The sequence below is a fragment of the Phoenix dactylifera genome, unplaced genomic scaffold, assembly GCF_009389715.1.
Source record: "Phoenix dactylifera cultivar Barhee BC4 unplaced genomic scaffold, palm_55x_up_171113_PBpolish2nd_filt_p 000403F, whole genome shotgun sequence".
Classification (NCBI taxonomy): Eukaryota; Viridiplantae; Streptophyta; class Magnoliopsida; order Arecales; family Arecaceae; genus Phoenix; species Phoenix dactylifera.
In genome coordinates, this window is record NW_024067845.1 from 263,987 (window position 1) to 408,165 (window position 144,179).

Below are 144,179 nucleotides of genomic sequence, written 5' to 3' on the forward strand. Positions count from 1 at the left end.
AGCAAAAAGTTTGATGCTTTCACTGTTTCCACTAGCTTAAGTTCATATAAAGAGTTAAATCCCGTCATGAAAGTGGATCACGAGTCACAAAGTTTATGTATCTTGTATAACAGTTCTGAGCATCTAGTGGAGTGTTGTCCTAGTTTACCCAACATTAAGACTGAGCAGGCAAATGCTCTAAACTCATATAGTGCCTTCAAGAAGCCCACTCCCAATTCATTCAGCCCAGTCTACCACCCTGATAATAGGTTCCAGCCAAATTTCTCATACAAGCAAAATGAACCTATTCAACATCAAGGTGGTCCACCAGGTTTTCAGAAGAATTTTTCTAGGATAGGTCCCTCACAAATAAACCAATCATTGGCTCCACCTATTCCTACTTATAGTGCCCCTATCCCTCAACAAACTACATCATTGGAAGCCATGATGGCTAACATGATAAAGTAGCAACAAGACTTCATCCAACAGCAACAACAGAGCAACATGGCTCAAACCCAGACTAACCAATTCCATGCGCAAGCGATTGCAAAACTTGAGGTTAGTCTAAGTCAAATAGCAAACTCTCTAGGGGATAGAAAGAAAGGTGAAGTACCTAGTCAGCCAGTGCCTAACCCTAGTAGGCAACAGAATCAAGGGCCGAGAGGCCAGTTTCAGATTGATTCTAATGGAAGCCTTACCCATGAAGTCCAGGCAATTACCACTTTACAGTCTGGCAAGCAAGTGGACAACAAAGTCCAACTTCCTGTGCAAGAAAAAGAAGAAAAACATGAACCAAACCCCACCCAGAAAAAGGCACAAGAACAGGGAACACAAGGAATAGAGAAGAAACCAATAGAAACTTACACACCTAAGGCTCCCTTTCCTAGTAGACTACAAGACTCAAAGAAAAACTCTCAGTACGATGAAATCATGGAAGTCTTTAAAAATGTTCAAATAAATTTACCCTTCCTAGATGCCATCAGACAGATCCCCTCCTATACAAAATTCTTAAAAGACCTAACCACGGTGAAAAGGAAAACTAGTATTCCTAGGCAAGCTGTGATGGCGGCACAAGCCTCATCTCTTATTCAACAACAGATTGCCCCAAAATACAAGGACCCTGGTTGCCCCACTGTTGAAATTAAAATAGGAGAAACCATCATTCGGAGAGCCCTATTAGACTTAGGAGCAAGTGTAAACCTATTACCCTATTCTGTCTATACCGAACTAGGTTTAGGGGAATTAAAGCCCACAAACATTACCTTGTCATTAGCAGATAGGACTATGAAGTATCCCAAAGGAATTGTGGAGGATGTGATTGTAAAAGTTAATGAATTCTACTACCATGTGGATTTTGTAGTCCTTAAAACTAAACCAGTAAAAAATCCAGAAAGTCACATCCCGGTGATCCTAGATAGACCATTTTTGGCCACTTCAAATGCTGTAATTAGTTGCCGAAATGGAATAATGACTCTAGCCTTTGGGAACATGACTGTCCAGCTCAATATTTTTCATAGTAGTAGTCAGTCAACTGAGATGGATGATTTGGAAGAGATTCACATGATTGAGAATATAATTAGCAGTTCTTTTGAAGAGTCGAGTTATTCTGACCCATTAGAAAGATGTTTGGCTAATTTTAGTCAAGATTGTGAGTCAAGTCAAGAGGTTAATGCATTGTTAGATTCCATTCCTGTGATGGATACTAGTAGATGGGCCACCAAGTTTGAATCATTGCCTATTTCGGAATCTCAGCTAGTGTCATCCAATGTCAAACCTCCACAACTAGAACTTAAAGACCTTTCCGAAAACTTGAAGTATGCATTTCTTGGAGAAAACAAGACCTTACCTGTTATAATTGCATCGAATCTAACTAAAGAACAGGAAGAGAAGCTGTTAAGTATCCTTCGGAAGAATCAGGAAGCTATCGGTTGGTCTATAGCTGATATTAAGGGGATTAGTCCTTCTGTGGTCCAACATAAAATCCATCTAGAAGAAGATGCAAAAATTTCTAGAAAACCACAAAGGCGACTTAATCCAATCATGAAAGACGTAGTTCGAGCCGAGGTCATCAAGCTTTTAGATGCAGGGATTATATATCCTATTTCTAATAGTCAGTGGGTAAGCCCAGTTCAAGTTGTACCTAAAAAGTCTGGCATCACTGTGGTGAAAAATGATCACAATGAGTTAGTCCCTACTCGAGTCCAAACGGGATGGCGAGTATGTATCGACTATAGGAAGCTTAATGCCATGACTAGAAAAGACCACTTTCCTCTATCCTTCATCGATCAAATGCTAGAACGGCTAGCTGGCCACTCCCATTACTGTTTCCTCGATGGTTATTCTGGATATAACCAAGTCCCTATCGCACGTGAGGATCAAGAGAAAACCACATTCACCTGTCCTTATGGCACTTTTGCCTATCGTCGCATGCCTTTTGGGCTATGCAATGCACCAGCTACATTCCAACGGTGTATGATGCGTATTTTCTCCGACATGGTGGAGAAATTTTTAGAAGTTTTCATGGATGATTTTTCTGTATTTGGATCCAATTTCGATGAATGTCTGCACCACTTGACACTTGCTGTAGAACGCTGTAAAGAGAAAAACTTAGTTCTTAACTGGGAGAAGTGTCATTTCATGGTAGAATCAGGAATTGTTTTAGGACACATTGTGTCACAAAGGGGAATTGAGGTGGATAAGGCCAAAGTAGAATTAATTGCTAAATTGCCACCTCCTAAGACTATTAGGAAAATTCGATCATTTTTAGGGCATGCGGGTTTTTACCGTCGTTTTATCAAGAATTTTAGCAAAATATCAAAACCCTTATGTGATTTGTTGGAGAAAGATACTGTTTTCAATTTTTCACCAACTTGTGTAACTGATTTCGAAAGACTGAAGTCTGAATTGACTTCAGCACCCATCATAAGGTGTCCTGATTGGAGTCGTCCTTTTGAAATCATGTGTGATGCATCCGGGTATGCCATAGGTGCTGTCTTAGGTCAGCGAGTAGAAAAGCTTCTCCATGTTATTCATTATGCAAGCAAAACTCTGAATGACGCCCAACTCAACTATTCCACCACTGAAAAAGAATTTTTGGCAGTTGTTTTTGCACTTGATAAATTTCGTTCCTACCTGATTGGATCTAAGGTCCTTGTTTATTCCGATCATGCCGCTCTTAAGTACCTTCTCACAAAGAAGGATGCTAAGGCAAGGCTCATTCGTTGGATCCTATTGCTCCAGGAATTTGATCTCGAAATTCGAGATAAAAAGAGATCTGAGAATGTAGTAGTTGACCACTTGTCCAGATTGATTGTTGAGTCATCTGCAGAATTCTTACCTGTATCCGAAACTTTTCCGGATGAACAACTAATGATGATTTTCCATACCAATGTTCCCTGGTATGCTGACATAGTCAACTACCTCGTTACTGAACAAATGCCCAGCTCTTGGACCAAACAGGAGCAATTTCGCTTCCTAGCTCGTGTGAAGTGGTATTTCTGGGATGAACCATACCTATTTAAATATTGCCCTAATCAGATCATCCGATGGTGTATCCCTGAATACGAACAAAGGAAAGTCCTTTCCTTTTATCATGACCACGCTTGTGGTGGTCATTTCAGTGGTAAAAAGACGGCTGCAAAGGTTTTGCAGTGCGGATTCTATTGGCCCACACTATTTCATGACTCACACGAGTATTATAAAGCATGTGACCGATGTCAAAGACTAGGAAAAATTTCAAGAAAAAATGAGATGCCCCTGAACCCGATCTTAATTGTAGAAATCTTTGATGTTTGGGGTATTGATTTTATGAGTCCTTTTCCTATGTCATTTGGGCACCAGTACATACTTCTAGCTGTTGACTATGTATCCAAGTGGATTGAGGCTATCGCGTGTAAGACCAATGATCACAAAGTAGTGATCAAGTTTCTTAAGGAGTCTATCTTCGCTCGCTTTGGCACCCCTCGTGCTATCATTAGTGATGGGGGGAAACATTTTTGCAATAGAATTTTTAAAGCCCTTGCTAGGAAGTACAACATCACCCACAAGGTCGGTACACCATATCATCCACAAACGAGTGGACAAGTTGAGATTTCCAATAGAGAAATCAAGACCATCCTTGAAAAAACTGTCAACCCATCTCGAACGGACTGGTCCCTTAGGTTAACAGATGCACTGTGGGCATATCGGACGGCTTACAAAACACCAATTGGAATGTCTCCATATAGAACTGTCTATGGCAATGCCTGCCATTTACCTGTCGAGTTAGAGCACAAGGCCTATTGGGCGATTAAAAATTTAAATTTCGATCTTGACAAAGCGGGAGAACATAGGAAGCTTCAACTCGATGAGCTTGAAGAAATTAGAAACGATGCTTACGAGTGTGCCAAGAAGTACAAAGATCGCATGAAGATCATGCATGATAAAATGATCATTTGTAAAGAGTTTTACCAAGGACAAAAAGTTCTCTTATATGATTCTCGATTACATCTATTCCCTGAAAAACTTAAATCTCGCTGGACTGGCCCATACACAGTAGAGAAAGTGCACCCGCATGGTGTAGTAGTAATATGCAATACCAAGGATGGTAGGTCCTTTCAAGTCAATGGACATCGTTTAAAACCATACCTTGAGTATCTGAGTCCAGAAGTCGAGGAGACACTTCTGACCGACCCTGTCTATTATGAGCAAATCGGAATTGTCTGGCTGAAGACATAAAACTTAGCGCTCTTGGAAGGCAACCCAACATATAAATATCTTCTAATTATAAAAAAAAATCAATAAATTACTAACATGCAGGTTTGGGGGATTTTGCCCCAATTTTCAATTTACCTACCCATATCAGGTAACTTCTCCTCTGTCCTCTTACTGCTTTAATTTTTCTTTAACATTGAGGATAATGTTAGATTTAGGTTTGGGGGTATTTTTAAGCATTTGGAATTTTATAAAAATAAATAAAAAAAATTTAGTTAAAATTTTTGGAATTTAAAAAAAAAATTACAACACACAAGGTATATAAAATCTAAGAGCCCAATGACTAGTTGGAAGTAGTGCAAAGTGAGTTCTTTTTATTAAGTTCCTTTTAGTAAGTTGTAAGCTAATTGGTGCTTTGAATTTCACAACACATCTGGCCTACATTTTCTAAGGTATAGGTTCGACATTGTGTTGAGAATATAGTAGCAACCTCGAATCCTGATGAACCATCTTTTTCTGATCCAAAAAAAAAAAAAAACTATTTGGTGGATTTAGTCAGGTACATCGAAAAGGGCTACCTATTGTCAAAGGCCAGCGGGCTTGTGATGAGGAATCCGAGCATAGGTCCGTAGGGGAGTCTTGATGCCCGACACCTCATACCAACTGGTGTGAGAATTGTCGACTAATTGCTTGCTACATGGAGGAATCATCACAGGAGTAAAAGTGCACAATATATACATTATCATTTCTCATTTAAAAAAAAAAGAGAAGGAAAAAATGAAAAACAAAAAAATATATATTGACCTTAAAAAAGACAATAGTGTGAAAGCCGTCGTTGTAAAAATTCGAGTAAACTGGAATATTACATATAAAGCCCATGAGGTATTAAAGTAAATATCCACAGCTCTCGAAATCCTGCAGAAAAGATGATTTTGAATCAGCAAATAGGTCTTGTCCGACCAATTCTTGGAAACTACTAATATTAGCGATATTTTGGAGATCTGAAACCTTAGCTGGTGCATGGTCTAGACTTCACTAAGCACTCAAGTATAAATAAGTATTACAACTCCCTAACAGAAAACTTAATGACTTCAACTTAAATTGCATACTAACCTAGAATTTGGGCTACTTAGTAATTAAAATCTTGTGAGCTTTTGAAATTCTTATCAGTTATGTACTTGAAATTAGACTTTCATTTAAACAAAAAAAAAGGAAATTGAAGTTTGTGGGTAACTTCACTGCAAACCCTCACGAGACAACACTCGTCCACTAGGGTAACCTAGAGGTTTAAAGGCTTGTTGCACGTGCTAAGTGCAATCGTAATGCTCTACAAAAATGAGTATTTATCTTAGTATATTTATATAATAAATTACACTTTTGCACTCTCATTTTATCATTTTCGCACTAAATTGCTAGAGACTAGCAATAAGCTAGTTGGGGGGGTGTGATGAGAGCACAAAAGTGCGACCTATATGTCACTAAAATTAGTGTTATTGCTAAACCAATAATGATAAATTCACTGGATTAATATTATATTTGGGTTTGACACAGATTATCATAAATTAGAGATAAAATGCATATTGAGTACAAATTTGACTTCAGAAGGAGCTCTTTCCAGATCCAACCCGGTTGAAGATCGGGTTCAGGTCCGAGTCGGGTTCGGGTCCGAATCGGGTCCAATTTCTTTGTGTTTTTGGGAAAGAATTTTGGGCAAATCTAATTTGACCATATCATAACTATGAGGTGCTGGGTGACCCATGACTTGAAAGACTTGCAATTGACCTCCAGTCAGAACAGATGACCTGTGACGAATTTTCCAAATTTCATATCACACTATTTTTTTTATCTATATGACTAATTGGACGGAACTTGGTGTCTCCCAGCTCCCCTCTCAGGAGGGCAAAGAAAGTCCCAGACCTTCTTCCAAAATCCAATTCCATTGTAGAAACTGGCACATGACCCATATTCAGTCAAGTGAGATCCAAGCGCCCGTCCGCGTTCATCACGGATCCCGCACCGCGTCCCCATCTTCCGGATTCGAGAGCCCCTGCATCGCGCCTCACAGCCGCTCTAGCATCCCACGGATCACGCCATCATCCATTTCCAGCAGCGGTCCCACGGCGCCCTCCACGGATCCTGCGCCCGTCTGCCATCTTCCTTCTCCATTTGAAGATCCCGTGCCAGCAACGCATGCCTTCCAAATCCTCCAAGCCATCAACGCGATCGCTGCCAGCGTCCCAGATTTTCGATGATTTCAGCATCCAACTTCTTCCTTCTACATCAGCTCCCAGCATCGTTTCCAATCCGGTGATCCCGAAATCCCAGCACCATTTTCGCTCCAGCCGTCCGCGTTTCTCCCACCGCGTGCCAGCAGCCCACCTTCCGCTTCAGCTCCCAGCAGCACCTGAAGAAGGAAGCCCGCGTCCCCACCTTCTGCTTCAGCTCCCAGCACCGCGTCCGTGAATGGCATCCTTCCGTGATCAGCGTCCCTCTTCCGTGATGCAGCAACGCACGCTCCTCCCGGCGAGTCCGTGATTCCAGCCATCCACGTGCTTGCTGGGGATCTATATAAGGGAGCCATCGGCAAGAGAGGGGAGAGCTCGGTTGGGGGTGGAGGCCAAGAGAGGAGAGTGTTCGGTTGGTTCAAAAGAAAAACAGAGGAGCTCTGTTTTTGGGGAAGAAGAAAGAAAAAAAAAGGGGAAATTAGTATTCCACCATGGGAGAGAGAGAGAGGAAAGAGAAGTGATTTTTTTTTCTTTGTTTTCTTTTCTTTATTTTATTTGCAAAATAGGAGGAGTATTAGGCCTCTAATCTCCACTTTTATTTGTAATCAATTTTCTTTTTATGAAATCAAGCAAAATTTCTTTCATGCAATCCCTATTCTAGGTTCAAGTTAATTTCTGTTTTTTTTAATACAATCTTTTAATTCTTCTTTGATGCAATACATTAAATTTTCTTTTATGCAATTTATGTTCTAGGCTTTTGATCTTCTTAGCACTTATTTTCATCCATTTTAATTTATGCAAAAACTTTCTTTTGAATAGTTAAACATTTCATGAATTTATAAATGCTCTTTGATTTCTAAGTACTTGTTTTTTTATTATTTTTAAATAAAAAAATATTCTCCGGTAGACTAGAGAATCCATCAACATCCTCAAAATAATGTTTTTCTTTTATCATTCAAAAATCGATTTCAAATCCGAGTGAACGTTCTAATTTTTATGCAACTCCAATCGCCTCCCTGTGGATCGACCTCTTACAACCGCTATTCATCGAGTAGGAAAGGTAAGAGTAGAATTAAATTTAAACTTTGTTTGTCGGTTCTAACAACGATCTGTTTAGCATATTTTTAGGTAAACAGGAATCGCACAACAGTTGTCCTTACCATTATTTAGAACAAAACATATGCAACCAAAAACATGAAAGTATGAAAGATTTGGTTTTTTATTTTTCAAGAGTTCATATGGAGTTTTCTTTAGTATTGACCTAATGGTAACTCTATTAAGAACATGACAAGCTGTATTTATTGTTTCAGCCCAAAAATACTCTGGTAAGTCACTCTCACATAACATTGTCCTAGCCATTTCAGTAAGTGTTCTATTATTTCTCTCTACAACACCATTTTGTTGCAGTGCTCTTGGTGCAGAAAAATTATGATCAACACCATTTTCAGTGCAGAAATTTTCAAAATCATGATTTTCAAATTCAGTTCCATGATCACTTCTAATCTTGATAGTTTTCAGTCCATATTCATTTGAAATCTTTTTATACAGTTTAGTGAAAGCTGAAAATGTTTCACTTTTGTATGCCAAGAATAAAACCCATGTATACCTAGAAAAATCATCCACAATAACAAAGTCATAAAGTTTTCCTCCTAGACTTACAGTTCTAGTTGGTCCAAATAAATCCATATGCAGAAGCTTTAAAGGTCTATTAGTGGAAACAGCATTTTTAGATTTGAAAGAGGTTCTGGTCTGTTTTTCTAGTTGGCATGCTGAGCAAATTTTATCTTTTTCAAATGATAATTTAGGCAAGCCGAAAATAAGTTCTTTTTGGATAAGTTTTGGAATTAAGTCCATGCTTGCATGAGCTAATTTTCGATGCCATAACCAGCTGGCTTCACTATTTTTAGTCTTTATTGCTACTAGACAGTCCATGTTTTTTAGTCTTCATTGATCCAAATCAACTAAATATGTATTTCCATGTCTATGTCCAGTAAATATTATACCAGTGTGATTACTACTAGAAACTGAGCATAATGATGATTCAAAAGTCACAAAATATCTTGTATCACAGAATTGACTAATGTTTAGCAAATTATGTTTCAATCCATCTACCAATAAAACATTTTCAATAAAAGAAGTTGGTGTAATCCAAATGTTACCAACACCAATGATTTTGCCTTTTCCATTATCACCAAAGGTAACCATTCCTCCATCTTTCTTTTTGAGGGACATGAATTGGGATTCATCCCCTGTCATGTGTCTAGAGCACCCACTATCCAAGTACCATTTTCTGTTTGATGCTTGGGATGCTAGACACACCTGCAAAACAGAAATTCAATTCTTTATCTTTGGTACCCAAGCTTTCTTGGGTCCTTGAATGTTAGCAATGATGGTTCCTTTCGAAACTCATATCTTTTTAATTGAAACATTGTTCATAAAATTCTGACTTATAGGATTGTAAGTGGCATATTTCTGTTTCAGTTTGTCTAACTTCAATGGTGCAGATTTCGGTTGAACATAAGCAGGTTTCATAAAAATGTTTTTCAATAATTTCTATTATTTCCAAGGATTATATCCTAAACCAGCTTTATCATAAACAACTTTCTGACTTTCTAGAATTAAATTTAATTTCTCAAAACTTAGGATGAATTTATCAACTATAGATTTCAGTTTTTCAACTTCATTAACTAACTTCTGATTTTCTTCATGCCGTTTCTTCTTATTATTCAAAAGCAGAGTATTTTCTTTTTCTAATGATTGGTTCTTAATCTTCAGTTCCTTATTCTTTAAGCTAAGCTTTTTATATTCAATCATAAGCTCAGAAAAAGCATCTTGAAGCTCATCGAAAGTGAAATCATATTCAGTATTCAGATATACCTCATTTTCGTGTCCCATTAGATACAGATTTGTAGCTTCTTGTTGCTGTTCCTCTTCTCCAGAGCTGGATTCATCACTGTCACTCCAAGTGTTGGGAACCCACCCATGCCGCAGAAAAATTTCAAAAATTTCAGATGCAGCGGAAGAGGCATGCGCGGGATCAACCGTTCATCGCATGAACGTTGTTCAATAAACCGTTCGTAGATAGATAAGGATTAAAACTTTTAGAACCTTTAGGAAGATCAGATCTTCACCTTGTGCGGGTAGATGATCACCGCAAACTGATGATTGTGGTTTCGGATGAAGGTTCGCTTGAAGCCGTTCAAGTGCCCGGCCTCTACGGGTATCCACACGAAGCAGGAACCGATCCAAGCTTTCTATCTCCCCGGGGTGCTAGCTCCCTTGCAGAGATAACTTTGATGGCCAATGTCCTCCCTTTTAATCAACCCTTATTGTGCTTGGGAGGAGGAAGAAGAAGGATGAAGAGAGGAAGAAGATCAAAGCCCCTGCAGCCTTCTTTCTTTTCCTTGCATTGGAAGGAAGAAGGGAGGAGGAAGAGGCCACCAAATAATCTTCCCTTGCTTTCCTTTGCTTGCGGCTGAACCAAGGAAAGGGGAGGAGAGGGGGCCACGAATTGGAGAGGGAGAGGGCTTCAATGATGCCCTAGGTCAGCCCCCACGCCTCCTCTTAAATAGCATGTGGAGCTCCTACTTTGTAGGAGCTCCTTGATAAACTTCCAAGAGGGGCGCCGGCCCCTCTTCTTTGCCGCACTAAGCAAGGAAAAGGAGGAGGGGCGTGTGCCCCTCCTTCATGGTTAACCTAATCCTCCTTTAAGGAGGATTAGGAAGGTCACTCATGGTTAGGTCCTAATCTAATTAGGCTTGGATCAAGGGTGAACCAATTTGGGTTTAATCTAGGTAAGTCTTAATCCAATTAGAACTTAATGAACCATGACTCAATTGACCCCTTCAATCCTAATCCAATTAGGAGTCTTGTTGATTCATTAGTTAATAATTAATTAGGACTTAAGAAATCCTAATCCAATTCGGACTTATTTAATTTTGGTCCTAATTCAATTAGGACTCTAATTTGAATCCGAAGTCCTAATCCGATTAGGACTCTAGGAATCCTATTCCAAGTAGGAATCCAATTTTAATTCAAAACTCCTAATCTCATTAGGATTGTAGGAATCCTACTCCAAGTAGGAATCTCAGTCCTACTCTAACTAGGATTCTCAGTCCTAATCCAATTAGGACTCTAGGAATCCTACTCGAAGTAGGTTTTGTGTTTAAGTCCAATTAATTAATTCCATTATTCCTTCTTCAACTGATTATCAATCGAATTGATTACTTGTGATTCCTAATCACGATTCAACCATCGGATCGGTCAATACTTCTAATGTGTGTGACCCCATAGGTTCTATTCTGACTGATAGTGAGATATATAATGATCTCTATCACAATATCATTGAAAACTCCTTTCAATGGATTGGAACAATTCCAACTCTACTCATTAGGGTTTATCGATCATCGAGATAATCCCTGTGAGTCCCACCATCCACCAGTGACACCTAGCAGCATGTAGTGGCTATCCAGTAGAATAGAATGATGAACCTCTAGGTGCAGTTATCGTGTGATACAGTCCTTCTATCATGGATCCCTACAAGACGGAGGTCATGGATAACTCGTCAAACCCCTTCGTCTGTCATATGTCAAGATTTATTCGACTTAAGTTCGAGAGCGGAGAACTCTTTCTCCACTGTGCAATCTGCCCCGGCCGAGGTCTTACGAACTCAGTCTTATAAATCACATAGGATCTCTTCTTATCTATCAAGGTCGATAGATTCCATATAGGTGCATACCCTACTCCTACAGTGAACCTACTGCAGCCAATCTACACTGCATGGACCCATATGGCTAGAGACCATATATATGTGCAGTCAAACTACAATAACCTCACTGTGAGTAGCCGAAGCATCACAGGTCAAAGGACCAGTCACACTACTGCAACATCAAGCAAGTCACTGACGAGTGGATAGACATCCAAGTGACTTCTTGTCTTGGTCACGCTCAGTACCCTTGTTCTTAACAAGCACCTGCACTATTACTTCAGTGTCGCCACACTGTGGACTCGAGTCTCGTCCATCCATAAGGAAAGCAATGTGTGCACTGATCGGATCGATCACCATTCTTGTGATGATCCATTGATCAGGAGCGTTCAGAAATTAATCACCAATGATGCATGGCTCAAATTCTTAACTCTTAAGAATACGCATCATCATCTTATTAATTCTTGGACGATTCATAGACACATAAACAATATGAATAAAAAGATGCCTTTTATTTATTCAATAATAAATAGTCAAGTACAAAATTATGTCCCTAGAATTAACAATGTGTCAGCCAGATTGGCTTCTAAGGCATACATCTAACACCAAGTAGCCAGCATAGCTTTCTTCCTTAACCATTTCGAAGCCTTTTTTAATAGAGGACAGTCTGTTCTGTAGTGTCCAGGCTTTTTGCACTCATAATAGATATATTGCTCCTTATTTTCCTTGCTTTGCTCCCCCTTGATTACATGCCTTTTCTTAAAGTTTTCTCTATTTCTTCTAAAGAATTTTCTGAACTTTTTTGTAATCAGGGCCATTTCCTCACTGTTATCAGGTTCAGAATCCTCACTCTCATCTTCATGTAGAGTGGACTTAAGAGCAATGGTTCTGCACTTCTTGGGTTCATCCTCCTTAAGATTCTGTTTCATTGAGAGCTTATGAGTCATTAAGGAACCCAGCAGTTCTTCCAGTGGGAGAGAGTTGAGATCTTTGGCTTCTTGAATGACAGTGACCTTTGCTTCCCATGCTCTAGGAAAAGACTTAAGAATTTTCCGAACAAGATTACTGTTAGAGTAAGATCTACCAAGGCTTTTCAGGTCGTTTATAATATCAGTGAACCTAGTAAACATTTCAGTTATAGATTCATTGTTTTCCATTCTAAATAATTCATACTTATGCACTAGCATACTGATTTTAGATTCCTTGACCTGGTTAGTGCCTTCATTGTTGGAAACCCTGGTGGTCACATGCATATATTTTTAAAAATTTTACAGCGAAAGCATTAATTAAACTATTTAATATCTATGCATGCTAGAGATCATATCTCTACAACAAAAATAGATCCAAAACTTTAAACATTTATCCTAAACAAGTAGGTATGATTCTATGTCTAACATGTAGTCATGCAGAATTTCAGCAACCTAGTTGATTTCTAATTTTAATTTTTAATGAGATCAGATCTCATACCTTTTTGCTTTAAGAACTTTGATGATGCTTTGATCACCTTGTATAGCCATACACGTGTCCGGCCTCTACGGATAGTCCACGCGAAGGTCTAGAAAGATCCACAACTGCTAGAGTGCTAGCTCGTGCAGAGGTGCTGCAGTGGCTGAACTTTTCTCCCTTGAAGTACTCAACTTTTGATTCTTCTTCTAGAGGATGAAGGATGGAGATGAAGGAGAAGAAGGAGGAGAGAAGGTGGCTGTCTCTCAGAATTTTTTCAGAATTTAGAACCCTTTCTAAAGACCATCTCAACAAACCCTAAGTGTGGGGGTCCTTTTATAGCCAAAAGACCCCCTACGCCTCACACCTCCTTTGGCCAACGAATTTGGCTGATAAAATTTCCAAAAAATTTCAGTGAATCGAAAGCTAAGAGATTAACAAATTCTCTTTTAATCTTATGCCAAGAATCCCTAAAAATCAGGGGGTTATTGCACCCCAAACTTCAGCTGCACGCCACCCTGCTTGATGCGTCATGCAGTCCCTATAAATTAGGAATTTGATTTCTATCTTTTTAGGAAGATTTGAGGCACTATAATTTTCTGAAAAATAGCCCCATGCCTCGTCTTTCCTCACGCCAAAAATTGGCCAAAAATAAAGAGGATAGGCAGCACTGCTTTTAGGGATAAGAATGAGGTGTCTTTCTTCTCCAAGAAAGAAAGCTAGGGTCGTTTATAATATCAGTGAACCTAGTAAACATTTCAGTTATAGATTCATTGTTTTCCATTCTAAATAATTCATACTTATGCACTAGCATACTGATTTTAGATTCCTTGACCTGGTTAGTGCCTTCATTGTTGGAAACCCTAGTGGTCACATGCATATATTTTTAAAAATTTTACAGCGGAAGCATTAATTAAACTATTTAATTCCTATGTATGCTAGAGATCATATCTCTACAACAAAAATAGATCCAGAACTTTAAACATTTATCCTAAACAAGTAGGTATGATTCTATGTCTAACATGTAGTCATGCAGAATTTCAGCAACCTAGTTGATTTCTAATTTTAATTTTTAGTGAGATCAGATCTCATACCTTTTTGCTTTGAGAACTTTGATGATTCTTTGATCACCTTGTATAGCCGTACACGTGTCCGGCCTCTACGGATAGTCCACGCGAAGCTCTAGAAAGATCCACAACTGCTAGAGTGCTAGCTCGTGCAGAGGTGCTGCAGTGGCTGAACTTTTCTCCCTTGAAGTACTCAACTTTTGATTCTTCTTCTAAAGGATGAAGGATGGAGATGAAGGAGAAGAAGGAGGAGAGAAGGTGGTTGTCTCTCAGAATTTTTTCAGAATTTAGAACCCTTTCTAAAGACCATCTCAACAAACCCTAAGTGTGGGGGTCCTTTTATAGCCAAAAGACCCCCTACGCCTCACACCTCCTTTGGCCAACGAATTTGGCTGATAAAATTTCCAAAAAATTTCAGTGAATCGAAAGCTAAGAGATTAACAAATTCTCTTTTAATCTTATGCCAAGAATTCCTAAAAATCAGGGGGTTATTGCACCCCAAACTTCAGTTGCACGCCGCCCTGCTTGATGCGTCATGCAATCCCTATAAATTAGGAATTTGATTTCTATCTTTTTAGGAAGATTTGAGGCACCATAATTTTCTGAAAAATAGCCCCATGCCTCGTCTTTCCTCATGCCAAAAATTGGCCAAAAATAAAGAGGATAGGCAGCACTGCTTTTAGGGATAAGAATGAGGTGTCTTTCTTCTCCAAGAAAGAAAGCTAGGGTCCTAAATTTTAGGAATTCTTCTCCATAATAAATTCTGATTATTTGGACTCTTAATCCTCATCAAATAAGGACTCTTAATTGACTTGAGTCAATCTCAATTCAATTGGGTCAAGTCCGATCAATTAGGTTATGCCCAATCGGCTCGGATCGAACCCGATCGAATTAGGTCAAACCCTAATTTAGCCCAAATTGAATCTAATTCAATTTGGCTTAATTAAAGTCCAACAATTCAATCAAATTAAATTTATTAGTAATTCAATTACTAATTAACCCTCCAATAATTCAATAATTATTTTAATGCAATTTTTGCTTAGGATAATTTGTCAATCGAATTGACCAAATTATCCCTGAATGATTTTTAATCATCAATCAGTCATTTGATCAATCTAGAAACTTCTATGCGTGTGACCCCATAGGTTCGAACCTAAGCCAGTAGCATAAGAACAACTTCTTGTACTAATCGAAATGACCATCTAGCAATGGTACCCAACGTCCAGATAGGCCGAATGATTGCAAAGCAATATTCAAGAACTCTTAGACTATGGTTACCGTATAATTTATTCCTATGACTCTTAAATGCCAGGATAAGTTCAGAGTTCTGTCAACTCTGTAATAAGTGCATCCATGATGTGATTCAACTTTAAAAATCCTGTAACTCCTCACAAGGATTATCTTGGCCAAGATTTTGCTAAATCGAACATAAGGCATTATCTTCTGTTTCCAGGAGGGGTCAATTCCATCTTGACTCACAACTGACTACATAAGTACTTGACAGTACCCAGTGACCTTCCATCACTAAATTAAAAATTCAGATAGTTCGGTACCAAAGTACAGTGAGTTGCTTGCTAGTCACAGGTTGCGGTCTCAGGTTAGAGGGCCAAACTTATACCCATATCCACTCGGAACATCTCTTGACAGTAGAGCATTCCGAAATTGGTTACGTTTCGCGAAATATACTCCTACACTTTATCTGTGTGACATATCAGTGTCTCCACACTCCTTGGTTAAGAGGACAACCAATGTATAAGTCACACAACGACCTAAACTCGATAATGCTGTCGTCCTAGTCACAGCATATAATTTGATCGTGAACAGTTTTAAGAACTTGAAGATAAATCTCTCTTTATCATAAAACAAGTCCTAAGGACTTCATCATATAAAAGTTCATTTGAAGATGTACAATGAAATGATGAATAATGCCAAATAACACTTTATTAATTTGTCAATTTATTTACAAAATTCAATCATCAACATGCTGACAATTGACATTTAGGATACAATTCCCAACATTCATGTGTAACTTCCAGCCCATCCCAGATTTCTTTAGCAGTTATGCAAACAGATATACGATTAAACTCATTTGCATCTAAAGAACAGTAAAGAACATTCATGGTTTTTGCATTCAGCTGAGCCATTCTTTTATCATGGTCATCTCATTCAATCTCAGGTTTGAATAAGGTGATGCCATCAACAATTTTAGTTGGTGTGTGAGGTCCATTAACAATAACAGTCCATAAATCATAGTCAAGTGCTTGAATAAAAAATTCTCATACGAGCTTTCTAATAACTGAAATTTGTGCCATTAAAAAGAGATGGTCTGTTGGTAGATTGCCCTTCGGCAACAGAGAATCCCATAGTGGCTGCCATGACCTTTAACTCTTGATTGTTAGATTAAAAAGTTTCTGGGAGTACCAGGCTCTGATACCACTTGTTGCGCAGAGGTGCAGCCCAAGAGAGGGGGGTGAATTGGGTCTCTTTAAAAATAATTAAAGTTAAAATGCATGGAGAGTATGAGTTATTATTATCTTATAGATTCAGCAGTGAAAATGAGATTGCACAAATACAACAGTAAATAAAGTTAGAAAAGCAGTCAGGAATATGCAAAGAAAAGAAAGAGAACAACCACAATCACAAACACCAAGGTTTATAGCACTTACATCCACTCCTCAAGCCTAGCTTGAGATTTCACTATAACCCAGGAGATTACAGTCTGATTGTTTTCCGGGCTCACAATCAAAATTCAGAAAACCCAGGCAAACAACCGAAAATCTTTTGTTTTTCGGGATCACAAACAACCTAGTTGGTTTTCAGATAGACTAACCAAAAATTTTACACCGTTTATTTTTCCGGACTCACAAACAACCCAGTTGGTTTTCAGATAAACCAACTAGAAATTTTTTTCTTGCTGAATATTTTCGATTCAGCAACTTCCAATTGAGGCTTGGAAGAGTCTTTACAAGTTTCAAATCAATGAAACTGTTACAGCAGCAATTAATCCAACTAAAAGAATGCTGTAACTAGAAGATTTAAAGCTTCAGAGCATATAAAAAATAAATCAATGAAAGTAAAAGCTGAAGCCGATGAAGAAGTTGGCTGTGGAAGGATGTTCCAATGTCCGAACAGCAGCTCTTCACGATACAGTGAGAAACTTCGACTGATCTCCTCACAAGAAAAAGTTTCAGATTACAATGTTGGTGAGGATGATGAACTGTTAAGCTTTTCTTCTCTTTTTCTCAGTAGAAACCTTGTTTTCAATAGAATCTTTTCTTTTTCCTCTTTTTTTCATTCTGAAGTTCCCTCGTATTTATTGACAAATTCTTCGGCGGGATTTGAATTCCTTTCTTCCCATTCTGATGAGAATCTTTTTCTGTTATAGAAGAAGACAAAAGTCGTTCAAAGCTTCCCATTGTGGTCCCAGCAGTACAAGGGTTGACTCATGTAACTCAGAGGTCGAGTCACGTTCATTCTGGATCGGCATTTCAAAATGTCGAGAAGGCTTATGCTGTGATATTTGCAAAGGGTCGACTCTTTATCTTTAAGGGTTGGCTCATCTTCATCAGGAGTCGCCTCTTTAAAAACAAGGGTCGGCTCATGCTTTGGTTTTTCGACCGACGTTGAGACTAAGCAGGGGTCGACTCTTCAAACGCAAGGGTCGACTCTTCAATTTCGGGGGTCGACTCATTTTGAACAAGGGTCGACTCTTCAGACTTTGTCTCAGACGGTGAAAGCTTTCTGTTTACTTTAAACTATACAAGGGTCGACTCATGTTTTACAGGGGTCGACTCATTGACTGTGTTCCTTGAATAAAACATATCAAAAATCAACTTAAACTTGTCCCTTTTTGCTTAGGAGTTGACTCAAGTCTTTCAAACAGAAAACTTTAGACTTTATCTCTGATCTCCATGGACTAAATTAAGATCATTTCCTTTTAGAACATGTCCAATGAGATATTTGCGAAAAACTTAAGATTTTGCAGTGCTTCAATTCTTTTGATTTTTCTTGACTTATAAAACTTCGCAGTTAAGCCAATGTCATTAGTACACAACATCATCTCAAGTGTTTTGTAATCCTCAAAATTCATCCTTTAGGGTTGACACAAGTTTTTCTCTCTTGTTATATATGTAATCCATATGTTCATGGTGATTTATAAATAATTTAGTTCCATTTCTTTTATTTTATTTCACTGCACAAAATTATGCCTCACGAGCCCATGATGTCCTTCTACCAATAGGCTTAGTAAGGATGAGATTAACTCCAATTGTAATAATGGATCCATGTTTTACACTAAATCAGAATGGATTCATGCTTGTTTTAGATGGCTTTAATTGTGCGTCATGTTAATTGAATGACGTGTTATCTGTTAATTATTTTTCATCTCTAGCATATGGTGACAATCATAAAAACATGATTTTGTAACCTTTTTGCATTTAATTTATATTTATTTATAGCAATAATTTAATAGTCATGCATAGTTTTGCACGTTAATATGTATCAGTGGAGTTTACATGGCATAGATCTCATTGGCTGAGAAAGGAAGGATATGAATTTATTTTTAATCCACAAGAAAATGTTCGAATCTGATTCTGAACTAATAAATTTGAAGGCATTCCGCTCATAGGAAGAGAGATGAATATTTGAATTGCATGAATAAGTGCTAGGGATCATAGAAATCCAATTTTGTTAGTTTATTCCTTAACTTTGCATTTTTGTATCTGCTCTAGATAAACTCTGGATCTGATTCTTGAGTCTTCTTCTTCATTCGGTAAATTGAAAGGGTCCATCTTACATATCCATGAAGTCCTATAGAGAATAGGACATGCATATGTTCATTAGTTTAATTAAATCTAGCAGAAGTCCTAGAGACTCTTCGATTTGTTGTATTTGTATATTGTGTTGTAGGGCAGCCAAGGAGTCCTTCATGTACCTAATAATCACATCTAAATTTATATGATGAGGTTAAAGATGCCTAAATGTGAGAAAACTGGAGTCCTAGTAGGACTCTAAGATTTCCTATAGGACCCTTGAGACCTTGTATAATTCAATAAGTCCTTTGCTTCCCTACCTTCTCTCATTATTTGGAAATGATTTCCTCTTTATTTGGTGGACAAAACCTTGATCTCCTATATCTTGAACTAAGTTGGGGTGTCCTCAGTCAAATCTCTAAGTGACCAGCCCCTAATACTTAAGCATATTGAAAATCCTAGTTTGGTTCTAACTCTATTATCTAAAATCTAGAGCATGAGCTTTTATTCCAATTGGTATCAGTATCTTTTTTTATAGCTGGCCACCTTATCTAGGACTCTTCTTAAAGATTAGATCCTAGTCAAGAAACTTTGGTATTAATTTGGACTCTATTTGTTGGATACTAACCAGTTGTCATCAAAGTTAGCCTTCCTATTTGATGCCACCCACCTCCAATCCCAATTGGACTAGGATCTATTTTTTTAGGGAACCAAAACATTTTTTAAAATACCTTACTGTCAACCCTAAAGGATAAATTTTGATGATTACAAAACACTTGAGATGATGTTGTATACTAATGATGTTGGCTTAATTGTGAAGTTTTATAAGTCAACAAAAATCAGAAGAAATGAAGCACTGCAAAATCATAAGTTCTTTGCAAACACTTCATTGGATATGTTCTAAAAGGAAAATGATCTTATTCTAATCCATGGAGATCAAAGATGAAGTCTAAAACTTCTGTTTGAAAAACTTGAGTCAACCCCTAAGCAAAAAGAATAAGTTTGAGTTGACTCTGGCATGTTTTCTTCAAGTGGCACAGTCATCCCCGCAAAAATATGAGTCGATCCTTGTGAAGTTCAAATTTAACAGAGAGCCTTTACCGCCTAAGACAAAGTTTGAAGAGTCGACCCTTGTTCCAAATAAGTCGACCCCTGAAATTGAAGAGTCGACCCTTGTTCCAAATGAGTCGACCCCCGAAATTGAAGAGTCGATCCCAGTTCAGTCTCAACGTCAACCAAAAAAATTAGTGCATAAGTCGACCTTTGTGTTTAAAGAGTCGACTCCTGAAGAAGATGGGTCGACTCTTAAGGTTAAATAGTCGACCCTTTGAAGTTATCACAGCAAGAGCCAACTCAATATCTTGAAGTGCCGACCCAGGATAAACATGAGTCGACCCCTGAATTACATGAGTCGACCCTTGTACTGCTGGGACCACAACGGGAAGCTTGCAACAACTTTTGTCTTCTTATGTAACAGAAAAGATTTCCATCAGAATGGAAAGAAAGAAATTCAAATTCCTCTGAAGAACTCGTCTATAAATTCAAGAAAACCTTAGAAAGGAAACAACAAGGAAAGAAAAAGATTCTATTAAGAAAGAAAAGTTTCTAGTAAGGAAAAGAGAAGAAAAAGCTAAACAGTTCATCATCCTAACCAGCACTCATCTGAAACTTACTCCTGTGAGGAAATCAGTTGAAGCTTCTTATTGAATCGAGAAGAGCTGCTGCTCAAGCATTAGGACATTCTTCCACAGCCAACTTCTTCATCGGCTTCAGCTTTTATATTTATTGATTCATTCTATATACTCTGAAGCTTTAAGTTTTCTAGTTGCTGTAACAGTTTCATTCATTTGAAACATGTAAAGGCTCTTCCAAGCCTTGATTGAAAGTTGCTGAATCGGGAGTATTCAGCAAGGAAAATAGTTTCTGGTTGGTTTATCTGAAAACCAACTGGGTTGTTTGTGAGCCTGGAAAAATAAATGGTGTAAAGTTTTTGGTTGGTTTATCTGAAAACCAACTGGGTTGTTTGTAAGCCTGAATAACAAATGGTGATAGGTTTTCGGTTGGTTGCCTGGGAAAACTAACTGAATTTTTGATTGTGAGCCTGAAAAACAATCAGGCTGTAATCTGCTGGGTTATACTGAAATCTAAAGCTGGGCTTGGGGAATGGATGTAGGTGCTAGGCGTGCACCGAACTACTATAAACTTTGGTGTTTGTGTGTGTGGTTTATCTCTCTTCTTCCACTGCATATTTCTGATTGCTTTCCTCATCTTATTCACTGCTTTATTTGTGCAACCTTATTTTCGCTGCTAAATCTACAAGTTATTGAAAGATAACAGTAACTCACATTCTTCACACTTTTAATTTTAAAAGATCCAATTCACCCCCCTTCTTGGGCTACACCTCTGGGCAACAAGTGGTATCAGAGCCTGGTACTCATAGTAACTTTTTGATCTAACAATCAAAAGTTAAAGGTCATGGCAGCTACCATGGGATCCTCTATTGCCGAGGGCAATCTACCAACAGACCACCTCTTTTCAATAGCACAAACTTTACTTATTGGAAAGCTCGTATGCGTATTTTTATTCAAGCACTTGACTATGATTTATGAACTATTATTGTCAATGGACCTCACATACCAACTAAGATTATAGATAGCATCACCTTATTCAAACTTGAGATTGAATGGGATGACCATGATAAAAAAATGGCTCAGCTGAATGCAAAAGCCATGAATGTTCTTTACTGTTCTTTAAATGAAAATGAGTTTAATCGTATATCTATTTGCATAACTGCTAAAGAAATTTGGGATAGACTGGAAGTTACACATGAAGGCACTAACCAGGTCAAAGAATCTAAAATCAGTATACTAGTGCATAAATATGAATTATTTAAAATGGAAAATAGTGAGTCTATAACTGAAATGTTTACTAGATTCACTGATATTATAAAAGGCTTGAAAAGCCTTGGTAGATCTTACTCTAACAGTGATCTTGTTCGAAAAATTTTTAGGTCTCTTCCTAGAGCATGGGAAGCAAAGATCACTACCATCCAAGAAGCCAAAGATTTCAACTCTCCCACTGGAAGAATTGCTGGGTTCCTTAATGACTCATGAGCTTTCAATGAAACAGAACCTTGAGGAGGACGAATCCAAAAAATGCAGAACCATTGCTCTTAAATCCACTCTACATGAAGACGAGAGCGAGAATTCTGAATCTGATAATAGTGAGGAAATGGCCCTGATTACAGAAGATTCAGAAAGTTTTTCTAAAGAAATAGAGAAAACTTCAAGAAAAGGCCTGTAATCAAGAGGGAGCAAAGTAAAGAAAACAATCATAAGGAGCAATATGTTTGCTACGAGTGCAAAAAGCTGGAACACTTCAGAACTGACTGTCCTCTATTGAAAAAGGCTCCGAAAAGGTTAAGGAAGAAAGCTATGCTGGCTACTTGGAGTGACAGTGATGAATCTAGCTCTGGAGAAGAAGAACAGCAACAAGAAGCTGTAAATCTATGTCTAATGGCACACGAAAATGAGGTATATTCGAATACTGAATACGATTTCACTTTTGATGAACTTCAAGATGCTTTTTCTGAACTAATGACTGAATATAAAAAAACTTAGCTTAAAAAATAAGGAATTGAAAAATAAGAACCAATCATTGGAAAAAGAAAATGTTCTGCTTCTGACAAATGAAAAGGAATTGCATGAAAAAAATCAGAAGTTAGCTAATGAAGTTGGAAAACTGAAATCTATAGTAGACAAATTCACCTTAAGTTCTGAAAAATTAAATCTAATTCTTGAAAGTCAGAAAACTGTCTATGATAAAGCTGGTTTAGGATATAATCCTTGGAGAAAACAGAAATTATTGAAAAACATATTTATGAAGCCAACTTATATTCAACCAAAATCTGCACTATTCAAATTAGACAAACTGAAATAGAAATACACTACATGCAATCCTAAAAGCCAAAAACTTGTAAGTAGTGTTTCAATTAAGAAAATATGGGTTTCAAAGGGAACCATCATTGCTAACATTCAAGGATCCAAGAAAGTTTGGGTACCAAAGATAAAGAATTAAATTTCTATTTTGCAGGTGCGTCTAGCATCCCAAGCATCAAACAGAAAATGGTATTTGGACAGTAGGTGCTCTAGACACATGACAGAGGATGAATCCCAATTCATGTCCCTCAACAAGAAAGTGTTAGGGAATCAACCCTACGATTGCGGAATATAAGGAATAGTAGGAGAAACAAGAACACGGCAAGAAACAAAAAAAAAACACACAAGACACTCAAGATTATGTGGTTCGGAGTCTCTTGCTCCTACGTCCACAGCCGCACAGATCAATATTTCACTATATGATCAAAGAAAGTTACAGAGATTCAAGAGAAGAGAACAAACTCTCTTTCTTACAGCAAACAATCTCTCTCAAGACGAGCAACGCGTCGTCTTCCTGATGCACACAAAGGATCTCCTTTTGGAAACTTCTCGTTGATGAGTTCTAGGGTTTCTCAAGGTTGCCACACACCTCTCGTGTCCCTCAAGAAGTCTATATATACCTCCCAAACTCTTACTTTGATTAGGGCTTAAAAAACCTTGGCTTGAACCCGGTTCATAACTCAGCCTCGCGTGAAAATCGTGCTCGAGTCGACTCCCGCAATTCTGCGAGTCGACTCGGCCACAGTCCACAGAAAACGCCTCTCTGTCTGCCTATGGGAGTCGACTCCTGGAGTTCTCGAGTCGACTCCAACACTGGGGAGTCGACTCCTATGGATCTGGAGTCGACTCCAAAACTGTGCCAAGTCTGCCTGCGTGCCAGAGTCGACTCCAAGTCTGCTGGAGTCGACTCCGGACCTTGCTGAAGTTTTTTTTTCTTTGCTGATTCAACTCTGAATCTTCTCGAACTCTTTCCGGCTTGTCTTTTCTTGATCCTCCACCACCATAGTGCACATAGGGGTCTTGAAAAAGGGAATGGATCAGGCTCCACAACCCAACAACTCTCCCACTTGGAGACTGATACATCCAATTGTGCATCTATCTGAAAAATAAACAAACTTCTATATCTTGATCTGTATTCTCTGTGCGGCACCTCCATTCAACTAGCTTTGGAGGCCAATTGAGGCCATGCATAGCCTCAATTTCTCTGTAGTGACTGTCTTAGTCAACATATCAGCTGAATTCTTTGCTCCTTGAATCTTCTCAAGTAACAAACTGCCATCTTCTAGCAACTTCCTGATGAAGTGATACCTCAGTTGTATGTGCTTCGTTCTCGCATGAAACATTGGGTTCTTAGCTAAGTGAATAGCACTCTGACTGTCGCAGAATAGTACACTACAGTTCTGTTCTCTGCCCAGCTCTTTCAGAAGGTTCTGCAGCCAAATCATCTCCTTGCTGGCTTCTGTAATGGCAACATATTCTGCCTCTGTTGTCGAAAGAGCAACGATCTTTTGCAATTGTGAGAACCAGCTCACTGCTGTTCCGCCTATGGTATAAACATACCCTGTGGTGCTTCTTCTAGTGTCAGTATCACCTCCCAGGTCTGCATCCACAAAACCTTGTAGTGTTTGACTGCCTTTTCTATAACACAAGCCTACATTTCTGGTACCTTTCAAATATCTTAGGATCCACTTGACAGCCTCCCAATGTTGTCTACCCGGATTGGCCATGTATCTGCTCACAGCTCCCACTGCATGTGCAATGTCGGGTCTCGTGCATATCATAGCATACATCAAGCTGCCTACAGCTGAAGCATATGGTACCCTTGACATCTTCTTCAGCTCCTCATCATCCTTGGGTGATTGCTCTTTTGAAAGTTTGAAATGGCTCGCTAAAGGTGTCTTCACAGAATCTGCATCTGTCATATTGAATCTATTCAACACCTTATCAATGTAGTTAGCTTGAGAAAGCTTCAGTGTTCCAGCCACCTTATCCCTTTCAATCCTCAGCCCAAGCATCTGTTTTGCTGCACCCATGTCTTTCATTGCAAACTTCCTTGATAGCTCTTTCTTCCATCTTTCAATCTCTTGTAGGTTCGGTCCGGCTATCAACATGTCGTCAACATACAAAAGTAAGATGATAAAACTGCCATCAAGTACCTTAAGATAACAGCAATGATCTTCTTGACATCTTACAAAACCATTGTTGATCATGAATCCATCGAACTTTTTGTACCACAACCTCGGGGCCTGTTTCAAACCATACAAACTTTTCTTCAGCTTGCATACAAGGTTCTCCTTGCCAGGGACTGCAAAGCCGACAGGTTGCTGCATGTAGATGTCTTCATCAATCTCTCCATGGAGAAATGCAGTCGTAACATCCAACTGCTCCAAATATAGGTTTTCTGCTGCCACAATACTCAGAATCACTCTGATTGTTGAATATTTGACTACCGGAGAGAAAATCTCAGTGTAGTCGATACCTTCCTTCTGTTGGAAGCCTTTCACAACCAACCTTGCTTTGTACCTTTTGCTGCCATCATGTTCCTCTTTAACTTTGTAGACCCACTTGTTCTGTAAAGCCTTCTTGCCTTCTGGTAGTGAACTGAGTTCCCAAGTTTGATTTCTATCCAAGGACTTCATCTCGTCCTTCATGGCTAACTCCCACTTCACCGAATCTTCACTTTCCATGGCTTCTTCATAACACTCGGGTTCACCTCCATCTGTCAATAGCAGATAATGTAAAGAGGATGAATATCTATCCGGTTGTCTCGAGATTCTTGTAGATCTTCTCAGCTGTGGTATACTTGGTTGAGGTTGTGCCACAACAGTTTCTGAATTTTCAGGATTTTTCTGAAATCTTTTGACAACATCTTCTTCTGTAATCTCTTGCAGCTCAACTTGCTGTTTTTCCTTGCTTTGCTCCCCTGCACTCTCAAGATCTGAAGTATTCTTGTCCTTATAGAGAACTCGCTCATTGAATATCACATCCTTGCTTCTGATGACCTTCTGGTTCTGCACATCCCAAAACTTGTAACCAAAATCATCTGTACCATATCCAATGAAGAAACACTTTCTGGACTTTGCATCTAGCTTGTCCCTTTTCTCTGCATTAATGTGCACAAAGGAGACACACCCAAAGACCCTCAAGTGTGACAAATTTACTATTTTTCCTGTCCACTCTTCTTCAGGCAATTTGCAATCTAGGAGAACCGACGGGCCTCTATTTATTAGATACGCTGCGGTGTTGACTGCCTCAGCCCAAAACATCTTGGGCAAACCAGCATGGATCCTCATACTATTGGCTCTCTCGTTCAGGGTTCTGTTCATTCGCTCAGCCACCCCATTTTGCTGCGGTGTGCTCGGTATTGTCTTCTCCATTCGGATTCCATTCACTGCGCAGAATTCCTTGAACTCACTGCTGTCATACTCACCGCCATTGTCAGACCTTAGTCGTTTTATCTTTGCACCAGATTCATTCTCCACCAGACTTTTCCACCTTTTGAAGGTGACAAATACCTCTGATTTGTGCTTCATGAAATAAATCCAAACCTTTCTGGTAGAGTCGTCAATGAACGTGACATAATAGTGTGAGCCTCCAAGAGATGCAACCGGTGAAGGCCCCCACACATCTGTGTGTACAAGCTCTAGCTTTTCTGTCTTCGGTGTTCTTCCACCCTTTGAGAAACTAACCTTTTTCTGCTTCCCAAATATGCAGTCTTCACAGAGACCTACATCAACAGTTTTCAGATCTGCTAGCTTGTTCTTCTTCACCATCATCTTCATACCTTTCTCACTCATATGTCCAAGTCTGCGATGCCAAAGACAACTATCTGCACCTGTTTCTATTAATACCACCGTATCCTTGGTGTCATTGGTCATGTAGAGAGTCCCCAACTTGTTCCCACGTGCTATCACCATAGCTCCTTTGGTGATTTTCCATGAACCACCTATGAAGGTAGTAACATACCCTTCGCTGTCAAGCTGCCCAACAGAAATCAAGTTTCTCTTCAAGCCTGGGACATGCCTCACATTCTTCAGTTTCCACACTGACTGATTCATCATCCTTATATGAACTTCACCTGTCCCCACAATATCTAAAGGCTCATCATCAGCGAGATAAACCTTTCCGAAGTCTCCTGCAGTGTAGTTTAGCATACACTCCTTCCGTGAGGTAGAATGAAACGAAGCTCCAGAGTCTAGTATCCACGATTCCATAGGGCTATCCACGCTGAGAATCAAAGCATCGTTGGCTTCATCTATGGTTGCATTCACGGACACCTCGTTCTGCCCCTTGCTTGGATTCTTCTTTCTAAGCCAACAATTCTTCCTCGTGTGGCCCATCTTGCCACAATGCCAGCAGCCATCGCCTTTTGATCTAGACTTGCTCCTCCTCTTAGACTTCGATCTGCCACGGTTTTCACTGCGTTGCACAGTTCTTCCTCTGCCTTCAGATGTGTTCAGAATCGAACCAGATTTCACACCAGACTTCCTCCTTCTGATATCTTCACTGAGTATCAGATTTCGGACCTCCTCAAACTTCAGTTTGTTTGAGCCGCAGGAACTGCTTACAGCTGTCACCGTTGCACCCCAACTTTCTGGCAAGGAGGATAGAAGAATTAGGGCACGAACTTCATCCTCAAAACTAATTTCCACCGAACTCAACTGGCTCGTAATCAGATTGAACTCATTGATGTGATCCGTAACTGAGGAACCTTCACTCATCTTCAGATTGAATAAACGGCGCATCAGGTACACCTTGTTGGAGGCCGAGGGTTTTTCATACATATTCGACAATGCTCTCAGCAAACCTGCTGTTGTCTTCTCTTCCAAAACGTTGAACGCAACGTTTCGAGCCAACGTCAAGCGAACAACTCCCAAAGCCTGACGATCTATTAAATCCCAGTCGGCCTGTGACATATCTGTCGGTTTCATACCTTCAAGAGGTAGATGAAGTTTTTTCTGATATAAATAATCTTCGATCTGCATCTTCCAGAAACCAAAGTCTTTGCCGTCAAATCTGTCAATCTTGACCTTGCCTTCTTCAGCCGCCATTGCTCCCACCTTTTTCTTTGAACTTGATGGCTCTGATACCAGTTGTTAGGGAATCAACCCTACGATTGCGGAATATAAGGAATAGTAGGAGAAACAAGAACACGGCAAGAAACAAAAAAAAAACGCACAAGACACTCAAGATTATGTGGTTCGGAGTCTCTTGCTCCTACGTCCACAGCCGCACAGATCAATATTTCACTATATGATCAAAGAAAGTTACAGAGATTCAAGAGAAGAGAACAAACTCTCTTTCTTACAGCAAACAATCTCTCTCAAGACGAGCAACGCGTCGTCTTCCTGATGCACACAAAGGATCTCCTTTTGGAAACTTCTCGTTGATGAGTTCTAGGGTTTCTCAAGGTTGCCACACACCTCTCGTGTCCCTCAAGAAGTCTATATATACCTTCCAAACTCTTACTTTGATTAGGGCTTAAAAAACCTTGGCTTGAACCCGGTTCATAACTCAGCCTCGCGTGAAAATCGTGCTCGAGTCGACTCCCGCAATTCTGCGAGTCGACTCGGCCACAGTCCACAGAAAACGCCTCTCTGTCTGCCTGTGGGAGTCGACTCCTGGAGTTCTCGAGTCGACTCCAACACTGGGGAGTCGACTCCTATGGATCTGGAGTCGACTCCAAAACTGTGCCAAGTCTGCCTGCGTGCCAGAGTCGACTCCAAGTCTGCTGGAGTCGACTCCGGACCTTGCTGAAGTTTTTTTTTCTTTGCTGATTCAACTCTGAATCTTCTCGAACTCTTTCCGGCTTGTCTTTCCTTGATCCTCCACCACCATAGTGCACATAGGGGTCTTGAAAAAGGGAATGGATCAGGCTCCACAACCCAACAGAAAGATGGAGGAATGGTTACCTTTGGTGATCATGGAAAAGGAAAAATCATTGGTATTGGTAACATTCGGATTACTCCAACAACTTTTATTAAAAATATTTTATTGGTAGATGGATTAAAACATAATTTGCTAAGCATTAGTCAATTTTGTGATAAAGGATATGTTGTGACTTTTGAATCATCTATGTGCTTAGTTTCAAGTACGAATGATAGTGGTGTAATATTTACTAGATATAGACATGAAAATGTGTATTTGGTTGATTTAGATCAAATACTCATGAAAAACATGGATTGTTTGGTAGATATGAAAACAAAAAATAGTGAAGCTAGCTAGTTATGGCATGAAAATTAGCTTATGCAAGCATGAACTTAATTTCAAAGCTTATTCGCAAAGAACTTGTTTTCGGTTTGCCTAAATTATCATTTGAAAAAGATAAAATTTGCTCTGCATGTCAACTAGAAAAACAGACCAGAGCTTCTTTTAAATCTAAAAATGTTGTCTTCACAAATAGACCTTTAGAGCTTCTGCATATGGACTTATTTGGATCAACTAGAACTGCAAGTCTAGGTGGACAACTTTATGGCTTTGTTATTGTGGATGATTTTTCTCGATACATATGGGTTTTATTTTTGGCACACAAAAATGAAGCATTTTCAGTTTTTACTAAACTGTATAAAAAGATTTAAATAAACATAGACTGCAAACTATCAAGATTAGAAGTGATCATGGAACTGAATTTGAAAATCATGACTTTGAAAATTTCTGCATTGAAAATGGTATTGATCATAACTTTTATGTACCAAGAACACCACAATAAAATGGTGTTGTAGAGAGAAAAAATAGAACTCATACTGAAATAGCTAGGACTGTGTAATGTGAAAGTAACTTACCTAAGTATCTTTGGGCTGAAGCTATAACATAGCCTGTCATGTTCTTAACAGAGTTACTATTAGGTCAATTCTAAAGAAAACTCTTTATGAGCTTTTGAAAAATAAGAAACCAAATCTATCAAAATTTCATGTTTTTGGTTGCAATTGTTTTGTTCTAAATAATGGCAAAGACAACTTGGAAAAGTTTGATTCTAAATCAGATGAAGCCATTTTTCTTGGATATTCTTCATCAAGCAAAACATATAGAATATTCAACAAGAGAACTCTAGTCGTCGAAGAGTCAATACATGTTATTTTTGATGAATCTAATGATCCTTCTTCAAGAAAGAATGTAGATCTCGATGATGATGCAGAAGAACTCAACAAGCAAATCAAAGAGTTAACCCTAAAGGATGTTTCTATATCTGAAAATTCAAAATATGATGAAAATCAAGGAGAAGAAGATCAAATGCTTAAAGATAAAACTAGTCTACTAAAAGAATGGAGGTATGCACATAGTCATCCTAGAGACTTAATAATTGGTGATCCTTCACAAGGCATTAGGACTAGATCTTCCATTAGAGATGTTTGTAATCACCTTGCATTTGTTTCTTAAATAGAACCAAAATCTTTTGAAGAAGCAGAAAAAGATAACAATTGGTTAATGGCAATGCAAGAAGAACTAAATCAATTTGAAAAAAATAATGTTTGGAATTTGGTTAGAAAACCTGAAAATATTTCTGTAATTGGGAAAAATGAGTTTTCAGAAATAAATTAAATAAGAATGAAATTGTAATTAGAAATAAGGCTAGATTAGTTGCTAAAGGATATAATCAAGAAGAAAAAATTGATTTTGATGAAACTTTTACACCTGTAGCTAGACTTGAAGCTATTATGCTATTACTTGCATTTGCATGCTTTATGGATTTTAAATTATTTCAGATGGATGTCAAAAGTGCATTTCTAAATGATTTTATAACTGAAGAAGTTTATGTAGAACATCCATCCGGATTTGAAAATCATAAACTTCCAGTTCATGTTTTTAAATTAAACAAAGCACTTTATGGCTTAAAGCAAGCTCCTAGAGCTTGGTATGATAGATTAAGCAAATTTTTAATAAAGAGTAATTTTTTAAGAAAAAACATTGATAAAACTCTATTTATTAAAAAAAATGCTGATATTCTGATTGTTCAGATATATGTTGATGATATTATATTTGGTGCTACTAATGAAAGTTTATGTGAAGAATTTACTAAGTTCATGCAAAATGAGTTCGAGATGAGTTTCATGGATGAACTCAACTTCTTCCTTGGACTCCAATTCAAGCAAACATGAGATGGAATCTTCATCTGCCAAAGCAAATACACAAAGAAAATCTTAAAGAAGTTTGATATTGAAGATTCAAAATCATTAGGTACTCCTATGAGCCTCTCTTGTAAATTAGAAAAAGATGAGCATGGTAAATCCTTTAATTCAAAGCTGTATAGAGGAATGATTGCATCTTTATTTTATCTTATAGCAAGTAGACCTGATATAATGCATAGTGTTTGTATGTGTGCAAGATATCAAATAAATTCTAAAGAATCACACTTAATTGTTGTTAAAAGAATATTAAGATACTTAAAAGGAACACAACATTTAGGTTTATGGTATTCTAAGACATCTACAATTGACTTAATTGGATATTCAGATGCTGATTTTGCTGGTTATAGATTAGACAGAAAAAGTACAAGTGGAACTTGTTAATTTTTTGGAACAAACTTAACTCTTGGTTTAGCAAGAAGCAAAATTTCGTAGCACTATCTACAGTTGAGGCTGAATATTTTGCTGCAGAAAGTTGCTGTGCCCAAAATCTATGGATTAAGCAACAACTTGAGGACTATGGCATAAAACAAAATAAAATTCCTATAAGGTGTGACAACACTAGTGCCATAAATCTGACCAAAAATTTCATACAACACTCAAGATCTAAATATATAGAAATCAGACATCATTTCATAAGAGATCATGCTCAAAATAGAGATATAAAAATAGAATTTATAAATACTGATAAGCAAATTGCAAATATTTTCACTAAGCCTCTTAATTAAGAAGTCTTTTGTAAATTTAGAGGTGAATTATGCATTTGTGATCCATTTTAATGACTGATTATGAATGATAAATTGTATATTTTAATTGACTATTATTGGTTGAATTTTAGTTGATTTGATATATGGTTTACAATTGATTTTTAAATCATATTTAAAAAGATTTTGTCTCTTGAACTGTCTGAGGAGATGACTCTTGTAAATGAGGAGTTGACTCATGTAGTAAGGGACGACTCTAAAGCTAAAAGAGTCGACCCCTAACCTATAGGAGACAACTCTTAAGTTAAAAGGGTCGACTCCTAATCTACAGGAGACGACTCATAAGTTGAATGAGTCGACTAAAGTGGAATTATTTGAAACAGATTATAAGGACTCTCTCTCTGAAACGTTGAACCTGAAACGTTTCATACCCCTTAGAGCGTTTTCAATCTTCAAACTCTCTTTCAAACAAAAACCTCCAAAATCTTAGAAAATCTTTCCAAGGTCCCGATTGATCTTCCAATGGTGAGAAGAAAGCAACTTACATCCGGATCAAAGAGGAAGAATACCACTCCACAAACAGAGAGGAGAACGAAGGCTAGGGTAGAGAAAGAAATGAATCCACAAAGGCAAGAAACGCCGCCACTTCAACCCGTTACGGCTCCTCTGTCACCTTCGTCCTCGGTTTCAAAACAAGGTCCCCTCTCCATAAGGAATGTCTCCACCAGAAGAAGAGCGGATTTTGAGTTTTTAGAAAAGAAAAACTTTCCATTAGGGCAGAATCTAAAGGAGATGGATTGGGAATATCTATGCTCACTAAATGTGCCGACCTACCCTGACTTGGTACGAGAGTTCTACAGCAATGCTAGATTTGGACAAGGACAGATCTCGTCCAAGGTTAAGGATATCCCTATCTTGATTCCAGAAGAGATTCTCAAAGATGCTCTTCGGATTCCAAATGATGGAGAGAATGGAGATCACCTAGAGAATAAGAACGAAGGGATAAGCACCATTCTCAATAGGGAAATCACAGAAGATTGGACTGAAATCAGTGCCAATCAACTGAATGCTGAGATGTGTCTGCCGCATCACATGATCAACAAAATGTTCTTCCCGAAGACAGAAAAATTTGATCATGTTTCAGAAAGGGATATACTAGTAATGAATCATGTTATACAAGGACTCCCACTGAATCTACCCTGTTTAATGCTCAGATACATGGAAGCTCAAGGACAGAGAAAGGGAGCTTCACTTCCCTATGGTATGGTTCTGACATTAGTCTTCATTTACTTCAATATAAATTTAATTGGGGAGACAAAGAAAGAGCTTCTATCTTCAGATGTCTACAATGACAAATCACTGAAGAGAATGGAATTTGTCAAAACTGAGGGCAAATGGACTCATAAAGGGAAAGTAATTCAGGATGAAAGTGGTCAAGACACTCCAACACCACTTAAAGGCAAAAGAATCCCTACTCAAGCACCTCCAAAAGAGCCTCCAGTCAGTCAACCTCCTCTAATTCAAAGACCATCAGATCCTCCACTCAGACTTGAGAAGTGGCAGTTAAAATTTATTGGAGATAACATCATAAAAGCACTGTTCAATTCAGGAGTCTGCTGGAATTCAGTTATTGATCTCACTGACTTGGTAAAAGAAGTAAAATTTGAACTGCAAGGATTGAGGCAACTAGCAGCTAATTAGCAGAGGAGAATTACTGAAATTAAAAAATACTTGAAAGAATAAGAAAATTCTGTTCAAGTCTCTATACAAGAACTGAAAGAAGAACACACTCAGCTTACTGGCTCTATCTCTGCACTAAACAGCAAGATTGAGAAGCTGATGGAAGAGCCAAAGAAAGATCAGTCTGGACCTTCATCTTCAAAACCCTGAACCTAGACTGAACCTAACCTGAACTTCGACTGAACCCCATGTTTTCAAAACACAACTTTGTTTGGCACACTTGTATACTGACTGATACCAATTAATACCGATTGTGTCTTCTCGATTTATCAAGTGTACTTTATTTATCAATTGCAATGAATACTTACCTTTCTTGAAAATTATATTTTCTTGGATTGTATGCTGCTCTGATACATATATTGAATCTGATACCCTCTCTCCTTAACACAACTGTTAATTAATCCTTAATGATTAAGCTCACAAAAAGAGGGAAATTGAAATCATTTTTCTTTTCCTTCCTTTTGTTGATGACAAAAAGGGGTAGAAATATGAAAAGAATTTCAATCTGAGAAATGAGAAATAAGAAATGTGAAAAGAATTCAGAATTCTAATCTCTACACTAAAGATAATATATAGGGGGAGATTTAAATTATAATATACAAATATGGAATGGAAATGGTACTATGGTACTGCACTATTAATAAGCTTAAGAAAAGAAGAAGAAAAAGAACTCTGCATAATTTAAATATTTGAAACTGATAGGGGAAGATTTTTCTCCTTAACTTGTAGAAATTATGCATACATCTCTGAATGTCATATTTGCTCTAAACTTCATTACAAAATTTCTTATAATTGCTGTGAAATTTATTGCGAAATTTTTTTAAACTCATTGGTTTTGTCATCATCAAAAAGGAGAAAATTATCAACCCTAAAGGATGAATTTTGATGATTACAAAATACTTGGGATGATGTTGTGTACTAATGATGTTGGCTTAATTGTGAAGTTTTATAAGTCAAGAAAAATTAGAAGAAATGAAGCACTGGAAAATCATAAGTTTTTTGCAAACACTTCATTGGATATGTTCTAAAAGAAAAATGATCTTAATCTAATCTATGGAGATCAAAGATGAAGTCTAAAGTTTTCTGTTTGAAAAACTTGAGTCAACCCCTAAGCAAAAAGGACAATTTGAGTTGACTCTGACATGTTTTCTTTAAGTGGCACAGTCAATGAGTCGACCCCCGCAAAACATGAGTCGACCCTTGCGTAGTTCAAATTTAATAGAGAGCCTTTACCGCTTAAGACAAAGTTTGAAGAGTCGACCCTTGTTCCAAATGAGTCGATCCCTGAAATTGATGAGTCGACCCTTGTTCCAAATGAGTCGATCCCCAAAATTGAAGAGTGGACCCTTGCATTTGAAGAGTCGACCCCAGTTCAGTCTTAGCATCAGCCGAAAAAATAGTGCATGAGTCGACCCTTGTGTTTAAAGAGGCGACTCCTGAAGAAGATGAGGCGACCCTTAAGGTTAAAGAGTCGACCCTTTGAAGTTATCACAGCAAGAGCCAACTCAATATCTTAAAGTGCCGACCTAGGATAAACATAAGTCGACCTCTGAATTACATGAGTCGACCCTTGTACTGCTGGGACCACAATGGAAGCTTGCAACAACTTTTGTCTTCTTATGTAATAGAAAATATTCCCATCAGAACGGAAAAAAAGGAATTCAAATCCCTCTAAAGAACTCGTCTATAAATTCAAGGGAATCTTAAAAAGAAAACAACAAGGAAAGAAAAAAGATTCTATTAAGAAAGAAAAGTTTCCACTAAGAAAAAGAGAAAAAAAAGCTAAACAGTTCATCATCCTCACCGGCACTCATCTGAAACTTACTCCTATGAGAAAATCAGTCGAAGCTTCTCATTGAATCAAGAAGAGCTGCTGCTCAAGCATTGGGACATTCTTCCGCAGCCAACTTCTTCATCGGTTTTAGTTTTTATTTTTATTGATTCATTCCATATACTCTGAAGCTTTATGTTTTCTGGTTACAGTATTCATTTATTTGAATTAACTATTGCTGTAACAGTTTCATTCATTTGAAACTTGTAAAGGCTCTTCCAAGCCTTGATTGGAAGTTGCTGAATCGGAAGTATTCAGCAAAGAAAATAGTTTCTGGTTGGTTTATATGAAAACCAACTAGGTTGTTTGTGAGCCCGAAAAAACAAACGGTATAAAGTTTTTGGTTGGTTTGTTTGAAAACCAATTGGGTTGTTTGTGAGCCCGGAAAACAAACGGTGATAGATTTTCGGTTGGTTGCATGGGAAAACCAACTGGATTTTTGATTGTGAGCCCGAAAAACAATCAGGCTGTAATCTGCTAGGTCATAGTGAAATCTCAAGCTAGGCTTGAAAAGTGGATGTAGGTGCTGGGAGTGCACCGAACCACTATAAACTTTGGTATTTGTGTGTGTGGTTTATCTCTCTTCTTCCACTGCATATTTCTGATTGCTTTCCTCATCTTATTCACTGCTTTATTTGTGCAACCTTATTTCCGCTGCTAAATCTACAAGTTATTGAAATATAATAGTAACTCACATTCTTCACACTTTTAATTTTAAAAGATCCAATTCACCCCTCCTCTTGGGCTGCACCTCTGGGCAACACTTACAATACTCCTAATTATATCTGGAAAGGGATAGATTCATATAAAAATTATTTAATAGGGTGTATAATCAATTATGGTGAGTCTCATAGGAATTATAATTGGACTAGGACTCCAGTAGACTTAATCATTTTCAGACCAGACATATGCACCCTTGATCCTGTCATATTTGATGATTTTAGGAATCCAGCCATGCATATCTAAAAGTTTTTTAGTCGTATGCAGCCATCCTACTAGATCCGTCCTAATTGGACAACCTAATGGCATGAGTGTAACTCTAATGTTCAACTTGATAGGCAGTTGTTTGTGCAGCAGTTTTTAGTAGCATGTTTTCTTCAAAGAACTAATTTTATTCTGATTTTATTGACCTCTAATCTTGGCTTAGATCATAATGATTTTAAATCAAAAAAGGAAGGTTTATAGTTTCAACTAAGATTGCCCATTGCATCTAGTGTAGTATAACAGTAGTGACTAGTATGTTTACTACTTCACAACCAAATTTTACAAAGTAAAAATTATATGTTATAGATGTAATTAGACTATTTTCAATCTGATTTATGAGGATATGTATTGCATTTTATTAGGTTTAAATTTTAGCAAGTAATTTATTGAACAAGTTACTTGATACAACTCGAATATATCATATGATGACCAGTTTTTCTCAACACTTGTCACAAGGTTAGAGATTACTACATGGGCTAGTTCAAAGTTTAGTTATTGGTTGAATTATTCTTAGATTTAAAAAATAAATCTGCATATTTTCTATCTTAATTATAGGTTAGATAATTGTAATAATTGTAAACTTGACGACAACTTAGACTTGTTTCAGCAACGGGTATGCTTAATTAGAAAGTTGTCTGGGATTTTTCACCTATTTCCCTTCATTGTTTAATTATTTAATATGAAGAAAAGGGATTGAAATTATTACGATTAGCATCATATAATAATAGTTTTTTAGGGGTGAGGGTTGTACCAAGAGACTTGAGTCTACATCTCACCTTTGAAAGAGTTTAGTAGGGTTTGAGATATTTGAGAGAGGTTTTTCTCCTTTTTTGGTAATCCATTGCCTATGGACCTCTTTAACTAGAGGAAAAAATCTCTTCACCTAGGGCATCTCTCCCACAGACGTTCCAATTCATTGGTGTACTAATGAGAGGCATGAAAAATTACTCAAAAAAAAAGTATCGCTGAAGACGTTCGAAATTCTGGTTTATCTCCATTCCTTTATATTTTCATAAAAAGTTTTTGATTAAAGCGAAGATGTTTGGTTTTTTCACATAATTCATTCCTTTAGTTTTCATCATATATTCATAAATTTTGCATTTCCATTTTCATAAATCTCATTTGTTTTTTGTTTTTTAAATGTTTAAATTCTTCTTTAATTTCTAATTAAACTATTTATGTTAAATCTCACATAATTTGAATTTGATTTTATATTTTCTATTTATTATATTTTTACTTTTAAATATTTTTATTTATTTTCTTTCTGTTAATCAACATTTTTCTATTCTTGTCTTGCATAAACTTTATTTTTGTTGTAACCAATTTTAAAATTCTCTGATTTGTATTATTATTTTCTAGTTTTGCTTATTTTGCATTAGTTATAACTTCGCATTTTTTTTTCGTATCTCACTTCTTTTATATTTTAAAATCAATAATATTCTTATGTATCTCTTAGTAATGTGTGCAGGTTTTGTTTTCTAGTATTTTATTTTTTTTGTTTCATAAAGAACATTTCATATTCCAAGTTTATTATGTTTTATGTTTCATATTTTACCCTTAGATATTTTATTTTGTATTCTTCTTGTATATAAATTGACTTTTTTGTTTATTTTCCTATTTTAATTACTTGTTTGCATTATATATATTTATATATATATATATATATATATATATTATTTTCTTCATTCCATACTAGACACTATTTTTGATTTTAGATTTTCTGCAACTCCTTTGTCCTAAACCAAGATCTCACTCTTTTGTTCTCAAACCTCTTACAACTAGTCTACCAAAGAAATCTCACATAATTAGACTGATGCATCTGTCTCTGGAAGAGGGGTTGTAGATCACTAAATGTGCATTTTTCTGATTGTATGATAGCGTTCCCTTGATTAAAGAGTGAAACCAAGCCAAGTCTAAGAGCTCGTTGTAAGAAGGAAAATCATGGTGCACATTGAAATAACCAGAGAATGAAAAGAAGTAAACCATGGAACCATCTATAAACTATAATATGGACTTTGTTTTCCACAACAAAAAATTGGGCAACAATATTAGACACATACACAGGAAAAAAATCAGGCTTAGGGGGGGGGGGGGGGCATCATATGGCCACGACGAGTGCGTGATGAATGGATCCTATAAAAATAATACAAGGTGATTGGCGTGGTGCATGAGTCAAAACAAGTTAAATGAGTTAAAGATTTAAATCTGAACCCAATCTATTTAATAAATAGATTTAGATGGGTTGACCTATTTACGACCTAAATCTGTTATGGCAAGTCCAAACCTGCTAAAGTGGATCATTCTCAGGTCGGATTGATATGTTAGATCATAAATTGCCACCTATAGAGAGAATGTATGTAGCAGCTTGGAGACAGCTGACTGCATTTTGAAATGATTTGCTGCTATTTTTGGTTGGCTTAGACTGTTTGAAAGTAACAACCAATATAACCAGTAGTGTTGCAAAGCTTCGAGCCTTCTATTCAATTGGCACAGAGACCCTAGAGAGATCCTATCAAGATGGTAGCGAACGGAAATGGTGGTTTCTAAAGGTATTATTCCCAGCAGCCAATAAAAACCACTCCCACCCTAGAGTCTTGTGTGCGATCACAACCGTCCCATCAAATTTCCGCGGGATCAGCAATCGTCCATTTCCCTCCATTTTCAATTTAACTGCTGAAATTTTGAAACTTTTGAACGTTAAGACATAGAGATCATGAATCCAAGACTTTCGACAAGGCTAAGAGAAGCGGCAGTCCATAGAGAAGAAACGTTGAAATCCACCTTAGGGCCCCTCCTCTTCTCCGCACCCCACCAATTGTTCGACAAAATTCTCCCTCAAGGCCTCGCCGAGACTAACCACCTGCTGCTCCATTACTCCCAGAACAATCTCAACCGAGAAGCTGTCGACCTCTTCCTGGAAACCCATCGGTCGGGCAGAGCCATCGATGACTCCACGCTCTCTTGCATCGTGAAGGTATGCGGATGCCTGTCGGATCGAATTCTTGGTAAACAGCTGCATTCTCTCTGTGCAAAATTTGGATATGGAGCAGTAGTCGGCGTTGGTACTTCTCTTGTAGACATGTATATGAAATGTGGTTGTCTGGACGAAGGAAGGAAAGTCTTCGATCGGATGCCGGATAGAAATGTCGTTACTTGGACCTCGTTGCTCACCGGGTACACTCAGAATGGGCTCCAAGACACGGTACTCGAACTCTTCTTCCAGATGCAGCTGGAGGGTATTAGGCCGAATCCATTTACTTTTGCCAGTGTTGTTGCTTCTGCTGCAGCTCGGGGAGCAGTCGAGCGAGGAAAGAGAGCACATAGCCAGTTGATCAAATTTGGGTACCAGTCAACCATCTTTGTGTGCAATTCCCTGATGAGCATGTATTCAAAGTGCGGATTGGTCCAAGAAGCAAGAAGAGTATTCAGTGGCATGGCGAACAGAGATGCAGTGTCGTGGAACTCAATGATCGCTGGTCTCGTGCTGAATAAATACGATTTTGAGGCTCTTGAACTTTTCTATCGGATGAGAGTGGCTGGTGTGAAAGCGACGCAGTTGAGCTTCGCGACTGTGATCAAGTTATGTGCTAACCTTAAGCAACTTGTCTTTGCTCGACAGCTCCATTGTTGCGTCGTAAAAGAGGGGTTCGGATCGGATAACAATATCATGACAGCGCTCATGGTTGCTTATAGCAAATGCAGCGAGCTGGATGATGCCTTTGAACTATTCTCTTCGATGTCGGGTGCTCGGACAGTTGTATCATGGACTGCGATAATTGGTGGCTGCATACAAAATGGAGACATTGGCCGAGCTGTGTTTCTCTTCAATGAAATGAGGAAAGAGAATGTGGAGCCTAATGATTTCACTTACTCCATTCTATCGACAGCTTCGCCAGTCGTATCTCCCTTTCAAGTCCATGCGCAAGTAATCAAAACCAACTACCAACATGTCCCATCTGTTGGCACTGCACTGCTTGCCGCATACACTAAGCTCGGCGACACCCATGATGCCCTCTCTGTTTTCAGAGATATTGAGGGGAAGGACATCGTCACTTGGTCTGCAATGCTGGCTTGCTATGCTCAAGCTGGGGATTCTGAAGGGGCAGTGAAGCTGTTCAGAGAGATGGCAAGGGAGGGAGTGAAGCCTAATGAGTTCACACTTTCTAGCGCCATTGATGCATGTGCTAGTCCAACAGCTGCAGCAGACCAGGGGAAGCAATTCCATGCCATATCAATCAAGTCTCGATATCAAGATGCAATATGTGTAAACAGTGCTCTTGTCACCATGTATGCAAAGAGAGGGAGCATAGAGAGTGCTCAGGAAGTCTTTGAGAGGCAATCTGAGAGGGACTTGGTGTCATGGAATTCAATGCTGTCAGGTTATGCTCAGCATGGATATGGAAAGAAGGCACTTAAGATATTTGGAGAAATGGAAGCTCGAGGATTGGAAATGGATGGTATCACATTCATTGGTGTGATCACTGCATGTACTCATGCGGGTCTCGTTGAAGAAGGCCGGAGGTATTTCGATTCAATGGTCAAGGATCACCAAATCAGTCCGACGATGGAGCACTATGCTTGCATGGTTGATCTTTATAGCCGTGCCAGTAGACTCGAAGAGGCCTTGAGTCTTATCAAAGGGATGCCATTTCCAGCAAATGCAACTGTATGGCGTACACTCCTCGGGGCATGCAGGGTTCACCGGAATGTATCACTAGGAGAGCTTGCTGCAAAGAAGTTGATATCACTTGAACCAATGCATTCAGCTGCTTATGTGCTTTTGTCGAATATCTATGCAGCTGCTGGCAAATGGGAGGAGAGAGCCAACATAAGGAAGCTGATGGATGAAAGGAAAGTGAAGAAAGAAGCTGGGTGCAGTTGGATTCAGGTTAAGAACAAGGTGCATTCATTCATAGCTTCTGATAGAAACCATCCTTTATCAGAGCTGATATATGCAAAGCTTGAAGAGATGATGATTCGATTGAAGAAGGAAGGATATCACCCAAATTTAGACTTTGTGCTCCATGACATGGAAGAGGAGCACAAGGAAGCCATGCTAGCTCAGCACAGTGAGAAGCTGGCAATAGCTTTTGGATTATTAACCACACCTCGGGGGACTCCCCTCCAGATTGTTAAGAACCTTAGGGTGTGCGGAGATTGCCATACAGTGATAAAGATGATATCAGCACTGGAGGGGAGGGAAATTGTCGTGAGGGATTCAAATCGCTTCCACCATTTCAGGAATGGGTCTTGCACTTGTGGGGAATATTGGTGAATAAATTGTCAGAGGTAGGATTTGTTCCTTCAATCAAATTCTTTGAGGTTCATGAGAGCAGCTAATTTTGACAGGTGTTGTAAAATAACAAAATTTGTTGAGGTTTGAATATTGAGGAGCTGAGCTCAGATTTTTCGAACATGAGTTCAGCATGTGCCGTGAACATATGGAGGAAAGGTAGGAGAACACAAACACCAATCCATGTTGCAACTAAAAGCATGAAAAGAGATTTAATTATAGATTCACAAGTTCATTGTGAATTGTGTCAAAAATCCTATGTAATATCAATTTTTGGATATTGAAATCAAACAGTTTGACTTAAAAATCGAAGTTTTGGACTCTTGCAAATGAAAAGGAAGAAAAGGGAGGAAGTTTTGAATGTTATACGTAAAAGTATTTTTTGAAATATTTATGATTAAATAACATGAAAGAACTTGTTTGCTTTTGAACAGGCAAAAAGTGAATGTTGCCTCGACCAACCTTGATCTAGCCCTCTTTGGGCATTTTTCTCTTTTTCCTTTTTTTTTCTCTCCGAAAGAAACATACTTTATTTCATGTCAAATGACTTTTTTTTTTTTTGGTCGAATGATAAAATTACAGATTTTGTATAAAATTTGTATGTTAAGAGGTTCTATATAGATACCATTTGAAATACTAAGTGACAAGATCTTTTTCCAATAAATAATTCTTGTGAGGGCTTCCATACAAAATATAGCAGAGACTGGCGAATGAAGATGCGGAAGCAGTGAAATTCCGAACGAGATAGAACTGAACTACCGACGGCTAACTTCACTGATGAAGAGGCAAAAAGCCTCTTGTTATTTTGCTCTTGATAGGAACAGATAATTAACTAGCACAGGTATTATGGGATTACTTAGAGAGATTTCACAATGATCCGTAAAAACTCTATAATGGAAACATCTCCCTAAGTATCATCAGCATACTGTTGGATTCTTGGGAGTGAAGAGTCTCCTAGGCTCCTGTTAACCACCTATTAACTGGAGGTTTGACAAAGGAAGCATTATCATATTACTGGCGAATCTTGCTTCTTGTTGTGAACAGAGAGAGAAGAAACTTTATCATGATGCTGGAATTCTTTTGCTCCCACATTGTTCCATGCAATAAAGATTCATTAGCTTCAAATTGTTGTTGGCTTAATCCTCTAGGCTTTAATTAAGTTTGTCAAGGGCAGTTTGGCTTAAACAAAAAGAAAAAAGTCACCACAATTTGTACAGCAGCCAAAATTTATATGCTCTCGAGAAGATTGCAGCACGGTCTCTTTCATGGATGATAAACTGAAAGCACAAGGCATTTGAAACTGCAAAAGTTAATAATATAAAAATGATAATGTTCTCACCAGTAAACAAATGATAATGTTCAATCATGGAACAGAAGTTAATATATTCACTAAATCCATAATATAAAATATATAGCAGCTGTGAGGTAGAAATTTCACTGAATAGGATGCTTTTCACCAGTATTTGGTGATTTAAAGTCACAAGGTAAGCTTTCAAATCCAACATTTGTAGTTGTAAAGAAGACGAGAGAAACAGGATCCAAATAAATAGAGGCGGGTAGCTAAGGTTCCTTCAGTTTTCATGGTTTCATAAGTAGTTCTTTGATATATGCAATGACCCCAGGCACATCAACTGTCCATGCAACTGAAATTGGTGAATAGCCTGACCAAGGATTAATGGTGTTCCACCTGCACCAGAAGTTTGGTGGAATCAATAAAGAGCAAGAATAAGCAATAGGAAATCCAAGTACAGTCCTACTTTTTTAATCCTTGGTCCATCAACGTATGCCCCACACAAATGCCCTGTGTCTCCACCCTCACCACCCCTTTTCTGAATGTAAAGAGATCTGGTCGAACTAGTGCCACGTAACTGACCGGATCATGGAGGAAAATCCCTGAATTCGAAAACTTATCTGAGTCAAACCATTTAAGGAGGTGGTTGCAAGCAAGAACAAAGAAATATGGGGAACATATGTAAATATACCATAGACACCATCAGATTTCACATGCCAGTCTCTGTAGAACTTGCACATGTTGCATATGACTTGTGAATGCCTTCCTTTTGAATTTTTTAGGTCAGAGAGGTCTTCATCTGAAATAGCATATTGCACCCATAATGAGTAGGAGTCGTAAATTTGAAACAAACGAAGAGATCCAACTTAGAACAAAGAAATTTCAAAAGAACCTGTAAATCTGACTTGAGTAGTGATGTTTATGCCAACAACAACAATATCTGCTCCACAAGTAAACACAACGTCAGCGGCTTCTGGATCCCCATATATCTGCAAAGTGAGGATTGAAAATCTTCAACACTTTCTCATCTCTATTCCTTAACACTACAATGAGAGCTTGAAAAATATTTAAATCAGTACATCTCATGAACCGATGAAACAAATCCAAGGAAAGTTCTGAAAAGTTGAAATGAAGGATCAAAGAGATTTTTCATGAGATGGAGCCACGAGTTAGAGGTCTCAAATGGTACCTAATATACTGTCACCAGCCACATTCGGGAGAGAGGCCTTGGTTTAGGAACATTAGAAACCAAAACTTTGCTTGACATGCAAAATCCTTGTGGAGATGCAATGATGCAAGAGGCCTCTGGCAACGAAGGTAATGGTGAAACCAAAGTGGCAACTGAACATAGGTCCGAAACCAAAGTATAGGGAAGACCTCAATGGGATACTGTGCAACGATAGACATGCATATTAGTATAGGGCCTGAAACCAAAGTAGGGCCCTCGATACTCATTTACCGACTCTTGAGACCTGTTTTGAAGGATGACAACAGTGATGCTTTTGGTGGTGTCAAGGCCAATTGAAGTGAATAGTTCGTAAGGGCCTCTGCCTTGTTGACACCACATGAGAAGCACATTCCCACTTCTGTAACAAAATTATTAGGACGGTGATGCAAGCAATGCCATTGCATGGGCCAGGGATGGAATACTAGATCTTAGGAGATATTTAGAATGTTGTCACGATTATAACCACAACATCAAGAATCAGCAGCGACTCAATGTGGAGAAAATCCATACTCAACTAATCATGAGTGTAAAAAAATTTACAAATTTGTTAGATTGAGAAGAATTAAGATAGAAATAGTTAAAAATTTCATCTCAATAAGAAGTCCCTGTACTTCATAAGAAACTTATGAACAATAATGTGAAGAAATTTATGTGTTCCCTGTTAATGTCACCAACAGTACAACTAATGTGTTTCTTCATTAGGTCACCATAGAAAGATAAGAATCATAAATCAAGTTGAGAATAACTGGAGTTTTTAAAATAATTCAAATAATTTCATGGCTCAGGACACACACAGCAGAAACTTCTCCATACATGCTCTACAAGAGGCCACTAATTTAGCAACTTTTGCTCTCAGTGTCAAGGCATTTTGTTGGTAAAGTGACACCTTGATTGACCCCCCATGGATCAACTAAAATACTTATAAATTAAAAAAATTTTCTTGTTTTTCATAAATTGTACTGCTTCTTATAATAGAAAAATTGTTTAATACCAAATAACAAAAATAATTAAATAAAGGGTTAAACGTAAGAAAGTGCTTTAGTAAACTCTTAGTAAAATGCATAAAGTATGTAAACCAAGAAGTAAAGAGCAAACATTTCATCGTAAGAATTATGGGTCCACTCTTTTACATTTGCTTCAGCAGCAGGATTGACATTCCCAGATGCAAAGAAAGCCCCACCAAGTATAACCACCCTCTTCACCTTTCTTGCAAAAGCTGAGTCCTTTTTGATGGCCTAAGCAAGAAAATTCCAAACCTCCGCCAAGAAAGTCAAAATCATAATGGTTGGCAAAGAAATAACGTTAAAAAAAAAGACCATCTTGAAACTAATTAAAGGGATAATTTTCTGAGTTTTGTGGTTCTAACATAATTTGCAGGAGACATAAACATCTATAGCAGAAAAATTAATTAGGAGATGGAATATTACTCTATGCTTACCAATGCTAAATTTGTTAATGGTCCCAATGCAAGAATTGATACATCACCAGGATATTGAGAAACTGTGTCAACCAAAAACTCAGATGCATTTTTCTCAGATTTTTTCCCTACAGGTGGTGGAAGAAATATATTCCCAAGGCCATCAGATCCATGAATAAAGTCAGCAACACGTGGCTTTCCTCCCTATCAATAAAAGGTAGCTTTCTCAATGGAATAACAATAAAAATGCATTGTCAGTTCAACAAGGAACTTCTGTTCTCTTGAATATATATATATAACAGGATAATGCAACAAAAGTACCCGGGAAAAAGGATGTTGTGGTTACCAGTTAAAACCATTGTGGTTACCACAAGCAGGCAAGTAAAAAGGAACCATACAATTTGTTCACTTCACATTAGGGTCAAGCAAGTATCTAAAGGTCAGCTAACACTAGATAAGCCTCCAAGAGACAGCAAAATCTTGATAATTATACTACTTTACAAGCAATACTTTTCAAATAAGAGCTTCTACACTAGTATGTGATTTCCTGCCAAATAAAGAGTTTCTAAACCAATAATGAAAAATCTTGGATTTCCAATTTGCTAGTCCAGTACGTCTAATATGTACTAAACAACTCAGAAAATGACTAGGGCAGAGAAGATGAAGAAATAGTTGATTAAGCAATTTTTATTATGGCTTAAAAAACATTTAAAATCTTTTTCTTGTTTCATTTATAAGTTTAGAAACTAGACACCTTTCTCAAATTTGGAATTGAATTACAAAGTTATGCATTAATATTTCACTTCATACTTATTAATATTAAAGACCAAACTTTTGTCACGACCGATATTGGAACCATTGGAGCTTTTGATTTAGATGAAATAAACTAAATTATGGTGCCAAACATTCCACAAATCATGAAATAGGAATGTAACAAGGAAGATATCCACAACTTACATGAATTGAACAAAAAAAATAGATTTTCTAAGTGTCAAAACACCACATAGATACGAAATCATATTAAGGAGAGTACGTTCAAGTAATCCACAGGAAATATAATTATTAGATGCATTTTGTAATGGAAACTATCTTGCCATTTGGTAGCTCTATATGCCACTTATTATTAATGACATGCTTACTATCAAACCATCTGACCATGTGCAGTTAAAGTCAAAATCATTCCATTGTTAGGGGCTTAGATGTTCTTGCAGTACATGTCAAGTGCCTCAATAAAATATCATCGAGCATAGATGGAGATCCATCATCATGAGAAAGGGTGCTCCTTCCAATGAGCAATTAGGAGCAAAAAGATACCTGGAAACAAAAAGGGACTGAAGAAGACTACTTTTTTAAGGCCTTGGACGTAAATGACTCGGGAAATTACACACACACACACATACAGATATACATAAAGCTGACCTCAAATGAATGCATTCAGCCTTTCTAGGATTATAATAGTTACCATGTAGAATACAATGTTCATGCATTGTCAGTACAAGAATGCATAGCAAAATCATATGTAACTTCACAAATGTCTAAACACATATTCTTTTGGGGTTGAGTAAAATATGGATAGCTCACTAAATTTAGACACATACCATAATTATCATGTATAATCATCTAGGCATATCCAAGGAAGCAAAATATTAAAAGAAACATACAAAATCATAGAAATTATACTTGGAGTTTTAGAGAGATACCCAACGAGGACAATGAAAAAAATCTGTTAGTGAAGGCCAGAGAAGACATTTTACAACAGGAAAAATTGGCCATAGTGTTAGAAGAACAGTGGTGCTCAGAACTTAATGAGAAAGTCATCAACATAAAATTGGGAATAAAAAATTTTGTTGATAAATTGGAATGCTCAGATGAAGTCGAAGTATATATCAATGAGAAGAAGTCATACCTTTAAAGGCTCATGGCTGCCCTCTGCGACTGGGACATCAGGACGCCCTGCAATCTCACACTATCCTTTTACACATTATAAGTTATATGTCATTATGAATCTGTTTCTAAGACATCAGAAGAATACTCCGAAGAAATAAATTAATAAAAAAATTGGAAAACCAATGAGATTAAACAGTACAGAAAAAAAAAACCGTATTCTAGTATGCAGAATGGCAATTGAGGAAAAATACATACCAATATTAAAGCATTGCGGGTAGCATCTTCGGTACTAACATTGCCAAATATTGTAGTTAAACCTAAAACTGCAATTTCTGGTGTTTGAAATGCCATCATAATAGCCATGCTATCATCTGTAATCAAGGGGAAGAAACTGAATGATTATGCAATATAAGGTCCATCTGTGCATTAATTCAAATGGATGGTACATATTGCAAGTACCAGCTGAAGAATTCAAAACTTAAATAAACCAAATCAGATAACAGTGAGAAATAAGAAATCTAAGAAAATCAAAACAGATGGAAGTTTATGACATGTCATCAGGAGTATTACGTATTATCTTGGAAAGAGGACTATAGCACAACAGTTGCACCTGTCCTCCAATTGGACGGGGTTCTATCTTCGAATCATGGGAGATATCTACTGCACATAATTCTTCCATCATTTCTTTTAACCCAATAATGAAATCCACCATTTGATCAAAAAATATGCTATACATTGTCTTAGATCTGTGAGAATTGAAAGGAAAATTTGGCAGACCAAACAAGGATCAGCTATACCAGGTAATATGCAGTTGGGTTGATTGGAGCCTAAGTGTGTGAATAGATGAAAATGAACATGAGAATCTTCAGGGAAGTATGAATTCAGAAGTACTATTGTCATAACTACTGCCCAGGAAGCACCTAGGCGGGTCCTCACAGGTGTCTAGGAAAGGCCTGCCACCTAAGAGTGAGAATCAATGTATAATTTTGATATTTGGTGATTTGTGATGCTTAAGTGGCTGACTAACCACCTAGAGAATGTCTAGTAACAATCAACATATATTTTGACATTTGGTGATTTACTGCTTAGGCGGCTGACTGCTTACCTAGAGAATGCCTTGTAAATAATCAATGTATATATTGACATTTGGTGATTTATTGTAGTTGCTTAGGTGGCTAACTGATCCCCTAAGCAAAGGAAAATCCCATAGTATTCAAGAGCCCAACTGGATATACATCATACATAATTTAGGCCTATTTATATAGTAAAGGGAAATCCCATAGTGAGAGCATAGAGATTCACAATCATCATGTTTCACTTTCCCGTTAAGATCTTCTATTATTCTGTGAGTATATTAGGAAGAAAATTGGCCATTGACTGTAAGATATTAATGAAGTGGAAACATAGGAAGAAATGCACTTTCTCAAATGGTGCCACCTAAGTGATAGAATTACCAAGATAATAATATAATAAAGATATGATAGGATGTGTGGATACATAAAAAAGGTTACTAATGTTATTAAGATAATGATATATTTTACAAAATGGAAGTTATAAAAAACATAGGACTCTTATCATTGAAATGTTGGATTATTTGGACCATATTGTAACAAAGAAATGGAATTGGAACCTAAAATTCTTATCTATTTTCATATACTATCAATAATTGCATAAAAAGGGTATAATTCATGTTTATACTTTCGCCTTCAACTACATGTAACTTAGGAATTAGTAGATGTATTGTTAGATAATCGGTTATAATTTTTAAAACAAAAATTAATTAAATTTTGGGGATTTCAAAACTCAAGGTGACAGTCAAGCTAATTACCTGTTTCAACTTGGAGATCAAGGAGGACTCCTTTGACTACCTTGACTAGGAACGACACTTTATATATGAACACATAAAGAGTAGGAGAAAAAGGGATGGAGAATGCCACTTAGGGGCTAAACCCACGCAAGCCGCTCTAAATCCTTCCTCATCTCATCCAATCCAAGATCAAGTTCCAGCACCTTCTTTCTGCTTTTGGTGACAAATACAGAAAAGAGATGATCTAATCCTAAGATTAACCGAGTCAGACCAACAAACCTGCCTGACTCGAGCAATTAGGCAATTATAAAGCAACCAGAAGAGATTTGGTACTCAATTTTCTATCTTCATACATCCTCCCTTCCATATCCGACAAAATAATCAACAGAAAATTGTTCCAAAAATCCATCAAAGATAAGTCTTTTTTCTATTTGTTTTATTCTCAGAAAATAAAACGTCCAAAAATGAGATGAAGACACACAAAAAAAAAAAATTGTTTGGAATTGTACGAAATTTTCACTACGATTCCCAACTTGAACATCCGACAGAATATCAAAAAACGAGAAACAAAATCAAGAAGTTATCGCTTTTAAGCAAAATAATGCAGAAAGGGATGGCAAAAATATGGGTGATACCGATCCCGGGATCCGTGTCGATGATGACCTTCTCCGGCCCAATAACGGACGTGTGATTCCCGCTGTTCTCCAAAGATCCGGCAATGAGGTTCGATTCCATCCCTCTCTTTCTCTCAGTTGGAGATTAACGGGTGAAGTTTTGGGGAGGAAAGAGAGGAAGGAGGAATCGAGAGGATGCTTCTCTTTTCTTCGCTCTTCGCTCCCTCCTCCCTCTTCTTTCTTTATATAATAATAATAATCGTTCCCCTCTCCTTTTCTACCAGCCCCTTTTTATTTCCCGTAGCGGAATCGTCGCTCGGGTGTATTTCCTTCGTAGGATACACGTGGGTGCATGTGATTGGATTCTCCGCAAGCATTTAGCGATTTGTCCACCTGACCTACCAAGACAGTCAAGCTTGTCTTTTTCTTTCAAACTTTTATCGCACGTAACGGCTTGCATTTCGGCAGGGCTGAGTTGTTGCGCACATGAAACCTTTTTTTAAAAAAAAATAAGAAAGGAGACTTGTCACTTTCATCTCCCGTTGGACTTTGCCACGTGACATGCAAGTGATATCATGATGCTGTGAACAATTTAATTTTTAATTTTAGAACGTTAAATCTATGGTCGAGATAACAGGATGAGGATTGAGAAGCTCAAATTTTTCTTCTTGAAAACATCAATTAGGATTAAGAATTTTACTGAAATTCATTGAGGTCACCTCTTACAAAAGATATTTTAAATTGGAATACTAATATAGATAATTCAATATATATATATATATATATATATATATATATATATATATATATATATATATATATATATATATTTGATGAGCATTTCCTTGCAGTTTAATTTCTCTAATAAAATATAGAGGATGAGAGTGGCCAAAATAATATCCGTCCGAATTTATTTTCATATCCAAATCTATCGAGATATAAATAAAAATTTAATTATCCGACTAATATCTATATTCGTATCTATATCTGTTAAAAAAATAGATATGAATATAAATAAATAATTATTCGAACCATTGTTGAATATCTGCTTTTATTTATACCTTATTTAATTTTATATAATATTCATAAACTTTTAATGGAATTATATAACTACATTAATTGTTAGCTAATTTTAAAAATCATGTAACAACATGCATCGGCTCATAATTTTTTTTTGGTTGGCGTAATCCCATATCAATCAGTATTAAATTTTTTTGTTAGCATTATCTTATTAAAGTGATTTTATGGATCACATAACAACTTATATCAATGAGTATTATATTTTTTATTAGCACGATCCTATATCAACATATATTATTTTTCTTATATGAAGTTTGTTCTCTCATCATCGTTGCTCGGCCTATTTTCTCCATCTTCAATTATATTTGCTGCCTTCGACTCCTTCACCATCTAGATCGAGATCTTTTGCTCCTCTTTAATAGTACTTTCATCTACGAGGATCGTCGACTTTTGATTGCCTTCTCCCTAAACTCTATGCTTGTTGCGACTACCATCTTCTATATGTCTTTTCGCTACCACATCATCATGCAAGTCAATCAGCCATATCGGCAGCCACGTCAATCTGACAAATCGACGAGCACACTAGTTTGCTATGTTAGTCATGTTAGTGGACGTATTAGTCTACCACGTCGGTAAGCTATGTCGGCATTGCCAAACACATAAGTTTGTTCCGTTAATTTTCTGATCTACTACATCAGTTTCTAAACTGTTATATCAGCTTCTATTCTACCATATCAAAATTTGTATTATTATGACACATCAGTCTGCCATATCAATTTTTGAGTTGTTATGTCAACTCTTAATTTACTACATCAGCTTTTGAGCTGCTATAATAGCTCGCGTTCTGCTACATCAGACTCTATATTTGCATGTCAACTCTCGATGCACCACCATATCAGCTTCTGAGCTACTATATCAGCTCATAGTCTATCATGTCAGCTTCTAAGATTCTACTTTAGCTCTTGATCCAGTATATCAGTTTTTGGGTATATTTGTAATCTAGTTTTTAAACTCAAGTTGGCACCTATAGTACTATCTTGAGTTTGAGGAGAGATGTTAGCATAATTGTAGAAATCATGTAACAGCCCATATCAACCTATAATATTTCTCTTTGTTTGCATGATCCTATATTGGTCAATATTATTTTTCTTTATTAGTATGATCATGTTAGAATGATTTTAAGGATTATATGACAACTTATATCAGTGAGTATTATTTTTCTTTATTAGTATGATCCTATATCAGACTATATTATTTTTCTTATATGAAGTCTATACATAAGTATATATAATCCTTGTTAACTTAATTTACCATCCACTTAACAATATCTTTGGTTCTATGGCCAAAAAGTTTAATTATTTGACTTATATCCATATTTATATGCGTACTTCTAGTATCCAATTTGTATTCATATCTATTTAAAACAAATATGGATATGAATTTTATGCTTGACAAATATTCATATTCTAATCTATATTGATTAAACAAAACTAATATGGATATGGATACACAATCAATCCTAATATAATATTTTGAGATGCACAATCAAAAATTTGAAATCTAAAATCTTGGTTGTTAAACTAAGAGGTGCAAACAGAAAGAAAAATAACAATTCATAATTTTTTTATGTATCGTGTTGAAATTCCCTAGTTTTATGCAATTTATAGAGAGTTGAGTTGTAGTTGGAGATAACCTACACTCTTTTTTTGGTAAATAAAAGGAGACTATAGCTCCCTTATATGTAAATTTATTACATCAGCCTAAACAATCTCGTGCAAAGCCAAAGAAATATTATCTCAATAGAACCTGGAAGTTATTTATTATATATGATGATCACAATATATGGTGAATAAACTGTCTTGGAGCAAATACAGTTTGGTGGACTAAGTTCATTGTCCAGCTTCTAGATAATCATTATATGATTTGACTCAGTTTCATTGTCTTTTTGGATAATATATGTAAAATATATAAAATTATTAAGTACTAAAAACTTATTGAATAAAAACTAAAATATTATATCCTATGTTATTTATTTATGACTTAAGCTTGTAAAACATGAGTGAGTTTGACAAATCACAAGCTTTCAATAATTTATATTTTTAGCATGTTCAAGCTCTCGGCATTTGGACTGATACAAAGTAGCAGAAGCCTGGTGATGGAGACGTGGGATGAGGTTACTCTTTATCTGAAGCCAGATTCATATATTCCGATAAACACTGTGATTGTACAATGTTAGAATAAATAGGAAATATATCCTATGTTATTAAGTACTAAAAAATTATTGAATAAAAACTAAAATATTATATCCTATGTTATTTATTTATGACTTAAGCTTGTAAGACATGAGTGAGTTTGACAAGTCACAAGCTTTCAATAATTTATATTTTTAGCATGTTCAAGCTCTCGGCATTTGGACTTGTTGCTGGAAATTGGAACCGTATTCCCCCAACAGGACTGATACAAAATAGCAGAAGCCTGGTGATGGAGATGACGCTACTCTTTATCTGAAGCCAGATTCATATATTCCGATAAACACTGTGATTGTACAATGTTAGAATAAATAGGAAACATAGTCAAAAAGACAAAAAAAAACTAATGAAAGAGATCTTTATAGATTGAAACGAGAGAGCGTACAAAATACACCCATTTTAGCAATGGAATCTTCGTATAAAGTATTTGATGGCCGTGTCAAATTCAAACTTTGCTGAGATAAGATAATATACAATAAAACATGTCCCTGCCAGGAGATATATGTTAAGGATATCATAGGTCACAAATGGTCTTCCTATATTCTGTGGCATATGGAAAGACCATTTCCAACCTAAAATCAAACGGTAGCTGGTTTTAGCTAACTCTAATAAGAAACATGTAATCTAATAACACATAGATTAGATGACCTACGACCATGCACTGTACAGGAATAGTTTGGTATAATTCAAATGAGATCCGCAATTATTTGATGTTTTAATTTAAAAAACAGCTTATTATCTGAGCAGCAATCAAATAGTGGTTGTTTTTTTATAGAAAACAAACACAAGGCTAAGGGTTTAGCAAAACAACAGTAGTTAAGTGGGAACACATGGGCAAGCCTACCAAATGATAGGGCAAGAGATAATGAGGGTCATTTGAAAATACATTAGCTAAGAACATTTCCCTGCTAAATGAAAGCTCTTTGCCACTGAATTTGGAGTAACAGCCTCAAAGTCATTATAAAGCATTATCATACAATTCGAGAAAAGAGAAGAAATCTGGCTTTGATGAATAACTTTGAGAGCTCCGAACCGCTTCTCAAGTGAGGAAAGGAGAACCACAATTTATGAAGCACAAACAAGCATATATATAATAGAGAAGTAAATTTACTGACACACATTTGCTAGGCCCACCTTATAATTTAAAGACAAGCTGGACCATGTTTACAACTAAAAATTTCTACCGCCAGCAAAAATTTAATAAATCATGCACAAAGCAATTTGATCACCATTTTAGAATCCAATGAAATAGGTAGTTTCAGATAGAAAATAACTATTCCCAAGCAATGAATAAGTTCTGATCTTTGCATTGCACATTGATAAAATTTCATACAGATAAACATTGGTCACCTTATACATCTCATATAGTTGCTCTATTTAACTTTGGTTAATATGTCACGACTCCAACCTCTAAAGAACAAAAGGGCTAGCAACACACACAAGAACAAATCATGCAAGATCGTACTGCTGAGACCGTTCTCTAGAAACTCAAGTAATTCAGAAGCTTCTCCAATGGCCCACTAAAGCTAATGAGTCTTTGGAGATCCAATTGCAGGTGCCTTGGCTGCATGAGCTTTCGCATTTGAAGCAGCCTGCCCAGCAGCAGGATTCTTCGGATTCCCAGCATCACTTGTTGCTACCATTGACTTCTTAATCTGAAGAAGAAAGCAACAATGCATAATCAACCAAACAAGCAAAATTCTGTAACATACATGATACATGGATAAAAACTCGCACAAGTTACTAAGTGAGCACTTTCATGTACAAGATCGATGTAATGCCTGTTCAAAAGTCTCAAAAACTAAGTTGATGTTAAATGCCACTTCTCAAACAAGTGGTCCAAAGAATCAAGACAAACTGGCTATGGCACATTGCAACAGTAAATATTATGAAATATATTTATCAACCGGATCTCCAATCACTGAACTAGGCCCCTGCAAGAATCCAATATGAGGGCGACAATAAAGAAAAGTCACAGAATATTTTTATGAGCTATTCTTTTTCAAATGCACCTCCAAATATTTGCATAGTTCCCGCAGATGTCCATCGACAATATCATGATTCATAATTTAAACTTTAAGAATACATTTTTTCTAGAATTTGTTTTGATGTTTGCCTTGTAACTTATTTGACAAAAACTGTATATCCTAAATGAAAAGCACAACAATTCATTAGCACAGAATGGTGCACACAATATTTTTATAAGTATATAACAGCAAAAGTTCTAGGTCTGACAAGCAATATTTCTAAAAGTAACTTAGTTGACACTGACAAGCAGCTTCGATAATCCATGTATGATACATATGCAAATCATATATGCACCGGACACTTCGATGCTTATGAAATTGATGCCTATGAAATTTTCTGCTTGCAGCTGCTAAAGATTAGTGAAGAGTTGGATTCTTCCAACTGTAAGTTCAAAATGAATGACATTGGCTATAGTTTATTTTCCTTCCAGAAATTGATCAAGGATCACATATAAAATATTTCTTCGAAGTGTATCTTTCTTATCACCTTCAACTAATAACTTCGGATGACAAACATATATACTGAAAGATTGCTTAGAAATTTAACAAAAAAAAAAAAAAGATCGCTTAAAAATAATATTTCTTGATGTTTCCTTCCATACAATGTTTAAGACTAGCAAATTAGTTATATTTTTTCCTCATATTCTTAAGAAACAACTGATTAGTTAATGTTTTCTTTACATGGTATTTAAAAATATAATTTAGTTAAAATTATGTTTTCATGTGCCCCATATCTTCTTTGTTTCCTCTTGCCAAGTCTAATACTTGGATACACATTGAATGTCAATGTCCGTGAATAATTAGTTATATTGTCTTATATTCCGGATGCTCAATGGGGCTCACCAATAAGTAGCAGTAGAAGTAGCAGCAGCAGGAGATACTTTTAGACGCTTATGAAATTGGTGCGGACACCAGTACCGGACCGCCAGTGACGCGGGTCTACGGTCGTCGCTGGAGGAGGGTCCAGCCACTCTCGTTATGGCTGGACTGAGTTGATGTTAGTTTATTTTATGTTGACTGGGTTTATGTACATATTGTTATGTTATGGCTTTTGTGGGATTAGTTTATTTGGAGGGACCTTTTTATATTTCGTAACCCTATATATAGGGTCTATGCATTTCTTGACAGGTTAATGAATGTTGAACAAATTTGCTTTCCATATATTTTTCTCTCTTCTCCCCTCTCCGTCCTTCTTCCTCCTCTTTCCTCTCCTGTCCTCTCTCCTCCTTCTTTCTCCCACCCCTCTCACGAGACAGTGCTGCATCAGAAATTCTTTGGTTGCATCTTTTAAAATTTAGTGGAGAGTTGGGTTCTTCCTACTATGAGTTCAACCCACAATAATGACATCAAAGCAAGCTTTTGTGCCTTTTACAAATTTGTCAAGAATCTAGGTATTAAATTAAATCTGTGAAATGCTATCTTTCTTATAACTTACATTAACTGGTTTGGATTGCAAACCTCTTTTCTTGTCTACAATATCTAAGAAAATAGAAATTAGTTATAATTATTTCTTCCTTATATTCTTAAGAAACACGTAACTGATTACCAAATGTATCTTTTTTATATCATTAAAAACATATAATTTAGTTGAACTACTTCATTGCCACATGTCCCTGCATCTTTTTCTTTTCCTCTTACTGAGTCAAACACTTGGATACACGTCGAAACCGTTTTTCATGTCGACATCCATGAAGCATTAATTATATTGTCTGATCATTAGGATGCTTTATGGAGATAATTCATTAATAGCACTAGTAGCAGCAGCAATGTGACCTGTGGTGCTTTAAATGTCTAGGACAAGCATGTTTGTCCAGCAGGCTTCAGTTTTGCTTGCATATCTCCATGTCTAAGCATGTCATGTGCATATGAAGTGCCTGAACGCCAAGAGAGGAATTTTATGCAAGCATGAACCTTGTAGATGTTGCTCAGCAAGCTTTTGTTTCCAACAATTGCAGTTGAATCTGCAATTGACCAAGATAATTGGAGCAAAATGAAGAGAATGAAAGGAAGCATAATTTTATTATATATCTTTTTCTTAAATGGGAATAAGATATAGGTTCTCCCTCTTTTTTTGTTTATTTTTCTTCTATTTGAAAAGGCCAGAAACATGGATGTATACAAGAAGGTATACATGGCTACAACAGAGGTCCATGCATACAGATTACAAGGGATGTATCATCTTAAGGTGAGATTATTAGATGTATGCCTTAGAAGCCAATCTGGCTGACACATTATTTATTCTGAGACATAGTTTTGTACTTAACTTTATTATTATTTAATAATATTAGGCATCTTTTTTCATTCATGTTGTGTATGTGTCCATGAATCATCCAGGGAATTAATAAGATGATACATATTCTCAAGAGTTGAGAATTTGAGCAATATGTCATTGGTGATTAATTCTCAAATGCTCCTGATCAATGCATAATCACGGGGACGGTGATTGATCCGATGAGATTAGTGCACAGATCACTTTTCTTTTGGATGAACGAGTCTCGAGTCCACAGTGTAGGGACACTGGAGTGATAGTGCAGGTGCTTGTTAGAGAACAAGGATACCGAACGTGACTAAAACAAGAAGTCACTTGGATGTCTATCCACTAATCAGTGACTTACTTAATGTTACCGTGGTATAACTGGTCCTTTGACCTATGGTGCGTCGGTTATTCACAGTGAGTTTGCTGTAGTTTGACTGCATTGGAAGCTATAATTGTAAACCACGATCGAATCTATGGAAGCATTGGTTTATATATTCCTTTTAGTCTCGATTTTAGGGATAATTTTTTTCGCTAACTTTTTTCGAGAACCGCCTAATACATATATGTATGGTCAGATGTTGTCGTTCAAGATCATTTGTATTTTTTTTTTACTTTACGCAAAATTCCTAACTAAAATAGATATGTACAATGAACCAATAGATGAGATTTTCCTGTCCCTAAAAAAGAATGAGTCGAATTACTTATCTCTCGGTCTATTAGAGAACTATCTTTCTAGGGATTGCGAAAGATGTTCCGCTAGAAGTATTCTTGTTATTGCTTCGACTCATATTCCCCAAAAAGTGGATCCCACTCTAATAGCTCCGAATAATTAAATACAAGAAGCCGGGTAGGCGGATTAGTACGAGTGGAGAGAAAAAAACTATTGAACTGAAATTTGTCTCTAGCCATATGGATCCTTGTAGTGCAGATTGGCTGCAGTAGGTTCACTGTAGGAGTAGGATGTGCACCCACATGGAATCTATCGATCTTGGTATATAAGGAGTGGTCCTATGTGATTTATGAGATTGAGTTCGAAAGACCTCGGTCGGGACAGTAAGTACAATGGAAAAGGAGTTTTCCACTCGAACTAAAGTTGAATAAATCTTGATATATGATATAGACGATGGAGTTTGACGAGTTTTCCATGATCTCCATCTTGTAGGAATCCACAATAGAAGGACTGTATCATACAATAACTGCACCTAGAGGTTCATCTATTCCATTCTGCTGGATTGTCACTACATGCTGCTAGGTGTCACTGGTGAATGGTGAGACTCACAGGGATTATCTTGATGAACAGTGATCCCTGACGAAGTGAGTTGGAAATTATTCCAACTCATTGAAAGGAATATTCAATGATATTGTGATAAAGATCACAATATGACTCACTACCAGACAAAATAAAACCTATGGGTCACACACATAAGAGGTTCTGATCAATCCGATGGTTGAATTGTGATTTGGAATCACAATAGATCATGATTATCAATTTGATTGATAATTGGTTTAACCTACTAAGAGTTAGTGAGTTGAAGAAGGAATAATTGCAATTGGACTGCAATTTGATTGAATCAATTGGACTTAATTAAATTGGGCTTGACCTTATTAGATAAGGTTTAAGAGTCCTACTTGGAGTAGGACTCCTAGAGTCCTAATTACATTAAGACTGCAAATTATAAGAGTCCTACTTGGAGTAGGACTCCTAAAGTCCTAATTAAATTAGGACTAAGAATCTTAATTGAAGAATCCTAATTGCAATAGAACTCCTTATTAGATAAGGATAAAGAATCCTAATTGCAATAGAACTTATTAGATAAGGATTAAGAGTCCTAGAGCCCATGATTGAGTCATGATTGGATTAGGCCACCTAATCCTCCTTGGATGAGGATTCACGCACAAAATAAAAGGAGGGGTGTGCGCCCCTCATTATTTTATTTATTTTCGGATTCTTTTATGGGGCATGCGTGAGAGGAAGCCCTAGGAGCTTTTGGGGGCAAATCTAGACCGCAAGCAAAAAAAAAGGAGGCATGCAGCTCTCCCTTTTTCCTTTCTCACGGCCGAACCCTCTCTCTCTCTCTCTTTTCTTTTGGGTGTGGCCTCCTCTTCTTCCCTCTCTCCTTCTTCCTCTTGAGAGCAATTAAGAGTTGATTGTTCAAAAGAGATTCAACCATCAAATGTGATCTCTGCAAGGAAGCTAGCACCCCGGTGAGATCTAGGCGCTTGGATCGGTCCTCTTCCTCGTATGGATACCCGTAGAGGTCGGACAGCTTCAAGTGAACCTTTTAAGATTTTCACGATCATCAGATTGCGGTGAAGATCTACCCGCACAAGGTGAAGATACGATCTCTCTCTTAAGTTTTAATCTTAATCTATCTACGAACGGTTTTTAATTTGTTCACGAGATGAATAACCGTGCATGCATCCTCCACTGCGATTTTATTTTTCTGCAGCATGCATAATTTTCCAACAGAGATTGTGTGCCACCTCGTATATCACAAGCCTTATCAAGTATTAACCTACCATAGGCAGAATAATAAAGGTGCATCACACTTCCTTTTCTCAACTCTAACTCTAACCCTGACTCTAACTATAAGAATAATCATAATCATAATCATAATTATAAAATGATAACAATAATAATCATAATAATAATGATAATGATAATAGTAAATAATAACAATTATGATGATGATAATGATAATTATAATATTGATAAACCATCTTTTACATCTGGTTTTCTCAACAATCAATTTATATTCATGTAGCTAAAGGTATATCTTAAATAGGCCTATGGAGCCTACGATCATTGGAGAATCAATTATATCTTAGAGTAATTAGATAAACTACTTCCCACCATGGAGTAATCATCTTCACACATGTGCAAGGAAGCCTTAACTTTCATGTTTTTAAAAATGAATTATAATGTTAAGTAAAGAAACACTTCTTAGACTTGGCTTTTGACCTGAAGCATCAAGAGTCTGTATGCCTTGGCTTGCTCCTATTTGAACACTAGATACAAACAACCATTATATACTACCATATCATATCTGAAGTAACACTTGCATTTAGTTTTAAAAAATGAGTAGAATCTAATTTATGTAAACATGCCCTTCATAAGGGTGGCAATTTACTCCAAACCATTTAGAGTTGGTGGCGGGGATGGGTCTTCATCTTTAACCCACAGCAGATCTAGGACGGGTGCAAATAATGGCAATGCCTACCTCGAGTGGAACCCCATTGTATATTAGCCTTGTAATTATGATGATAATGGAGAAGAAAGAATTATGATCAATCATGAGAAAGATTAATCACGTGAAAGACTACAAGATACATGCTTAGTTGTTTGTTTTTTTAGTTGACCGCTTTTCTTAGTTTAAGAGATATTTGACTTCCTAAAGAACAACATTTCATTTTTTTGTTTCTAAATATTTGACTGCTTTTTAGTCGGCGCTTAAAATTTTCAAAATAAAAAAAAAGGCCCCGACAAACCCTGTTTCGTATGAAACAGGGGTCTGCGAAATAGGGGTCTGGAGGGCGGAGCCCCTACTCTGGCCCTTCGGTACCCTTTGGCGGGCCTCCCTTCCTCTCCCTCCCCTTCTCTCTTTCTTTTTTCCACTCTTTCCTTCTTCCTCTCCCACCACTTGTCGGTTTACCGTTTTGAATGCAGGAACCATCTCAATCTGCCGCCGGTACAGCTTGGTATGCCCCAAACCAAGTAGTTCGGGATGATTCCGCATTTTTTAGTCCCAACACACTCCGTCTAACTCCACACGCCCCGCCCCACCCCTAGATGGGTATGGGATGGGTATATGGATGTGGTTGCCAATTATGAGGTAGGTACGGGTAATGGCCTACTCGACCCATGCCCTCCTTGTCACCATCCCTATTTCTTCGTACATTCATCTTGCTCTACAAAGTGGTATTTGGTGCAGTAGGGTTCCTCTACCTTACTATTCTACAGATTCAACCAAAAAATTGCAATTTTCACTAGCACTTTAAGAGATAGTATGCGAGTGGTTTAGATAGTGCATACTATATATGCTGCATGTGAGTTGCATATGTGAGTGCATATGCAATTAGTATTTTAGCTATTAAAAATTTGAAAATGCATTAAATATAATAAATAATAATAATAGTTATATTTTTGAGATAAATAATAGTAATAATAATAACCATAAGAAATGACAATATATGCTTAGTATGTAGTGCTTAAATCTCATAGTAACAGATATAATGAAGATATTAACATTCTTAATACCCATATCTAGCCATCTAATCCTCAAATTCATCCTAATCATCAGCCATCCACTTGAACCAGCTCGATCTACACAAGCCTATAAAATTGGGCTACGCATGAGGCGACAATGTTAAACGGGCTGCATATGCTACCGCAATAATGCTAAGCGGATTGCATATGCGGCCGCACATATTAAGCAAACCATCTTTAGGCAATGCGGTATGGTTAAGGGATTGCATCCGCATATCCGTCTGCATGCACTTATTTTAAACAATAATTTTTAGCGGTATTTAGTGAAAAACAAATTCTTGAAATACCCAAATAATTAAGAATTGCTCATATGGCAAAGCAGAAACTGTGCAATGTCGCCTATTGTTCAAACAATAATATGTAGGGCATTGCTTATAAAAAGAGCATTACAATGCACGAGGCTCCTATAATTGCGGAATTTGTGGTGGGTCTTATATACGCAACCTTACCCACACATTTCAAAAGGCTATTTCTGTGTTTCAAACCTCTAACATGTAGATCATAAATGAGCATCCTTCCTTACCATTGTGCAGAGGGTGGGGCATTGTTCATTTGTCACAAAAATTGCCAAGATCAAAATGAATTTCATCATAATATACTACAAATATAGTTTTTAAGAGAAGATATAATCTCTTTTTCTAAAAAAAAAATATTGTATGTATCAAGGTTCGCCGTACCGGGTCCGGCCGGTACGAACCGGCAAGCTCTTCCCTGCCGGAGCCGGGGAAGAAGAAGAGAAGGAGAGAGAGCGCAGGAAAGAAAGGGAGGGAGGAGACCCATCGACGCTATTGGAGAGCCACGGAGGAGCGGCAGAGGCTGAGGGGGCGACGGAGCCCGCGGGGGCACGGCAGAGGCCGCAACTTTTAAATTTGGAGATTTTAAGTGAACTCGGCAAATGGGGTGCCGACTTCACTTAAAATTTCCAAATTAAAAGCCCCCCACCGGAGGCCTTCACGGCTCTCTGATGGTGGCCACAGGTCTCCTCCCTCCTTCTCTTCCCCGCGCTCTCTCTCCTTCTTTTCGTCTTCTTCATCTCCGGCACAGAACCGGCCCGTACCGGTTTTCACCACTCCGGCATACCAGTTACAGGCCAGACCGGTTCGTCAGACCTTACTATGTATTGTTAAACATAAATAAGAATTAATGTATTAGATTTCAAATTTACCTGATTATATCGGTCCTCTACTTCATAATTTGTCATCACTAAACCAATAGGTCTGCATAATAAAAAACTGAAGAAGATGCATATGGTAGTTGGATGTGTTCAGTTATTTAATCAAAATTTGTTAATTAAGCAAAAAAAGAGGGATCATATAGAGATCGATGTCATATGCTAAAAAGATCATGCAATTACAGTGCAGAAATTATGGTAATACATATCTACATATATATAGAGCGAGAGCGAGAGAGAGAGAGAGAAAGAGAGAGAGAGTCTCAAATTAGCATATGCTGCAGATCTAAGTTAAAACATACCACAGCAATCCTCTCCTTGTGAATATCATTTGTGAACTGTGCATAATCTCCCAAGGAAACAACCAAAAGCAAAAAATCTGGGTGAGTTTATCACTACAAGGAAGAAAACAAGCAAGAAGCCTGCAAGGCTCTATTATAAAGAGAAAAATGATGCAGGGCTCTTGCTAATGGTGTACAGTAATTACTCTGAATTACCTGCTTCTTATAGCACTTGATCTCATCTCCACCGAAACCAGGTAGTGTCATATTCCAATTTCTCTCTGTAGTATAAATATACTTAATACAGCTATATTTTACAAAACAAGCTAGGAATTAAAGGAATATTTCAGTCCAACACAATCCAGAGCAGACAATTCTGAGTATGCTCACCTACATGAAGGAGTATGTCTTTTGCTTCTAATGTAGTTGATTTTCGATGCTTAGCCAAGGAGCAAGCAAACGTTGTTACCTGCCTAACATATAAGGATAATTAGCACAAAATAGTTAACAGAAATTTCAAATGCAAAATAATGAAAGGGACTTTGCAGTTCAACATTGGCCATATAGTATGCCAAAAAATTGTCATGCTAACAAACTTTTTATTTTCAAAAAAAAATATTATTGATGAAAAACATTTATTAAGTCCATAGATTTTGTCAAGACTTGTCAAAATATGCAGGTTTTGCAATCATATACTTAGTTTATATTCTTATACTGGAAGCAGCAGTCACTTGATAACTGAAGAGTTGAAGGCAAGTGGAAAATTGTGTGTGAGAGAAAGAGGCAGGTATTAAGAAGAAAAAAAAAATAGATGAGAAACATCCTAAAAAGATTTCTTGCATGTAAAATCTGTCCAGTGACATAAACTTGTCGAAAACAATTTCAGAGCATTATTTGTCGGCCAGAATTAAGTCCAATGAAAGCTTGTGGTAAAGATGTTGCTAACCAAAGGATATGAATGAGAAGCCCTCAAGGTGAAGAACGAAAGAATTATGGCTTATCCAATTACAGAAACATTCATGTGATCCACTGCACTTAGGTATCTATTTCAGTGCTTAAGCAATTGGATACAACAAAGTTTTTTAGTCAGTGAAAAGATGGAAACAGAAAAAATTCAACTCAATAGGGAAGACTGGCACTACATTTGCAAATCTCAATTTGTCTTATGAATTGCTCATCAAGGACTTAATGCAATGACTTCAGGCCCTAATACTATGAAGACTGGAGCAAGTATTGGGGAGTAAAAACATATATAAAATTTGTCACAAGGCTATGCATATGAGGGTATGATAAATTGATAACAGTTAGAAAATATAAGTCCCAATCATATGCACATGTAGACATCATATATTTCATGCAGAAACATTTTTTTTTATAAAAATGAGAAACTTATTGATGAAAGTGGAAAAACGTACACAGAACATCAAAATGTGCCATAATGTCTACAAAATTACATGCTACTATGTTTTCCAGTAGAGCCTGCACTAATATTACTTTGTCGATTTAATATGTTTCTACTGATATGCACAGGATGTACTCATGATCATGCAGGCATAGGTTGGTTTCAAATGTAGAGAGAACTCACAGATTCAATGAAATCCTCAGCAACCTCAACAAGAACATCTTCAACTTCAGAATCCAGTTTCTCAAATGGATCAATCTGCCCACAGTTAAAATCAAGCTAATGAAAATTCCAGTCTTCGGAAACTGATTAATAACATGTTCAAGTACCTTTTAATAAGAAAAAGCAGATGGGCATGTGCAATGAACATGTGAAAAGATATAATACAAACTGAATTATATATAAATGGAAAACAAAAAAATAATAAGTCAATATGAACATTCCTTTTTTTTTCTGTGAGGGCTATTATGAAAATTCCAGATTACAAAGCAATGATCTCATCTTTTTTTCTTTAAAATATATGGGTATTGAAAGTTATGGCCTTTTAGAAGATATTTGGTTGTTAAAATGAAATTTTCAAAAATAGAAAAACATGCTAGATGATAAGAGGCAAAGGGTATTTTGCATAAGAAAGATCACATGGAATCAAGAGGGAATAATCCATGAATTTGATCTCTTGGTTTCCAAATTTTGTATAGAGATAATATTTTCATCTTTATTTTTCATGAAACAGTTCTTTCTTATATGGAGTTTGAAATTTTCAACATGAAATATAAAACCAAAATGTAACTTCCCCATCTTTTCGTTTTACTCATTGAATTGGAATTAGTCCTATATTGGATACCTGGAGAACTGGAGAAGATGAGTAGATATATAAACATAAGGGCCACTCCACCAATTCCATTGCCCCAAGTCTCCTCTCATGGGAGCCTCCCTCCTAAGCATGAGAATTGGAGAAATATAAATATTACAATATAATAGCATATGGAAGGTGCTAGCTGTTCCATTAGCAGTGTCACTATGGGTTGCGTACTAATGACCTTGGTTCCAGTCCAGCCCTCCACCCTTTTGGCTGGACTTCGTCCCATCCTAGTTCTCAAAAATAAATAATTAAATAATTAATAATCGATAATACATAATATATAGTATATAGTAATATACAATACATAATATGTAACATACAACACACAATATAAAATATATAAAAGATGGACTATGCTTCTCATAAGAAGAGAAGTAATTCAGTCCTTCCACAATTTTTATCCATTAGATTTAAGTTTAGACAGTCTGAAACATGTTGCTTTAAGAGAGAGATGAAATTCATTTTATTCCAAAATTATCCAGTTTTTCTATCAGGATCATGGCTATTTCCCATCCCAACTGAGCAGTGTAATATCATCATCTTAACCATGGCTACACCCAAGCCATTTCTCTTCCTCACCCTTCCACCATTCCTATAACCATGCCAACCAACCCATCCTCTCTCTCTTTTCTTCATTGCTTCCAACCTCCCTAGGTGCCCCCTCTCCTCTATTACTTACAGAATCTCCTCTCTCTCCTCTCCTCCTCGAGCCCCCTTCATCACCACCTGCCCTTGCTTGGCTCCAGCACAACATACAAGGAGGAAGTTAGTGGGACAAGTTGGACCAGGATCAGGTTAGGTCATTGCCATAAGGAAGAGGAACAAAAATGAGGCATGATGTGGGTTGGCAGGGTGTTGGAAGTGCTGAACAAAGCATACATTTTGTAGTTTCAAATTTGTCCATAATATGTGTAAATTTTTGTAGTTTCAAGAAATTCATGATTAGACATCAAGCAAAAAATGAGATTTTTGCACACATTAGGCTTTGACTGCAGTAGATGAATTTAAACTGTTAGCGCTAGTGATTCCTGGTTCATGAATTGTTAAATCAAAATTTTGACCCTCAGGTGGAATGAAAAGACTGGATCCCAGAAAACATTTGGTGGACAACTCACCTGGGCAACCAATTCACGGAGGCTTCTCTTGCTAAGAACATGATTACCAGATTCTGCATCATCTGCATTAACAACTGGACTGATATTCCCAGATTGAACCACACCAGATTGCCCCTGTCCTGGAACATTTGACTTTTGAACTGTTGACCCAAGAGCTCGCACAGCCTGTTGTTGTTGAGTTACTGATTGCTGGTTTCTAAGCGCTACATACTGTTGATTATGGTGCTCATGTGACTGATGTGATAATGAAGCCTGTTGTTGATGTTGCTGCAGTTGCAGTTGTTGTTGTTGCTTCTGTTGCTGCTGTTGTTGAGATGATGGTATTTGTTGTTGATGCGAAGTCATTGGAAGAGAATGCTGATGCTGTTGGAGATGGTGTGGCCTTTGCTGCAAAACATGGGGCTTCACTGAGGGCCTATATGATGAGGAAGGTGCGGAAGGTGCATGCATTTGCTTTCCTTGTGCCGAGGACAATTGCTGCTGTAGAGATTGACTTTGTGATACAGGTGATGGAGAACTAGGAGAAGCCATGGAAGGGGTTCTTGGCAAGCCGTGGCTTGGAAATTTCTGCAGTCAGAAACATAACAGGCTGAAATAAGATAATTACACTTAAAAGCTGAAATAAGATAATTAACACTTAAAAACACAATAAAGCAATTCACTAATAAAAAATACAAAGGATTGTCTCAAAGAATTGTGATGCAGTTTCTAACAAAGGACACCAGCATGGACCACTTGCTGTTGTTGAGATGCACTTAAACATGCAAAGACAACTCTACATCAAATCACTATAACAGATATTCCTCTCAATTGACAAATGCCAGGATAACTTCTAAATTGATAAATCAGATAAGAACAAAAATGAGAGAGAAGCCAAAAAGGCCACTATCACAGCTTAATATAAAGCACATTATCTTTGAATGGAATGCTATACATATACATATGTGTGTGTGTGTGTATTTGCATGTAGATATGTACATGTACATAAGGCTATTTGCAAACAGTGAGCAAAACGAAGTGAATTGTTAAATCAGAAAGTCGTGTGTCTAGTACTATTTCACGCTTTATACAATAGTATTGAAATAGAAATTCTAAGGCATGTGAACATTTAGAAATGCAGTAAAAGACAGAACTTATATGAAGAAATTGGTACATGTCGATTCTTCTGCATGACCATAAGGTAACAAATATATATAAATATTAGATATATTATATACATACAGATATATACATATCCAGCATTTGCCAGATTAAAAGAACTATTTCACAACTTACCTGTGAATTTAAAGTTTGGTTAGCTGATGGAGATGCTGATCTCAAAGGTGGCTGACCAAATCTCTGTTGTTGAGATCCAGACATCACACTTGGCCGTATTTGAGAACCAGCACTAAGAGCCCCGATCATTCCGATGTTTTGAATCCCTTGAACAGGCTGTCTGACCTGAAAATTGGAGTCACAATAACAGCTCAGAAGTAAAGATTTAAAATTAAGAAAATCAACAGACTTCAATCTGAAAAGCATAGTTCTTCTTCTATATATCATCCATTTTGCAGTTAGAAGCATTGAATCTCCTTATGTACCCATTCTGTCATATAGAAAATGAAAGGGAGCTAAATATTGAGCTCAAAGAGGTCAAACCAACTATATGAAAACTATAAAACTATGTTACATGGGATCAGGTGTGGGGGTCAGATGAGGTGAGTGTCTAGGGATAGCATTGTCAAACAGATGAGCCATTAGCAACCAGCTTATTTTTTTGCTCAAAATTTGGCTTGAATTTGGCCCACTTAGAGCTAGGCTTGGCTCACTCAAGCTCAGCTTGAATAAGCTAGATATATGAATAAATTAACATATATAATTTTAAATATTGTTATAAACAAAAAACTTATGTGTATGTTATAAAAAATTGTATTTCAACTTTAAAATTGAAAGCCATTAGTATCAAACTTTCATCAGATCATTTTTCTTGAAATTAAATGAAATTGAGCCTAGCTTGCTCAAGCTTAGCTCATTCACAACCTTATTTAGGAGCCAGATCCATTATCACCAAATCTTAGGATACAAAAGGTTGGTTAAGAAGGGATCCAAAAAAAATGGGTGCAGGTATAAAGACATGCTGTTCCTACATGGCTTTAAATTTTAGTCCCTTGAGTGTACTTTATGCACACCTATGCATTATTTTGTCCATGATTACCCTACAACTATTTGCATAGCCTACACCTTCTCCACCCAATTTCATTTGTTCACGGCTAAGCCAATTCACCAATGATTTTTGGCTTTTTTAGCATGTCAAACACTTGGGGCACTTCATGACACTCCATGCTTCATATTATCAAATCATGATGCCATCGTTATTGCATGTCTACTTGCAGGACCTCTATTTTAGTTATAACATAAAAATTAGCGATCATTTTGTTAAATTTTATTATTTTGTCAAATTTTATTTACTTAAGGAGCATAGGTGTAGCTCATTATTCATTATATGTATACATTAGCACACATATATATGATAGAGATGTGTCTTTGGGTCCAATTTTTAGAAGATTCTTGTGTCCAATTCTTCTATGGATGCTTGAACCCCCACCCCCCCACTTCTTTCAAACTTCTCTCTCTGATTCATTAAATACATCCACCCCTTCTCTCTCCTCTAACTTTACTTCTTTGTCCCTCAAGGTATTGAGTTCTAGAGCTTCACTGATTTGTCAAACTCATATCTGTACATGTACGCATGTCATACGTCATGTCAACACAGGTTTGTCACTTAGTTCTCATGCCGTAGCTTAAAAGGTGAAGCATGCACCATTTTTTTCTCATCAGGCATGTTTAGGAGAGTGACTTCTGGTTCTAAGCCTTATCATAGCTTAAAAGGTGAAGCATACACCATTTCTTTCTTATCAGGCATGTTTAAGAGAGTGATTGCTGATTCCAAGCCTCGATGAAAAGGTCAGAAGTTTGATGTTTGGTTGGCTACCAGCTGTAAAAAGACTAAGTTCATTAAAACCCCAAGAAAATAAAACAAAACCAAGACATGTGTGGCGTCACATTATTAAATAACATACAGCACAAAAACAACTCAAGAGTCATAGCATGATGAAAGGGAATGATGACAAAATTATGATAATCATTTATGACCTATTCACCTCAGCTATAACTGCCATAAAGAATACTTTTCTTATGCCCGTAAATTATTAAAAAATGTTTAGAAATAAGAGAACATACAAACAGCCTATTCTTACTTCAAATGAAATTAAGCACTGCATCCTATAAAAATTGGCATTAATAGAAAAAAACATACCTAACATACAAAATGAGATTATTAAGGACAAACATGTAATATGGAAATGATTAGTCTTTAAGTAATGGGAAAACAAGTGATTTTTCAAAACATGGTGGGCAGCATCAAGAGTGGGGATCTAACACTAAACTATTTGCTACTTGTCATAAACAAACTAACTTGCATGTTGATGATAAATTGCCATCTGATGGGACAAGAGTCGTATTGGATTTAACACATATTATGACAGGCAAATTTGCAGACAAAGGATCAAAATTCTGTTAATGCAACCTAGCAGGAAAATGAAATTATGGTCCTAATTAACGAATTTATATCCAGGAGATATACCGATCTGTTTTGTTACCGTAGTAGAGAGGTTATCTTAGATGTCTCATATAGGAAACACATGTAAGTACAAAACTCATGTTTCCAACTTGACATAGTACATGATTGTGTTCGCATACGTTGACCAATATATACCAAAATGGAAGCATATTCTCCTCCATGTGGCCTGACTCTTGACCATGCGCATGACCAATATGGTGCACTGCTTGCCATGCCAACCCATGACCAGCATAGGCACAATGTAATATAACCTAGTCCTTGTTATAAATACTGTTTCAGAGGTTCTATTTAAATGCCAGGAATGTGATGGAATAATGAAAGTGGGGGAAATGGGAATGATTTTGTCTATACTGACAGATTCGCGAGCCCCCTTGTCCTCGCTTTATCTCAATTTCCCAGAGTCAAGGCATTACATAAGGCTCCAAGTTCACCAATTTTCTACTTTATTTGTATTGGCGAGCTCACCTTATGCATATTTTATTCCATCAGAAACAACAGCATGCCCTAATTCTCTCAAAGACACCTCTGTTCCCTCCTGCCATTATGCATGAATAAACTCATGTTCTCTCAAAAACGACTCACCTCAACGAATCCAAGAGGAGATTACCATTGCAAAAGCAGAAATAATTTCCAAGGTCATAAGATTCTGGCATGCATAACTTAGAAGAACAAATTTTGCAACAAGTTTTCTTCTAAAGAAGTGATTTTTCATATAATTCCTGGACGAAATAGAAGACGAAGGCTCGAATGATACCTGGGAACTGGATGTCGGGGACTGCTCGGGCACCCGAGGCGTTGAACTAAATGGCTGGCTGAATGGCGGTGATGGGCTAAAAGTGGAGAAGGATAAAGGCGGCTGCTGGGGCCTTGGATGGTGGGGGTTGTGGGCAGGCACCCCGATGGCGAGCCCACCCCTCTGCATTGGGGCCGGAGAGGGCGAGGGAGAAGCGATAGAAGAAGGAGGCCCAGAGGAGGAGGTGGGAGCGGAGGGAAGGTGGTGGGCAAAGTGGGCGTAAGGTGTTTGCGGTCGGCTCCGATTCAGAGGCGGCCTCTGCTGCGGCTGAATTGATGGGGGCTGGGTTTGGGATTGCTGCTGGGGAGATGGCTGGGGTTGGGATAGGGGTTGGGGAGGGGTTGAAGGGTTTTGGGTGGGGGAAGGGGCCGAGGAGGAGGAGGAGGAGGTAGGGGGAGTGAGGGTTTCGGCGGGCGTTGAAGGGGTGGAGGAGGGTGGGGGTTGTGCTGGGCTTGGGGCCGGAGATGGTGGTTGCGCCGCTTGAGATGGCGAAGCCGCCGCCACAGGTGGTGGCTCTGACGACGCTGAGGGTGGTGGTGGTGGTGGTGGATCCATGGTATCCAACGCCCGCTGCCCGCCCTCGAGAACGCTTGATCGTCTCCCTCTCTCTCTCTCTGGACCTGTGCTTGTGTACGCTCTCTCGGTCTGTGAGGGATCGGGTGCAAGCAGGGTTTGCGGGGATGTGGTTTTCAGTAGAGCTGATCACGGGCTAAAGAGGCCCGCCCAGCCCGCAATTTACTGGGCTAGGGTACAAAAACTAGTCCCGTGGGACGGGCCTGGCCAACAATAAAGGCCCGACCAAAAAATCGATCCATACCTAGCAATTTGTAAACATAATCGGGCCTGACCAGCAGAGCTCTTGCTCCATTCTTCTTCCAAGTAAGAAACCAACAGCTTACCTCCCTCTCCATCTCTGTCTGTCTCTCTTGTGCATTAATCGTTTTTTGTTGCCTATCAACTGGTTGTTGAATTGCCTTGCTTTGTTCTGTGGATTATTTTTTATCGATGGACTCTATGTTGAGATCACTTTCTTGTATATCCCTTCTTTAAAAATTTTGGTTGCCAATGATTTGTCCAAGTTACTCTTTTCCATGGGCTTATATGAGGAGAAATCTGAAATAGGGCAAAGAGAAATTTGGAAGCTTTGGCCTTTTACAGTGTTTTTTTTCCTTCTTCCTTCGTTGGCGGAGGAAAACATTGAGCTACATCCGCATTTTTTTTATAAGAAAGGTACATAAACAGTATTGCCAAGCATTATCTAATTTATTTAATCAGTTTTATGGGCTCTTTTTTAGAGTAATTACCTTTCCGTACTTCCATTCAAAAATTATATTAAATTGAAGAGGCTTCTTGTCTATCTTTGTTAGATTCATGCATCTTTGTTGAAATAGTGTATTGATAGCTATCTATTTTCATATCATTTTTTTAAGTATTTTATACTTATTAAAAAAAATTTATTATAAAAAAAAAGCCTCCTTCATTGAGTCCTTAGGCTCCCAAATGTATTGGGTCGCCCCTGCTACGAAGGAGCAACACTTAGAAATTATTATCCTCCTTAAAAGGATATAAGTTCCAACAAAATGATTACTTCCTTCGCCCGAACCAGTGGAGATGCTTCGGACTCATGAGTAGTGGGGCCAGTGTTATTGTAATAAATTACCAGCATAGTGTGGCTCACAATGATTTATCTAGCTATTGACTAGTGTGATGGATCCGATGCACTCGAAAATCCCCTGGGGTCAGGCTTCCTTAGGCAAACCTAGAGGCTGGCCCGAGTAGACCATAAGTGGCCGACCTGCGAGATCAGCACCTCTGAGCTCAACTTATTGACCTCGGCTACTTATTCGAACCAAGTAGAACCTTTCCTGCAAATGAAGAAGCTTGGTCCTTCCACCTCAAGGGCACGTGCAATTCTATCACATGCTAGGTTGTTAAAACACGTCTATAAAGTTGTTACGCCATGTTAGCAATTTGTTGCGGTATGATTCCAAGTTTGTTGGGATGTGATCCTAGAAAATTTAGGACTCTAGCTATAAATAGGTACAAAGGTCCTCGATAGGAGGGGGGAAGGTAATCATCTGGATTACAGGAGACTCTATCTCTTTGTTGTTCTTTCTTCTTTCTTTATTTTCACCAAAAAATTGGACTTAGGCCCTGTTTGGGGGAGCTTTTAGAGGGCCAAAAGCACTTTTTGGCCCTCCAAAAATATTTTATAATAAAAAAGAATGTTTGGTAAAAATTTCGGAAAGCTGTTTTAGCTTTTCCAAAAAGCTAAAAATATTTTTTTGAAAGAAGCTCCATTTTGGAGCTTTCCAAAACAGCACTTTTAGGCTCCGTCGAAAAGCTATTTTTTTGACCAAAATATCCGTGATAAAATATAACAATTACACTAAATGTCCCTTTATAATTCTAAAAAATTAATTACACTAATAATTATAATATTTTAGTCTTTTATTATTGTATTATACTACAAACAAGGTATGCTAAACCGGTGCCAACGGGCACCGGTACGATACAGCGTATAAAAACGGTTCTGACCCAAACTGGATCAGAATCGATTGATTTCGTACTCGTACCGGTGCAAACCGGGCTCAGTTCGCACCGGTCCAACCACATTTTCCCCGTGCGTGGGTGCACGGGGCAGCGCGCCTCGTGTGCGAGGAAGAGCGCACGATTCCCCGCACAGGAACCATGCCCGCGGCTGATTTTCCAGCAGGGAATCGCACCCGCGCACGGTTCCCTGCATGGGGCAGTGTGCCCATGCGGGCTGCCAGCCTGCGTGGGCCATTTAATGCCACAGAGTGGCAAATGCCACTCTGTGGCATTTGACGCGTCCGCGCGCATCCAAAGACACGCGTGGACACGTTGTTTTTTTTTTTTTTGCTTTTTTTTATGCCCGCGCGCGGCTCCGGTTCGGTACTGGTTTCAAGCTGGTACTGAACCGAAACCGTATGGGTACCAGTGCTCGCCGGTACGGCGAACCTTGACTGCAAATATAATATTATATTACATTATATCATAATACATTAATATATTATGTTAAATAATTTAATATTTTGTTATATTTTGAAAAATTAATTATGCTAATAATTATAATATTTTATACCATTATTATTATATTATACTATAAATATAATATTATATTATATTATATTATAATATATTGATATGTTATGTTAAATAATTTAATATTAGATTAAATAATTATGTTATAGTATACAATGTTATAGTACTATATTATAATAATATTATATTACATTACAATAATATTATACTATATCATATATTTATGTATTAATACATATTAAATTTTATTATGCTCTGTTGTATAATACTATGCAGTGTCTTTTATGGTTATTTTGTTATACCCAAAGTATTTTCTCAATTTGTTTACCAAACACATATTAAAGTGATATATAGTTACCAAATAGCAAACGACTTTTTATAAAAGTTCTACTTTAGAAAGCTCTATTTCCAACGGCGCTACTTTCAAAAACTTTATTGCCAATAGCTCCCCCAAGTAGGGTCTAAAGCATTGGAGGCCTGGCTAAAGCCATTTCAATGAGCTCTCACCCTTGTTTATTGTCTCGCATGTCTACGAAAGCGATCCACATCGATGTCCCGAAATCGGTTGCAACACCTTCCATTCTTAACTAGTTCAGAGAGAAACCATCGTCAAGTACCAGTTAAGTTTTGAATTTGGAATGAATGCTCAACATCCAATAGATATTATAGCGTTGTTTGAGAGCATGAGCTGTTAATTCATCATATTTTCATTTCTCAGGAATCTTAACTTCGTAACTTCTTTGGATGCATTAGCCATAGGAAAGATTACAAATTGATGCTCGGTTTCTTCTCACATAAAAAATCAATAAAGTTAAATGATCACAATCTTGCTTGAGCAGGTGGTCAATGCCTGAAATTAAGGACAGCTTCCAGGAGGCTGGATTTCTATAAGTACATTTTTTAATTCTACAGATGCCAAACACTGGTGACAACGGAAATCTGGAGGAATTCACTGTTGGTTGTGATGTCTAGGTACGAAGCCTCCACGCACAATTTTGGCCATCGCATTTTTGCGACCATATTACCTTAGCTTGACAACTCATCCTATCAACATTTAATTTTACATAGAATTTTTTTTGCACTGTTTCTTTATCAATTCAGACCCTGGCTTCTGTTGCAAGGATGATGCAGCGAATTTTCTGGAAGGGCCCTTATTACCTAAAAAGATTCTCGGTGAATCTAAATACGGAATAGATTTAGGGGATAACTGATTTGCTATCAACTATTTCTCATAAGTATGACATCAGCTGGGTTCTCTAGTTGATTTCTTGCTTGTTAAAAGTGTATGCCAAAATCATCTATCCACTAAATCTCTTCCTTTTTGGGTTTCGCTAACATTTATCTATTACTTAACAAATATCAGTTACATTGGACAACCAACCAGATACTAAATGCGGCTGGAGTTGCAGTTGTCAAACAGTTTCAAGCATTACGAGTTCAATTTGTTCGCATGCAAAAATGAGTGGGGGGAGATTTTACTTTACACAAAGCTTCTTGGCTGAACCATTACGAAGAAGGCAGCAGTTCTGGATTGAATTTAGGTGCAACTTGGTGACCTTCATAAACCTTTCAGATTCTTTTGACAGTTTTATGTAGATTCAACAACTTATTAGCTTTGTGTTGTTTGATGCACCCTCTTCAAGACAGCATCACTGGTGCCGAATTTTCTTGAGCGAGTCGTTCATACTGAATAGTTTCTTCCTCATTCCCGGTAGCTGTTGCATTGAGCATACCAGTCTCACTAGCAAAAAAGGAGGAGAATGAGGCTTATTAGATCCACACATTGCCTATACACCACTGAAAGCAAAGGAGGATAAATATAGAACTTGTGATGAGCAAGTTTCACTTTCATTTCCATCAAATGTGTCAGATATGCTATTGCCTTGAGAAAAGGCCGGGGAAACGTTTTAGGTATAATATTAAAGCTGCTAATCATCACTTGGAAGGGTTTCGTGGAACTTACTTCAATGAGTAGATGATCAGTCCAATGGCCACAGCTACAAATGCAAGATAGTATAACCAATCCACCTGCAATAAATTTGGCAAACTCGCCATCACAATGTAGCTATAGCAGACGCTGTTATCATGAGCAAAAAACAAAGGAAGGAAGAGACAACCTGTTGATGGTAGAAGATGACGCGAATGGCCACTGCCCACATGTCAGATGTGAGAAGGGAGAGATTGAATAAAGTGGCTCCACTCATCTGCATGTGAGACAAAAATAAAGTTTCCAAAACGGATTATCATTTGGCCATGGACTTACGTAATTGTAAACTGTTTCGGTGGCTGCTAAAATTTTCTGCTTCATGTTTGATGTTAATAGAGCTCTTGTAAGATTGGCCCAGTGAATAGGCAACTTGGAATCCTCACCAACACTGTTGGTAATACTAACTAAATTCTCTATTTAAAGTGTTTCATGAGTAAAAAAATGTCTAACTAAAATGTGCATGTAGGAATCTGACCTTCAGGACAAATGGGACAACAGTATAGAACAAAAAGGTTGCTGCTGCGAAGCCAAAAAATAGAGATATCTGACAAATATAAAACAGCACCACAGTCAGTTCCTGATAAAAGAAAAAAATTATTGTACAAGGGTTGTTGTTTTGCATGTGTTGAGTTATTGAAGTTACAAGAGGCAGATAGGAGGATCAAACAAAAAAACTCAACAAAGAAAAGTCACAGCCAACATGTAATGTTCTCTTCCTTCTTGTCTGACATCCAGCATGATATCAAACTAAAAAAAGCACAAGAAGAAACCTCCAGGTTAGTACGTAAAATTTTTGTTAAAGATTTCTGTGTCATGCCAGCGCATTATCATTTCTTTTGTATACTTTATATCATTTTTAAATTTCGGGGACATCTTTGCATGGTGAACTTGAAAGAAAGAACACAGTGTATGCCGAAGGATTCAGGGAAGTCAGCACGATAGTAACCATCATTTCCCATGATTTGCTTTTTTAAGGCTCTTATGCACACACACACACACACACACACACACTCACATGAAAGGGTGTCTTCTAGATACTCTTGTTGTCATGTAAGAATTTTGACATAGATTTACAAGCAAGCATGCTATGTATAGATACTCACTGGTTGGTTTCCATGTCGATTTCCATATTCTCTGCAAAATAGTTGCACATGAATATTTACCTTCTCTTGTGATGAGATTGCCAACCTTGCATCTTGTATTACATTCAAGGACAGTCAAGGACTATATTTTATTATTGATATGATACAGATAAATGAATGTCTACAACCATAAAGAAGTTGTTAGTATTAATTCTTGCCAACTAGACTGATCAATGTGACATGATAAAAGCAGTTGGTGAAAGCAGAGCATTAGGGGCCAAACTAATTTGCTAAAGTGACACAAGAGGTGGTGTTTGAAAAGTGAATTGGGGCTTGTCCCAATTGTGACACCCTTTAGCTTAGCAACCAGAGGTTTCAGATTCAAATCTTGAATGGTTTATCCCCAAGTATTTGGTTTCGGTAATTAAAGTCGGGTGGGTCTCCCTCCTTTTCTCTCTTTCTCACTCTCTTTGAAAAAAAGAGATAATGTTTGAAAACTATTATTAGATGCCGATAAGCTAATATTGGAAATATAACTTTGCCGGTATCTATTTCTCGAAAATTGGCACGCTGTAGGTTCTTTTTGCAACATAACAGAGGCAATTCAATTGAGTGGATCCTAGCATTTTTTGGCAAAGATAAGGGTGAGTAAAATGCAGCTTGTGAGAAGACATCAGTCATTGCAAAATTTCAAAAGTTAGAAGAGTATTTACCATTGTGGAAGTCCACTTGACTGCTTCAAGATCCTTCCGCTCAAAAATAGCTCTAAGAGAGTCATGGAAGGAAAACAATATCAATTACTTTCATGCTTTTGAGCAAGATGTTATCCTAAGGTAAGAATTGCCAACAGAAGCAGAACTCAACACCATAAAACATCATTATATACACATTCTATAGTTTGATCTCATAGAACAAAATATACCTGAGCATTTTATAAATCATAATGATTCCTGATTAGCAAGTGACAATAAGAAGAAAAATGCAGTTTTGATAATCCAGAAGGATACATCTCACATGCACTAACTAGCACCCCGAAAACTCCAAGCATTGCTACAACTTCAACTCGATCTTTCGTTTTGCAACAAAATTCCTGTGTCAACAAACAATAGAACATTAGAAAAATCACAAACTGATAGCATACTGCCCTAAATTACAAAACTAATATAGCAACTGTGATGGAAATCAGAGAGGGTCAAAACGTTATCAAGGCCTTCACTAACCTCTCCAACATTGCTAAATGCATAACAAAATGTCCCTGCAATAACAAGCGCATCTCCCAAAAGTGGTTTCTTGGCATCTACAAGGCAACAAAGTTGTAAGACTAGTGTTAAGACATATCCATCGAACCTAAAACTCTAAGCTCACACAGTAGACCTATCCACTTGTTGCACCTCCTTAGATAAAAGATTGAAAATGTTTTCAGATATCAAATGATTAGTAAACACGAAAAGATTTCCCTTGTCTAAGGAATGTAACAGGTATTATGCTGAAATACTCTTTCAGAGCTCCATGGAGAATCATTGTTAAACTTTTTGTGGGGCAACAATTACCTCCACTAGACTCTGTTGAATCTGAGAGAAGAACCAAGCCAAGGCCTACGACACAAATGGCAGCGCCCAAAAACTGCCACAGGGAATACCGTGTTCCCAACACAAGCCAGGTTAGGATTATAACCCATGGTATAGTCCAACAGTCCAGCAGCGTCACACTGGTAATTGATGAGTACTGGTAAGCCTTGATAACTGCATCAGAGCATTCATGCCCCTCAGTATCCACATTAACATTTAAACCAGGTATCATCAGCATGGACACTTAAAAATAGAAGCAATCAGTAGCAATAGACAAGCATTTCCTAGTCATGATTAGCATAAGCAGAAGAATGAGTAGAAGTGAACATAAACCCGAAAGACGAACAAGAGGATATTTAGAGCAAAAATATCACAATTTTTGATCCAGGAAATGCATTCAGTTGAAAAGCATTGGTGTCATGCTATTTTGTATTAGTGCAACAGGTCCATGATATTTGTTGCAGTATATCATATCCTTCAGCTGAAAAAAAAAACTTAATTGATAAATAGCAAATGTTCAGTGACAAATTCCACTATCCTCGGAGGATTTCGCAGACATAAACAATTGGGGCATGATACTGCTGATCAGAGTTCATATGGCTGCAAGTTTGAGGAAAATGATTGGCCTGGCATTTCCTTATGATGTGCCACATGAGGGGTACTTGGAGTAGTAATTCATCAAGAACCGAAGATGCCAACTAACGTTGCGGAATTCATATCACACTCAACGGTTCCTGGACCAGCTCCTAAGTGTTGAAAGAAAAAACTGCGGATAGGCCACCTCCAACTTCGGAATATTTGGGCTATGATGAGTGATGGAATGACCTTTTGGGCTAAGCATATTTTCAGAGAAGTAAATAGGGCCGTGGACTGGGTGGCCTCGTATGTGGCCGATCACTCGAGGGGCACTATGTGGGTTGGGAAAAAGAGCTGCCAAAGCGCTCCAGAATTTATTATTTTCTAATTCTATTAGATGTATCCGTATTAGAAATCTATCAACCATCTGTTTCCGCAAAAAAGAAAAGAAAAAAAATAGTGTCCCTCAAAATCAAAAGTTAGGTTCATCCATGAAGAAATGAGGGCAATGCAAGGGACTGGTGTGAAAAAAACGTCAAATCCTCCGTACGCTGGATCTCAATTCCAGTATTCAAATTTTGGGGGATGATGCAGGGTTGCATAAAATTACCCTCCTTTTAACTTTTAACAAGCAAGAGATTTTTTCCGGAAAAAAAGAAAGAAAAAAAAAGAGAGTTGTTGTATCTCTGAATTTTGTAAAAATGAATGTGAAATAATTCAGCTGCAGACAATTACGCAGCAAAAGGATGATAAAACCACTTATTCATATCATGTTAGAATAGTTTTATGTTTGAAAAGGTTCAAAATTTTTAAAGATTCATGGTTTGATTAGTCACACATTGGATGCAAAAGTACATGACGTGACATGTACGATGCAAAAGTGCACATGGCTAACATTTTTGGCTACACTCCCAGCTAGATTTGTTTTGTATTTGACTCTCCCATAAACACTATTGTTATCATCAATTTTAAGCCATGAAGGCTATTATGGGCCTCTCCACATTCTCCAACCAGAATCCAACTTCCAAACATTCTCAAATTTAAAATCACTTAAAGCAAACATAACCACCATATCCAAGTTAGAGGTCGAAGAATCAAAAGGAGGCCTCCTATTTTGTGTGTGGGCAAACCAATTATGTGGTGGAAGATTGTTACTACAAGAAGACTAGACCACTAAGAAAAGGTTTGAGTAAACTCAAACCTTAAGATATGGTTGAAAGTAGTATCAAATCTTCTTTCAAGTCAGATACTCTAACTCCTTTAGTAAACTTCACCTATTCATATTGTGATTGGTGGCTTGATTTTAAAGCTAACCTCTATGTTGTTTTGATCATTTCTAGTTCTCCACCTTTCAGGAATCATATGAAGGAGGTGTGATGCTTGAAAATAATTTAGTAGCACAAGTGCTAGAAAAAGAACAACTAGAATAACTTGAGAAAAAATCTTTGTCCTTTACAAAATGCTATATCTACATAATATTATGGGAAATCTGATCAGCAGATCTTTTCTGGTATCTAGGGGTTATGAGCATATTTTAAGATCTAATAAACTTGTACTCACTGGTAATAACAAATTTGTAACAAACGGGTTTGCATATGAGGGTTTGTTCAAATTAAGTACACTTTCTTAAAATATAAGTAAAGATTCTTCTATTTTTCTCAATCTTGTATCTTCTAATATCAGACATAAAAGACTTAGTCATGTGAAATTTGATGGTCACATGACAAACTTAAATCTTATTTCTAAAATACATCTTGATTAAGCATGAAATCTATGAACATGCCAAGAGTACTCAAAAACCATTTAAGTATATGCATAAAAGTACAAATCTTCATGTTCTTGTTCATTGGGCATATAACTCTACCAAGTCACCTACTTGGAGAGGTAACCATTTATAGATAACTTTTCCTAATATTGTTACACATTTTTAATAAAAACTAAGAATAAAGTCCTAGATAGATTTAAGATCTTTATAGCTAAAGCAAAAACTTAAATAGTGAAAAATCTATAAAGGAACTAGGTTTGCTTGAGGTGGTGAGTATACCTCAAATAAAATGACCATATTTTGTTTGGATCATGAGATTATTTATGAGGTCACTCCTCTTTATTTACTTTGGTCCAACAATATAGTAGAATGAAAAAACTAAACCCTAATGGATATGATTAACTTAATGCTAATCAATTCTAGAGCACCCAAGAATTTGTGGGAGGCAAGCTACCTTTTAAGCTTTGGATAGGTAGAAATCCAAAGCTAGATTACCTCAATATATAGGGGTGCCTAGCTGACGTAAAAAATACATGAACCTAGAAAAAAGAAAGTAGGTTCCATTTTTTAGAGTATTTCTTGAATAGTTACACCAATAGATTTCTAGGAATAAACACAAAGATAAGTAATATATTAAATATTACACTTATTGAGACTACAGATACAAGTTACTTCCAAAATATCTTTCCCATTAGAAATTAAATTTCTAATCCAATATCATCTAAAGCATCCATATCCTATAACCTAATCTTATTGAATCTGAGCCTCCTTGTGAATTTAAAAAGTGAAAAGGTCTAGACTTGATAGTGGACCTTGTAGACTTAGAAGAGGCATAAGAAAAGGGAAACAACTTAGTGAAGGCTACTTTATTATCCTTATTGAGGATGAGCCTTTGACCTTTTAGAAGCCGATTTTTTGCCCGAAACTCCCTTTTGGCAGGAAGCCATCAATTTTGAGTTCAATATAATTCATTAAAACAAATTTAGATCCTAAATGGCCTATCGCCTAGAAGCAAGTTGTTAGGTTGTATTTGGGTGTTCCATAAGACAATTACACTTGATGCTATAGAAATGTATAAAGTTAGGCTACTAGCTAAGGGTTATAACCAAAAAAAGGGCCTACACTATTTTGACACCCTTTTTTTATTGCTAGAATTACAACTCCTAGAACTCTTATTGCCTTTTCTTTCATCCATAAACTAATTATTTATCAGATGAATGTGAAGGCAATATTCCTAAATAGATATCTAGAAGAAGGGATCTATATTAGAATAGCCTGAAGGTGTCATAAAGGGGCAAGAAAATAAGGTATGTAAATGTTAAGTCTTTGTATGATTGAAACAGATTCCAAAATAGTGACATAAAAGTTTGATAAGACAATCCTATCTTTCAGTTTCATTATCAATGATCATGACAAATATTTTAATTTCAAAGTTATTGATGGTGATTGTGTAATGTTTTGCTTATATATTGATGATATTCTTGTCTTTGGAACATCTCTTTAACTCATATATGAGATCAAATCTTTTTTATCAAATAACCTTGGTATGAAAGATCTAGGTGAAGTTGATGTGATCTTAGGAATGAAGTTAATCAAATTCCCTGAAGGAACTCTCTCCCTATATCATTCTATCAATAAAATGTTTAAATAGACTAACTTTTTCATTTGAAAACTAGTTTCTACTCCTTATGATCCTAGTACACTACAAGAAGAAATTAGATGAACCCACTGATCAGACTAAATATTATCTACTTATTGGATCACTCCTATATATGAAAAATAGGATAAAATCTGATATTGCCTATACTATATAAAGATTGAGTAGATGTAATCATAATCAAATCAATCTTTTTGAATCACACTAACAAGAGTATTTTGATATCTTAAGGGAACCCTTAATTTTTCTCTTCGCTACACTAGATATCCTGAGATGGCCAAGGGATACAAGGATGCATCTTAAATCAATCATCAAACACTTGTTTCTTCTTGCAGGTGCTACCATAGCTTGGGAATCTTTCAAGCAAACAATTATATCTTAGAGCATCATGGAGACAGAGTTGGATGCCTTGAATTCTACCTGTATAGAGGCAGATTGGATTGAAAGATTTGGCATCAAAGCTTCTTTTGGTGTCCAAATCAATTTAGGCTACAACAAACCATGATGACAATAAGACAATAATTGAATTGATAAGCTAAAGGAGTTCAATTAAGAAGATGAACCAGCACATGCAGCTTCGACACAAATATGTATGAGAACATGGAAAAAATAACATAATTTTCTTGAAACATATCGTCACATAAGAACTTGGCAAATCAGTTCACCAAGGGTTTATCTTGGAGCATAGTCCTAGATTCACGGGGGATGAGGCTTAGGTCCACCATGTGGTCACCATCAATGAATACCCAATATCTATGACTGGAGATCCAACAAAAAATGTCCTATGTGATACAAAGGAGGTTGATTAAGTGATCATGCTAGAGAACAACTTTGGGAGAATACCTTCTCCCATCCTAAAAGGTTGATTTATACCCTTAATAAGCTTTAGGCAAGAAGTTTGCAGGGTACCAGGTAAATACTCTTGAAGGGCTTACCTATGTGAAAGCCCTTGTAAAGATCATGACTAGAGTTTGAGCTAACATTGATAGATTTTCATGTAAAATCAAGATAATAAGCACGAGGTAATTCTTATGCCCTAACCGTACTAAGACCTAGTTGATCCATGTTGTGTGTGATATGTAACAAATCTGAAACAAGAATCTTTTTCAAAGTCTAATCTACTATAACTCCTTTAGATGGATACAATCAGTCTAAGTGGCATTCAAGTCCACTGGATACTTTTACCCATTACGCAGTATATGTTGCCCAAAATTTCTTCATTATATTTTCAGTAGTTTAAATATTTTTTGCCTTTTGTGAGGGTTTGTTAGAACAATTTTGTATTGTTTAAAAAAAATTAGAATTTTTGTACATCCATAGTTTGAATAATTCCACATTGGATATTTAAATGCAAGTAAGGTTGTATTTAATGAGAGTTCGAGGCTTAATTAGGACTCCTGGGTTTTGGGCTAGTGACCACACATGCACGCATGCTTAATCGCTTGGCTAGGCTGGTCATGCATGCTAACATGACATTTGTGCATGATGTGATGTGCCTATGTGCGATTCAAATGCACGCACAGGTAATGTTTTTCGCCATACTACTAGCCATATTTATTTTGTATTTAACTCTTGCATTTCCAATGTAAGCATTGCATATTTCAAATGCTATCGTTATCAGTTTTAAATTCAAAATTTAAGCTGACTCACATACCATAATGTTTATGATAAAGCTTAAAATATCGGCATTATCAAGCCTTTTTGAGGTGCCAACATTGATAGGGCCTTTAAAACCTTTATAAGAGAGACATTGAGGCCATTATGAGCCCTTCCAAGGTTACGTGGATTGAGCCTTTTATAAAGGTCCCAGGTTCTCGAACACAAATTCAGAAAAAGCTTCCATGAATAGTGCTTCTTATCTTCTCTCTTAAGAGTTCTGCTTTTTTTTCTTCTATCTCAGTTTTTCCTACGGTTTCCTTTCCATCTCTCTCTACTCTCCTCCTCCTAGGCAACTGAAAAAATCCTTTAGGTCAAACCTCCATAAGATTGTGCTTGTGATAGAAGGATTCAAGCTAAGTTGGGTTTACTATACTTTATAGATAGTATCGTTGAATACCCATACGAGAGGGAGGCAAATTCATTCTTAGGGTGGCATTCCTACATTCCTCATTCAAGGCATACCTCTCTTATTCTCTTTAGGTTTTTAGATTTATTTATTTCGATCATTTGCAAGAAATTAGCATATTTTAAAAATGATTCCAACCTATCAAGCCTTGAAAATTAAAAAATAAACAAAAAATTCTATCTCTGCGTTAAGCTTAAGCTTATTTTTATGACTAAAAATAACTTATAATATAATTGTTCCAAAATATCTTGTATTGTGATAATGTGCAATGTGGCTGTAATACCCCGGAAAAAAAAAAATGGTTGACGGCCGGCCCGAAAAGACTGGGCTCATCCACCATTTACGATCGTGCCCTAGGCACGATTGTGGGAGAAGAAACGGGAAGAGGGGGGCTAGCCGCCGGAGAAGAGGCTGATCGTCGGGGGAGGTTGATCGCTGGAGAAGGGGCGGTGGAAGCCATCAGCCTTCCCTCTTCAACGAAGACCCCTCACAAATCGAGTGAAGAGGTCTTGGAGCCATGCGCGTTCACCCGGGTTGCTCACGGACTTCCTCCTCCGATTTCTCGTTGGAACACCCAACGGACAGAGGTAAGCGGGGCACATTCCTTTTGCGCTGCATTTGCTAGACTATTGGGTCGTATTGGTGGGGTTTTGGCCGGTGAATCATCGCAAAAGAGTCCGAAACAGGGTACCCCTGTTTCGGCCTCCCTCTTTCAGATCTCACCGCCATCGGCCGCCGGGTTGGCCGGGATTCATGGCGGGTGGGGTTGATCGGGTCTGTGTGAGGGTCGGAGAGGGATTGCTGGGTTTGGTTGGTGATGGGGGATGGTGGATCCGAGGTCTTCTTCCTCGTGATGCCATCCTCTCCTCCTCTTCCTCTCGTCAGTTGGCCACCGGCGGCGACGACGGCGGTCATGGGCCACTTGGGTTGCCGTCGGTTGGGGACTGAGCCACCATCATGGTGGCCTTCTGTCGATGATGGTGGAGGGGAGGGGAGGTCTGCCGGTTCTTGGGAGAAGAAGAGGAAGAGACCACTTCTTCCTCCCTCTCTTGGCCAGCCACCATCGCCGGCGACTGCAACAGTGGCAGCCGGCGATGGTTCGACCGGTGGTGGCCGAGATGCCGTCGGGTGGGGGGGGGGGGCAGAACCATCATCATGGAGCTGTGATGATGGTGGAGGGGAGGGGAGTTCCCCGGTTATTAGAGAAGAAGAGGAAAAGACCTCTTCTTGTCTTCCCCCCTTGGCCGGCCACCATCGCCGGCGACTACAACAGTGGCGGCCGGCGATGGTTCAGCCAGTGGTGGCCGAGTTGTCGGGTTGGGGAAGGAAAAGGCGCAGCCACCATGGCTGCTGCCTTGGACTAAGAGGTGGAGGATGGGAGACATATTCCCATCCGTGAAGAGAGAAGGGTCTTCTCCCCTTCTCTCTCCACCCCTTTTTTTAGTCTCTTCATCGGGACCGACCATTGTCGTGGTGTGGCTGCGGCCACGGCAGTCGACGACATAGGCCGGTGGTACAAGGGTGGGAGTCGGGCCACCCCGACTGTCCCTAGATCTGAAGGGATTGAGATGTTTGGGGACTTGGTGATGCACCCCATGGCATATGTGAATTATAGTTTAGAATATTTAAATAATAAATGATTTAGTTGTGATTTATAATTGATGTTGTAGGGGAAGAGTCAGCGGTTCCAGGAGGTTTTGATTAGAGAACTCAGCATCCCAGCTCATAGGTTGCGATTCGAATCCGTATTTTAGTCAGTCTACAAATTCCTGTAAGAATTCCTATATCTGAGCACCTCTATGCATATATTTGATTTATCGTTGGGTTTATTTTATAATTATGTTGTTATTTGTTTTATGAGCTGATATGACACATACGAGGTGCGCATTGTGCTTATTATGAAAATATTGAAATAATTAAATTAGGAAGGATTAATATATTTTTGAGAATTTATGGAAATACGTGATGTGATTGAAATGTGATTAAACACATAAAGCTAGACATGTAAAATGGGTTGGACTAACCTTGTCATGAAATAGCCTCTACGAACTTATGCGTAGGATAGCTGCCACGAGTTGATGCGTGGGATAACCTCTACGAGCTTATGCGTAGGATAGCCTCCATGGGCTTACGTGTGGGATAGTCGCCACGAGCTTATGCGTGGAATTTGTGCAGTCTTGGACTGGGACATGATCTTGGTTAGTCCAAAGCCAGAAGTGATAAATTTTTAAAACTTGAGAATCAGAGTAATACGTGAATGGATCACATAATGTGAAAAAGGATTTATGTATATGAAATGGTTATATATATACTTGTTGTTTGTTGAGCCTTTGAAATGATGAAATGACATTTATTTGATGCTTTGATTATTTTATTATTATTACTGTGTGTGGCTGTTGGGATTCTTACTGGGCTGGAAAAGCTCATACTATACTTACTTTCTTTTTCAGAGGCACTGGATTCGTAGAATCTGTCGAGTGGGACAAGAAGTAAGATCGATCTGGAGTCAGACTGCTAGATAGTTAGAAGTAGCTTATCTTTTATTTATGGACATTTAAAATTATGTAATAAATTAGTACATTTTAGTTGGATTTGATTGAATTACATTAATCTTTGATTTTGGCATTTTTGGGAATATTGTACCTTGTTAGGCCTTACATGATCTCTTGGGTTTTACATTAGGAATTATGTGGCCGTGTCACGTGGTCGACCCGAGTGATGGGTTTGGGGCGTTGACAGATTTGGTATCAGAGCTTAAGGTTAAGGTATCCTAAGGTTTAGATTCAGGTAAGTGTGAGTAGGAAATTATGATAAGAAAACTATCAGAGCCTTGGTTTATAATCACTTGAGATTGTAACAGGAATGATATTGTAATCTAAGGTTTAAGACCACTAGAGACTGTGGGCTTAGTGGCATTAGAGTTTGAGGTTTAAGATCACTGGGGATAGTGACAAAATTGAAATATGAGCATATGTTTAAGATCACTAGGTATTGTGACAGAAATATATCATAGCTTAAGGTTATGATCATTCGGAACATAACAATTAAATTCAGTGCTTAAGGTGTAAGATCACTGGGCATTGTGATAAAATGTATGCATCGGGTTTGGTTTTCGATGAGTGTAGAAAAAAAGTATAAATTGTCTTTGATCATGATAAGAGAGGTTTGACTTAAGATAAGTGTAGGAAGGTCAACAATGGCATATCGGTTATACGATGTTTAGATATTATTTAAATGACCTGAAAATTCAAACTTGATATGGATTTTGATGGGATCATACTTTTGTTTTTGCTGCTAATTATTAGAGTGGGATTTGTACGTTGATTTAGTATTGGAGTGAGCTAAGAAGATTTCATAATATTGAAAGGAATGTTTTTCGAGGTTAAATCTGTATGTGGATTATATTTGGAATTGATATGTTTGAATATTGTAAATTTGTGTATTTCTATTAGTGGATTAAATTCTTAAGGCCATATAATATGCAAATTGGTAGAATATTCTAATTATTTGAATTTGTATATTTGGATTGGGCTCCTGAATTTTTTTTATAATTGTTGGAGATTATTGGATGTGTTAACTTGAACTCAAGTCTAGATTTATGATCTAACCAGAAATCTTTGTCATTGTAAAATACAATATTGAGTAGAGATTTCGATTTTGAGATGTTTATGTGAGTTATTATGTGTAGCATTGATCATAGACATTAAGGATTTTGGTGAAGAAGGATTTGGAGGTTGATAGAGTTAATTCCTACTCATAGTGATATTGGTTCAACAGTTCTAACCTATTGAATTTAAAGTAAATTCTGTTGGAAGAAAAATCGATGTAGATTTTCTAATTAAATTGCTAAGGGAATACAAGAATTACCCCCTTTAAATTAAACCTAGATATTTTTGGATTCTAAGAAGGTTATGGAGATCACGTAGTGACCTTAAACTTGACTAAATGATTGGGGGTTAGTTATGATAAGTATACTCTATATAAATCGAGGACAAAAAGATCTAGAGGCTTTGCTCTAGTTCTACTTGAAATTTAAAATTTGGATTTTCTTAGTCTCGATGCAAAGTGATACTTTGGTCAGAAATCATTTTGTGACTTTAGAGAATTTGATGAGTTAGATCAGAGTGCGCAACGGAAGTGTAGTGGTTTGAGTTATTTTGAAACCGATTAGGAAAAAAATAATAATAATACCTTGATCTGAAAGGTATTATTATGGAAGACTTGAGTTAGTTTTCTAGTAGAGGGGAATGTCGTTGATTCTTTGCCTACTGGAAGTAGTTATGGGCTCTCCTATTTTTGAGAATTCTAAGAAGAATTTTGGGGCATCTCAAATTTAGCGTGAACGGATTGATAGCTCTATGATTAAGCTTGGGCCTGGAATGATTTAACATAGTTCTTTGACTCCTAGCTCTGACATTGTTAATATACCTATTTGAACAGGTTTGCGGTTTTCCTAGGATAAAGGTTGATCATTTAATCATAGGCAAAGTTAAGAAAAGAAAAATGATTATAGAATATTAAGAGCATTTGATACTAAAGATTTCTCCTATTTCTGTTAAGCCAATTATGATCTCAATATAGAATCAAGAGAAATTAATTTTCTTGGGATATAATTATGGCATTTTAATCCAATGTTGGGAGTTTGGAATTCTTTTGAAGGAGATCAAAAAAAAAAAAAAACTTACTACCTGTGGTAAATAGAAAGGATCAAGTTTTGAGATGCTGTGATTTTTGTATGTCAAAATCTTGTGAGTAGGTACTCCGAGAGGGAGACTATTTGAGATCTCGGGATGATATAATGGATGCATATTTTTAAAGTTTGAGGCTTCAAGTAAGTTAATTTCGAGGACGAAATTTTTTTAAGGGGAAGAGTATGTAATACCCCGAAAAAAAATGGTTGACGGGCCGGCCCGAAAAGACCGGGCCCATCCACCATTTACGATGGTGCCCTAGGCACGATCGTGGGAGAATAAACGGGAAGAGGGGGGTAGCCGCCGGAGAAGAGGCCAATCGTCGGGGAAGGTTGATCGCCGAAGAAGGGGCGGTGGAAGCCATCAGCCTTCCCTCTTTAACGAAGACCCCTCACAAATCGAGTGAAAAGGTCTTGGAGCCGTGCGCATTGACCTGGGTTGCTCACGGACTTCCTCCTCCGATTTCTCACCGAAAAGGTCGCCGAAACACCCAATGGACGGAGGTAAGCGGGGCACATTCCCTTTGCGCTGCATTTGCTAGACTATTGGGTCGTGTTGGTGGGGTTTTGGCCGGTGAATCGTTGGAGAAGAGTCCAAAACAAGATACCCCTGTTTCGGCCTCCCTCTTCCAGATCTCACCGCCGCCGGCCGCCGGGTTGGCCGGGATTCATGGCGGGTGGGGTTGATCGGGTCTGTATGAGGGTCGGAGAGGGATTGCTGGGTTTGGTTGGTAATGGGGGATGGTGGATCCGAGGTCTTCTTCCTCGTGATCCCATCCTCTCCTCCTCTTCCTCTCGTCGGTTGGCCACCGACGGCGACGACGGCGGTCGTGGGCCACTTGGGTTGCCGTCAGGTGGGGGCCGAGCCACTATCATGGTGGCCTTCTGTCAATGATGGTGGAGGGGAGGGGAGGTCTGCCGGTTCTTGGGAGAAGAAGAGGAAGAGACTACTTCTTCCTCCCTCTCTTGGCTGGCCACCATCGCCGACGACTGCAACGGTGGCGGCCGGCGATGGTTCGGCCGGTGGTGGCCGAGATGCCGTCGAGTGGGGGGGCAGAACCATCATCATGGAGCCGTGATGATGGTGGAGGGGAGGGGAGTTCCCCGGTTCTTAGAGAAGAAAAGGAAAAGACCTTTTTTTCTCTTCCCCCCTTGGCCGGCCACCATCGCCAGCGACTGCAACAGTGGCGGCCGGCGATGGTTTAGCCAGTGGTGGCCGAGTTGTCAGGTTGGGGAAGGAAAAGGCGCAGCCACCATGGCTACTGCCTTGGACTAAGAGGTGAAGGATGGGAGACATATTCCCATCCATGAAGAGAGAAGGGTCTTCTCCCCTTCTCTCTCGTCCACCCCTTCTTTTGGTCTCTTCACCGGGACCGACCATCATCGCGGCGTGGCTGCGGCCACGGCTAGCGACGACATAGGCCGGTGGTACAAGGGTGAGAGTCGGGCCACCCCGACTGTCCCTAGATCCGAAGGGATTGAGATGTTTGGAGACTTGGTGATGGATCTCATAGCAGATGTGAATTATAGTTAGAATATTTAAATAATAAATGATTTAGTTGTAATTTATAATTGATGTTGTAGGAGAAGAGTCAGCGGTGCCAGGAGGTTTTGATCAGGGTACTCAGCATCCCAGCTCATAGGTTGCGATTCGAATCCGTATTTGAGTCAGTCTACAAATTTCTGTAAGAATCCCTACATCTGAGCACCTCTATACATATATTTGATGTATCATTGGGTTTATTTTATAATTATGTTGTTATTTGTTTTATGAGCTGATATGACACATACGAGGTGTGCATTGTGTTTATTATGAAAATATTGAAATAATTAAATTGGGAAGGATTAATATATTTTTGAAAATTTATGGAAATACGTGATGTGATTGAAATGTGATTAAACATGTAAAGCTAGACATGTAAAATGGGTTGGACTAACCTTGTCATGAAATAGCCTCTACGAGCTTATGCGTAGGATAGCTGCCACGAGCTGATGCGTGGGATAGCCTCTATGAGCTTATGCGTAGGATAGCCTCCACGGGCTTACGCGTGGGATAGCTGCTACGAGCTTATGCGTGGGATTTGTGCAGTCTTGGACTGGGACATAATCTTGGTTAGTCCAAAGCGAGAAGTGATAAATTTTTAAAACTTGGGAATCAGAGTAATACGTGAATGGATCACATAATGTGAAAAAAGGATTTATGTATATGAAATGGTTATATATATACTTGTTGTTTGTTGAGCCTTTGAAATGATGAAACGACATTTATTTGATGCTTTGATTATTTTATTATTATTACTGTGTGTGGCTGTTGAGATTCTTACTGGGCTGGAAAAGTTCATACTATACTTACTTTCTTTTTCAGAAGCACTGGATTCGTAGAATCTGTCGGATGGGACAAGAAGTGAGATCGATCTGGAGTTAGACTGCTAGATAGTTTGAAGTAGCTTATCTTTTATTTATGGACATTTGAAATTATGTAATAAATCAGTACATTTTAGTTGGATTTGATTGAATTACATTAATTTTGGATTTTGGCATTTTTGGGAATGTTGTACCTTGTTAGGCCTTACATGATTTCTAGGGTTTTACTTTAGGGATTATGTGGCCATGTCACGTGGTCGACCCAAGTGATGGGTTTGGGGCGTGACAGTGGCTATGCACAATTTTTCTTACAAAGCCATTTCCAATAATGAAAAATTAATATGATAGCAACTGATTGTATATTCTGACTTGTAGTACGAATGCAACTATGTAATGTATATGACACAGAATTCAGAAGGAGAAAGACATACCCAAATAATTCCCCTGTACATCAACAATGGCTAAGGCAATGTACCAATACCATGGAACCTGGAAAAGACCAAACATTTAGAAGATCAAAATCGTCAAGATTAGCTTTCTTCAATCTTCTGAATTCCAAACAGCAATTGCAGCAGTCGTACAATAAAGTTTAGTCCTCCCTCTCTACCACCATAATGAGATAATGTGATAGGTTGGATGCTCACCTGGAGCTTCTGTCGCCGATACAGGAGGACAGCGCCATAGGCCAGAGCCAGGGAGAGATATGTGAAGAAAGACTGCGTAAGCGGTACATCAGCACCTTCAAATGTACAATATCCATGAAGTTCAAAGACCCAGAAACCATTAAAGCAACCAAATTTAAGAGAGATAATATTCAGTTGATAAGTTACCCAGATCTGCTATGTAAGAGGAAGTGAAGCTTGCAACTGCAAGGAAGAAAGATACCAGCTGACCCAGAAATAATACGAATACCAGCCTGCAAATCTCCCTTCTATTCATGCTTAAAGAAGACCAGAAAACTCTGATGGTATATAAACTGACTCAGCTGCTGCAAAGTAACGGAAGAGGGAACAAACCAATGGAAGAAGTTTGAGACTGAGCCTCCTCCTCAAGGTAACCTCTGGTGTGTATATTTTTTGGTTCTTTTTTTCTATACCTTTTAGCAAAGAGGACCCACTTTAGTTTGGGCAGGAGAGCTAAGAGCTCAGTTTTTAGCTTCTAAATGATTTGGGACTTGGGAGAGGAAGAGGAAGTAGGTAAGTGATTGAGCTATGGGAATATGGAGACTGCTCGTTGGCAAGGGGACAATGGAACCACATAAAATTTGTATTTGGGTAGGTAGGAATCCCAATCACGTGTCTACCGAACCGGTCGCTATGGAGTGTTTCAGATGTCTTCTTGTACTCAAGACTCCGGAAAGCAGCTTTCGTAGGAACCACAACATTTATTAAAAGAAAAGTCATTGTTTTAGTTCGTCTTGTAGATGCAGCCCTCATAATTGTCTCACTAGTAAATAAAATGGGGAAGTTGGCACTTTGTTTTTCAATCCACGATTAATCTTCGCAGGGTGACATTAGTGGCTGGCCCCGTTAATAATAACTTCTCTAGTAAAGAAAACGCGCAAGTTGCCCTTTTTCATGCGTCCCCTTGGGAAAAATATACATCTAGTGGATTGACCGACACAAGCTTGATGTTGCCCCCCCCCCCCCCCCCCCCCACTTTATACATATACATATACATGTACATGTACATATACATACATACATATACATATATGTATGTGTATGTATATGTATATCTACATATATACACATACATATGTAATTACATACATATATATAATATATATACATATATATGTATGTATGTATGTATATATATGTATGTATGTGTGTGTATATATATATATGTTTATCTATATATAGTATGAATTTAATAATATGATATTATCTTTGACTATTGATGGGGGGCAAAATGGATCGTCCAGCCCACATCAAAAGGGCCACCAAATTTCGGCCCAACAGACACCAACGCCAACCGGACGTGTCCTCGGCTTGGCCCAAAACCAACCCGACCTCGGACTCCACCGAAAGCTCCTTCAACCTCGAATATTCGTCGACGCGCCCCGACCAAGCTCGGGGTGCCCTCCTTATTCGCCGACTCGCCCGACCAAGCTCGGGCATCCTCTCCAGTAATGCACCCCGACCCTCGCGTTCGGGGCACTCCACCGAGCACACCTCCGAACCCGGGATGCTAGGCTGGCTTTAGCGCCCGTCTTGATGCAGGATGAATGCGAGGGATTTAAACATAAGGGTTATCAGTAAGTTATGTTGATTAACTAGCCTAATTGCAACAGGAAATTCAGTCACATATGAGCTAAGAAAGCATTATCATGAGCATAGTAATTTCAGGACTAGTTACCCGCATATACTAATTCATTTAGAACTTAGAGTAATGGACCGTTGTGGTTGAGAAACCACTAGATTAGGACGCTTTCTTCAATAAATCAGACCTAGAATTGAGGCTTACCAAATATTGAACTTCTGGAATTCTTCCGAAGGAGGATCCTTGATCTCACTCTCGAAGGTTGATGATTGGATAACCAAGCTTCATCTTCCGTTGCAACAGGGCCCCCTTGCTATTGGTTTGGAAGGATAATAGACCCAATGACATGGAGTACTTTAAGGATCTGCAAAGAAACAAGGATTAGAGGTTTGGCGTGAGAGAGGAATGGAATCACAAAAGAAAAGGGAGGCGAGAGGAGATAGGGCTGCGGTGGATGTGGAAGTGGCTTTAGGGCCTCACGCCTAACTTGGAACAAGGGCCTCACGCCCAACCTTCTCTCAAGGTGACAAAGCAAGATTGCTAAGGAAGAAAGAAGCTCTTTTTTTATTATTCATTCATCAACTGCCATTACAAGATATCATGAGGAGATATTTATAGACTTTCCTCATGATTTGAAATTTAAACACATAATGAATGGCGCCCCACATTTGAAGGCTTGATTGCTAGAGAAAAGGAAGGAAAGTTGGCCGGCTTTAAGGGGAAGGTTTGAAGAGTTGTTGGCTCTCATTTGAAATTTTTTTGCATTTGAATTGTGGCCGACCTCTTGGACTTTGAATTTGGGTGACGTGTCAACTTGTATGAGGTGGCATGGTGATTGGTTCTTTTGATTTTGATTCTTCCATTTGGCATTATCCTCTTGGTTGAGATGATTGCTGATGTGATGTTGAGGTGGCATCCCAATAGGTGGCACATAGCATGTTGCATAGGGATTGGTTCTTCTAATGAGGTGGCATGACGTTGCATTGGTTCCTTTGATGAGATGGCATGATGTGGTCGGCTCCTTATGCTTGACTTCATCCTGGTTGGCGTGCTTCCATTGGTTGGAGTGGTGGTGAGGTGGCTAGCTGATGTTGATGTGGATGCTGAGGTGGTGCTCCAAGGGTGTGCAAAGGTGGTGGTAGAAACCTGAGTTGGCTTGCTTTCTGACTCAATGATTTTATTTAGAGGACTCGATCAAATTTAAGTTAGCCACAGTGACCTTGAGTTAATTGATTGGAGTCTTTTTTCGGATTCTGGTGCCCGCACCATGCCTAGCCGACCTCGCCGAATGCCTGATGCGACCTCGACAAGCTTGGCCTCACCAACCACTGCACCCATGAGTGTGCCCTCACCCTCCTACGTGGCCGTGTATTGCGACGCTGCCATGCCATGCTTCGCTTACCGACCCACGACGGCCGGGGGCAACATCTCATCGTTCCCGAGAATAGACTCCACTGCGTGCCACAAGTAAACTCAAGCTGCGCGCCACTCCTACTCATGATGAGAACGGACCATACCCTGCTACGGCTGTCAAAGTCTCACCGTTCCCAAGGACGGACTCTACCGCGCGCCAGGAGCCAGCTCAGGCTGCGCGCCACTCCCATTCATGATAGGAACGGGCCATTCCTTCGCCACCTAAGCGCTCCTATCAGGATGCCCAAGAGACTTTTGGACTGGATCTGAAAAGTTCCACTTTAACTTGAGCATCGTGTTGGAATCCCTCGCACGCCGCAGAAAATTTCAGAAAAATTCTGCGCGCAGCGGAAGACATGCGCGAGATCCCGTTCATCACGCATGAACGTATTTTAAAAACCATCGTTCGTAGATAGATTAGGATTAAATACTTTTACATAATATTAGGAAGATCAGATCTTTACCTTGTGCGGGTAGATATTCACCGCAATCTGATGATTGTGGTATTTGTTGAAAGGTTCACTTGAAGCCGCACACGCGTCCGGCCTCTACGGGTATCCACACGAGGCAGAGAACCAATCCAAACTCTCTAATCTCCCCGGGGTGCTAGCTCCCTTGCAGAGATATGTTTTGATGGCTGAAATCCTCTCTTGATTTATCAACTCTTTGATAGATCTCAAGAGGAAGAAGAAGGACTTGAAAGGGAGGAAGAAGATCCCATCTTGCTGCCTCCTTTTCTTTTATTCTTGTGGATGGAAGAAGGGTGAAGAGAGAAAGCCATACACCACCCTATTTTTCTTTGATGCTCATGGCTGAAACCCCAATAGGAAGGAGGCTTGCCCATGGCACAAAAACCAAGAGGGGAGGAGGCACTCTCACGGCACAAAAGAAAAGGAGAGAGGGGAGGAGCTCTCACGGCACAAAAAATCCATCTTGTGGGCCGCCCCTTTTATTTCCCCTTTTCTTCTTTCTTTTTTTTTTTGTTTGTGTGCGGCTGAAACCATCATGGGAGAGGGGGGCTGCCGTATCCTATTTCTTAGATGAGAAGAGGGGGCCACATGCTCCCTTTTTTTTTGTTTTTGTTTGAACCCTAGGCGTGAGCTCCTACAAATTTGGAGCTCACGTCTATCTTTTTGGCAAGAGGAGGGGCGTACGCCCCTCCCTCTAATCCTCTCATGTCCCACGCCCAAGCCTCATCTCATTAGGCGCGTGGGCCCCACTTTCAGCCCCTTTTAATCCCCTCACAATTGAGGTCTAATCTAATTAGATCTCAATCAATTTATGAATCAATTAGGACTTATCCATATGAGTCCTAATCCAATTATGACCCAATTGAATCTTGACTCAATTAAACTCTTCAATCCTAATCCAATTAGGAGTCATCTTAATTTATTAGATCAAAATTAATTAGGACTTTAGGAATCCTAATCCAATTAGGATTTATTTAATTTTAGTCCTAATCCAATTAGGACTCTAGGTATCCTACTCCAAGTAGGACTTTAATTAAATTTGAAGTCCTAATCTAATTAGGACTCTTGGAGTCCTACTCCAAGTATGACTCTTATTTAATAAGATCAAGCCCAATTAATTAAGTCCAATTGATTCAATTAAATTGCAATCCAATTGCAATTACTCCTTCTTCAACTCACTAACTCTTAGTGGGTTAATTAATTATCAATCAAATTGATAATCATGAACTATTGTGATTCCAAATCACAACTCAACCATCGGATCGGTCAATACCTCTATTGTGTGTGACCCCATAGGTTCTATTCTGTCTGGTAGTGAGATATATTGTGATCCCTACACAATATCATTGAAACTCCTTCATATGGGTTGGAACAATTCTAACTCTTCTCATTTGGGTTCACTGATCATCAAGTGAATGCCTCTGAGTCTCACAATCCACCAGTAACACCTAGCAGCATGTAGTGGCAACCCAGCAGAATGGAATGATGAACCTCTAGGTGCAGTTATCATATGATACAGTCCTTCTATCGTGGATCCCTACAGGACGGAGGTCTTGGATAACTCGTCAAACCCCATCGTCTGTCATATGTCAAGATTTATTCGACTTAAGTTCGTAAGTGGAAAACTCCTTTTCCACTGTACATACTACCCCGGCCGAGGATTTACGAACTCAGTCTCATAAATCACATAGGATCTCTCCTAATCTATCAAGGTCGATAGATTCCATCTAGATGCACCCTTACTCCTACAATGAACCTACTGCAGCCAATCTGCACCACAAGAACCCAATTGGCTAGGGCTCATGTTTATGTGCTCGTCAAACTACAGCAACCTCACTGTGAATAGTCGAGGCATCGCAGGTCAAAGGACCAGTCATACAACTGCAGCATCAAGTAAGTCACTGACGAGTGGATAGACATCCAAGTGACTACTTGTTATGGTCACGCTCAGTACCCTTGTTCTCTAACAAGCACTTGCACAATTGCTCCAGTGTCGCCACACTGTGGACTCAAGACTCGTCCATCAAAGAAAGCGATCTGTGCACTAATCTCAGCGGATCGATCACCGTCCTCGTGATGATCCATCGATCAGAAGCAATTCAGAAATTAATCACCAATGACACATGCTTCAAATTCTCAACTCTTGAGAATATGCGTCATTATCTTATTAATTTCTTGGATGATTCATGGACACATAAGAACATGAATGAAAAGAATGCCCAACTTAATAAATTCATAATTAGGTCAAGTACAAATTTATGTCCCAGAATAAAATAATGCGTCAGCCAAATTGGCTTCTAGGGCATACTTCTAACAATCTCCCACTTGCACTAAAGCCAATCAGCCATAAACCTAAGCCCCATCTTCTCAAGATGTGCTTCAGTTTTCTGCTGACTTATCTGCTTAGTGAATGGGTCCACCACATTTCCTGTGGAGTCTACTCTCTGATCCTCTACTTATTTCTTTTCTGGGTAGTCGCTTATTTGGTTAAACCGCCGCTCTATGTGCTTCGGCTTCTGGTGAGACCTTGTCTCTTTAGCTAGTGCTATGGTGCTTTTGTTATCGTAGTAGAGTGTTATGGCATCTGATGACATTACACCTAACTCAGCAATGAACTTCTCAAACTAGAAGGTTTCTACTGCACCCTTAGATACGGCTTAACATTCAGCTTCTAAGGTAGAATCTACAATAATCGGTTGTTTGAAACTCTTCCAATTTACTGAACCACTATTGCACATATTCTGATGTAGACTTTCTATCATCAATATGTGTGCATCCTTCTACCTTCAACTCTGATCTTCTCCTAAAGACCAAGAACATGTCCTTAGTTCTTCTCAAGTACTTAAGACTGTTCTAGCGCTTCTTGCCTGGATTTGACCGATATATGCTTGTGACACTCACAGCATGTACTATATCAAGTCACGTACATAGCATGGTATACATGAGGCTCCCTATAGCTGAAGCATAAGGGATCTTGCTCATCTGCTGAATCTCTTCAGATGTGTTGGGGCACATCTTCTTGGAGAGATTTATCCCATGCCTAAGGCGTAATAATCACCTTTTAGAGATTTTTCATGCCAAACCTCTTCAGCACTCCCTCTACGTGCATATTTTGTGATAGGACAAGCATCCTCTTAGATCTATCTCTATAGACCTTAATTCTCAAAATATAGGATGCTTTCCCAAGGTCTATCATGGAGAATTCCTTACACAACCAAACCTTGACCTAAGTTAGTATGGGAATATCATTCCCAATTTGAAGGATATCATCCACGTACAATACGAAGAATGCAATGGCCCTCCCACTAACTTTTTTATAAACACATGGTTCCTCCTCATTCTTGATGAAATCAAACGATTTGATTACATCATTGAAACGAGTGTTCCAACTCCGAGATACTTACTTTTATCCATGGATGGACCTTTGCAGTTTGCAAACCTTGTGATCACCATCACAGTATCTCATAATCATATTATGCTGCAATAACAAGCAATATTCGAATGGACTTCAGCATGGCTACAGGTGAAAAAGTATCCTGATAATCAGTGCCCTCGCACTGACTATAACCTTTCGCCACTAGGCTTGCCTTATAGGTCTCTACCTAGCCATCCGAACTTAATTTTCTCTTATAGATCCATTTACATCCAATAGGTACTATACCTTCTGGTGGATCTACTAAGATTCAGACTTGATTGGAATGCATGGAGTCCATCTCTGACTTCATTGCTTCCAGCCATTGCTCGTAATCGATGTCTAACATCGCCTCTTGTAGGTATTGGGATCCTTACCTTGATCCCTATCTCCCATGAGGAACACTTCCTCTACATCCTCTGTAAGTATACCTAAGTACCTTTCAGGAGGATGGAAGATCCTACTAAATCTACGAGGTGGAGGAGGTACAACATGTACTGGCTCAATATGAATAGGTTCTATAGGAACAATGGCTCATTGCTCTTCAGAGACTTTCTCTTAGAGCTTATTTTTCCTCCCACTGCCTCTATCAAGGATAAACTATTTCCATAAAGATAGCATGTCGGCTCACAAACACTTTGTGTTCCTTTGGGACGTAACAAATCGTATCCTAATGACTCTTTTAGGATATCCAATAAAACGAGCATTAATTGTCCTATCCTCTAACTTGTCCGCCTGTTGTCGCTTGACGTGGGCCGGACATCCCCAAATCTTGAGATGACCAAGACTCGGCTTCTTACCATATCATATCTCATACGGTGTGGTAGGAACAAACTTAGAGGAAACATTATTCAATAAGTAAATTGCTGAAAGTAGGGCATCTTTCTAAAGAAAAAAGGGTTGATCAGTGAAGCTCATCATGGACCTGGCAATATCCAATAGGATCTGATTCCTCCTCTCTGACACTCCGTTAAGCTGAGGTGTACCAGGAGGGATCCATTATGAAACTATACCATTCTCCTTGAGATAATCACGGAACTCTCCACTAAGGTATTCACCTCCTCGATCTGATCGAAGAACCTTAATGAGTTTTTCTGTTTGTTTTTCTACTTCATATCTGAACTCTTTGAATCTTTCAAAAAATTTCAGATTTGTGTCTCATACACATATCCATACCGTGAGTAATCATCGGTAAATGAAGTAAAAAATTACAACCCCTAGCCTGCACATCGAATGGGCCACACACATAAGTGTGTACTAGGGTAAGTATCGCAGTGGACCTCTCCCATGTCCTAAAAAGGATAATTTGGTCATCTTTTCTTGAAGGCAGAATTCACAAATCGGATATGACTCGAAAGTCAATGAGCTCAGAAGCCCATATTTCTTCAATTTGTTTATTCTGTCTTCTCCTATATGACCAAGCCTGAGGTGCCACAAATACTTTAGATTTATCTCATCTCTAGATCCTTTTGGATCCTATGGTACTCACTGTTTGCTCAGATACATTCACAGGTACATCCAAATGTAAGTGATAGAGACGGTCAATCATAAAACCATATGCATCCAATTTATTTCTCAAACAAATTGAACAATAGTCTTATAAAAATTTTTCTGTGCTAAACAAGATACAGAAATCAAATTTCTGCTTGCAACAGGTAACAGTCCCTAAGTATCCTTTTAATAATGAGCATATCAGGCATACCTTCTGAAGGTCTGTCACCCTTCTTACTCTTTATGCTTTCCATGTATGTAGGACAGTTCCTCTTCCAATGGCCGTCTTATGATGCAATGGAAACACTTTCCTTGCAATCGGCCTTTTTCTTGGAACTTCCTTACTTGGCCTTTTCTCGATCTTCTGCCTTTTCACAGGTTTCTTCTTCTTCCAAGTAGACTCTCTCTTGGAAGTAGAAACCAACTCGATAGTGAGAACGATGCCCCTTGAACTCTTCAAGGTCCCTAAGGTAGTTACCAATTTTATTTAACAATTCTATTTTGGTGCATACAATCTTGTTCATATGGTAATTTACTATAAACTGTTCATATGAAGCTAGAAGGGATTGCGGGATCAAATCCGTTTGCAATTCCTTGTGCATGGTCATGCCGAGCTTCTCAAGCTCCTCTAAGTTCTTTATCATGGTCAAACCATGATCATGGACAGACTGCCCATCACGCATCTTGGCCTTGAAGAGCCTTTTGGACATTTCAAACCATGCTGCACGACTCTGATCACCATACAACTCTTGTAGGTGATATAATATGTCTCTGGCGGTCTTCATGTTCTCATGTTGGCATTAAAATTCATTGGACATGGATGCCTTTGTGCAGCACCTAACTTTATTGTCATTGTTCGTCCACTTAGCATGCGTCTTACGCTGATCAGTGATCGGACGGATTGGTAACACGGGGATTCCATGGTCTAGCACATACCCGAATTTCTCACAATTCAAAACTATTTTAAAAATTTGCTGAGCCAGTCTTTATAATTGGGTTTGGTCAAACGGTTGTTCTATAGGATATGAGTTAAGAGTCTAGAAGCTGACTTTATAATCCTCAGAGAGTAAAGATTCTAGTTAGAATTTTGTACTTGAACTCTATTTATTTTAGGGCCTTTTTTTTATAAAACAAATACACCTCCCACTATTTCCTCGAATCTCTCACCCTCCTCTAGTAGAGAAACGGAAACCTTGCGACTCTAGGTTTCAAGTGGGGTGCTACGGTCCCACCAATTTACATACCACCTCACCTAACAGTTATTGGTGACAAATAAACGATGAGTGTACAACTCTTGTACAATGCTTCTCAAGCAAGTTGTAGCGCTATCCGGTCTCTAAGTAATGAAGACCTCACCTAACAGTTATTGGCCCCATTCCTTAGTTAAGTCGGACCCACCGTATAACCGCAGAAGCAAAGCTGTCATTGGGTCCCTCACTTAACAGTTATTGGGCCCAACCCCATCTTTACCCCTACAACATCTCATGCCTAATAGAGAGGTCCAGTCCTCCGATGCAACTTGCCCACTGTATCCAGCCGAGACAAATCAACGCCGAAAGACCTTAGCAGCTCTACTACGGTGAAAGACCTATGGACTTAATATTTTTCGAGGAGATTTAATTTAGGTCTCTTTCATTTAATTATCTACATCTCATGCAAATAATTATCTACCCACTATGCATAAACATAAACATCCAGGCATAATAACAAAAATTAAACTGGTGATGATCATGGATCCAGGATGGGGTCATAGTACAAGCACATGCACGTCAATTGGTTAGATCGTCTTCAACTCTTGACTCGATCTTGAGCACCCTTGGTCCAATTGTGATCAACTCCTTGATCCATCTCCAATCAACCCTTGATCTTGATCCGCGCATATCGTGCTTGTAGAGGCATGCACCGATCAACCATTGACATGCAAATACATCACAGATTACATCCCAGATAACTTTAAAAATAAATAAAATTAAATAATAGTTACAACCCTTTTTCATGAGACACGCAGGTCTCTAATACATTAATATAAGATGCACGCAGGCATCTGAAAATCTGATTTACATGCCATCACATAACATCACAGAACATCTCAGACATTGCAGAACATTTCAACACAATTAAAGGGTCCATCCATGATCATCACCATACGCATCTCATGCATTAAATAAAATTTACAGATCTGAATATTTAACAGATTCTGTCATCTTATGAGTTGCTGATCATGCAAGATATGGTTCTAAATATTTTTAATCTCATTAATAAATCAATAGAATCATTAATCTAATCGCATAGAAAATCAGCATGCAGAAAAATCAGCAAGCTGAAAATTCTGCATGCAGAAAAATTCAGCAAGCATAATCTTTAAATTTTCAGATCTATTATGCCTTAATCATGTAATCGTAATCTTAATCTACGCAACCATGGCTCTGATACCACTGTTGGAATCCCTCGCACGCCGCAGAAAATTTCAGAAAAATTCTGCGCGCAGCGGAAGACATGCGCGAGATCCCGTTCATCACGCATGAACGTATTTTAAAAACCATCGTTCGTAGATAGATTAGGATTAAATATTTTTACATAATATTAGGAAGATCAGATCTTTACCTTGTGCGGGTAGATATTCACCGCAATCTGATGATCGTGGTATTTGTTGAAAGGTTCACTTGAAGCCGCACACGCGTCCGGCCTCTACGGGTATCCACACGAGGCAGAGAACCAATCCAAACTCTCTAATCTTCCCGGGGTGCTAGCTCCCTTGCAGAGATATGTTTTGATGGCTGAAATCCTCTCTTGATTTATCAACTCTTTGATAGATCTCAAGAGGAAGAAGAAGGACTTGAAAGGGAGGAAGAAGATCCCATCTTGCTGCCTCCTTTTCTTTTATTCTTGTGGATGGAAGAAGGGTGAAGAGAGAAAGCCATACACCACCCTATTTTTCTTTGATGCTCATGGCTGAAACCCCAATAGGAAGGAGGCTTGCCCATGGCACAAAAACCAAGAGGGGAGGAGGCACTCTCACGGCACAAAAGAAAAGGAGAGAGGGGAGGAACTCTCACGGCACAAAAAATCCATCTTGTGGGCCGCCCCTTTTATTTCCCCCTTTCTTCTTTCTTTTTTTTTTTGTTTGTGTGCGGCTGAAACCATCATGGGAGAGGGGGGCTGCCGTATCATGCTCCCTTTTTTTTTTTTTTGTTTGAACCCTAGGCGTGAGCTCCTACAAATTAGGAGCTCACGTCTATCTTTTTGGCAAGAGGAGGGGCGTACGCCCCTCCCTCTAATCCTCTCATGTCCCACGCCCAAGCCTCATCTCATGAGGCGCGTGGGCCCCACTTTCAGCCCCTTTTAATCCCCTCACAATTGAGGTCTAATCTAATTAGATCTCAATCAATTTATGAATCAATTAGGACTTATCCATATGAGTCCTAATCCAATTATGACCCAATTGAATCTTGACTCAATTAAACTCTTCAATCCTAATCCAATTAGGAGTCATCTTAATTTATTAGATCAAAATTAATTAGGACTTTAGGAATCCTAATCCAATTAGGATTTATTTAATTTTAGTCCTAATCCAATTAGGACTCTAGGTATCCTACTCCAAGTAGGACTTTAATTAAATTTGAAGTCCTAATCTAATTAGGACTCTTGGAGTCCTACTCCAAGTATGACTCTTATTTAATAAGATCAAGCCCAATTAATTAAGTCCAATTGATTCAATTGAATTGCAATCCAATTGCAATTACTCCTTCAACTCACTAACTCTTAGTGGGTTAATTAATTATCAATCAAATTGATAATCATGAACTATTGTGATTCCAAATCACAACTCAACCATCGGATCGGTCAATACCTCTATTGTGTGTGACCCCATAGGTTATATTCTGTCTGGTAGTGAGATATATTGTGATCCCTACACAATATCATTGAAACTCCTTCATATGGGTTGGAACAATTTCAACTCTTCTCATTTGGGTTCACTGATCATCAAGTGAATGCCTCTGAGTCTCACAATCCACCAGTAACACCTAGCAGCATGTAGTGGCAACCCAGCAGAATGGAATGATGAACCTCTAGGTGCAGTTATCATATGATACAGTCCTTCTATCGTGGATCCCTACAGGACGGAGGTCTTGGATAACTCGTCAAACCCCATCGTCTGTCATATGTCAAGATTTATTCGACTTAAGTTCGTAAGTGGAAAACTCCTTTTCTACTGTACATACTACCCCGGCCGAGGATTTACGAACTCAGTCTCATAAATCACATAGGATCTCTCCTAATCTATCAAGGTTGATAGATTCCATCTAGATGCACCCTTACTCCTACAATGAACCTACTGCAGCCAATCTGCACCACAAGAACCCAATTGGCTAGGGCTCATGTTTATGTGCTCGTCAAACTACAGCAACCTCACTGTGAATAGTCGAGGCATCGCAGGTCAAAGGACCAGTCATACAACTGCAGCATCAAGTAAGTCACTGACGAGTAGATAGACATCCAAGTGACTACTTGTTATGGTCACGCTCAGTACCCTTGTTCTCTAACAAGCACTTGCACAATTGCTCCAGTGTCGCCACACTGTGGACTCAAGACTCGTCCATCAAAGAAAGCGATCTGTGCACTAATCTCAGCGGATCGATCACCGTCCTCGTGATGATCCATCGATCAAGAGCAATTCAGAAATTAATCACCAATGACACATGCCTCAAATTCTCAACTCTTGAGAATATGCGTCATTATCTTATTAATTTCTTGGACGATTCATGGACACATAAGAACATGAATGAAAAGAATGCCCAACTTAATAAATTCATAATTAGGTCAAGTACAAATTTTTGTCCCAGAATAAAATAATGCGTCAGCCAAATTGGCTTCTAGGGCATACTTCTAACACATCGGAGGGCCCTCACTGAATACACTGGTGAGGCTTTGTGTAGGTATATCGTCAGTCGCTGGAGGTGGCTCTTCCTGTCTTCCTCCGCACTCCAGAAGCTCCTCCAACTCCTCCGGCGTGGTCACCCTCGGGCCAGATTTGAACCATAACATTTCTAGCGCTAGAGGAAGGGCCTAAGTCATGACCATGAGGTTAAGGAGCCACGGAGCTCCGAACGCATCGAGTGGCCTGGCGACAGTGCCCGGCCACTCCATTCAAAGTCCACGCCTTGCAACATCCGCACCAACGGACCAGATCCCTCAGGTCCAGCTAGAGCATTTTTACCTGCTCGCTCAGCAAGTCCAAGCTCTTATAGCGGCTGTTCAAAGCCTTCAGCCGGTAGGAGCCTCATCTTTCGCCGAGCTCGATAGAAAAGTCGAGGAAGTGGGGCGACAAGTCCAGGTGCTCCGTGGTTAAGTTGCGGAGAGCTACAAGGGGCGCCACCGATCGAGGAGCAGATCCCCCCAGAGGTCTGGTAAGTACGCCTCCCTCAGCTTTGCAGAGTATACTCCCCTCACGTCCTCCTGGACAGAGATCCTTATGAAAATTAAGGGTCGTGATTACCTCCGACCTCCATCAAAAATGCGACCATCAGGGTCGCGGAAGCGCCTAAACAGGTATTGCCGCTTCTACAAAGACCACGGTCATGACACGGAGGACTATTACCAACTCCATGATAAGATTGAAGCGATTGTCTGCCAAGGCCTACTGAGTCAGTTTGTCCGTGACCAAGCTGACAGAATGGAGCTCGATGGACAAAGCTTGGAGCCGCTCAAAGGGCCCGATGACAATTGCCCTGGTGCGGGCACTATCAATATTGCCCCTCCACATCCTACACGCTAGCAGCCTTTTTTGACTTTGGGGGGCAGCGGCGAGGCTGCGCCCCCGTTAGTCCGGGTCTGACGACTCGAGATGTAAGCTATAACCCCCGGACGGGACCTTAGCCCCTCCAAGTCAGAGTTTTAAATTTTAGAATGTGCCAATTAATAAAGTTACCCTCTGGAATTTCTCCAAAGTGTCTCTGAAACTCCCTGATGAGAGTACAAAAGTGCGATCTAAGTACCAATTAACTTAGCCTAATGCTAGCAAAATAATGATAAATAATAGGTGTTAACATTTGCATGATTAAATATTTTATTCTTAGCACTTATTATAATTTTTATCATTATTTTATGTAAATTCATCTAAAAAAAAAAACTTCTTTCCAGCTCTCCCAGCCGTGTCCGCCTCTTCCTCTATTTATTCCCAAAACAGAGCATCCGAGTTGCAGCTTCCTCCCACATCCGCGGATCAGATCGAGCGCCTTCCGCATGTGGATTAGCTTCCGAGCTTTTCTCCCATTGATTTAGCAGCTGTTGGTTCCAATCTTCCTTCCATTCGAGAGCATCCCCATCTGTTTGCGTCCGCGAAGCATCCTCCACCGCGTCCGCTTCTTTCACTTCCGAGTTCATCCATCCACGCGTCCCAGTTCATAGCGCACCTCAGCTCCAGTGCACAAGCCGAGCTATCCATCATCCATGGAGCCTCTTCCGCGAGCTATCCACCATGTCTCAGGTCCCGCGCCGGTTTCTTTCCAATTTCAAAAAATTTATGATCCTCAGCATCCCGCAATCAACGTCTACCTACAGCGCGTCTCAGCGTCAGATCCTTGCAGCGTCCGTGAGCCAGCATCCGTTCCTCCTCGCATCCATCCGCCCCTTCCACGTTCCAGCCACATCAGCAATCACGCGTGATTCCGGCATCTCGTGATTTCAGCATCGGCGATCAACTCTCGTCTGCGTGTTATTTTCATCTCAGCCATCCAAGAGTCTTCATCCTTCGGCATCAGCATCCACCCGTTGATCTCCACCGCGAGAGATCAGGGAACATCGCTAGCCCTAGAGTTTGTGAACTATATGAGGCTCTCTCGGTTAGGGCTGGGGGATCTTTCCTATTCGAAAAAAAAACAGAGGAGCCCCCCCCGTCATTTGAGAAGAAAAAAAAGAAAAGAAAAGGAAACAGGGGAGGCCCTGTTTCCGAAAAAGAAAAAGAGAAAAAAAAAGGGAAAATGAAAGGGGGATTAATGTGTGAAATGAGTGGCTGATTTCTTAGGGAGGGTGATGGAGGAACCTTTGATGTATTACTCTTTGAAGTAAACTCTAAACTTTTGCTTTGAATGACTTATATTTATTGATATGTTCTTGATCCATGCATAGTTATTTCGTAGATAGCTCTTTAATGGATTATGATTATTGATATATGGATTGCTTTAGTATTTGATTCGTCGTAGACGTAAAAAGCACGATGAATACTTAGAAATTGAGTTCATATGTTCATGAAACATATACCACGATTAGATCTATCTTACAGTTAATCTTTAATCAAGAACCATAGAGTTTATTTCTTGGATGCAATATCATCAAGGGAAATTCCAGATCCCTACCATCTTTATTTCATCGAACTTTGTTTATTGATATATTGTTCTCTGCTTTTAATTTCTGAAAATTAAAATATCATCTTAATCCACGAATTTATTGAATTAATTAATCTAAAATTATACTAAATAATCTTATAAATATTTCGTTTCCTGAGGATTCGACCTCGGACTTTCGAGAATTTACTACTTGTGCGATTCTCCTATAATTGGGAGTCAAGTTTTTGGCGCCGTTGTCGGGGAACGGCTTAGTTATTAGTATAATTTTAGATTTAATTAGTACCTTATTAGTTAGATTGTACATTATAGTAAAACTAAAACTGAAAAAAAATTCTTTTCTACTGTTTTTATTTCCTGCATAGTCTGCATCAAACTCTGATATCCGAGTAATTAACCGTCTGATTGGACTCAAAGTTGGTCGTCTGGTGCAGGACCTGTGTTGCTTTCATCTGAACGGTCTGATTGACATTCTGAGAATTAATATAAAACCTTGCTGCTGTGTGTTTTGAATTTTCTGTGTTTAAATTTTTTTTTAGAATCAGAATTTTATTGTTATTATATCTCATTAACGCTTGTTGCTAATTGAAAATTGATAAAAACTTTAAAAAAAGATCAAGGGTGATCATTTGAAAAATAAAAAAAATTAATAAAAATTAAATTTTGTATGCTAGGTTGGAATAGGGACAACATTGGGCGTTTGAATCGAAAAACTTTTGACAATTTCTTAGATCATACTATTGAAACTCTTTCGCAAAATCTCAGATCTGGTGAGATGGCTGATGATGATGTAGGAAGTCACCATGGTAATGAAGGTAGACCCCCAGTTATGACACTTCGACAATACTTACACCCTACTAGGACTAGTCAACCTTCATGCATGATTATTCCTGAAAATGTAGGACACTTTGAAATCAAACCAGGAGTAATTCAGTTGCTGCCCAAATATCATGGGATAGAATCCGAGAACCCTTATCTTCACCTTAAGAATTTTGAAAAAATTAGAATCACATTTAGAGTGCCAAACGTATCGGAAGACGTCCTTAAATTGACCTTGTTTTCTTTTTCCTTAAAGGAGCCAAAACATGGCTGAACTCCTTGAGACCTAGATCGCTAGGAACATGGCATGATATGCAAAGAGAATTCTTAAAAAAATTCTTTCCCACACAAAGGACTAACTTTTTGAAAAGGCACATTAGTAATTTCCAACAAAAAGACCATGAAACATTTTATGAATGCTGGGAGAGATTTAAAGATTTGCTTCTCTCTTGTCCTCATCACGGGTTTGAAACATGGAGAACCATTAGTTTCTTTTACGAAGGGTTGTCTCGACAGTTAAAACAATTTATAGAGACTATGTGCAATGGTCTATTTTGGAAAAGCAACCCGATGAGGCATGGGACTATTTAGACTCTCTCGCAGAGACTGCACAATTATGGGATGCAGGGGATAGAGTGAATAAACCTTTGCCTAAGCCTACTAGCATTGGACACGGGGGCCTTTACAACCTTAGTACTCAGGATGATATTCAGGCTAAAATGGCAGCCCTTACTAGAAAGGTAGAGGAAATTGAACTTAGAAGGATTGAACCCGTCAAGACCTTAGAACATAACAGCGAGTGTTGTAGGATTTGTGAGATGCCTGGTCATCCCACCACTGATTGCCCCACAATATCCGCATTCAAGGAAGTCTTGCACGATCAGGCCAATGTTATGAATACATATCAAAAATCTTTTAATAATCCTTTTTCGGGTACCTACAACCCTGGATGGAAGAACCATCCAAATTTCAAGTGGAGGAATGACCAACCTCAACAAGTATATAACCCAACTCCTCCACCTCCGCAACCTCATTATGCACACGCACCCCCTCAAAAACCCAGTCTCGAAGAAACTTTGCAATCTTTCATGCAAGGTCAAGCTAAAATCAATGATGAAATAAGAAATCAACTGACAACGCTGACCACTGCTTTAAGTGCTCAAGAGAAGGGTAAGCTACCAGCTCAACTACAACCAAATCCTCAAGTCTATGTCGGTAGCAATGCATCATCTTCAACTTCGCATAAAGAACAAGCGAAGAGTATAATAACTTTGCGAAGTGGAAAAATTATTGACCGACCAGTCCCAGAACAAACTCAAGCCATACCTGATTCTGACCCTTTAAAGACAAAAGAAAAGGATAACGAAGAAACTGAAGCACCAACATCTACTGAAAAAATCAAATGTCCTTTTCCTGCACCATTTCCATAAAGATTAAAGCCCTTGCAAAAGCTTGAACCAAACTCTGAAATTCTTGAGCTTTTTAAGCAAGTAAAAATCAATGTACCTCTTCTTGATGCAATCAAACAAGTGCCTTCCTATGCAAAATTTTTGAAAGATTTGTGCACTATCAAGCGTCGATTAAATGTCAAGAAGAAGGCATTTTTGGCTGAAAATGTGAGTGCGATTTTACAGCATAACATTCTTCCTAAATATAAGAATCCAGGTTGCCCAACTATCTCGTGCATCATTGGCAATTTTAGGATTGAGCAAGCATTGCTAGATTTAGGAGCGAGTGTGAACTTGTTGCCATATACGGTATATGAGCAACTCGGTTTGGGTGACTTGAAGCCAACAACTGTCACCTTACAATTAGCTGACAGGTCAGTGAAGGTCCCTAGAGGAATTATCGAAGATGTGTTAGTCCAAGTAGACAAGTTCTATTTTTCTATTGACTTTATTGTACTGGACACACATCCGGCTTCGAATTCACCATCTCAGATTCCGGTCATCTTAGGACGTCCATTCCTTGCAACTTCTAATGCATTGATCAATTGTAGGAATGGTGTCATGAAGCTTTCTTTTGGCAATATGACATTGGAACTGAACGTCTTTAGTATAGGCAAACAACCCAGTGATCATGAAGAAAGTAAAGAGGTTGAATGGGTTGAAACCATTGCGGAAGAATATCTGTTAAAAGAAACATTTACTGAATCGGCCGACAATGGTTTAATAGATTGGTGTTCCGAAGGTACTGCTGATGATGTGGTTCCACCTATTTTAGATAATTCGGATGTCATGATGGTCAATAGGTGGAGACCGAGAATAGAGGAATTCGAGCAGTTGCCCTCACAAGGGACAAAATTTGTACAATCTCGGAAACAAGCACCCATACTTGAGCTGAAACCCTTACCAAGGGAACTCAAGTATGCCTTTCTTGGACCCGATAACACTTTTCCCATAATTATCTCGACTGAGCTCGATAATGATCAAGAAGGGAATTTACTTACGGTCCTAAAGAGTCATAAAGAAGCACTTGGATGGTCGATTGCAGACTTAAAGGGGATTAACCCTTTGATTTGCATGCATCGGTTATATTTGGAGGATAATGCGAAAACCACAAGGCAAAAGCAGCGTAGGCTGAATCCGACAATGAGAGATGTGGTTAAAACAGAAGTCCTTAAGTTGCTTGATGTGGGTATTATTTACCCGATTTCCGACAGCAAGTGGGTGAGTCCTACTCAAGTTGTGCCCAGAAAGCGGGTCTGACAGTAGTCAAAAATGACCAGGGTGAACTAGTCCCAACTCGTGTTCCGACGAGTTGGCGCATGTGTGTTGACTACCGAAAATTGAATTTGGTCACTAGGAAAGATCACTTTCCCCTACCCTTCCTCAACCAAGTTTTGGAAAGAGTTGCAGGACACAAATTCTATTATTTTCTCGATAGCTATTTCGGGTACTACCAAATCGAAATTTCACCTGAGGATCAAGATAAGACTACCTTCACTTGTCCTTTTGGCACATTCGCTTTCCGTCGGATGCCATTCGGGTTGTGTAATGCACCTGCGACATTCCAAAGATGCATGCTCAGCATTTTTGAAGATATGAATGAGAAATTTTTAGAAGTGTTTATGGATGATTTCTCTATTTTTGGCGATTCATTTGATGATTGCCTGTCACATTTACAAGCAGTCTTAGCTCGATGCATGGAAAAAAATCTGATACTGAATTGGGAGAAATGCCACTTCATGGTGCCAAAGGGAATTGTCCTAAGACATATTGTTTCATCGAAGGGCATGGAAGTTGATAGAGCTAAGATTGACCTAATCGCCAAGCTACCTGCACCCAAGACGGTTAGAGATGTTAGATCATTTTTGGGTCATGCCGGATTTTATAGGAGGTTCATCAAGGACTTTAGTGTCATAGCTCGACCATTATGTAACCTCCTATCCCTTGATACACCGTTTAATTGGACTGAAACCTGTCAAGAGGCATTCGAAAAGTTGAAGTCTATGCTTAGCACCGCACCCATCGTGCGACCACCTGATTGGTCATTACCTTTTAAGATCATGTGCGATGCTAGCGACTATGCGATAGGAGCTGTCCTGGGACAACGCAAGGATAACAAGCCATATGTCATTTACTATGCAAGCAAAACTTTAAACGATGCTTAAGTGAATTACACCACCACCGAAAAAGAATTGCTTGCAGTAGTATTTGCGTTAGACAAATTTCGCTCTTATATCCTTGGTGCTCCTATTGTTATCTTCACGGACCATGCAGCGCTAAAATATTTATTGGATAAGAAAGAGGCCAAACCATGCTTAATACGATGGATACTTCTACTCCAAGAATTTGACATCACAATCAAAGATAAAAAGGGAGTAGAAAATGTGGTTGCTGACCATTTATCACGGCTAGTTTTTAATGATTCGGTGCCACAATTTTCCATCAAGGACTCATTCCCCGAAGAGCAGCTGTTTACACTTTCTACTATGCCATGGTATGCTGATATTGTAAACTTTCTTGTCACGAACCGGATGCCGGAGCATTGGGGATCGAATGATAAGAATAATTTCTTGCGTGAAGTAAGGAGTTATTATTACGATGCCTCTTATTATTGTAATGATCAAATCTTTAGAAGATGCATATCGGATCATGAGATGCATAGTGTATTCTCTTTTTGTCACACCAGTGCTTGCGGAGGACACTTTGCATCTAAGAAAATGGCAGCGAAGGTGTTACAATGTAGTTTTTATTGGCCTACACTATTTAGAGATGCCCACGAGTTCTGTAGGACATGTGACCCATGTCAACGTGTTGGAAGTCTAACTCGTAGGCAAATGATGCCTCTTCAGCCCATTACTGCTATTGAAATTTTTGACATGTGGGGCATCGATTTCATGGGCCCATTTCCACCGTCTTTTGGATATGAGTACATTTTAGTTGGTGTTGAGTATGTGTCCAAATGGGTAGAAGCTGTGTCTTGTCGAACAAATGACCACAAACCAGTTTTAAAATTTCTTAAAAAAACATATTTTCTAGGTTTGGGATGCCCAAGGTTATAATTAGTGATGGTGGAAAACATTTCTGTAATAAACCTTTTGAGATCCTATTACGAAAGTACGGTATCACTCATAGAATTGCAACTCCTTATCACCCGCAGACTAGTGGCCAAGTAGAGTTAGCCAATCGGGAGATTAAACGAATTTTAGAGAAAACGGTGAATCCATCACGCAAAGACTGGTCTTTAAAACTTTCTGACGCATTGTGGGCTTACCGTACTGCTTATAAAACTATTCTTGGTATGTCCCCGTGTCGGCTAGTCTATGGAAAAGCACGTCATCTACCTGTTGAAATAGAGCATAAATCGTATTGGACCATTAGAAAATTAAACTTTGAATTGTCAGATGTTGGTTTAGCTAGAAAATTACAACTAAGTGAGCTGAATGAAATTCGTCGGGATGCATATGACAATGCTAGACTTTGTAAAGAACGAATGAAAATCAGGCATGATAAATCAATTCTAAGAAAATTTTTTGAACCTGCACAAAAAGTTCTTTGTTATGACTCTCGCTTACATCTATTTTCTGGAAAGTTACGATCAAGATGGACAGGTCCTTTCATTGTAAAAACTGTTTTTCCATACGGGCAGTTGAGATTGAGAATCCACAAGATGGCAAAATTTTTAAGGTAAATGGACACAGATTAAAACCTTTTCTTGAGAATTTTGCAGATGAAGAGGACTCTTTTTCCTTGGAGGAGCCTTCTTATGACTGAGCTTGACGACAAAGGTATATGTATATTAGTTAGAATTATTTTTTTCTTTTATTTTTCTTCTTATTTTGTAGGTCTTCTTTTCTGGATATCAACAGCTCAAGGTATTACTCTTCTCTCCAATATTATTTTCTCTCTTGTCTTTCATATATCGTTTCTTGTATCTTTTACATTGAGGACAATGCAATGTTTAAGTTGGGGGGAGGAAAATATTTTGAAAAAAAAAAACTTGTTTTTGCATTTGATTTATTTTATTACTTTCTTTTCTGAGCAAATGCACATGTATTTTCATATTGAGTTTGTGCACCTATTAAGGCAAGGAACACATGCATACTATGACTGATCAGAGACCTATTATTAGATCCCCACACATGTACTTAATGACAATAGGAAGATCTCAGGAGTTCATATTTGTTAACTGCATTTTTGTTAGCTTTATCCGTAAAAGAAGTATGAGTATCCTTGTTCGTACCATAAGGTTCATGATTTGGTTTTCACATAAAGATAGAGGTTGAATATCCCAGTTAGATTACTTAGGTGCCTTATGATCCGACCTTGGTTGACCTATAGTCACGATGCAGTCACATATATAATAAAAATATCTATATGGTTCAGTCTACCATCTCTTTTCTTGCATGATAATAATAATAGAAAAATCCTTATAATGACAAGTCTGGCCTCGTGGCGTAGTTTGGTTCGAGTAATTAAGTCCGAGGGGTGTTTCACCTAATGTCTTAAGCCAACTGGATCGGAGGTCATTGACTGAAAGCTCGCTACATGGACCTTACTAGAGCCTAATGGGGTTGGACTATTGTAATCGTCATTTGTGTTTAAAAATAAAAATAAGCATGAATAGGGTTGGTCAGACTGAACCTAGTGACATGTGGTAATGACTGGTTTGACTCCATTGTGTCGGACCTCTGTGTACCCGGGTTGTTTACTTGGGATTGATAGCTCTTTCTTTACATGCGAACCATTCTTGACAAATTTAGACAACATGTGATATTCTGAAAATTTGATGGATCAAGTTCTAACAAATTGTAGAAAATACTTGTGAACTTGAGTAGTGCACCTAAAACTCAGGCGATGCCCGGTTGTGGTGGAGGTATTAGTACTCTGAGAAAGTCATGCGATTTCATGCACACTACATGATCATTTTTTTTCCTTGCTTTAATAGTTGCCATGCTTGAAAATATATATCAATTAATTACATGTGTATTAGCTTAGAATTTATTTCACATTTTTATTAGGATCTCATGTCATGTCATATCATTCATGATGTTTGTGGGTAGCATCCCTGAAAATCCTCATGAGACAACACTCGTCCACTAGGGTAACCTAGGGGTTTAACGGCTTGTTGCGCATGCTAAGTGCAATCGTGATTCCTACGAAAGTGAGTACTTATCTTAATTTTATGCAATTAGTTCTAATAAAACATCAAAGGATCAACCAACATTTTTTTTGTACTCTCATGTTATTGTTTGCTCTGAATTGCTAGAGACTAGCAATAAGCCAGTTGGGGGGTATGATGAGTGTTGCCCAAGGTGACAAGCCAAGAGGGGGGGTGAATTGGTTTCTTTTAATTTTAACTATCTTACTTGTGTTAAATGATGAGTTAGTGAACTTAAATAAATCACAATACAAACAACAAGAAGTATAGTGGTTCGATGCTCTCCTTAGCACCTACGTCCACTCCCCAAGCGACCCCTTGAGAATTCACTATAATCCCGCGGATTACAGTTGGATTGTTTTCCGGGCTCACAATCCAAAAACCTTTACACTTTGGTTTTTCGGGTTCACCAAAAACCTATGTTGGTTTTACGGGCTCACCAACGAACCTATACAATTGGTTTTACGGGTTCACCAACAACCTATGTTGGTTTTACGGGCTTACCAACAACCTATGTTGGTTTTACGGGCTCACCAACGAACCTTTACAATTGGTTTTACGGGTTCACCAACAACCTGCGTTGGTTTTACGGGCTTACCAACAACCTATGTTGGTTTTACTGGCTCACCAACGAACCTTTACAATTGGTTTTTCGGGTTCACCAATCAACCTATTTCGTTGGTTTTGCGGGCTAACTAACCAACCTTTACAAGTAGTCTAATAAACAAAGAAAGAAGATTTAAACTCCTAGATGAGCAAATATAACAATATAATCTACAAAGAAGAGTTTAGAGAATATTTATCGCTTGATGTGACTTATCTCTTTTTTGTCAAGGATGCTTCACTCTTCAAGGGTGGATAGAGCTCTTGATGACTCTTTGAATCTGCTCAACCACTTTTTTTTGATTCTTGAATGAAGCACTTGGATGAAGCTTGCCTTGCTAGGGTTCTCTCTTGAATGCACTTGATGTATTTTCCAAAGCTTGCTTCCTCTGATGAATACTCCCTCTTAAATACTTCTCCAACCTCCAAATAGTCCTTCCTGACCGTTGGATTGAAGAAACTAGCCGTTTATAGCCGTTGGGAGTCCAAAAAGCACTTCTGCACAACTAGCCGTTATGCTTCTGCTCGTGCTTGGGTCGACTCAACCTGTCCTTGGGTCGACCCAACTTTCACTTGGGTCGACTCAAACATTCCTTGGGTCGACCCTCTCAGAATCCACAGAAACTTGAAATTCAGCCTTCCTTCACTTGGGTCGACCCAACCTTTCTTTGGGTCGACTCAAGGTTCAGTTGGGTCGACTCAACTTCTTCTTGGGTCGACCCTAACAGGGTTTCCAGAGAACCTTTTCTGTCTTCTGTTCTGTCTTGCCTTTGGGTCGACCCACACAGGGTTTGGGTCGACTCAAGCTTGGGTCGACTCAACTTCATCTTGGGTCGACCCTCTCAGTAAATCCAGAGAACCATTTTCTAAGTTGTTTTGAGGATCTTGATGTTTGGGTCGACTCATGCTTTCCTTGGGTCGACCCAACACACTGTTCATCTGTGCCATTTTTGCAGAAGTGTGCCAAATGATTTCTTGATGTGACGGGGTCGACCCAATCATCCTTTGGGTCGACTCAATCCACACTTTGCTGCATCTCAAGGTTAGATTCATTCAAATGAACAATGAAATGTATTTATATCAATTAATACAAAATATACTGAGAGTAATAAACTTATAAATGAAGTATCGATTTAACTTATAACATACTCTAGATAATTACTTGTTAATCATCAAAATAACACTATCATCCTCAATCTCCCCCTTTTTGATGATTACAAAATAAAGAGTATGAGCCTATTGATACTTATCTTAAATTCAGTTTTTGAAAGGGCTTAACTTGCTAAATTTTAACTTTTCATATATAAGAGTGAAGTCTCCCCCTATATCATTCAAATGTTGCCAGTTTGACTTTTTGAATTGTTCCCCCTTTCATTTATAATTCATTAAAGATGAAACTCCAAAAATTTGAGATAAAACATGAGTTTCAGATTATGTATCGAGGTGTGAAAGGTGCATGCCAAATTCTGAAATTTGATATAAATTTTTGACTTGATCATTTTCATTGTTGCAAATTGCTCCCCCTTTGATATATATGCTTTCTTATATGCTTTTCAATTTGTTTTACAAATTATTTCTCTTTCTTTCTTTACTTCTCCTCTTATTACTCTATCTTTACTTCTCCCCTATTACTCTTTCTTTACTTCTCCCCCTTTTTGTTACTCTATTTACTCTATCTTTACTTCTTCCCTATTACTCTTTCTTTACTTCTCCCCCTTTTTGTTATCATCAAATAGGTACATGGGAAAAGACACAATAACAAACATTCAAACTTCATTGATCAAAATAGGAACATTTTAGTACAATCATGCCAAAAACAAAAGCAAATACAATGTTCCTCAATCAAGGTTCAAAATACATGATCAACACAAAATACATATGAGAACTAGATACATATCCTAGGCTCTAAACAAGATCGTGAGACTCTCCCGGATCGCTTGGCTACGGCTCTCTTGGGTCCCATTTCTCCAAGATATTGAAGTAATCTACTGTTTGGAGATGATTGGAGAAGATTTGAGAGTGGGAAATAGGGTTTTCGGAAGAGGACAAAGGGTAAACAGTGCCCTAGATAGCTCACGGGTCCTTCTTTTAACAGTGGGGTCCCGACGTTGGGTCGACTCAAGAATTTTCTTGGGTCGACTCAACGTTGGGTCGACCCTATTCTGGGTTGGGTCGACCCAAGTTCAGAAATTTTTTCTTTCTCTTCCTTTTCGCTTCTAAAAATTTTCCTTGCTTCCAATCCTTACAAATTCTTTCTGGGACAATGATACATGAGTAAGGAATCTATAGATTACAAGTTTGACTCATGTTTCATGGGTTTTTAGAAATGGGAGGAATGTATCATGAGACTGCTTGCTCCCTTTTATATCTCTTCAATAAAAAGGATCACATATGCCTAATTCCCTCCTTAGCGTACAGAATCTATCTTCACTCAAGGGTTTTGTGAATATGTCAGCTAATTGTTTTTCAATACATATATGCTCAATACATATGTTTCCATTTTGCACATGATTCCTAATAAAATGATATCTTATTTCTATGTGTTTGGCTTTAGAAATGAGACATTTAAGATGTGAGCCAAAAGAGATCTCTAACTGTAGATTCCAAAGATATTTTTCAAATCAAGTGTAGATAGAATCTTTTTCAAGTTATTTCAAGAAGTATCAAGAATAATATTCAAAGAAGGCACGAATGAAAATTCAACACCTTTTATATATATATATATATATTAAGTATATAGCAAGATGAGAGCAATCTAATTAATTTTCAGAGTATAGTATAAGAGCAAATAAAGATCAAACCTTATATACTCGAAAAACATAAGATTATGTTGAATCCTTAATTCTTAATGACTTCAAAGTTCTTTCATGATATAAAAGTATTGGGGCATAGATACCAAAACATGAATTTATGCAATGTAGGATACATAAAATTCAAGGCTTTGAAAGTTCTTTTAGAGCTCTCTTAAAGACTTTCTTTTACTCCTTTAAAGATCATAGCATCAAAATCAATTAAAATGAATTGGCTCAGGATTGAAATACTAAAGTGCAAGCCAATAAGAACTCATAAGTAGATTCCAAGATAAATTTTCGATACTAAGACAGATGGAGTCCTTTTCAATTAATTTTCAGAAATAAATGATTTACCGATGAATATAGATGGAAATCCAACTTTCAAAAGATATTCAATGAAGCACAAAGTTTAATACCACTTTACATTTAGTATTCTTTGTCTCATCTTTAGATGCGAATTTATACGATTAAGTTCTATATGATCTCTCCCTCTAAAATTTTCTTTCTCCCTCTTAATTAATCATTCCATTTGAGAGTTTAGAGTTTGAGGATAATTTTCAATAAAGAGATTGAGTATTTAAAGCTCCCCCTCAAAAGATGCATTTTCTTTCAAACCTTTTTTTTTGTTCTTCTATAATATCAAGAATGTAGAGTGATCTAGAATTTTTCAAAATTTATAGCAATCACTTTTTTTTTAATCTTTCAAGAATAAATTATATTTCCTCCTATTTTTTTTTGAATATGTATGGAAATATTAATCAGAATATAATTCTTTTGAAGCTCAAATTTCTTTCAAAAGTAATTACATTTTCTTTCCTATAAGAATTATTGAAGTGATTTGAAATATTTTAATCTTTAGGATCATTAACTCTCATCTTAAAAATTGCTTTTCTTTTTAATGATAGAAGCATTTAATTATGCAGGAGTGTATATTCAAAATATTAATTTCTTAGTCATAGTTTTTCAGCAATGTATATATGAAGCACCATAAATCTTTTTAATATCAAAATAATATCATATGTTTAGAACCATTTATTTGCAATCAAGATCATTGAAAAACACATCATTTAGACCAATTTCAGTACACTTATAAGATAAAAAATGATATGTTTCAGATGCGTATCGGAGCAAACAACCAAGGTATCCAAAGTAATTCTATTTTTCTTAAACCGCAGTTTTCATCTAGAAATCATATTGAGTTATTTCCCAAGATGATGCAATCATTGAAGCATATAATGAAAATTACAAAATGTAAAGATATAAGCATTTTATATGGAGTTTAAACTTTTATACTAGGTCATATTCTGAATTTCATAAGAATTTTCAAGAAGGCTTTCAAAATTCATAATTTGAGATATGTATCTTCTACATTGTAGCTCATCTTAAGTTATTAAGACTGAAAATACATATTTCAAGCACATCAGAGCACATTCAGAATCTTTATTTTTAATATTGAGTTTTGGTACAAATTGGAGGATATTTTAACATGTATCAGAACATTATGTACCAATGTTAGGCAAAATGAAAGATAAATCTGAATTAATTCATTCTGCCTAATTTGCAAATTTAGATTGTTCTTATCTTTTATTTTTCAAAAGATATTCACTAAAACAAAATGATGTTGTTGATAGAAACATGTTTCAATCAAATTATCTAGGCATAGAGCATTACAAATTATATTTGAACAAAATCCTCCCTTTTTTTTTAATTTTGAAAACTCACAATTCAAAACATCATGTTACATGTGAAATATAGTATGCATACCATTAAAGCATTAAGAACAAGTATGTCAACGATTAAAATTAATTCTTTTCAAATAAACTCTCCCTATTTATATAATTTAGCACTGATTTTATCCTTAAGGTGTGTTTTCAAGTGATTGAAACTTCATTTGCTTTTTCACAACCTTCTTATATTATTTCATTTACTTATCATTCATTCCCCAATTTTTTTTTAATTTCTTTCTTTAACCACTCAATGAACGATTTTCATTTCTTTTGGTTTTACTTTTCTATGCTCTATACTCTATTTGCTCCCTATCCGGTGGAGTTGGAAGGGGCACGAGGTACTACCACTAGCCTCCCTCTTGTGCCGTCCCTAATATACCCTACACCGAATAGTTGGGTCAAATAGTGCCGGGTACTACCACTAGCCTCCCCATTGGCACAATCCCTGTGATGAGCAATATAGAAAGGTTAAAATGTTCACTTCAAACTTCCCCTGTTTAAATGTAATTAATTACGGATTTTATTCCTTCCAAAAGAATGCTCACACAAGTCTCACAAATGTGCCGAATATATTATGCTTGTTTTACTTTTCCTTAAGATTGGAGTATTTGCTTTTACTTAGCTTTTACTTCCTTTGAATAATGTTCATTTTCTTTTTCTTTATCTCTCTCTCTTTTTGTTATTTTCAAGTAATTACATAAAAGAGCAGAATAAAAAATTAATCTAATATGCTGCATATAAATGTATATCATGCAAACAACATTTTCATTATGCCCAATGATTCATAGCTTATCACAAGTTATTTTGAATTAGAGATTTGAGGCATAAACTTGTGTATTTCATGGTTATGCATTATATAGGAAAAAGTAAACTTCAATTTAATCACACCATGAAACAATTATCACTAGCATTAGAATGAAGCATGATATCAAGATGATCAGCAATTAAAGGTTTAATCATGCTACCATATAATTTTAGACTATTGATTTTGCTCAACTAACTCACAAGAGAAGAGTTTAGATTACCAGTGCATTTAGCATTCTTCAAGCCAAATACCTTTTAGATTCTTTACACCCTTGGCTGAAGAAAATCTCTCTTTTTTTTTGTTTGCAAGGGAATGTTTATTGTATCTTTCATCGAGGTGTCCTTCAAGTTGAAATTTCTTGCTCATAAATCCTGTATCATTAGCAAAATCTTTTTCTTTTCTTGAAGGCAATTCATTAGTTTCTTCAAGATACAAAACATTCATACGACATATTTATTTATTTATTTATTTTTTAACTAGATGACTCAAAATAAGACATGACAATAATTGAATATTGAGTCATTCTACTCAAGAGATTGCCTAAATATAAGCAAACACAAGTCACTTGAACTAAAGAGATAGTTTCATTAAGTAAGATGGTTCAAGGACAAGCATGTGAGGCAATAGAAAGATTCATCAAGGTCAAATCAATTTCTTGTTTTCAAAAATCAATTTAGCTTAGATTTTATTTGCTTAAGATAATTATCAATAAGATAAACAAGTTAGGTTTTAATCAAATTATCTTAAACAATTGTTTCTATCAGAATTCTGATTACGTTTCAACTTTCAACACAAGTAATCCTGTTTCAGAGAGATAAGCAATCTTCTTTTAGAGCAGATAAGATTTTATTTTTGACTTATGAGAGATAGTTCAAAGAAATTAATATTCATGCTTTAAAAGATTTTTATGCTCAGATTAAACATGATAGGTTAAAAATAATCGGCAGAGTTCGAGATAATTTTAGAGAAAGATATTAATCATGGATACAATGATTATGCTCAATGAAATATTTTAATGATCAGATTTATTGATTTTGAATTTTAGAATAGTCTTGAGCATTACTTGTAAGAAGGAAGACAATTTGTTATTATAAAAACTTTTAAGTAAGTTTCTTATTATGATCATAACACATTAATCATTTATGATTGAACCAATTTGAGATGATCATGGTTTAACCTATGATGCATATATGAGACTTATAAAGCAAATCATAATACATTTCAGATAATCATATAAGGAATGAATGGTATAATAATAACATGATGAATTACATTCATACCTTCACAAATGATAACATAAGATTTCATAAGTATTATGCTCAATAAAGTTTTAGCATGAAATCAGCATCAAACATTTATACTAGAGAAGAAATTTAGATTTTGAAAAACTTAAAGGGGAAGGTTATACATATTCATTCATTGTTTTCTTATTATCATGCAAGCACTAGAAAAATTTTATGCTAAGATTGTTGAGGTAAAAATTTAACATACATATAAGGCATTTAAAGCTTTGATGCAGAGAGTATCGTAATTTTAATATATGATGTAGAATGTTAAACCTGATACTAGATTTAATGAATAAGTTGAGACTTATTTTAAATTATGTGTCAACGCACCCATTTGTATGAGAGTTCTATTTATTCCATAGGTAACTTGGCACACCTATATCTACACCCTCATATTTTCGTTTTAGGTATCCAAACTTGCTTGGGACCTTGATGGTTAGTGCATATGGTTTCTTTTGGAACCCAAATTTGTTTAATAGTAACAACTTTACCATTTGATTTAATAGTATTGGACCTATAGGCAAAGTTGTTATACCCAATCTTTTCATGTTTGAAATAAGTTATCTTATTTGATGGTTTGCTTGGTGAATTGATAACCCTTTTATTTAGAGATTTAAGTAATGAAGTGCAGCCAAGTCTTGATTTATCAAAAATAGCATGCTGACTTTCAAACATCGTTTTTAATCTTTCTGAACTTACAGTGAATTTGTTAATAAAAGATTTTAGTTGGTTAACTTTTTCACTTAAGTTTTGATTTTCTTCAATTAAATTCTGATTTTTCTGAATCAATTCTTCTGAATTTAATCTTAAGTGTTCATTCTCAGAATTTAATTTATCTTTCATTTCAGCAGTAGAATTTCTTTCTTCTGACATTTTCAGATGTAGCTTTTTATTCTTTAAACTAAGCTTCTTGTATTCTAAGTATAAATCAGAAAATGCATCATGAAGTTCATCAAATGTAAAATCAGATTGAGCTTCAGTATGTACTTGATTTTTGAATGAGAAATCACTTTGTATTCGAGTACATACCTCATCTTCATGTGCCACAAAGCATAGATCTTCAATTTCAGTTTGCTGCTCTTCTTCTTCTGAGCTAGTTTCAAATTCACTAGAAATGTTAGTGCATTCATATTTAACTTCAAGCATACTCCATATTTCCTTAGCAGTCATGCAAAAAGATATGTTATTAAGTTCACTATCATCCAATGCACAATATAGAATATTCATGGCTTTTGCATTTTGCTGAGCCATTTTCTTATCATGATTAGCATTTGTATGTAGCCCATTGACTATGATACTCCACAAATTGTAGTCATATGCTTGAATGAAAATGCGCATGCGTGCTTTCCAATGTGTGTAGTTTATACCATTAAATAGTGGAGGTCTATCAATTAATTGTCCCTCACTCATAGAACATCCCACTTGGGTTGTCATGATCTTTAACTCTTGATTGTGAGATCAATAATTACTATTGGAGCACCTTGCTCTGATACCACTTGTTGCCCAAGGTGACAAGCCAAGAGGGGGGGGGGGGTGAATTGGTTTCTTTTAATTTTAACTATCTTACTTGTGTTAAATGATGAGTTAGTGAACTTAAACAAATCACAATACAAACAACAAGAAGTATAGTGGTTCGGTGCTCTCCTTAGCACCTACGTCCACTCTCCAAGCGACCCCTTGAGAATTCACTATAATTCCGCGGATTACAGTTGGATTGTTTTCCGGGCTCACAATCCAAAAACCTTTACACTTTGGTTTTCCGGGTTCACCAAAAACCTATGTTGGTTTTACGGGCTCACCAATGAACCTATACAATTGGTTTTACGGGTTCACCAACAACCTACGTTGGTTTTCGGGCTTACCAACAACCTATGTTGGTTTTACGGGCTCACCAACGAACCTTTACAATTGGTTTTACGGGTTCACCAACAACCTACGTTGGTTTTACGGGCTTACCAACAACCTATGTTGGTTTTACGGGCTCACCAACGAACTTTTACAATTAGTTTTTCGGGTTCACCAATCAACCTATTTCGTTGGTTTTGCGGGCTAACCAACCAACCTTTACAAGTAGTCTAATAAACAAAGGAAGAAGATTTAAACTCCTAGATGAGCAAATATAACAATATAATCTACAAAGAAGAGTTTAGAGAATATTTATCGCTTGATGTGACTTCTCTCTTCTTTGTCAAGGATGCTTCACTCTTCAAGGGTGGATGGAGCTCTTGATGACTCTTTGAATCTGCTCAACTACTTTCTTTTGATTCTTGAATGAAGCACTTGGATGAAGCTTGCCTTGCTAGGGTTCTCTCTTGAATGCACTTGATGTATTTTCCAAAGCTTGCTTTCTCTGATGAATACTCCCTCTTAAATACTTCTCCAACCTCCAAATAGTCCTTCCTGACCGTTGGATTGAAGAAACTAGCCGTTTATAGCCGTTGGGAGTCCAAAAAGCACTTCTGCACAACTAGCCGTTATGCTTCTGCCCGTGCTTGGGTCGACTCAACCTGTCCTTGGGTCGACCCAACTTTCACTTGGGTCGACTCAAACATTCCTTGGGTCGACCCTCTCAGAATCCACAGAAACTTGAAATTCAGCCTTCCTTCACTTGGGTCGACCCAACCTTTCTTTGGGTCGACTCAAGGTTCAGTTGGGTCGACTCAACTTCTTCTTGGGTCGACCCTAACAGGGTTTCCAGAGAACCTTTTCTATCTTCTGTTCTGTCTTGCCTTTGGGTCGACCCACACAGGGTTTGGGTCGACTCAAGCTTGGGTCGACTCAACTTCATCTTGGGTCGACCCTCTCAGTAAATCCAGAGTGTTGGGAACCCGCCCATGCCGCTGATATTTCAAAAATTTTCAGATGGCAGCGGAATCGGCATGCACGAGTTCAACGTTCATCGCATGAACGTTGTTTCGAGACCTTTCGTAATTAGGCAAGAATTAAAACTTTTAAAACTAATAGGAAGATCAAATCTTCACCTTGCGCGGGTAGATGATCACCGCGAATCTGAATTCGTGGTTTTAGGAAGAGGGTTCGCTTGAAGCCGTTCAAACGTCCGGCCTCTACGGGTATCCACACGAAGTAGAGAACCGATCAAATCTTTCTTGTCTTCCCGGGGTGCTAGCTCCCTTGCAAAGACTTCCTATGATGGCTGATCTCTTCTCTTTCTTTCAACTCTTGAAAGTGCTTGAGAGGAGGAAGAAGAAGAAGGAACTCAAGGAAGAAGAACACAGCTTCTGCAGCCTTCTTTCTTTTCCCTGCATTGGAAGAAGGATTGGAGGAAGAGGAAGACACCAACGCTTGGACCTTGCTCTCCCTTTGCTTGCGGCTGAACCAAGAGAGGAGAGGGGAGGGTGGCGGCAGCAAGAGGAAGAGGACTCCAATTCTTAGGGCGCCGGCCTCATGGTGCTTCTTATAGCTATCAAGGGCTCCTCCAAAGTTGGAGCCCTAGATAACTTTCCAAAGAAAGAAGGGGGCGCCGGCCCTAGCTCCTCTCTTCTTGTCGCCCCAAGCAATTGGAGAGGGCTGATGCCCCTCTTAGTTGGTTAACCTAATCCTCTTCCAAAGAGGATTAGGTGCCTCTCTCATGGTTTCATCCTAATCTAATTAGGATTAGCCAATTTGGGTTCAATCTATGCTAGTCCCAATCTAATTAGGACTTAAATGGATCATGACTCAATTGAACTCTTCAATCCTAATCCAATTAGGAGTCATGTTGATTCATTAGATTAATAATTAATTAGGACTTAAGGAATCCTAATCCAATTAGGATTTGTTTGATTTTAGTCCTAATCCAATTAGGACTCTATTTGAATCCGAAGTCCTAATCCAATTAGGATTTCTAGGAATCCTACTCCAAGTAGGAATCCAATTTTAATTCAAAACTCCTAATCTCATTAGGATTGAGGAATCCTATTCCAAGTAGGAATGCTAGTCCTAATCCAATTAGAACTCTAGGTATCCTACCCGAAGTAGGATTCTTGTTTCAAGTCCAATTAATTAATTCCTTTTCCTTCTTCAACTTCTTATCAATCAAATTGATTTCTTGTGATTCCTAATCACGATTTCAACCATCGGATCGGTCAATACTTCTAGTGTATGTGACCCCATAGGTTCTATTCTGACTGGTAGTGAGATATATTGTGATCTCTATCACTATATCATTGAAAACTCCTTTCAATGGGTTGGAACGATTCCAACTCAACTCATTAGGGTTTATCGATCATCAAGATAATCCCTATGAGTCCCACCATCCACCAGTGACACCTAGCAGCATGTAGTGGCTACCCAGCAGAATGGAATGATGAACCTCTAGGTGCAGTTAACATGTGATACAGTCCTACTATCGTGGATCCCTACAGGACGGAGGTCATGGACAACTCGTCAAACCCCATCGTCTGTCATATGTCAAGATTTATTCGACTTGAGTTCGATAGTGGAAAACTCTTTCTCCACTTTACTGCCCTGGCCAAGGTCTTAGAACTCAGTCTAACAAATCACATAGGATCACTCCTCTTCTATCAAGGTCGATAGATTCCTTGTAGGTGCATACCCTACTCCTACAGTGAACCTACTGCAGCCAATCTACACTGCATGGACCCATATGGCTAGAGACCATGTATGTGTGCAGTCAAACTACAATAACCTCACTGTGAGTAGCCGAAGCACCGCAGGTCAAAGGACCAGTCACACTACTGCAACATCAAGTAAGTCACTGACGAGTGGATAGACATCCAAGTGACTTCTTGTCTTGGTCACGCTCAGTACCCTTGTTCTCTAACAAGCACCTGCACTATCACTTCAGTGTCCCTACACTGTGGACTCAAGTCTCGTCCATCCAGAAGGAAAGTGATCTGTGCACTGATCGGATCGATCACCGTCCTCGTGATGATCCATTGATCAGGAGCATTTAGAAATTAATCACCAATGATACATGGCTCAAATTCTCAACTCTTGAGAATATGTATCATCATCTTATTAATTTCTTGGACGATTCATAGACACATAAACAATATGAATGAAAAAGATGCCTTTTATTTATTCAATAATAAATAGTCAAGTACAAAATTATGTCCCTAGAATCAACAATGTGTCAGCCAAATTGGCTTCTAGGACATACATCTAACAATCTCCCACTTGCACTAAAGCCAATTGGTCATATATCTTAGGCCCATCTTCTCAAGGTGGGCTTCAGTCTTTTGCTGACTCAGCTGCTTAGTGAAAGGGTCTGCCACGTTATCCGCGGAGTCTACTCTCTGCACCTCTACATATTTCTTCTCCACATAGTCGCGTATGAGGTGAAAGCGCCGCTCTATATGCTTAGACTTCTGATGAGACCTTGGCTCCTTAGCAAGGGCTATGGCGCCATTGTTATCGCAGTAGAGTGTTATGGCATCTGATGTCATCACATCCAGCTCTGCAATGAATTTCTTGAACCAGAAGCCTTCCTTAGCAGCTTCAGAGGCGGCGATGTATTCGGCTTCCATAGTAGAATCAGCAATGATCGGTTGTTTAGAACTCTTCCAATTCACCGTACCACCATTGCACAAGAACACGTATCCAGATGTTGACTTCCTGTCATCGACATCAGTCATGAAGTCTGAATCTGTGTACCCTTCTACCTTTAACTCTGATGATCCTCCAAAAACCAAGAATAAATCTTTAGTTCTTCTCAAGTACTTAAGAATATTCTTCACAGCTGTCCAGTGTTCTTCACCTGGATTCGACTGATATCTGCTTGTGACACTCACAGCAAGAGCTATATCAGGTCGTGTACATAGCATGGCATACATGAGGCTTCCTATTGCCGATGCATAAGGAATCTTGCTCATGCGTTGAATCTCCTCAGATGTGTTGGGGCACATCTTCTTGGAGAGATGAATTCCATGCCTTAGGGGTAAGAGACCCCTCTTGGAGTTTTCCATGCTGAACCTCTTCAGCACCTCCTCTATGTACATCTTCTGTGAAAGGCCAAGCATCCTTTCAGATCTATCTCTATAGACCTTTATTCCCAAAATATAGGATGCTTCCCCAAGGTCTTTCATGGAGAATTCTTTTGACAACCAGACCTTGACCGAGGTTAGCATGGGAATATCATTCCCAATCAGGAGAATGTCATCTACGTACAGTACGAGAAAAACGACAGTACTCCCACTAACCTTTTTATAAACACATGGTTCCTCTTCGTTTTTGATGAAATCAAACGTTTTGATTGCATCATCGAAACGAGTGTTCCAACTCCGAGAGGCTTGCTTTAGTCCATAGATGGACCTTTGCAGCTTGCAGACCTTGTGATCTCCATCACTGGAAGTGAAACCCAAAGGTTGTTCCATATAGATATCTTCATCAAGATATCCATTCAGGAAAGCAGTTTTCACATCCATCTGCCAGATTTCATAGTCATGAAATGCTGCAATGGCAAGCAATGTCCGGATGGATTTTAGCATGGCTACAGGTGAAAAGGTCTCCTGATAGTCAATACCTTCGCGCTGACTATACCCTTTCGCCACAAGCCTTGCCTTATAGGTCTCTACCTCTCCATCCGAACCTATCTTCCTTTTGTAGATCCATTTGCATCCAATAGGTACAATACCTTCTGGTGGATCTACTAAGGTCCAGACTTGGTTGGAATGCATGGAGTCTATCTCTGACTTCATAGCTTTCAGCCATTTCTCGGAATCGATATCAGATATCGCCTCGTTGTAGGTTTTGGGATCCTGTATGTGATCCCTATCTCCCACTAGGAACATTTCCTCGGTATCCTCTTCTAGTATACCTAAGTATCTATCGGGAGGATGGGAGACCCTACTAGATCTACGAGGTGGTTGAGGGACATCGTGTACTGGCTCCTTATGAATAGGTTCTATAGGATCCATGACTCGTTGCTTTTCAGAGACTTTCTCTTCAAGCTCAATTTTCCTCCCACTGCCTCTATCAAGGATAAACTGATTTTCCAAGAAGATGGCATGACGGCTCACAAACACATTGTGATCCTCTGAGACGTAAAAATTGTATCCTAATGACTCTTTAGGATATCCTATAAAACGAGCACTTATGGTCCTAGCCTCTAACTTGTCCGCCTGTAGTCGCTTGACGTGGGCCGGACACCCCCAAATCTTGAGATGACCCAGACTTGGTTTCTTACCATGCCATATCTCATACGGTGTGGTAGGAACGGATTTAGAGGGAACTCTATTCAATAAATAAATCGCTGTGAGTAAGGCATCTCCCCAAAGAAACATAGGTAAATCAGTGAAGCTCATCATGGACCTGACCATATCCAATAGGGTCCGATTCCTCCTCTCTGACACCCCGTTGAGTTGAGGTGTACCCGGAGGTGTCCATTGTGAGACTATGCCGTTTTCTTTGAGATAGTCCCGGAATTCTCTACTAAGGTATTCTCCTCCTCGATCTGATCGAAGAGCCTTAAGAGGTTTTCCAGTTTGTTTTTCTACTTCATTCTTGAACTCTTTGAACTTTTCAAAGGATTCAGACTTGTGTCTCATAAGATACACATACCCATACCGTGAATAATCATCGGTAAAGGTAATGAAGTATGAATAACGTCCCCTGGCTAGCACATCGAATGGGCCACATACATCTGTATGTACTAGGGTAAGTATTTCGGTGGTCCTCTCCCCATGTCCTACAAAGGGCAGTCTAGCCATCTTTCCTTGAAGACAGGACTCGCAAACTGGATATGACTCGGAAGTCAATGAGCCTAAGAGCCCATCTTTATCCATTTTGTTCATCCTATCTTCTCCAATATGGCCAAGTCTGAGGTGCCACAAATATCTTTGGTTTATCTCATCTCTGGATCTTTTGGATCCTTTGGCACTCACATCTTGCTCGGTAACATTCACAGATACATCCATATGTAAATGATAGAGACTGTCAATCATGAAACCATGTGCGACTATTTTATTTCTTAAATAAATAGAACAGCAGTCCTTGTCAAATGTAAAAACATGACCTTCCTGTGCTAGACATGAAACAGAAATTAAATTTCTGCTAGCAACAGGTACATAATAACAGTCTCTAAGTATTAAACTAAATCCAGACGGTAGTCGCAGATGGTAGGTGCCCACAGCCACAGCAGCAACTTTTGCCCCGTTGCCAACCCGAAGGGTTACCGCACCTTCCGCCAGCCTTCTACTTTCCTTTAGACCCTGCATGGTAGTGCACAAATGAGCACTAGAACCAGAATCTATAACCCAACTAGAAGTAGAAGAAACCGTTAGATTAGTTTCAATAATGAGCAAGTCTATACCTTCTGAAGGTGTGTCACCTTTCTTGTTCTTCAGGCTCTCGAGGTATGAAGGACAGTTTCTCTTCCAGTGGCCTTCGACATTGCAGTGGAAACATTTTCCTTTGTCGTTAGCCTTTTTCTTTTGAACTTCCTTCTTTGGCTTCTTGTCTTTCTTCTGCTTCTTTGCAGGCTTCTTTTTCTTCCAAGTAGACTTTCTCTTGGAACCAGAAGTCAACTCAGCAGCGAGGACATTGCCCCTTGAACCTTTCAAGGCTCCCTCAGCAGTTACCAACATGTTGATTAGTTCAGTCTTAGTGCATTCAATCTTATTCATGTGGTAGTTTACTATAAACTGACCAAATGAATCAGGAAGTGACTGTAGGATCAAATCCACTTGCAATTCCTTGTGCATGTCCATACCGAGCTTCTCAAGCTCCTCTAGGTCCTTGATCATGGTCAGACCGTGATCATGGACAGACTGCCCCTCGCGCATCTTCGATTTGAAAAGCCTCTTGGACACTTCAAAACGAGCTGTGCGACTTTGCTCACCATACAACTCTTGCAGGTGTGCCAGTATGTCCCTAGCAGTCTTTATATTTTCATGCTGGCATTGGAGTTCATTAGACATAGATGCCATCATATAGCATTTTACTCTAATGTCATCGTCCAACCACTTTTTATGCATCTCACGCTGAACATCAGTGGGACGTGCTGGTAATGTGGGGATATCTGAATCGAGTATGTAGCCTATCTTCTCACAGTCCAAAACTATTTTGAGATTTCTAAGCCAGTCCTTGTAATTGGTTCCGGTCAGTCGGTTGGTCTCAAGAATACGGGTCAAAGGGTTTGAAGCCGACATTGTATCTGCAGAGAGTAAAGATTCTAGTTAGACTTTTGTACTTGATCCTAATCTGTCCTAAGGTCTTTTAGAACAAATATGACTCCCACTATTTTCTCGAATTCCTCACACTCCCCTGGTAGGAAAACGGAAATCCCACACGACTAGGGTTTCTAGTGGGTACTGCGGTCCCATCGATTTACATGCCACCTCACCTAACAGTTATTGGTGACACATAGATGGATGAGTGTACAACTCTTGTACAATGCTTCTCAAGCATGGTGCAGTGTAACTTGGTCTCTAAGCCATGAAGACCTCACCTAACAGTTATTGGTCCCATTTCTTAGTTAAGTCAGACCCACTGTATAACCGTAGGAATAAAGTCGTCATTGGGTCCTCACCTAACAGTTATTGGTGCCCAACCCCACCTTTACCCTACAACATCTCATGTCTATAGAGAGGTCCAGCCCCCCAATGCAACTTGACCACTGTGTCCAGCCGAGACAAGTCAACATCAGAAAGGCCTTAGCAGCTCTACTACAGTGGAAGACCTATTGACTTAATATTGGTTAATCAGGTCTTAGTGTTTGCAACTTGAGCCCTTCATAAGAGGTAATCGAACAATTGGCCAGGTAAGCAGGTGGGAGGCTCCCCTTACTCAGAGAGTAAGGTCCTAATTAAGTAACCACCTTTCATGCTTTCCTAGACACCAATTAGATCAATTAATCTAATATGACTTGCTCATGTCGGTTCACTCTCGACTTGATTGAGGAGGTTTTGATTTAGGTCTCAATTGGGTTTGCTACATCACATGTAGACCTATCTACCCGACTCTCATTCACATCACATGCAAACGGCGCATTGCAGGCAGTTATAATCGCGGCAATAATTAAAGCTAAACTTTAACTAGGTGATGATCATGGATTCTAATTAGGTCGTATTACAAGCACATGCACATCAATCGATCAAGTGGTCTTCAACTCTTGAATTGGTTCCAAGCCTCCTTGATTCGATCCTTGATCAACTCTTGATCCCATCGCCATCAACCGCTTAGATCACCTTTCATCTCATGCCTTTGCTTCAACTTGACCGTTGATGTACATCACATCACAGAAATACAACCAGATGTAAAATAAAAATAAAAATAAATTATATCTCCTTTTAGGAGGCACGCAGGCCTCTCAAAACATCAAATAAGATGCATGCAAGCATCTGAAAAAATTACATGACATCGCAGATCACATCGCAGGTCATTACATTTGATACCAAAAGGGTTTGAATCCTATGATCATCACCGTATGCAACAATTATAATTTTCAGATCTGAAAACTAACTGATTATATCATGACATAGGTCGCTGATCATGCTAATCATGATTCTAAACTTTGTAATCCCATTAACAATGCAATTAGAATCATCTTTTTATCACATAAAAATCAGCATGCAAAAATCAGCACCCCTGAAAAATCTGCATGCAGAATTTTTCAGCATGCATGATCATTCAATTTTCAGATCCAATAAGCCTTTAGATATTTAATTCTTACCTTAATCTACGAAGCCTAGGCTCTGATACCACTGTTGGGAACCCGCCCATGCCGCTGATATTTCAAAAATTTTCAGATGGCAGCGGAATCGGCATGCACGAGTTCGACGTTCATCGCATGAACGTTGTTTCGAGACCTTTCGTAATTAGGCAAGAATTAAAACTTTTAAAACTAATAGGAAGATCAAATCTTCACCTTGCGCGGGTAGATGATCACCGCGAATCTGAATTCGTGGTTTTAGGAAGAGGGTTCGCTTGAAGCCGTTCAAACGTCCGGCCTCTACGGGTATCCACACGAAGTAGAGAACCGATCAAAGCTTTCTTGTCTTCCCGGGGTGCTAGCTCCCTTGCAAAGACTTCCTATGATGGCTGATCTCTTCTCTTTCTTTCAACTCTTGAAAGTGCTTGAGAGGAGGAAGAAGAAGAAGGAACTCAAGGAAGAAGAACACAGCTTCTGCAGCCTTCTTTCTTTTCCCTGCGTTGGAAGAAGGATTGGAGGAAGAGGAAGACACCAACGCTTGGACCTTGCTCTCCCTTTGCTTGCGGCTGAACCAAGAGAGGAGAGGGGAGGGTGGCGGCAGCAAGAGGAAGAGGACTCCAATTCTTAGGGCGCCGGCCTCATGGTGCTTCTTATAGCTATCAAGGGCTCCTCCAAAGTTGGAGCCCTAGATAACTTTCCAAAGAAAGAAGGGGGCGCCGGCCCTAGCTCCTCTCTTCTTGTCGCCCCAAGCAATTGGAGAGGGGCTGATGCCCCTCTTAGTTGGTTAACCTAATCCTCTTCCAAAGAGGATTAGGTGCCTCTCTCATGGTTTCATCCTAATCTAATTAGGATTAGCCAATTTGGGTTCAATCTATGCTAGTCCCAATCTAATTAGGACTTGAATGGAACATGACTCAATTGAACTCTTCAATCCTAATCCAATTAGGAGTCATGTTGATTCATTAGATTAATAATTAATTAGGACTTAAGGAATCCTAATCCAATTAGGATTTGTTTGATTTTAGTCCTAATCCAATTAGGACTCTATTTGAATCCGAAGTCCTAATCCAATTAGGATTTCTAGGAATCCTACTCCAAGTAGGAATCCAATTTTAATTCAAAACTCCTAATCTCATTAGGATTGAGGAATCCTATTCCAAGTAGGAATGCCAGTCCTAATCCAATTAGAACTCTAGGTATCCTACCCGAAGTAGGATTCTTGTTTCAAGTCCAATTAATTAATTCCTTTTCCTTCTTCAACTTCTTATCAATCAAATTGATTTCTTGTGATTCCTAATCACGATTTCAACCATCGGATCGGTCAATACTTCTAGTGTGTGTGACCCCATAGGTTCTATTCTGACTGGTAGTGAGATATATTGTGATCTCTATCACTATATCATTGAAAACTCCTTTCAATGGGTTGGAACGATTCCAACTCAACTCATTAGGGTTTATCGATCATCAAGATAATCCCTATGAGTCTCACCATCCACCAGTGACACCTAGCAGCATGTAGTGGCTACCCAGCAGAATGGAATGATGAACCTCTAGGTGCAGTTAACATGTGATACAGTCCTACTATCGTGGATCCCTACAGGACGGAGGTCATGGACAACTCGTCAAACCCCATCGTCTGTCATATGTCAAGATTTATTCGACTTGAGTTCGATAGTGGAAAACTCTTTCTCCACTTTACTGCCCTGGCCAAGGTCTTAGAACTCAGTCTAACAAATCACATAGGATCACTCCTCTTCTATCAAGGTCGATAGATTCCTTGTAGGTGCATACCCTACTCCTACAGTGAACCTACTGCAGCCAATCTACACTGCATGGACCCATATGGCTAGAGACCATGTATGTGTGCAGTCAAACTACAATAACCTCACTGTGAGTAGCCGAAGCACCGCAGGTCAAAGGACCAGTCACACTACTGCAACATCAAGTAAGTCACTGACGAGTGGATAGACATCCAAGTGACTTCTTGTCTTGGTCACGCTCAGTACCCTTGTTCTCTAACAAGCACCTGCACTATCACTTCAGTGTCCCTACACTGTGGACTCAAGTCTCGTCCATCCAGAAGGAAAGTGATCTATGCACTGATCGGATCGATCACCGTCCTCGTGATGATCCATTGATCAGGAGCATTTAGAAATTAATCACCAATGATACATGGCTCAAATTCTCAACTCTTGAGAATATGTATCATCATCTTATTAATTTCTTGGACGATTCATAGACACATAAACAATATGAATGAAAAAGATGCCTTTTATTTATTCAATAATAAATAGTCAAGTACAAAATTATGTCCCTAGAATCAATAATGTGTCAGCCAAATTGGCTTCTAGGGCATACATCTAACACAGAGAACCATTTTCTGAGTTGTTTTGAGGATCTTGATGTTTGGGTCGACTCATGCTTTCCTTGGGTCGACCCAACACACTGTTCATCTGTGCCATTTTTGCAGAAGTGTGCCAAATAATTTCTTGATGTGACGGGGTCGACCCAATCATCCTTTGGGTCAACTCAATCCACACTTTGCTGCATCTCAAGGTTAGATTCATTCAAATGAACAATGAAATGTATCTATATCAATTAATACAAAATATACTGAGAGTAATAAACTTATAAATGAAGTATCGATTTAACTTATAACATACTCTAGATAATTGCTTGTTAATCATCAAAATAACACTATCATCCTCAATGAGAGCACAAAAGTGCGATCTAAGTACCAATTAACTTAGCCTAATGCTAGCAAAATAATGATAAATAATAGGTGTTAACATTTGCATATACCACGATTAGATCTATCCTACAGTTAATCTTTAATCAAGAACCATGGAGTTTATTTCTTGTATGCAATATCATCAAGGGGGATTCCAGATCCCTACCATCTTTATTTTATCGAACTTTGTTTATTGATATATTGTTCTCTGCTTTTAATTTCTGAAAATTAAAACATCATCTTAATCCATGAATTTATTGAATTAATTAATCTAAAATTATACTAAATAATCTTATAAATATTTCGTTCCCTGAGGATTCGACCTCGGACTTCCGAGAATTTACTACTTGTGCGATTCTCCTATACTTGGGAGATTAGTTTCGCGAAAGCAATTTTGCGAGCGCGTCACTCCCTAATGGACTCGACACGCTCCGGTTGCCCCCGCAATACGAAGTCATATATCGACAAGTCGACAAAGTTATCCCTCGAGCTTGGCTCAGGACGCCCTACAACATCGATCGAGAGCCAAAGGGACTCGCGACTATAGGATCTATCGACAAAGTCGTCCCTTGAGCTCGGCTCGGGACGCCCTGCAGCGTCGATCGAGAGCCAAAGGGCTTCGCGACTGCAGGATCTATCGACAAAGTCGTCCCTTGAGCTTGGCTCGGAACGCCCTACAGCATCGATCGAGAGCCAAAGAGCCTCACGACTGTAGGACCTATCTACAAAGTCGTCCCTTGAGCTCGGCTCGGAACGCCCTGCATCGTTGATCAAGAGCCAAAGGGCCTCGCGACTGCAGGATATATCGACAAAGTTATTTCTTGAGTTCGGCTTGGGACGCCATGCAGCATCGATCGAGAGCCAAGGGGCCTCGCAGGATCTATTCTATAAGTGCGCCCCTGATCTGAGTGGGGGACGCTCTACTGCGTCAACGGAAAGTCATTGAAGAGCATCCCCCTCCGCAGTATTTTATAAGTGCGCCCCTGATCTGAGTGGGGGGCACCCTACGGTGTCAACGGGGAGCCATTGAAGAGCACCCCCGTCCGTAGTATTCTATAAGTGCGCCTCCGATCTGAGTGGGGGGCACCCTTCAGCATCAACAGGGAGCTATTGAAGAGCAACCCCCGTCCGCAGTATTTCCGAGCTGGTGGCAACCCTCGAGCAGATTTCTATTTTTGAATAGGTCTCGAGCTATTTCCGAGCAGATGTCAACCCTCGGGTGGATTTCTATTCTCGAGCAGGTCTCGACCTATTTTCCAGCTGGAATCAATCCTCGGGCAGAATTCTATTCTCGAGCTAGTGGCAACCCTCGAGCGGATTTCTATTCTCGAGCAGGTCTCGAGCTGTTCCTGAGTTAGAATGAACCATCGGACGAAATTCTATTCTCGAGCTAGTGGCAATCCTCGAGTGGATTTCTATTCTCAAGCAGGTCTCGAGCACTTTTCGAGCTAAAATCAACCATCGGGTAAAATAATGTTCTTGAGCTGGTGGCAACTCTCGAGCAGATTTCTATTCTCGAGCAGGTCTCGAGCTGCTCTTGAGCTGGTGGCAACCCTCGAGCAGATTTCTATTCTCGAGCAGGTCGGGCGAAATTTATTCTCGAGCTGGTGGCAACCCTCGAGTGGATTTCTATTCTTGAGTAGGTCTCGAGCTGTTCCCGAGCTGGAATCAACCTTCGGACGGAATTCTATTCTCGAGCTGGTCTCGACCTATTCCTGAGCTAAAATCAATTCTCGAGCGGAATTCTATTCTCGAGCTGGTGGCAACTCTCGAGCGGATTTCTATTTTCGAGTAGGTCTCGAGCTATTTCTGAGCAGGTGTCAACCCTCGGGCGGATCTATATTCTCGAGCAGGTCTTGAGCTATTTCTGAGCTGGTGTCAACCCTCGGACGGACTTCTATCCTCGAACTGATCTCGAGCTATTCTCGAGCAAGTGTCAACCTTCGAGTGGAATTCTACTCTCGAGCCATTCTCGAGCTGGCGTCAACCCTCGAGCTGAATTCTATTCTCGAGTTGGTCTCGAGTAAGTTTTTCTTCTTCACTAGCGTCGCCTTTTGAATCGTGCTCAAGGTGGCCTGCGATATCAAACAAAGAGCTACGAGCTCATTTTATTGAAGGATTATCTCCAAGATGGAAACAAATGCCGAGCATGAGGACTTTGGCAAATGCCCAAAGCGGCTCCTACTATGTAAGATAGGCTTAGACTTAAGCTGCGTAGTTCGAATCTTTGACAACCGGACACAAAGCAGGACAAGCTCAAATGCCTAACCAGATTCTAGAGGCAAAGCAAAAGAAGCTCAAACATTCAACTAAAGGTACAAAGTACTGAAAGAGAATGTATATTTTATTGATGTCAAAAAGGGGCCAAGGGCAGAATATAAGGGAGCTCGACCTTGAATACAAATGGCCCAGATGGCCGACTTAATAAAAAGAACAAAAACTAATTGATCTGGATGACCTCCACATCGGCATCAAGAGCAGATTCCATTCTATTAGCAGCCTCAAGAACGGCCTCTGGTTCCGTTCCAGTGGTGATTTCGGAGACGACCTCTAGCCTGACTTCGGCAATGGCTTCTACAGCACCCCGACCACTTCGGCAGCTTCGTCCAGATTTGGCTGAAGGCTACTGAGGTCAGATCCAGAAAAAAGTCGCTGGACTTGATCATGGCAATTCTCGAAGCCTTGAATTATCGCAGTAGCAGCCCCTTCTGCCAGCTCGTCAAGATACTCTTCCGACTAGCGGAATCTTCTAACGGCCTCACGAGCAGACTCCTCCATGAGGCTTTCGAGTCGCCCGATCTTTGGCCTTAGTTTCTCAGCCTCGCCCTGAAGGTGGATCAGAGTAGCTTCAAGCTCGGAGATACGACCTGCAGCGGACGAGCGAGCCCGAGAGTGCTCGGCCTCCATTTCTCAAATCTAAGCAAGTCTATCTTTAAGTAGGGCCTCAACAGCCCGTACTTTCTTTTTGGCCCTCCAAAGCCGTTGCACGGCGACCGCGACCCTCACCTCGACCCTACGCAACTGCTGCTCAACAATTGCCGCCCGTTCCTCAGCCTCCTGTCCCCGAAGCTCGGCACGCTCCATCCTCAGCCTGAGCGCCCTTATCTACTTCTGGTAGGTGAGCATGCTAGACATCAGCATGTCAACCACATGGAGGGATTGGCAGAAAAGATAAAATGTCAGTGAAGGTCGGACATTTGCAAAGAAAATGAGGAGCAAAAGAGCTACGCTACTCACCCGGACACTGTTTGAATAAACACGATGGACAAAGTCATCGAAGTTCTCCTCCATTAAGGCTCGATCGTGCGGGAGCATAATGCTGTGCATGAGCTTGTGAGCGACATTATCAGACTCAAGGATCGAGTCGCCCTCAGATATGCGAGACTGATGCCGCAATCGGCCCCGGTGGACGTTGGAACTCGAGGAGTAATCAAAAACTTAGCTGAGATCGGAGCCTTAGGAAAATCCGCGACCTCAGCAGGCGTCAGGCCCATGAAAGGAGTCGAGAGCTCGGACCCGCTCCCTAACTCGAAACCCGATTCAGATAGCCGAATAGCTTCTCCGGCCTCCTGGACTTGGCCGATGAACATGATCGCCACTGAACCAGAAGGGCTCCCCCTTGTCGCCGATAGGGGCACCTCGACCGCCACCGCAAGAGCCTGATCAGATCCGACTTGACCAAGGGCAGCAGCCTCAATCGCCCCGAGCTCACTCCGCTCAATCCCGAAGTCGGAGCTAACTCTAGTTTTCTTTGGTCTTCTTTCTGGCTGAGCCCCCTCCGAGGTGGCTATCCTCTTTCTATACTTGGCCATCAATGTCTTAGCGCTGAAGATCATCCCTGCAATATTTGATAATGAAAAATCTTATTAGGACCCAGCATGAGAAGAAAAAAGGAGTAACTAAGTTAATCTTACCTTCAAGACGAGCTGGGCTCAGGCCAAGATTTACCAAAGCCTCTTTGCGGAGCAGGTCGGAGAGCTATGGATTTCCTCCCAGCTCGAGCAAACTATCTAAAATGCCCTGCTCGGACTGCGACAACTGTGGGAGCTTGTTATTCGCTGAAGTCAGCGGAAAGCTCTAGATTGGATTAAACCTCCATGACCGCTCGGAGGAAACAAGGAAAAACTTGTCCTTCCATCCATGGATGGAAGTAGGAATACCCTCGAAAAGCTTATGGCCTCCTCGGGGGGAGAAGTACCACTACCTTTTGTCTGCGGGATTGCCCTTTAATATAAAGCAACTTCTAAAGACGTTCACTGAGGGGGACAAACCGTGTGCAAGGCAAAGGCCGAGGAAGCCAATTATCATTTTCCACGAATTCAGGGTGAGCTGTGCAGGCACAAGATGGTAAGCCGTCAGAAGCTCTCCCGCGAACCCGTGTTGAGGGAATCTTAGCCCTGCTTGGAGCATCCCTATGTACACTCTGATCCAACCTTTAGGAGGGTTGGTGACTCGCCCTCCGAGGTCCAGGAGCTCAAGAACAAACTCCGAAGGAAGGAAGAATTGGGTACGAACCGTGCCCAAGTCCTCATCACTCAAGAGCGAGCCAGTCCCATGCGGACTCAGGCCCGCGTCGAGCTCAGTCTCTCCCACACCGGAAGAAGTCTGGACTCGAGACGAACCTGTGCCGAACATCAAGGCCCTCGTAGGCGAACTCATTGTCTTAATCACATAATTACAAAAGGAGAAGACAAGAGACACTCCGAGTGACCGAGAGAAGGATAAAATGCCTACCCGAAAAGCTCGCCAAAGAAGATGATCGGGGAGAAGAAGGATGATCGCCGGAGAGTGAGAATAGCGCTCAGTGCAAAGACTGATAAGGAGTTCCCAGAATGTCCAAGGAAAGGATTAAACACCACAGAAATGGCGGCCAGAAAGAAAAGAAGTGAAGGTGGAAAGGATCAAATAACGATCCTAGGGCCTTCTCCAGGTCTTATATAATCCACTACAACGGCTCTGATCGGATGGCCCAAGCGATCAGACAAGCTGAATTCCGCCATGTGGCAGACCTTGAAACAACTTCAACAAATCTTTCGGGATCACGGCACTAAATACCGATCATTATGGAGGGTGCTCTAGAGATTGAAACTTTAACAATTGGCCTCTTGCATTCCACCGGGAAAGATGCTTCGAAGAATGGAGCATTAATAGCCGACCTCTCACGTTCAATCAGGTGGGGCGCTTCAGGGAATGAGGCATTAATAGTCGCCCCCTTTTCCATTCCACCCAGCAACCCCCTTTGGAAAAAGATGCACACGTGGAACACAAAGAAATCCCCATAACAGGTTCTGCTCGGGGGGACGTAGCAGCTCAAGTCACCTAAGCCCGACTCCGAAATACTAACTCAAAATCCTCAGCTATAAAATGCATCAAATGTCCCCTGCTCGGCATGCACGTCTTCACAAGTGCTGGGCCACACCGCAGACGACCGACAATCCGACTACTTTCTTCGCTCGAGCTGAAGAGCGACTTGACCTCGGAAGTCGGAGGGCAAAATGAATCGTCCATCCCACATAAAAAGGGCCACCCAATTTCGGCCCAACAGACACCAACGCCGACCAAACGTATCCTCGGTTCGGCCTAGAACCAGTCTGACCTCGAACTCCGCTGAAAGCTCCTTCAACCTTGGATATTCGCTGACGCGCCTCGGCCAAGCTCGGGGCGCCCTTCTTATTCGCCGACTCACCCGACCAAGTTCGGGCATCCTCTCCAGTAATGCACCCCGACCCTTATGTTCGGGGCACTCCGCCGAGCATACCTCCGAACCTAGGATGCTAGGCTGGCCTCAGCACCCGCTTAGCCGACCTCACTGAATGCCTGATGCGACCTCGACAAGCTCGGCCTCTCGAACCACCACACCCATGAGCGTGCTCTCACCCTCCTACGTGGCCATGCATTGCAACGCCGCCACACCATGCTCCGCCCTTACTGGCCCACGATGGCTTGGGGCAACATCTCACCGTTCTTGAGAATGGACTCCACCGCGCGCCACAAGCAAGCTCAAGCTGCGCGCCACTCCCACTCATGATGAGAATGGATCATACCCTGCAACGGCTGTCAACGTCTCACTGCTCCTAAGGACGGACTCCATCGCGCGCCATGAGCTAGCTCAGGCTGCGCGCCACTCCCACTCATGATAGGAATGGGCCATACCTCCCCACCTAAGCGCTCCTATCAGGACTATAAGGGCCCCAACAGGTAACGCCTAGGAAACTTTTGGACTGGACCTGAAAAGCTCCACTCTAACTTGAGCATTGGAGGGCCCTCACCGGAAACACCGGTGAGGCTTTGTGGAGGTACATCGTCGGTCGCAGGTGGTGGCTCTCCTCGTCTTCCTTCACACTTTAGAAGTTCCTCTGACTCCTCCGGCGTGGTCACGCTCGGGCCAGATTTGAAACCACAACAACTATGATTTAATCAACAAAATCTACTGAATTTAAGTTTACCCATGTTTTGAGAAATGCAAATCATGCTCCCTAAAACAAATTTTTAATTTATATGCTCTATCATATATTTTACTATACTCGTGCAATTAACACCATATATTTGTTGTACGAACATAATGCATAGATCAAAGACCACCAAAATATATGAATTTTAGTCTCTAAGTAATTTTTGTCATTTAGATTATATTCAACATTTTAGATTTTTAATTTGGATGGTGTGTTGAATTTTAAAATCCTTATTTCCTTTCACAAGTTGTCAATATAAAGTTGTTGTTCAACTATATATATATATATATATATATATATATATATATACACACACACATATGTATATATATGCATGCTTCCACACTTGTACACATACATACATACACATATACACATACATACATCCACATACCTACATACATACATACGTATATATAGATAACTCAAATTCAATATTAGGCCATCCAAATTGTTATTGATAATCTATGCCATAAAAGATGCCTCAAAATTAAAATTCATGTATTTTGGTGGTCTCTAACCTAACCATCAAGTTGTTGTTAGAATGACGATTTTTAATAGCATGATACCATAGTTTATCATATTTTGATCATCAAAACCTAGTCATACTAAGTTTACCAATATTTTAAATATGTAAATCATCATCCATAAATTGAATTTTCATTTTATGTACCTTATCAGTATTTTACCATACTAGTGTAATTGATATTATTCGTTCTTAATTAGCTTGATGCATTGGTTAGAGACCACCAAAATATATAAATTTTGGTTTCTAAATAACTCTTATAATATAGATTATAATCAATTAATAATTTGGATCTTCAATTTGGATATTCTATTATTGATCATAAGATGGTTTAATCCTTTTCAAGATGTCAATATAGAGTGTGTTGGCTATATGTACATATGTGTACATACATATATTTATATTACTTATACCTGGCAGCTGTGAATAAGTGTCATGTGGATGAAGCTAATGATTGGGATGGAGTTCACGTGATCCTCATTAGACATAACAAGACTTGGCTATGACAAAGTAATCACAATAATATAGGAAATATAGGCCGAAGGAATAGGACTCGGGCATGACTGACCATGACATGTTGAGAAGGATGTTAATTGTCCTTGGAATGGAATGTGGTTCATAGTTATGAGTTATGTCGTGCATGAAGTACATGGATTCATAGTATAAACTTCTAGAACCTCTGAAGATCATGACAAACCAATGTGAGCAATTAGAGAAACTCAGCAGTTATTCAACATTTTTAGTTATATGTATAAATAATTGAATATAATTTGAATGAGGATCCTTCCGCCGATCAATGAAACCAATTTAAGTTAAAATTACTTTATTTTTTGTTTTTAGTTTTCTAGTAGGACTCTAATTTGCCAGTAGAAGAAGCAATAGAGTACTTTGATCGTATCCCGACTTTTGAAATGATGATGAGATTGTAGCAAAAATCTTTAAAGGTCAAGGTATCTAGACACATGTTCATCTCTTGATTATCCTATTTCCGGCTAATCCAATGCTAGTGGCATGCTCATGCATGTACTCCAAACCTAGCCACGAGGCTTGTTACCACTCTCTTCTAATGAACAAGTTTCTCTGACATTCTATTCTCCAAATAGAAAAGTGCAAGAGAGGAAACAAGTTTTGCCACACTCACTGGAACGGTCATGTAGCTACCATCATGCCACCATGAAAGAAGGTTGATATTCTAGTAATTGGAATACTAGGCAGTTTGTTGTA

The 144,179-nt window shown here is 38.8% G+C and overlaps 4 protein-coding genes and 1 pseudogene across 13 annotated transcripts; 1 reads left to right on the forward strand and 4 right to left on the reverse strand.

Annotated features, from left to right (window-relative positions):
* Positions 1-38,565: 38,565 nt before the first annotated feature.
* On the forward strand, positions 38,566-42,023 carry LOC103720572 (pentatricopeptide repeat-containing protein At2g27610). Its single transcript, XM_008810338.3, has one exon. It carries the CDS (start codon positions 38,896-38,898, stop codon positions 41,455-41,457), a length of 2,562 nt encoding a protein of 853 aa, XP_008808560.1. The 5' UTR covers positions 38,566-38,895; the 3' UTR covers positions 41,458-42,023.
* A 745-nt stretch (positions 42,024-42,768) lies between these two features.
* LOC103720566 (probable uridine nucleosidase 1) lies at positions 42,769-49,988 on the reverse strand. Of its 2 annotated transcripts, XM_008810331.3 has the most exons (9): positions 49,741-49,988; positions 47,554-47,669; positions 47,318-47,377; positions 45,433-45,615; positions 45,125-45,229; positions 43,659-43,755; positions 43,458-43,565; positions 43,233-43,368; positions 42,769-43,162 (listed from the first exon to the last, which is right to left on the reverse strand). In XM_008810331.3, exons 1-9 carry the CDS (start codon positions 49,838-49,840, stop codon positions 43,054-43,056), a joined length of 1,014 nt encoding a protein of 337 aa, XP_008808553.1. In that variant the 5' UTR covers positions 49,841-49,988; the 3' UTR covers positions 42,769-43,053. The 2 variants fall into 2 exon arrangements, with proteins under 2 accessions (XP_008808553.1, XP_008808554.1); XM_008810332.3 differs by lacking the exon at positions 45,125-45,229.
* A 4,274-nt stretch (positions 49,989-54,262) lies between these two features.
* Positions 54,263-71,453, reverse strand: LOC103720564 (transcription initiation factor TFIID subunit 12). 9 transcript variants are annotated; one of them, XR_003388179.2, is made up of 8 exons: positions 70,744-71,453; positions 67,646-67,810; positions 66,371-66,937; positions 64,577-64,651; positions 63,386-63,460; positions 63,208-63,272; positions 63,013-63,048; positions 54,263-54,643 (listed from the first exon to the last, which is right to left on the reverse strand). XR_003388179.2 is itself a non-coding variant. In XM_008810327.4 (8 exons), the coding sequence occupies exons 1-8, from the start codon at positions 71,335-71,337 to the stop codon at positions 54,515-54,517; spliced, it is 1,710 nt and encodes a 569-aa protein (XP_008808549.1). In that variant the 5' UTR covers positions 71,338-71,453; the 3' UTR covers positions 54,263-54,514. The 9 variants fall into 9 exon arrangements, 4 of the variants coding, with proteins under 4 accessions (XP_008808549.1, XP_038974669.1, XP_017701526.1 ...); XR_003388180.2 differs by having other exon boundaries at positions 63,386-63,464; XR_606188.4 differs by having other exon boundaries at positions 63,382-63,464.
* A 3,721-nt stretch (positions 71,454-75,174) lies between these two features.
* LOC103720563 (solute carrier family 35 member F1-like) lies at positions 75,175-93,194 on the reverse strand. The gene is made up of 11 exons (XM_008810326.4): positions 92,433-93,194; positions 92,247-92,341; positions 92,034-92,091; positions 78,468-78,659; positions 78,138-78,214; positions 77,925-78,007; positions 77,631-77,682; positions 76,311-76,379; positions 75,966-76,052; positions 75,812-75,876; positions 75,175-75,589 (listed from the first exon to the last, which is right to left on the reverse strand). The coding sequence occupies exons 1-11, from the start codon at positions 92,539-92,541 to the stop codon at positions 75,487-75,489; spliced, it is 990 nt and encodes a 329-aa protein (XP_008808548.1). The 5' UTR covers positions 92,542-93,194; the 3' UTR covers positions 75,175-75,486.
* Positions 93,195-109,184: 15,990 nt separating this feature from the next.
* LOC113461619 lies at positions 109,185-109,282 on the reverse strand (annotated as a pseudogene).
* Positions 109,283-144,179: the final 34,897 nt, after the last annotated feature.

What these genes read in the sequence shown, in the direction of transcription:
- LOC103720572 (XM_008810338.3), top strand. Translation starts at nt 38,896, where the DNA reads ATGAATCCAAGACTTTCGACAAGGCTAAGAGAAGCGGCAGTCCATAGA.
- LOC103720566 (XM_008810331.3), bottom strand. Translation starts at nt 49,840, where the DNA reads ATGGAATCGAACCTCATTGCCGGATCTTTGGAGAACAGCGGGAATCAC. An exon ending in ATCCTGCTGCTGAAGCAAAT is followed by an intron (nt 43,756 to 45,124) that starts GTAAAAGAGTGG and finishes CTCACTTTGCAG; the next exon opens with ATATATGGGGATCCAGAAGC. An exon ending in ATGGACCAAGGATTAAAAAA is followed by an intron (nt 43,163 to 43,232) that starts GTAGGACTGTAC and finishes CTTCTGGTGCAG; the next exon opens with GTGGAACACCATTAATCCTT.
- LOC103720564 (XM_008810327.4), bottom strand. Translation starts at nt 71,337, where the DNA reads ATGGATCCACCACCACCACCACCACCCTCAGCGTCGTCAGAGCCACCA. An exon ending in TCCGTGAATTGGTTGCCCAG is followed by an intron (nt 64,652 to 66,370) that starts GTGAGTTGTCCA and finishes AACTGTGGGCAG; the next exon opens with ATTGATCCATTTGAGAAACT. An exon ending in ACAAGGAGAGGATTGCTGTG is followed by an intron (nt 54,644 to 63,012) that starts GTATGTTTTAAC and finishes TTTCTTCTTCAG; the next exon opens with ATTAAGAAGTCAATGGTAGC.
- LOC103720563 (XM_008810326.4), bottom strand. Translation starts at nt 92,541, where the DNA reads ATGAATAGAAGGGAGATTTGCAGGCTGGTATTCGTATTATTTCTGGGT. An exon ending in ATCGGCGACAGAAGCTCCAG is followed by an intron (nt 92,092 to 92,246) that starts GTGAGCATCCAA and finishes GGTCTTTTCCAG; the next exon opens with GTTCCATGGTATTGGTACAT. An exon ending in TCATCTTCTACCATCAACAG is followed by an intron (nt 75,877 to 75,965) that starts GTTGTCTCTTCC and finishes AATTTATTGCAG; the next exon opens with GTGGATTGGTTATACTATCT.